The sequence below is a fragment of the Fundulus heteroclitus genome, chromosome 10 (genome assembly GCF_011125445.2).
Source record: "Fundulus heteroclitus isolate FHET01 chromosome 10, MU-UCD_Fhet_4.1, whole genome shotgun sequence".
In the NCBI taxonomy this organism is placed as follows: domain Eukaryota; kingdom Metazoa; phylum Chordata; class Actinopteri; order Cyprinodontiformes; family Fundulidae; genus Fundulus; species Fundulus heteroclitus.
Genome location: NC_046370.1, coordinates 18758733 through 18880628, shown reverse-complemented (window position 1 = coordinate 18880628; position 121896 = coordinate 18758733). Strand labels below are relative to the sequence as shown.

The 121896-nt window shown below is 43.5% G+C and overlaps 6 protein-coding genes across 18 annotated transcripts in view; 2 read left to right on the top strand and 4 right to left on the bottom strand.

Annotated features, from left to right (window-relative positions):
* The first annotated feature begins 3814 nt into the window (after nt 1–3814).
* Nucleotides 3815–13759, top strand: stx4 (syntaxin 4). Its single transcript, XM_012877031.3, has 10 exons — nt 3815–4021; nt 4334–4438; nt 7957–8056; nt 8258–8332; nt 8407–8477; nt 8988–9096; nt 10093–10166; nt 10696–10833; nt 10918–11028; nt 12464–13759. Exons 1-10 carry the CDS (start codon nt 3992–3994, stop codon nt 12539–12541), a joined length of 891 nt encoding a protein of 296 aa, XP_012732485.2. The 5' UTR covers nt 3815–3991; the 3' UTR covers nt 12542–13759.
* A 1241-nt stretch (nt 13760–15000) lies between these two features.
* srcap (Snf2-related CREBBP activator protein) lies at nt 15001–69695 on the bottom strand. The gene is made up of 33 exons (XM_021323806.2): nt 69464–69695; nt 64086–64162; nt 59265–61780; nt 52744–53007; nt 51103–51288; nt 50844–50984; nt 49625–49808; nt 46999–47174; nt 44311–44401; nt 44047–44136; nt 43337–43510; nt 43014–43231; nt 41723–41900; nt 41494–41630; nt 40730–40899; nt 37143–37472; nt 36165–36351; nt 35909–36078; nt 34437–34588; nt 34094–34309; nt 33783–33947; nt 32274–32429; nt 31835–32167; nt 29377–29552; nt 28783–29096; nt 28494–28696; nt 25229–25398; nt 24768–24964; nt 22682–22796; nt 22447–22572; nt 22189–22365; nt 22027–22110; nt 15001–19083 (listed from the first exon to the last, which is right to left on the bottom strand). Exons 3-33 carry the CDS (start codon nt 61542–61544, stop codon nt 15001–15003), a joined length of 11643 nt encoding a protein of 3880 aa, XP_021179481.2. The 5' UTR covers nt 61545–61780; nt 64086–64162; nt 69464–69695.
* Nucleotides 69696–74251: 4556 nt separating this feature from the next.
* On the bottom strand, nt 74252–98778 carry fbrs (fibrosin). Of its 10 annotated transcripts, XM_021323805.2 has the most exons (19): nt 96983–98778; nt 93882–94055; nt 92830–92856; nt 92694–92723; nt 92380–92428; nt 90637–90970; nt 90328–90560; nt 87882–88138; nt 87743–87787; nt 87486–87584; nt 87075–87158; nt 85763–85813; nt 84647–84718; nt 84337–84472; nt 83670–83750; nt 83503–83586; nt 78273–78486; nt 75773–77268; nt 74252–75631 (listed from the first exon to the last, which is right to left on the bottom strand). In XM_021323805.2, exons 1-19 carry the CDS (start codon nt 97283–97285, stop codon nt 75624–75626), a joined length of 3777 nt encoding a protein of 1258 aa, XP_021179480.2. In that variant the 5' UTR covers nt 97286–98778; the 3' UTR covers nt 74252–75623. The 10 variants fall into 10 exon arrangements, with proteins under 10 accessions (XP_021179480.2, XP_012732461.2, XP_021179476.2 ...); XM_012877007.3 differs by having other exon boundaries at nt 74252–77268; XM_021323801.2 differs by having other exon boundaries at nt 74252–77268; nt 87882–88135.
* A 6808-nt stretch (nt 98779–105586) lies between these two features.
* mrm1 (mitochondrial rRNA methyltransferase 1 homolog (S. cerevisiae)) lies at nt 105587–107066 on the bottom strand. The gene has a single exon (XM_012876977.3). The coding sequence runs from the start codon at nt 106877–106879 to the stop codon at nt 105698–105700; it is 1182 nt and encodes a 393-aa protein (XP_012732431.2). The 5' UTR covers nt 106880–107066; the 3' UTR covers nt 105587–105697.
* A 2218-nt stretch (nt 107067–109284) lies between these two features.
* Nucleotides 109285–114981, top strand: chmp2a (charged multivesicular body protein 2A). Of its 2 annotated transcripts, XM_012877033.3 has the most exons (6): nt 109285–109446; nt 111966–112133; nt 112494–112673; nt 112768–112898; nt 113961–114022; nt 114112–114233. In XM_012877033.3, the coding sequence occupies exons 2-6, from the start codon at nt 111966–111968 to the stop codon at nt 114231–114233; spliced, it is 663 nt and encodes a 220-aa protein (XP_012732487.2). In that variant the 5' UTR covers nt 109285–109446. The 2 variants fall into 2 exon arrangements, with proteins under 2 accessions (XP_012732487.2, XP_035998074.1); XM_036142181.1 differs by lacking the exon at nt 109285–109446 and having other exon boundaries at nt 114112–114981.
* A 4118-nt stretch (nt 114982–119099) lies between these two features.
* Nucleotides 119100–121896, bottom strand: part of msl1b (MSL complex subunit 1b) — a 5920-nt gene continuing 3123 nt past the window's right edge. For all 3 annotated transcript variants that reach the window (XM_012876998.3, XM_012876997.3, XM_012876996.3), the window contains exons 5-9: nt 121838–121896; nt 121682–121749; nt 121403–121527; nt 121240–121312; nt 119100–120076 (exon numbers count right to left, since the gene is read on the bottom strand). The exon at nt 121838–121896 is cut by the window's right edge and continues 3 nt beyond it. In XM_012876998.3, coding sequence (XP_012732452.3) covers nt 119986–120076; nt 121240–121312; nt 121403–121527; nt 121682–121749; nt 121838–121896 — 416 coding nt within the window. In that variant the 3' untranslated portion in view covers nt 119100–119985. The remainder of the gene's footprint in view (nt 120077–121239; nt 121313–121402; nt 121528–121681; nt 121750–121837) is intronic.

Here is a 121896-nt window from a genome sequence, read left to right as displayed (position 1 = left end):
CATAAACAAACAAATCTTACTTACCAGAGCCACGGAGTACCACAGGGAGCGTTCCTTGAAACAATTATTTTTAATCTATACATGCTTTAGTTGTCAGTTAACTTTGGTTTTAACATGAATATTAACGTTGTTTCTAGCATATTATAGACAACAAAGCCTAGATGTTTGCACACAGGCTTTTACTTTGGAAGATTATCAGACTTCTGGGGATATGGCGATAGTTCTATTTATAAGGCCTAATGAACCCAACCAGTTAAGTACACTATGAGCATTTCATGAAGAGACAAAAGCCTGATTATAAAGTCATGTGTAGGGCTTTGTGGTCTTGAAAATGGAAGAGATATGAAACTTTTTACAAGTGTCCAGTCTGTCAAATTACACCAAGAGCACATCAGTGAGTTATCCAATAGGTCACAAGAGAACCTAAAACAACGTCTAAAGCACCGTAGGCCTCAATTGCCTGAGTTAGGTCAGTGTCCATATTCAGAAAGAGTGACACAATAGAAAACCATATAAAGATTTTAAACAGTTAATCCACATTTTTGATGGCAGTTGTTGAAGCCAAGGGTGGGATACATGTTATGTATAGGGAGTATTTACGTTTTCACATAAGGCTTGGTGTGCTTGACAAGCTTTTTCCATTAATAAATAAATTTGTCAAAAAAAGTAGAAACAGAAAGTATCACAGAGGTGATTATATTTCAAAATTACTCTGGACAGCAGAGGTTGTTCTCAGATATCAGATCAGTTATGCCATAAGCAACACATTTAAGCAGAAAATGGTATTTCAAAGAACATCCAGAAATACACATGCATCACTTCATATACTGTTATAGTTCCTCATTAAATGCCATGAGTGTCCTAATAAACACAAAGAGTGTGAGCGGCACAGGAACCACTTATTTTCACATCATTGAGACAGGTGTTTTCTTGAGACAACACACAATATTAATAAACATATACCAGAGCTAAAAAACAGAAGTGTTAGCTCATGAATTTCAAATCAAAATCACTACCTGCTAACACATAAATAGTTGTTTCCTGCAGCCAAAATCTATGAATGGGGAACACATAACAGAATATGAACAGTATTTATTTTATGCAGTTTACCTGGAATAAGGTGACAGAGGCAATAATCTGCAGCAAGGGTCACCAAGTTTTTCTTTGGCCACCCAAACCCCAAAGATACTCAGGAGGTTCCCTGATCCATGTCCACCTCCCACCCACCCTCCCAAAAGCACAAAAGGGATCTTCAGACGATAGACGGCCCTCCTGCTAGTTTAGGCAGGTAAACAGCGCCATCTCGTGACTTTACACTTACAAACGTTCATGTATTTTATCGAGATTTTATGGGAAAGATAAATACAAAGCATGGCTTGATTATGAAGATGGAGGCAAAAGGATACGCAATCTAAACGTTTTTTTTTTTTTTACAAGTTAAAATCTTAAAAAATACGGCATGCATTTGGACTCAGACCCTGTTTCTCTGAATAAAATATAGTGTAACCAGTTGTATTCACATGTGACTTAATTACTAAATAGAGTGCACTTGTGTGTATTAAAACCTGCTGGCAATCTGTTATGAGCACAGCAGTGAGGGGTGAAGTTGTGGAGAAGTTTAAAGCAGGGTCAGGTTATACCACTATATGCAAAGCTTTGAATTCCTTCAACCTGTCATCTGAAAATGGAAAGCTGATACTACAAATGCAAAGCTTCCAGGCTGGGCAAGAACAGCATCGATCAAAGAGGCAGTCAAAAGCCTCTGGGGGAGCTGCAGAGATGGACAGCTCTGGTGGAAGGACATGACAACCACTAAAACATCATGCGATCCACAAATCTGCCGTTAATGGAAGAGTGGCAAGAAGGTAACATATTTAACCAAATTTTGCTGCTTTTATTTATTTTCTTCACTGCATGTGCCCTCTTATTTACTTTTATCTGAATGTTATGTTGTCTGTGTACTTAGTCTGGTAAATATGTCTTGTCTTCACCGTGGGATAGTGAGAAACGTAATTTCGATCTCTTTGTATGTCTGGAGCATATGAAGAAATTGACAATAAAGTTGATTGATTGATTGATATGGTAGAGGCAGCATCATGCTGTGGCAATAGTTTTCTTTAGCAGGGACAAGTAAGCTGATCAGAGTTTATGTAAAGGTGAGTGGAGCTGGATTTCTTAAAGAGGAAGGCAGGTGTTTATTTTAGCCCTGTCTTCAAAATCAAACATGGCTGCCTCGTGTATAAAACAGGCAACTGCGTTTTGTATTTTCAGACCAGTGGCGCCTCCAGAAACCTTTCGTAGGGGTGACCAGATGGGGCCATTTAAAAGCTTGGAGATAGCACATTGGAACTAAAAGGCATAATTTCAGGATTTTATTCTACTGTTGTAGTAACGGTGCCTGTAGAAAACTATTTTAAAGACTTAAGTGAATGCCTACTAACGTCTTTTTGGTTTATTGTTTGATTTTTAACGTTCCTATAATGATTCAGACCTTCCCTGGAGGAAGTGATAAAGTATTCTGAATGTGGTGGATTTTGTGCGACCAACTTTACCTTTGGCTGTTTAAATTTGACATGCATGCAATGTCAGATTTTCAGGTCCAAAAAAATTTACAAGCCACTGACGCATCTGCACCGTTTATGATAAGTAAGTCCTCTTGTTTGTACACAAGCTTTGTTGTTCTGGTGTTGTTTCCTATCTACTGAGCAAGCTGTGCCACATGGAGCTCCAGTGAATATACTGTAAATCGGCCCGGGGGCCATTTGTGGCCCCTGCACTGATTTTGCCCCCCCACCAACTGCATTTCAAGAAAGATTTGATCCATCAGCACAGGAAGCTGATGGAGATGGAAACTTTTTTCTTAATTAGGGCAAACATTATTACAGAAAAGTTTGAATCTTACTTTGAAAATATTAAGAACAGCAGAAAGCATTCATCTTTTAATAGCCACACTTTTCATGTTCGCTTTAATTGCATAATAAATAGGACTCATGACATTCGATTACTCAAATGCAGACTTTAGTACATTAAAAAGTGCTTTTAATTCATTTATTAAAATTGGCTAAATACAGCAAGTGTTTTCAAAGGACTGATCAAAATCCCTTTCTTATATCACTCGACCAAAAAGAGTTCAGTTTATTAATTAAAATTAAAGTATTAAAAATAATTTGCTAATTGAATATGACATGATTTGAATATGATTTGATACGACAAATAAGCAAAAACAATTTTCTTTCACCTGTGGATCTACAATGATTTATACATTCTTTCCTTCAGTAAACCTGATTGAGTTTTTTTAATCATATTTTTGTAGAGCAAGTAAAAAATTAATATCTTCACTTTTTGGCCCTTGAGTTCATTTCACATGACAATTTTGGTCCATGTGCCGAAAAGTCTGGACACCCTTATGTGTGAACGGTGCATATCGTCACTTGCGGTACTTTGCATCGTTCAACAAGCTATCCATTGCCTACTGTAAGTATTGATTTCAGCAACTTTATCTGATAAATTTTTTTTTTAAAACAACTGGTTATTCTGCAGGAATTTGTTATTTTGCGTTGATGTTATTTATCTTCATTCTTTGAAAATACCAGCGTTTGCACACACGTTTTTATTTATTTTTTACATCAGTTTTCAAAATGTAATCAAATATCACGATCAATCAATAACTCAGTATTTGAGTTGCCTTGTCTTTTATGGAACAGCCAGCGAAACGACACGATAAGCCAAAGAAGCGTGAAAACGTCTGCAATGGACTGCGACGGCGCGTTTCGCGTCATTGCAGAATCTGCCACACGGGGGCGCCAGAGAGCCGGCGGCTGGCGGGTCTGACCGCAGAAGAAGAAGCGTCACTCCTGGAGTTTACTTGTTGAATGACAGAAGAGGAAACGTTTCGGGGATTTCATTTTTCAGGAGCGGCTCCTGTCTCTCTTCAGCGCCGGCCGGAGCGCAGCGGCTTGTATCGCCTGATCGCGGACGTGGCTTCGGGAAAATGCGGGACCGAACAAAAGAACTGGGAAACGTGAGTCTCAAAAGTTTAGCGGCTAACGCTAGCGAGCTAACCTGCTAAAAAAAGAAAAGTTCAGTGGCCTGACCGGGAGCCAGACTTTAAGCCCCGGTCCTGCGGTGACAGCTTTTATTGCAGAGCCCCACGGACCGTGGCGGGGAAACGATCGTGTCCGGCGGTTTGTTTTCGGGAGCTGGGCGGCTTTGTGTCGCCAGCTTCCGTTCGAGCTGAGTGGATCTGTGAGGCCGGGGGAGGACGGGCAGGGCAGGGCTGCAAGGGAAGCACAACATCCTTAACGAGCGTGGCTCTGTTTCTGTGCGCCCACAGAAGGCCGAGGCGTCAGATGACGACGAAGAGGGCAAAGCGCTGATGATCAAACCGGGAACGTCTTCGGCCAAAGAGGACAAGGAGAACGACGCTTTCTTCAAGAAGGTGAGGCGACGATGGGCTCAGCCTCCTAAAGATGTCAGCGAGGTCATCTGAAGGATCCGATCTGAAAGCATTTATAAAAGCTGAAGTTCAGGGGGCCTTATGTCTCTGTTTCCATGGAAACCTGCCGGATGTTACCCCAAAATGCACCAGTCAGGGTAATCAGCTCTGAATGATGCCTTCCCTGCAGGGACTGCTAAGGATCTGTGTTGTAACTGAGCACCAGTCCCAACCAGTAGCTGTCTAAATAAAAGGGATGAACGGGAGTCAAGTTATGCTTTCTTCATTTTTGGTGGGATGCATAACCACAACCTGCTGCAGGTTGTTGTTGTTGTTTTCTAGAAAACAAATCTGCCGCTCAGACTTCAAGGGTAAAACAAGATATAAGTATATATGCTGGGGAAAATGTGACTTTTCGGTCTCTAATCTAAAGTTTTTGCTGAGCTTGGACGATTGGGCGAAGCTGTTTCAGGTGAACATCTTTGTTTAAGAATACAAGTGTGGAAGCTGGATTAAGTAGCAATATGTGCAGAACTGGTGACCTTCTGCAGCTGACTGGGCTTTCCTTTTTTTTTTTTTTTAACCAGTTGGCATAATAAATAAATTAATTCGACAGCATTCTAACCAGGATTGAAATGAAATGTAATTGAATTTAAATCTGTCTTGAATGACTGTAGCGTCTCGTGACTAAATTGTTTTGATCAACAAAAAGTTTTTTTTAAAAAAGTCCTAATTTTGCAAAGTTTTTAGTTATATTCCTCATGCTGCAGTTGGACCTAAATAAGAAAATAGAAGTGGGTCCTGGACAGAGGACAATCCAACTCTATTTAATAAAAAAAAAGTTGATTTTGATATTGCCATAAAAATTTAAACAAAAAAAACTTACTTTTCCTGACATTGGGTCCCTCATATCAAAATTTGGCTTAGAGCTCAGGTGTCCTCTGAGTGTTTGAACAGATTACATAAGATGATGAGAAGAGATCCTTTTTCAGTGCTAGTTAAGTAGTCATTGGTCACATTATGTGAACCTCGTTCAGTTTTTGTGTCCATTGACGGATCACCGTTATCACTGTGGCAGCTAGGAAGAGCATCTGCAAACATCCTCTTTGGTTTCTGTTGCATATCTTCTAAATTATGACACTTAGACTTGTTTTGATCCAGGGTTTTTTTGGGGGTTCTGATCAGACCTGATTATCTGAATTCAAATATCAGGCAACACAGAGGTTTTCCAGTCTAGAACAGTTTTACTATATAAAAAAAGATCAATGCTTCAGTTGTGTTAATATTGAAAAGATTCGTTTTTTTTCACTGAAATGGTCATTTATTGCCTATAGTAACGTTTTGCTGCTAAATCTGTGAACGGACTGAGATTCAGGAGGCGGGGTATGTTTTAAAAAACATAACTGAGGTGTAAATGTCGATAAAATGGTCTTAAAAGCTGCCAAATAGAGCAAACTCTAGTCTGCAGTGAACAGTGTTAGTATGCTAACGGCCTCCTCTGCGTGTCATTCCTGGATCGTTTATCCTTCATGCTCCGCTGCAGATAGAGGTTAAACATAATAAGGTGAACCAAGCAACGCCGCACATCAGTTAGCTTTCCTGAAACATCCGGTCAATCCTCTTCAGTCTCTCCCCTGGGTGATTATCAATGGAACAGCCGGAGATCATTTCCACTGCTTTAGATGTTTGAACCGGTAAATGGTTATCATGGATTCTCTGATTCCTGCCACTGGAAACGTCTCTGAAGAAGGCCACGCCGCCCAGCAGCAGAGACAAAAAGGCCGTGCTGACCCAACGCTGCTCGCTGCCGTTGGAGCGTTTTGCTGTTTTTAGGCGCATGCAGGCCCGTCCTCCTAGGGGCACTCCACGTCAGATAAGCCAATGACCCCCCCCCCCCCCCCCTCCGCTCCCGGGGCCGTTGGAGGTTATTGCTTGGTGCGAGCGGAGTAGCTGGTCACCTGAATCCTGACGGCGCCGTTTATGTAATCTGTGTTTGAGGGCCGGGGAGCCGCAGTTCGCCCGGGCATGCTGCCATCAGATAGGATCGGCCCTCGTCTACAGACACGCCTTCATGATGGTTCCACCGTTAAACTCAGCAACACGGAGCGTTTCATCTCGAAACTAAAAGACATTCAGCGTGTGTTCCCTTTTTTTTGTTTTTTTTTTAAAGCAATTCTGACTGAAGTTTTGAAACTAGATAAGGATTACTTCACGATTTTCTTTTGACGAAATATGAACATTGCAGGGGCTAGAAAAAGTAATTTATCAAATTACACTGCAAAAACGGAACTTGAAATAAGTAAAATGTTCTTAAAGTTAGTGTATTTGTCCTTGATTTGAGCAGGTAAATAAGATGATTTCCCAATGGAATGAGAGTTTTGCACTTAAAATAGGAACAATTCATCTCCATCATCTTATTTCAAGTGCAGTATGTCTAATTATCTTATTTTAGGGGTAAAAATACTCATTCCATTGGCAGATAATCTTATTTACCTGCTCAAATCTAGGACAAATACACTGACTTTAAGAACATTTTACTTATTTTTAGATCCGTTTTTGCAGTGTACTTGATTTTTTTTTTTTTTAAGTCATTAATTAAAATGTGTTTGTAACCTGGACTCAGATTTTGATTCCTTTTTCAGCTTCAAACAAACAAATCTGCAAGCTAAAACATCTCAGATGTTCCCCGGCTGCGTGGCTAACACGAATAAAGCAAGGCTCCGGATGAAGTTAGTTTACGTTATCGTCAGAAAACTCAAAAGCGGAGCACGTTAGTGGGAAACAAAGGCGTTAATTTGGATGGAATGGCGCAGAAAGTGGCGTAATCGCTAACACATCAAGTGTCAGAAAGTGTTAAAAACAGCAGCGCTGGCGTTCAAATTTCGCTTGTTTTGACAACATTGTAGGCTTTTCTAATCCCTCTAGCCTCGGTCATGCATGAGGATTCTTGCTTTCACTAGAAAAGGTTTCAGCATGAGGAAAGCAAGTGGTCATAAAAATGACTTCTAGGCAAATGCCTTTATTTTACGCGACAGTCTGAGTGAAAACCAGTCGACCGAGCGTGGCCGATGTCTGCTGTTACCATAACAAACAACCGTCCACCGATCGGTCGACGCCGAACGCGTCATCATGTTGGGAAATAAAGCAAAAAACAAATAAACATGAAAGAAAAGCACCTGATCCATAAAAGTGCAGCTTTATTCTTCTGCCTTGAGATGAATACAAACTTGCATAAGCGTGTCCTGCCGCCTTACATAAATCTGTCCTCTGCTCAGTTCCTTATGATGAATGCAGAGAGGATAAGTCCAAAAAGTGCATTTTAAGACGACTAATAATAATGATACTTATTTGAAATAATGATTTTGATGTGTTATAGTTTAATGCTTTCCGTCTTTAGGTTTTCTTGTGTAAAAGCACTTTTAAGTGGTCGGTATGACTAGAAATCTGCGTTATAGGTTCATATAAAACTATTGTTTGCAATCTAAGCAAAAATGGCAACTTGAGCTGCTTTTATGTTCCAGGTGCAGGAAATCCACGATGGGCTGCAGAGTCTCAGAAAGATGGTCAGCGACCTGGAGAACAAGCAGAAAACGGTGCTGGGCGTGGCGCTCCCTGAAGAGAGTACGTGTTCCTGTGCGGGACGTCCGTCCCCCCGGGTCCCGCGCTAGCGTCCCAGAACGGACCGCTGGCGGCAAACGGTTAAAAGCATGTTCATTTCTCTGTGGAGTGAACCGTAAAGCCGCGTTTTCCACCGAAGTTCGCATCTGATTACAACACAGAACGGAAACACTGCCTAATTACCTGCTGTGGGTCCTCTGACAGGCATGAAGAAGGAGCTCCAAACTCTTCGGGACGAGATCAAGACGTTGGCGGGCCAGATCCAGAGGAAGCTGAAGAGTGAGTGCTCTTAATGTGAAGGCTTTGCTTCTCCTGCCGCTTAAATGGTAACGTCCTCACATTTTTCTCCACAGGTATTGAGCCTAAAAAGGGAGACGACGATGGCAAATATATTCCAATCAATGTTCGGATGCAGCGCACTCAGGTAGCATGCTAACAGGGAAAGCTTTGGTTTTCCTGGAGACTCCCACAACCCGTACTGTCTGAATCTCTTAGATAAAATATTATAAGGATTAGATTATGATTTAGAATACAGTTTTCAAGTCACATAATATCTGGTTTTCTTTTAATATGCTTGGATAAGCACCCTTAACAGGCATCTTTTTACACTTTTTCCTTCCACTGAACTTTCCATACATACGCTTGGCTGCAGCACAATGAACAACACGCGTTTGACGGTCTTTCCCTCAGACTCTGGGACCCTGATTTCCAAATAACAAAACAATACTAAATCTAAGAGGACTTTGGACCGCTGAGCAACACTTTTTCCGTCCACTCCACTTTTTTTGCCGACACGCTTGAAAAGTCTGAAGAGCCAGCTTTTTTTTGTGATTGGCCTTTTGTTGCTCACCCTCCAGCTGTATAATTGAATCGATATTGCTGCCTTTTCTGCAGATTTCATCCTAACCCCCTCCCCTCCTGTCTATGTTCTCAGCACGGTGTCCTGTCCAAGGAGTTTGTGGAGCTGATGGGCCACTGCAACACCATCCAGGCCCAGTACCGGGACCGCAACGTGGAGCGAATACAGCGGCAGCTGAAGATCAGTGAGTTTCCCTTCTCCTTTACGCCCCAAAGAAGAAATCGTGACCGATTCACTTCCTGGTTCTCAGCTACTCCAGGTCGCTCTATGAGCCCGACTCCTTTCTCACTTTGGTTTTAGCAGCTACAGCCTATCACCATTTATACACGTTACATAAGTGGGAATTTTGAAACCAATAAATGAAGCAAATATCTTTAAAATTATATCCATCCATTAATTTTCTAACACGTCTATTCTTTGTGGGGTTGTGAGGGGAGCTGGTGCCCATCTCCTCTAAAATCATATTTGTGCAAAACCTAGATTATTGATAGGGTCTAATTTAAATTAATGGCTTTTTGCATCAAAAAAAATAGGGGGGGGGGGGTATTTGTGAGGTGGATGGAGCAACCGTTCACATTTCTGCACTTTCCCAGATGATGCAACAATCGTGTTTTAGTTTCTCTTTCTATTCGCTCAGCTGAACTTTGCTTCTGGGAATTCAAGCTGATGCTCATTAAAAAGGCAGAAATCAAGGCTCACTGGGTCAGAACAGGTTTATGATAAAATGGATGAACGAAAGGAAAAAAAGTTGATCAGAATATCTCCCAGACAGAGGCTGATGAGCCAATCTTAAAATAAATTATCATGCAGCCGTTTGCAGACTACGAGGTATTGCTGCTCGGTTTCTCTCGGACGCCTCCGCCTGAGACCGGCTCCAGCTGCAGGTCTGCAAACCAGCGGCAGTTCATAAGCGTTGTGTTCAGACCAGGGCGATATGAGCACAACCAGCCCACTGGCCGTCATTTTATGCCCATAAACAACAACAACACGGTCAATTCCCACATAGACTTGTACGTAAACATTACAGCGTGCGCCGCTCCTTTAATGACATCCTTTGAAGCCGAGACGTCTGCGGCTCCTCGGGCCACGCCTGAATGGGAGCGGCTCTGCCTGCAAACGTCTCGGCGGGTCTTATTATTAATTTACAGCCCCGCTGATCTGTTTCCCCCTCTGGTTTCAGCCGGCACCAACGTGACGGACGAGGAGCTGGACACGATGCTGGAAAGCGGCCAGACGGACGTCTTCACTCAGAATGTGAGCGCTGGTCCTGCAAACGACACACGTTAAAGCTGCTGTCAGTCCGGTGGTAACGCCGATTTGTTGTTGCCTCTTTAAAATGCCCAAACTGGACGCCAGATGGGGTAAGAAAATCATAGTTAGACTAGATTAAATGGCCTTAAAGTATTCCCACCCTCAAAGGTCACGTTACAGCCACGAACGTCCAGGTGTCCTTTAGGGATTTTAACCCTAACACAAAGAAGTCCTTAAAGGGGAATTGCTTGGAAAGTGAGGCATGGTTGTCGAAGTTGTGTTGGAAATAAAAAATCTGAAAGCATCTCCACAGCCATCACCGTGTTTTACTGCGTGGGAGGGTGCGGTTCTGGTCCCATCTGACCTGATCACCTTCTTAGGCTGAAATGGCACTTCCCTATAATCTCTGCTTCAGAAAACAGCCATAATGGGCTCATTTCTGGAGTCTACCATCAATCTGATACGTTGAAGTGTCACGCTGTGGGGAGTGGGGAGTGAAAACCTAACCAAACCCAAACTCTGCGGTCTCCAGATCCTGATCGACGCCAAGGCCACGAAGCAGGCCCTGAACGAGATCGAGTCCAGACACGACGAGATCCTGAAGCTGGAGAAGAGCATCAGAGACCTGCACGACATGTTCCAGTACCTCGCCATGGAGGTGGAGGCCCAGGTGGGGCCTCGGCGACGCGCAGGCCCCGCCGCCGGCTTTTTACGCCGCAGAGAGCGCTGACTGGGATGCTTTTGTCTTCCTCAGGGGGAAATGGTCGACAGGATCGAAAACAACATCCTCCAGTCTAAGAACTACGTGGAGAAAGCAAAGGATAACGTAGCACAGGCCGTCACGTACCAGAACAGAGCCCGCAAGGTAGGACTGGACCGCCTGCTCTCCAATGTATCTATTAAACCCAACATTTCCAGAATTCCCTCCATCACTGTTGAGAAACCACCCCTGAGCATGATGCTGCCACCACCCTGCTCTGCTGAAAGCCTCACCTTGGTCCCCTGACTTTGGTCTGGCAGGTTTTGCAGCTACTCATCAGGTTGTTGTTTTTTTTAGCTCTGCAGTTGGGTCCCTTAAATCAGGACTGAAAACCTTTTTGTTTGCTGCAGCTGTTGATTTAAAATGAACTTTTACCTCTGCTGAGTGACTGAACATTAGGTTTGGATTCATCCCTTTAAAACTTGCAATTATGAATAGCTTCCCTGTCCCTGGTGAGGAAGAGCAATCCCACAGCATTATGCCGCCACCACCAAATTTCAGCCTCTACACCACGTGTTAAGGGTGAAGTGAATGTTGAGTCAAAGATTTTTGTGCAATCTTTGACTCAACAGCTTTAGGATGATGTTGTAAAATCGCTGCGCTTTAGATTTGTTCACTGATGTTCCCCAACAAACCTTGGGAGGCCTTCACAGACGTATATTGGGAATAAATTACACAACTAAATTCTTGTTTTAAGTTCAAATAGAAAGGGGTATAGAGCAGTTTTATCGTGCATGATGGTAGATTATCGTTTTTTCTCTCTGTGGCTGGTCGAAATCGCAATAAAAATGCTCAAAATAATAAAAAATAGCGAGAATTTTGCAGTATGCTAAGCGCCTCCAGCAATCCGCGAGTCACGTGACGAAAACACAGCCGTGACGTCAGTGTAGTCAAACGTCCTCGAGCATGTGCTGAGAACCACTACTTCACGCATTAATTACTCTGAAAGGATCGTTAAAGTCATTACAGTGGTCTATTGTACTGCTGCCAATTATAAGAATGGCTTTGGATCGGGGAAAGGAAGGTTTAATTATCCGACAGACCGGTTTTGCGTCAAATTTGGATCCGGAAAGGCTGGGTAGCTCTACCCCTGTTGACCCCCTATCCCTGCCATGCTGCCTACTAGCATCATCATCATCGCTACAACTTCCCTCAGTGTCGTCCTGGAGTTCCTAACTATCGGCTCAAAAGCACATGGCCGGGCACGGCACTCTTCATTTTTAACATCCAATTGGCGAGTTTCGTATTCGTCCTCGTTTAAGGTTAAAAACCTGAATAAATATTGACTGGCTGTGTAAAATCACTACTTCCTGGTATCATGTTTGACTAAACTGACAGTGGGTCACGTGACTGAATGAGAAATTTAGCATCGTCTGCCATCTTATTTTATGCTATGAACGACAAAATGCTGGAATTTTTTTTGGTTTGTTTTTCACTTGTGATGCATTTAATTTTGTACATACTATCAAATGAGAAACTAAGTATGTGGTTTTGTATTTGAACTTTAATACCATTTCTCTGTTCTTTTCCCCCGCTGCAGAAAAAGATCTGGATTGCCATCTGCTTGGCCATCCTCATCCTCATCATAGTCATCGCAGTGGTCACCGCTTTCGTCTAGCGACACCAGGCACATTGTGTAAATACATCCAGCCCACAGGAAGCACGGGTGAATCAAGTCTGTGTGTGTGTATATATATATATACAGACACATTTCCCTCCTTCCTCCTATTCACATCCTAGTCTCCCTCTAACACAGCTGTCCATCCTTTTTTTTTTTTTTTTTTATGTTCAAGAAGAGATGCGCTCTCACTACAACCTCGCCAGCATCTTCTTCCCCTGAAGTGCCGCAGGTTTTTTTTTTTTTATTTGTTTTTTTTTTGTCCGTTTCTGCTCCACAAATCAGAGGCCGCCTTCACTGTTACTTCAGCTGCACCTCCTTCACTCGGAAGGGAAACGAAAAGAGGAACCATAAGTGACCTTGAGCAAGGCACGTTGCAGTGTTTAAAGCCCTGACACTGATTATATGCTGTTCTCAGGAAAAAAAAAACTGTCGATTCTTGTGCATGAAATTAGAGACCGTAAGAACATTTTTATAGCCTTACAGAAGAGACTAATATAATTGTACATAATGTAATGTTGCTGATTTACACAATGTATGTTTTTTTTTTTTTTTTTTACTTTTAAGTGGTTTCAAACTGCCTTCATGTAACAAGTGTAAATAGGTTTTCAGTCCCTGATACAAAGCTGCATTAAAAAGTCAAACAACTTTATCCCGGAAAGCTTGAATTTATGATTTATGATCCGAAACAAAATCACGAACACTTAAGAAGGGCAGGAGTTGAGTTTTAAAGACCTTTGTTTTATTTTATTTCTGACTTTTGACTCACAGCTTTAAACTAACATTTTTTTCCCTCCAGTTTGTCGCATTGCATTGAGTCTTTTCTTGGCATGAGCCGGTATGACAGCCAGTATTCATTCAGAAATCACACAAACTGATTGCTCTTATTTTACAGGACACCATTTATTCCTATTTCACCTGTTTTGTGACTGTAAATATTGCCTAAAAGCCGAATTTGTCCTCGTGAGACGGGGAGCTGCCTTGGTTCGTCCAGCTGACCAGCAACAAGTGGGGGAGGGGCAGCGCTGTGGTATTCTACGTTACTGACACGTTTTGCCAGAAATATTAATGCACATTTTCAGATTTGATATGGGCGACCGAGCCGTTTGAGTCGCTACAGGACGACCCACAAAGCAGCGGGAACGTTGGCACTGCATGTTTTTACATCTGATGAATGTATGTTGCACGAATGTCTTTAAATAAAGTTGCTCAATTCTGGTTTTTGTTTTTTTTCGACATATATATGTGTGTGTATGTATGTATATATATATATATATATATATATATATAACCCCATCCTCCAGAAACACACAAACATAATTTTTGGTCTTTTTATTCAACTGCAGATGTTTTAGTTTTCAAGTAAAACAATGTGGAATAACAAGGGATCAAAGGAATGCAACAAATAAAGAGACGAACCAAAAGTAAGACCACCGTCACCAGGAATCGACCCGTTCCCGACAAGTATCCAAATAAAACGTTTCCTGTCATCTGGAGCTGTACTGCTCATTTGATTCACACGTATCCCCCCCTCCTCCTCCTCCCCCCTATGGAGTGACGTTGGGGCTGATGACCCACTGGGTGCTGATTGTGTATTCTGTGTTTTTGAACAAGAAGCTGGACCCCCTCCGCTTCAGGCGCTTCAACAAGGCAATCTGAGGTCAGAAACCACCGGGCCGGACAGGCACTCCTCACAAACATTCACCCGCCCCCTCTACTCGGTATAAATACAAGACTTTAGCGTTAACTGTTCAAGCAGCACATTTTCAAACCGTAAATACATACTGCAAGATACTAAGGACCGATTAACCCAGCTCATGTAAAACACCAAAACATACTGAAAAAGCCACATTATGTTCTCTTTCTCAATGTGCAAACGGATCCAATGAACAGAACTGTCTGGAGGGGGAGATGGAGGGAGGGGGGAGGGGGGGGTATCCAGCGCTCTGACAAACCTGCTCTCCTCCCAACACCCTGGAAGAAATCATAAAAATATGCATAACTTACAAAAAAAAAATAAAGAAACGAGTCAGGACAGCTGACAGGAGTTGCAGAAGTAATTGTTCTCCAACCTCCAGGTTACAATAAACGGGTCACTTCTAGGTTTAAATGTTTGACAAATTAATTTCTATGTGAACGCCCCCCTCCCCCCCCCCAGCAGGGGGTCCTGTAATGTCCCCCCCTCTGGTTCCCAGTCTAGTAATTACAGTACTTTAATCTTGCACCTTTGTCCCTGGAGGTGAATTCATTCACTGCGCCTCCTCCCTGAGCCCCGCCCCCCCCTCCTCTCCATCAGGCACTACCTGGCAGTGAGGGGCCGGCTCGGTTCACAAAGGGAGGCAGGGAGGGTTCTGCTCCCCATGCAGCAGCAGCAGGAGCAGGAGCAGCCCTGGAGGTCGTGACACCTTCTCGCTTCTCTTTAGTTTTTTCCTTCCAGTTTTAAATCTTTGGCACTCTGGTCATGTCTTGTTGCGCTGCTGATTGGAGGAGGAGGAGGAGGAGGAGCGGGTGCTGGCGGCCGGCGAGCGCGCCTGCACCGCTGCGAGCGCCGCCACGCTCCGCAGCACCCTGTCCGGCACCCCCTCCGCCCCCGGGCTGCTGGTCACCTCTTGCGAGTGTCTCTGGGACCTCCTGCTCTCCTGTCGGTCCTTCCGCCGCTCCTTCAGGCCGCCGCCCCTCCTCCGCTCGGGGCTGCGGTCCCTGTCGCGCTCGCTGCCGGAGGAGGCGGCCCGGGAACCTCTGAACTCGGTGTTCTGGGAGCTGATGCTGCGGGTGCGCTGGCTGCTGTTGCTGCTGCTGCGGCTCCTGCTGCTGCGCTCCCCCTCGCCGTCGCTGCTCATGCTGCTGCAGGCGCTGTGGCCCTCGCCCTCCTTCCCCTTCTTCTTACTCTCCCTCTCCTCGGGTTTGGGCCTCTTGTACTCCGCCTGCAGCGGCGGCACCAGCTGACCGGGGCACCGCCTGGTGGAGCGGGGGGCGGGGCGGCCCGTCTGGTCCGGAGGCGAAGGTTTGCCGCTCCTGCTCCTGTTATTGGGACTCACCGAGTTGCTCTGAGGGGAGGCCAGGAGGCCTTTAGGCTTCTGGTTCCTGTCAGAAGAGGAGGCAGCTTTGGCGCCGGACTCTTTGCGGGTCGTGTGACCGGGGGTGTCCACCCTGCCTTTCATGGCCAGCAGCTTGGCGGCCGCGTTCAGAGCCGAGCACCTCTTGCCCAGGACCTCCGGCTCAGGAGGCAACAGGGAGGCGCTGTTGGTCTGCGGCGGCTGGGAGCCCGCCGACTTCCTGGTGATCCTGACAGAAGACGTGTCGCTGCCGGATTCCCCCCCGGTGGACGCGGTGGTGTTGTTGTTTGAGGCGTTCCTCTCGTGACTGCGTGGGACTTTCACGCCCTTCCTCTCCTCGTTTCCTGCGTCCTCCTCCTGGTCCTGCAGCCGCCGCTTGGTGGAGCGCGTCAGCCGCCTCCTGCTCTCGCTGCTGTCCGAGTCGGACGAGGAAGAGGAGGACCTGGAGCGTCTCCTGTGAGAGGCAGTGGTGACCGCTTCCTTCCCCTCCTCCTCCTCCTCCTCCTCTCCCTCAGGTGTCTCCGTTCGCCTCCTCTTGCCCTGATGCCTGTTCTCGTAGGTCTTCTTGTGGTGAGCGTGCCGGGTGAGGGTCGACGAGGAGCTCCCGGACGACGGCGAAGACGAGCGCACAGACTCCTGGCTGCTCTCCCGGCTGATGGGCCTCTTCTGCTTGGAAAGTTTCTGACCATCGGCGGCGGCCTCCCGAGGAGCTTTTTCCTTCCCTGAGTCGGAGGAGGTGTCCAGCCTTCTCCTTTTAGGCTCTGGCTTACAGACATCCTCCTCCCTGCTGGATTCTGCTTCATCCTTCACGGCGTCTGCTCCCACGTCTGTGTCAGGGTCTCCTTTGGTCTCCGTGTTGGCCGACGCGTCAGCGGGCGCCTCCTCCGTCTGGGGAGCAGCCTCTGCGGGCGTCTCTTCAGGAGCAGCAGGGGACGCAGACCGCTCCTCCACCGGGCAGATGACTGCAGGGGTTTGGGCGGAGGAGACGGGGGACGATGCTGCCTCCCTGGCTGTGAGGGTTTGTTCTGGAGACGATGCAGACGCCATTTCTGAGTGACTTTCTTCAGAAGGCGCTGCTCCTGCTGCTCCTGCTGGGTTCGGCTCAGCGACCGCTGGGGTGGAGGCAGCAGGAGTTGCAGCGCTGACCTCCTCTGTTGGAGGGGAAGGCGTGTCTGCAGGCGTTGTTACCACAGCAGATGTTGCACCAGAGGGTTCTGGAGCCGTCTTTGTCTCAGAGGAAGTTGCAAACGTCTCTGTAGACCCGTCCGGTTCTGGTGTCGCCTGAACGTCTGCAGGCGTCTCTGAGGACGATGGCGGCGGCGGCGGCGGCGTTGGAACCGGCTGGGTCAGGACCGCGGTCACCTCAGCCTGTCCTGACGGAGTCTCGTCTTCAGCGGACGGAGCCGCCGTGTCGGAGGCGTCGCCGGGCGTGGTTGGGGTCGAGTTTGGTGAAGCCGTTTGCTCCGTATCTTCTGGAGTCGTGCTCTTTGATTGGCTCTCCTGGGCGGCTTGTGACGCGTCTGGAAGAGTTTCTGAAGTCGTGTCTGTCGCCTCCTGACCTCCATGCGGGGTCTCGGTTTCAGGCGGTCCTGTAGGAGCGGCAGAGTCCTGCAGCAGGTCCTGTGGAGCATCGCTTTTAGCCGCGTGCAGGTCGTCTGGTGCGGCGACGCCTTCCGTGATACCGGGCTCCAGGGTTTGGACTTCTGCAGCAGGAGGGGGGCTCGCCTTTGAAGTTTCCTCATCTGCGGGGGATTCACCAGAGTCGGGTTCTCCCGGGGCCTCAGCTGTAGAGACGGGGGAAGAGTCTGGTCCTGAAGCAGAGACACCGGCGGCGGGCGTCGCTGAGGGAGGGCTTGCTGAGACGGATGGAGGGGCCTCCGGGACGCACACTGGGGCTGATGGGAGGGGACCCTGAACTGGAGCTGGTGTGGCGGCTGCAGCAGGAGGAGGAGACGCGGGTTCGGCTGGCGTCTGGACCGAAGCAGAGTCAGACGTGGACGTCTCACCTGTACTGGCTCCACAAGGCTGCGCAGGGATTGAAGCTTGTGCCGGTGTTTCCTCAGAGAGCAGATCTGTGTTGACGGCAGCTGCAGACGGCGTCTCTGGGACTCTGGTTTCAGCTTTTGGTGCGTTGGAGCTTTGTGCCGCACAAACTGCGTCGGACGCGACTGTGGAGTCCTTGCGGGGGCGACCCCTCTTCCGTTTGGGGGACAGAGCGGGGCTCCTGTCCTCGCTCAGGGAGGAGGGGGAAGCAGCCGCTCTGGTTTCGGGCTCAGGTGCAGCAGTGTGGATCTTAGGGGGCCGGCCCCGCTTCCTTTTCACAGGCGTCACAAGGCAGTTCATGCTAGACTCTGAGTCTGTCTGCTTAGTTAGGGGCGCTCCTCTTCCTCGCCCGTGAAGCTGCTGCTGCTGCTCGCCCAGCTGAGCCGCCATGCGGGATTCTGTTTCCAGCCTGCGTCGCACAGGAAGGTTTCTAAGCACCGGCATGTCGGGGGAAAGGTGCAGCGGCGAGTACGGAGGGTAACCCCGGACCGGCTGAGGAGGAGCAGCCGGGCTTTGGCAGGAGTCGTGGTCCTGGGGGAAGCTGTACACGGCCGCTCTCGTCTTTTCATTGGGGCTCTGGCACGTGTTCTCTTTGCTCGGCTCGTCTGTGAATCCAGCGGCGTGCTCCTCCGCCGTCACGTCCTCCGAGGAGGCTCCGGCTTCGCTTCCTCGCCGTCTCCTCCTTCTGGGCTCCTTCTCCTCCACCACCTTCACAAGCCTTCCCGGAAGCTTCCGCAGGACTTTGGCGGACGGGGAATCGTCCGTCAGGCCCCGCAGCACCTCGCCGTCCGCCGTCTGGCGCTTACGAGGCGACCGGGAGCTCGTGGAGGGAGGGGACATGGGCCCGTCGTCCTCTTTGGTCAGATGTTCTGCTCCGAAGCTGGAATCTAACGAAGACTCAGAGATTCTCCTTTCTTTCTCCTCTTCCTTCTCCTCCTTGGCTGCTTTGGAGCTTTTAGCGTCGGCCTGCGCGGCGCACTGCTGCCTCCCCACCGGAGGAGAGCCGGCAGAAGGGGAAGGCACGGGACTGGGATGGGAACGGCTTGGCTGAGTCCTCGTCTTGGTGGTCTGGTGATCTCTGCCGGGAGACGAGGCTTTAGACGACTTGGAGTCCTGAACCCGGGTTGATGTGCAGGGTTTGACGGAGGCGGAGTCTTTGGCGGCCGGCCGTCCCCTCAGACGGAGTCTTTCGGGCACCTCCCTCGCCGTCTGCGGCTCGGGTTCGGTGTCGGGCGAGGCGCCGCGGAGTCGGCCGCTGGTCCGCGTGGAGGTCAGCGTCTTGTCCTTGGGTTTACGGCCGCGGCGGGCGGGAGTCTGCTGAGCGGGTTCAGAGGAAGCTGGCGTGTGCATGAAGTCGTCGTCGTCTTCATCGGAGGAGCGGTGGAGCATCAGCCCCTCCTCCTTGGCCTGGTCCAGGCCCTTCCGCGCAGCTTCCACCTGCTCCTAAAACACAACAGCAGAATTCATGGCATCTTCAATGCAAATACCGTTTCACATTTCTACATTTAGCTGATTTCTGAGGTTATCTGGGGCATTTATGTCTCAGTTCAAACATTTAATGCACAGATATACATGTCAATCTTAAGGTATTTCATTTATTTTAATGATGCAACTCAAAAATTCAAACCTCTACTTTATATTGAGCGTGTTTATTTCTGGTATTTTCATAATTTTGGCTAAAAGCTAATGAAAGCCTGCAGTTCAGTTTCTCAGGGGAACAACATTAAACATTAAGTATTATATTTATTAATATTATGTTGTGGCCTAACAAACAGGGGTAAGACTGCTGACTTGACAGGTGTCCAGGAGATTTCAAGAGATGCTGTATGTAAGAAAATCTAGCGGAAAGAAAAAGTGTGGTAGGAAAGGTTGCACTGAGAAGTGCATTTAGGAATTTGGCACAGATTCATGAGTCAGGAGTTCAGTATAATCTAATAGTAATAATCTAATTGCGATTTTTTATCTTAATATTGCGATTTAATGCGATTTTTCCCCCCCAGTTTATATTTATCATGTCTTTTTAAACATATAAAAAAACAACAAATCAATTTGTTTCCTCGCCATGTGGATTAGTTGCTAAAAGACCCACAGCATCTAAACTCGGAGCAGAAATTATTGCGTAATTTTGACTTTTTTCTGCATTAACCACAAGCAACAAAAATGGCCTCTAAATAAAGATGTTTGTAAACAAGGACTATTTTAAACAAGAACGTTTAATGTTTTTTATAAATCAGAATATTATTCAAGAGAACAGCTTTTAATTGATCCTTGTTGAACATAAAGTGCAACCAACAAACAAGTCTATGTATTAAACTGATTGACCAGAACTTAATGCTATGTATGATTATATAAACTCTAAAACAAGTAAAAAAGTTAAATTATCTCACTGCTGCAACTGTCTTCACCTTCCATGTGGAGGCAAACCCACTTTAAAACATATTAGGGACACCTAATGGACGTGTCTGATTCACTAATTGTTACATAGCCAAAAATTGCAGACCTCTGCGATTTGGAAATTGCATTTTGTTAAATCGCGATTATATTGAAAATGTGATTAATTGTTCAGCCCTAGACCAGAGACGACGTCAGAGTCCTTTTACGTGGACTAAAGAGCTAAAAGACTGAAGCGTAGCGATCCACCTATCGTGCTGATATCGACACAAATTGTTCATGTTCAGTAAATTATAGCAATAAGGGTCGTATGTTGGATTGTACTTCTTTTGAAACTAATATTTAGCTTTCCATTAAGCCCAAATTTCTGCATTCAGAAATATTTTTATTGGTCTGATGTAATATGCTAATCTTAAAAAGTCATGGCTTCATTAGCTGCCAGCAGGCTCGAGCAGGTAATTTCTTAATATCTATCATTTTAAAACTATAAAACAAACGGCAAGCTCAAACATGAATGGCAGGGGAAAGCAAAGCCAGTAAAAATGTTTTATGTCATGACAAACGATGAAAATTTTCATTGAAGATTGAAATGGTGCAAAGAAAGTGGTGAAAACTGTTTTTATTAGAATAAAAACTGCAGGATCCTGGCCCCCTAAAGGAAATATACAGTAGGGTAGTGGAAACAACAAAGTTAAGTCCAAATAATTAGGTTTCTGCTTCTTTCAGCTGTTCCCTGTAGGGGGCGCCACAGCAGCATCCTATCAGACTTTTTCTGTGCTGACCGATTACCGGCTGGTCAGACAGTCCAAACTCCAGATTTTCTCTGCTCAGTGAACCGTCCATACCTACATCTTCAGTACCGCTGATGTGTCTGAACCACTTAACAGGAAACACCTACAAAACTTTTACCGACTATTCAGGAAGAACGAGACGTTCAATGATCAGAAAACAGGATTTTTAGCTTCCAGCAAGCGACTCGTCATTCCTATGGGACCATCCGGTCACCAGCCAAGTTCTTCTCCCAAATTAAAGCCATAACGTAAAGGAAAATCTCAGCAGTGAAAGGTTCCTGATAGGCAGAGACGAGCAAGCTGATAAATTAAAGGCATACTATGCAACATTTTTCAGTTAATTAATGTGTTCCATACCGTTTTGGATGATTAAATGAGTCATTTCAGGTCGAACAAAGGTTTTCTCGGCCGCACTGGGGGTCTGTGGGGGAAATACCGTACTTGCAATTGCAAGAGCTCACGGCCCGCACACACAGAAGTCTCGCTTTACGGTGAGAACTCCATGTGTTTTTGCCCTGCCATTCACTATATGCACGCGCGAAAGCAACAACAAAGAACCGCGTGTTAACGTCAAATAAACATGCAAGCATATCAAGTTTTATTATTATTATTATTATTATTATTATTATTATTATTATTATTATTTATTTTATTTTTTTATGTTGGCGAGACACTACCGCGGCGCGGTGGCGGCTGCTGCGGCTTGGCGAGGCGGTGGCGTCTCGCCAACATAAAAAAAAAATAAAAATAATAATAATAATAATAAAACTGGCGAGGCGGTGGCGGTAGCGTCTCGCCAACATAAAAAAATAAAATAATAATAATAATAAAACTGGCGAGGCGGCGCCGGCGGCGGCTTCGCCAAGATAGCGCTGCAGGAAACCCTGATGTTCATACCTTCACTGTGTTAGTCATTGTTTGTACTGCCGTTTTTTCCACTTTTCGTTGCGTTCGCCTGTCTGCTAAGCTCAAAACAACCGCGCCTGGCTTGACGGAGGAACCAGAACAGCTGAGCATCTTTACGACAGTGCACTTTTAATTTCGCCCTCTGGGGGGAGCCTCACTGGAAAATCAACCCCGGTTGCATAGTATACCTTTAAGAAAATATTTCTTAATCTGCAACCAAAAGTTGGTGTAAAAAAAAAAAAACTATAAAACCCTCTGCTGGGATTTCTGATGAGAGACACCTGAGGTGAAAAGTTACCTCAGCCTGCTTCAGCTCCTCTTTGCAGACGTCCTCCAAAGAAGCCTCCAGGAAGTTCATGGCGTAGCGTTCGATGGGGGTGAGCTGCAGACAAGCAGGTCAGAAGTGAGAGGCCAGCAGCTAAAAACAAGACAGGATCAACAGAAGCGCCTCGTCAGTCACCTGCTCCACCAGAGCAGCGATCTCCTGCTCCGCCTTGGACAGCTCCTCCACCTCCTCCTGTTCCCCGCCGTCGTCCAGCGGGATGTTCTCGTTGAACTCGGCCAGCTCGGCCACCTGCTCCGCTTTGGCCTGGGAGGCGGCCACGATGTCCTCCTCGTCCTCGGCTCGACACAGCGCCTGGGACCGTTCGCCACAGGTGTTACAGAGCAAGCTGGCAGTGCTGAAAACCTGATGCTTGTGTAGCTAAACGTCTCCAACCTGCTCCAGGATGGTGGTGCTCTGCTTGTTGACGCCTTCCTCCTCCTCAGCCTGAGGCACAGACAGCTCCGCCGCCGCCTCCCTCTTCTCCCCGTCGTTGACGTCGAACAGCTCCCTGATGGTTTGCTGAAAGAAGGTGTAGCTCATGAAGCGCGGTGCTTTTTTTGTCGGTACCTTACCAAACACGATCTGCGTTCTCGCACGCGCTCAGGCAGACGGACGGGTGGGTTGGTACCTCTTTGAAGAAGGCGGTGGTGAAGTTTCCTCCCTCTATTGCCATATCGCCCAGCATCCTCTTCTGGTTGGCCTTCTTTAAAATGTTCTCCTCCACTGTTCGCTCGCTGATCAGTCTGAAAAGGCCCGACACCGTTACAATCACCGTGGCTATGATTCGACAAACCAGAAAAATGCTGACTTGACATGATTAAAAACGTTTTAGGCTTCAGACTAAGAAATTATGGACTGAAAGTTATACACATAGGCGCAGGGAAGACAGTGGGTCAGAGGAATCACTGAAGGAGCTGCAGCAATCTCCTACAGCAACTAGTTGTCTCCTACACGTTATAACAATGTGCTTGGTTCTCCATTTGTCTCGACTAAACAACAGGGCGGCAAGACTAAAGCTTTCTCTCACAAAGAAAAAGGCTAAAATCTCCCAAAACGGAGATAATATTTGGGCCCTAATGTAAAATTAAGATAGAAAAAAGAAAACAGCACCAGACCCCCACACCCACAGAGAAACACGGTGGTGGCAACAACCTGATCTGAGGTTTTCCTCAGATGGATCTGGGGTGAATTAACTTAACGACTTGATATAAATTAACATATTTCTTTCTGCTTTGGGTTAACGGCAAACATAAGCCCCAGATTATGAGAAGTTTATCTAGCTACTGGTAAAAAAAAAACGTTATAAAATTCATTATTTCCATCTCTACAGTAAAGTTTGATAGAAAAAGTTGCTCCTTGCCACACCACCTCTTTATCCTCTAAAATTTTTGTGCCTAAATAAACGACGAGCGTTACTAAATATAACACAAACACAGAGAGCCTGAATGCCTGGCGCAGTTCTTGCAGTCCTGGTACGTGTATTACATACAGGGGTCGGCAACAATGATCAGGGTTTACACAGGAATGAGTAACTAATGCTTTTTAATGCTCTTAGAAATATATATATATATATATATATATATATATATATATATATATATATATATATATATATATATATATATATATATATATATATATATATATATATATATAAAAAGAGTCATGGGTACTTGATGATGGCTGTGTTCAGACACCAGAGCATGTCCGCATGATTTCCCGACGGGAAAGAGTTTGCTCCAGCTGCTGCTTTGTGCTGGTTGTGGTAGCTACTGCGGACGTGACTGCGTTGGTTACAGAAAACTTGACATTGTTAGCTGTTGTCTGCCCCTTGCAGCTGATCTGTGGCTGTCCCCGACTTCATGTGAGATCGTGAAGCATCGACACTCATTGTGCAAAGCTTAATTTTTTTTTTTTTTTTTTTACAAACATGGCAAAACCCTTCGTCATCTTTACCGCATCTTTGTCCCAAATTCCTCGTTTTCCACCCACTTTTGTTGAAATTTGCATTTTCCCCATTCTCTAGCTCTTTCTCCGCCTCGAGCTTCTTTTCCGAACATTGTAAAAACATACGGCTTTACGATGGACCGGAAGCAGTTCAGCGTGTTTGGATCCGCGCAAACATGCAGAATCAGTTATATCTGGTATATTATATCTGACGAAACAGTTTTTATGAAACGTTATTTTTTTAGACAAAAAAAAAAAAGCATTTGAAATGCCACCGATAATCACATTTAATGAATTTTAATGCCAATTAAGCCCTTAATTTAAAAAAAAAGTATATTTTAATGACTTAATGACCTGCGGAAACCCTGGATACATGTGTGATACATTGTGGAGCCCTAAGAGGCATTTCATTTTTCAGCATCCTGTGAGTCCAAGTATACAACATATCAGCAGTAAGTAGTACATTTTGGACCGAAATAACCAGCATCCAGAACCAAGTCTGATAAAGTCTGACAAAGGTTGTGGGGTCACCTGCAGAAAGAAGTGAACAAAACATGAGCAAGGAACGGTGGAAAAATTTAGTTTAAGGGTGCGCATACTTATGCAGGCAGGTTATTTCAGCGTATTTAATTCTCCACTATTGAATTGTGTTTATTAAATTTATGAAAATGAAATCATCTATCAGTCAGGCTTATTTGTGGACAAACGTGTCCCAATACGTCCAGCGCTGGCCTAATATTCTGGAACAGCGGACATAAATGCAGCACCTGTAGATGTGGACGTCCCGGGTCTGGCCGATTCGGTGACAGCGGTCCTGGGCCTGAGCATCCATGGTGGGATTCCAGTCGCTGTCGTAGAAAACCACGGTATCGGCTCCGGTCAGATTGACCCCGACACCTCCGCTGCGAGTTGACAAAATGAAGCAGAAGATACGTCGGTCTGCGTTGAAGCGCTCCATGAGGGCCTGCAGAGGACGGTGCGCAAACCGTGAGCATCAGGAATATTAGAAAGTCACATTTGTACAGCACATTTAAAAACAGCAACAGCCTTAAAAATGACACCGACAATCATCTTATTGCTAAAGGGGAAAAAAGCTGAAGAGTTCAGACTTCTAAGACCTATTCAGCGTCTCATAACAGACGTTTAAAGACAGACAGAATAAAACCCAAAGTCCTTACAGAAGACAGCCCGCTAGAAGCTACAGAACCGAGAACATCATCTCCCAAACCTGTCTCTGCTCCACGCGGGTGCTGCCGTCCAGACGCAGGTAGATGTGGCCGTGGTAGTTGAGGAACTGCTCGAGCACGTCCAGCATGCGCGTCATCTGGGTGAAGATCAGCACTCGGTGGCCTCCGGACTTCAGCTTTCGCAGCAGAGTGTGCAGAGTCTGAAGCTTGCCTGCACGCAGAGGACACACGCGTTTGAGGAAACAGAGCCCCATAAAAACGGCCGGAGACATTTTAAACGGAGATGCGTGGTGGTTATTAAAGGAAGTTCTGTTGGACCTGACAGGATAAACAGGAGAGCAGAAGAAGCAGCAAGGAGACTTTTAAACGTGGTTTTATCTGAGCCCCTTTTCCCCCCCACTGGTGTTCCTCAGGGTTGTGTTCTTTCCCCTCTTTTGTTTTATATACAATTACCTCCCACAGCCATCAGACTGCACATCATTTATCTCCGTTAGTGACAATTTTAATTGGTGGGAAGTAGGGCTGGGCGATAAATCGATTTAATCGATTAATTCGAATTTACAATCCTTTAAGATTTCATTTTTGGAAAATCTGGATTTTATTTTGCCAATACACTCATTGGGTTTTCATGAAGAGAACAGCATGTGATGCTGAATATATGTTTAGGCAAATGTATTGTCAAAATATTGTTAAATGGAAACTTTTTTTTTTTTTTTACCATAATACGAGGTACTTCATTTACTTATTTACTTTTTTTTTTAACTTAGTTTGAAGTTCACAAGTGCAGTGAAGCCTGTTCTTAGCTCAATGTGTAATACCACTAGCAGCAAATGTTTTGTTATATTTTCATTGTTTATAATGGCACGGCTACCATCATGTTTTACAAGCATGTTTCACAGCTTGTTTTTAGTTGCACTTTGAATTCAGGTCAACTCCCTGACGAAATGCTTGACATAAAAAGCAAGGTTTTAAAATCATTTCTTTAATTTCTTTTTATGAAACAAAAAGGAGGAAAAAAATCGATTAATCGGATTTGGTATGATAAAATCGGAGATTTATTTTTTAATCCATATCGCCCAGCCCTGGGAAGCTTCCCTTTTAAGCAACAGTATATTAAAAAAACAAAAGAATTGTGCAGAGATGATCTCCTCAGTAACAAACAATCAAACTGTTATGCTGGTGCCACAGGTAAAGTACCTGGAGGTGGTTATTAATGATAAGTACTGACAGCAGGTGGAGTCAGTGGTCATAACGTCACACCAGCGTATGCACATTTATTTAAAGCGTAGCACTTTTAATGCCGAGTCCTGGTTTTAGGCTTTATTCTTGTTTTATCGGGTCTCTAGCTGCTGGCTCGGGTCACATGCAGCTTGAAACAAGAACTCGTCTGCATGGTGCTGTAAACGTATGCAGTGAAAATTGTCAGCATGCTCCCCTGAATGACCTCTACAGCAGTTTCCCCTGCTGCTACCTGCAGGAAGGAGGCAGAGGACGCCACGCTGTAGGATGAACAGACTGAAAAAAAATCTATGTCTGCTGCTGTCAGCTTAGTGAACTCAGACTTTTCCATTTAATGCTGCTGTTCTGTGCTTTTTTTGTGTGTGACAGCTGTCTGCACAACAAATTGCTCCTTGGAGATAGTAAAGTTTACTTTTAACCTTTAGAGATAGGGACAATTATTTAGGGGAGGGGGGGGATATATTAAGCCAGTGGGAACAAAACAAGTGAGGGCAGCAATATAAATCTGAAAAGAAAGCAGGTTGATTATGTCTCATTTCTCTGTGTCTGCGTTTCAATCTATACAGTAACAGCATAACACCACTGCTGGTCTACCAAGACATGGCCGTCCACCTTAAGGAGAGCATTAATTAGACAGGCGGCCAAGAGCCCTATGGATGAGCTGCAGAGCTCCACAGCTCGGGTGGAGAATGTGTTCATAGTCGTATAATTCCTCCACTCTGACCTGTATGGAAGCGTGGCACAGGGTGCTTGCTCTTTTTCCAAATTAAAATTCCAGACCTTTTCCAGACTTTTTTAAAACTGATATTTCTTTTCCCCAAGACCTTAACTTTATGTACTTGTATACTTGTGTGCCTACTGCCCACTTCATTGGTTGAGATTGTACAGACTGTTTATTAGAAATGTTAATTTTTATAGACTAGTATTCAATGAACAAATGCATTATTCACAGTAAATTATGCTTTTACTGATGAAAACGTTTCAAAACATGAAAATCACAAGTACATGAATGTCACATCAAACAAGTGTTTGATTCCATTAGGCTAATACAGTACATGACCAGTTAGTAAAATTATAGTTTTATAGCCTACCTTCCCATTTCTCATTTCACAATGCCTTTGAGCATACTGTAAAATTCTACCACACATTTTTTTCCCCCATACTTTATTAAGACTTTCACACAAAATTCAAGACTTTTCAAGGTCTGGAAAACAGTGTTTCAAAATTCCATACTTATTAAGACTTTCAAGACTTGCGGAAGCACCCTGTGGCAAGGAGTGAGCCTTTGTTTTAACAAAACCTCATTAGAAGTCCGCCCCTGTAGTCACAGAGAAGACATTTAGGGGTCAAAGCAGAGTGGAAGACTAAAACGCTGCGTATGATGGAAAAGTAGCGTTGCACAACATATCCATGGTGGAATATTGTGGAGGCAGCAGCCTCATGCTGTCAGGGTTCATTTCCTCAGCAGGTCAGAGCTGATGGGAGGCTGGACGGAGCTAAATACGGGACAACCCTGAACCAAACCCACGAGGCAGGGACTGTCAAATGATTGGGACAGGGGTGAAGATTCAGCTTCCAGTAGGACAACCATCCTAAACCTAAGACCACGGTCCAGATCTGGGGTCTCAAAGTCAACCCTGGTGGGCCAGCGTCCTGCAACATTTAGCTAAGCCCCGTACCCGACACGCCTGGAACAAATGGCTGAACTACCTCAGCAGCTCGCGGTCAGGGCTCTGCTACTGAGCTGATCTAGTAGAGACACGGCTGAAGGTTGCAGGATGGCCCAGTCAGAGTCCACATGTCAGCGTGCTCAACCACGACCTCCATAGGACATAAATAAAGGTGTCTCTACTGTATAGAGTGTTGGTGGATGACCACTTTGTCCTCCAACTATGCGATCTTTCGTGTTGACCCATCTTATATAATCACAAGAAAATACACAGATGTGTGGCTGCAACTTAACAAAAAACCTCTGCTAGGCGCTGTAAACGATCTGATAAGAATAAGTTCCTGTCCAGGATCATCTCTTCGCTTTCTTTTCCCATAAGTCCCCATTCTATAACTCACCGCAGTCGTACTGTATGAGCCTCAGGTCAGGAAACTGAGTCCTCATGTTGCAGTGGATGTGGTGCAGGCTGCGGGTCAGCGGAGCGACTTGGGCCGACAGCGTGGAGGAGAAGACCGCCTGCTTGTGGCTCAGGGACGGAGGAGGATGGCAGCAGTGCATGGAGATCAGAGGAGCCTCCACAGGAGGAATCACAAACACAAACCTAAACGTAGAAAAAAAAAAAAAGCTTTGATAAACAAATCTCCCTCCTTTATGGGATTTGCATGCGTCTGTCGATCACATGTCTACCTGTCGATTATATGGCTGAGGAGCTCCACCCTTTTGTCAGGGCCGTGGATGGCCTCTCTTAACGCGGGGCTCTGGCGCCAGTAGTCCTCCTCGTCCCGCTGCTGTGCCAGCAGACAGCTGCTGTGGCCCGAGCGCCGCCACTCCCCCTGCGCTCTCAGAGGCGGCGGAGACTGGCGAGGGCCGGGGAGGAACGTTAGAAAGTCCAAAACCTCCCGGCCGTACGCAGGCGTGGCGCCGCAGCGCCGCTCGTTGACTCGGAAGATCAAGTCCAGCCGGCTCTCTCGCTGCTCTTTGATCTCCTCGGCTAGCCACGACTGTTAAAACCACAGAAATTCAGACCAACGTCAGCGGCCACGTTTGCACAAGTCCCATTTCACACACCAGAACCGGATGGCAGTCCGACAGACGAACGTAAAGCATCTGTGGCGACGTGCGGGACACGTAAATTGATGAGAGCAGTGCCTTTTTAACACATGCATGCTTTATTTTTTGCAGAATAGAAACGCAGACGACGCACAGAGCATTAACAGAGCATCAGCCTGGAGGGGAATCGGTGAACACGATTTAAAGACGTCAACAGAAGAGACGGCTCACCACGTGGAAAGGAGATCGTAGAGGCGGGCGAGGGGCCCTCCTGCGTGGGGGGTTGGTCTTTGTGCTCCCGCTGCTCTTTGACTTGGTGGTAGCAGCTGGCTGGTTGCTGCTGCCGCCGTCTCGAGGCGCTGCTGAGGGTTTGGCCACAGATGGCGAGCCGGCCACCAGAGTTGGAGCTAAGGAGGAGAAGAAGAAGGAGAAGGAGAGGAATCTGAGATTTGAAGACACTTTTACCGTGTGCGTGCAAAAGTGCTCAGCTTTTTCATATGTTGCCCCAACTACAGCCGGCCATGGAGATTATTGGGATTATACAGATCAAAACACAGTAGTGCTTAAAGGCATGCAGCCACGTTATATGCCTATAACATATAATCCAGCTGATCATGATAAAATAAGGCTATATACTCCGAGCGTTCGTCCAGATGGTCCTTTTTGAGCTTTTGAACCCCAGCACTGGGCGCGATGAGCTGACAAAAACAGACGTGGCGCCATCTACCGGCAGTACTAGAAAGTATTAGAAAGCCAGATGGTCGCCACTGACGCAGCTACTAAATAAATGTAATGCCTCGCAGAAACCCGACAGCTCGGCGCGGTCGAAGACCAACTCGACCTACTACTATTTCAAGTTACACTGAGTCCTTCCCAGAGCCTCCTTCCACAAGATCAAGGAAAATTACAGCTCCTACCAAACGCAAACAAGCGAGGACAATTTGTCATGGTAAGAATTTTTTCAATGACATAAATAAAAGTCAAAGGCTAAAAACTTTTAATTGGAATGAACACACTTTAAAACGCATTAGAATGCTATTTCCCTGATAAGTAAAGTGTTTATGATCCCGCCTGTCCGTAACGTAAGTGACCTAACGCCGGACACATGATGCTATAATGGTAACTATACACAGAAAAGGAGATAATTAGTAACAAACTGAGCAAAAACGAAGCTTAAAAGACAACAATAACAAATATTATGGCAGAAGGACATGATAATCTTTAAGAAAAACGTAAAAAATTAAAAAATATCACATTATGTGAATATGTACCTTTAATGGTTAAATGGAAGGAAATCGATACATGAATTAGTTGACAGATAAGATCAACATTCAGCTCTCCTTAATTAATACTTTCAAAACCAAGTCTTCCTGAAATTACATCTGAAAGTCTTTTTAGGGTGCATCTCTAAAAGCTTTGCATATCTACATATTTCTCCTCTTCGCAAAACACCTTAAGCTCAGTGAGGCTGGACAGAGCGCATCAAGAACATCAGTTTTATTTCTAGGATTGCCTTGTATTTATAGCTCCAGCTTCTCTGTTGGCATCCCCCACAGCATGATGCTGCCACTACCATGTTTCACTATGTGGCTGTATGCTGGGGGGTGGTAATAAAAAATACTACTACTAATGATTTCCTTCTACAATAGCCTTTTTCCTGCCACTCTTCCATAAAGGCCAGATCTTGCATGTGCTAAACCAATAGTCGTTCTGACAACCGACTCTCCCACCTGAGGAGTGGCCTCCTGCAGCTCCTCCAGAGTTACCATTGGCCACAGCCACCCCCTGACCTGTCCGCTGTGTTCCTTGGCCTTCACGACACCGTTTGTTGTCTATCAAACCTCTGAGGCCTTCGCACAGCAGCTGCATTTATACTCAGATTAAATCAGTTTGGTCCATAATTACTAATTCTGCCGACTTTTGTAGGCGGTCGTTGCACCGGACTGGGTTTAGGGGCGTTGGATGAAGTAGCCGAATACATGTCACACTTTTCAGCTTGCTTCCTAAAACACTGGAGAACCAGATGTTTCCTCTCCACTTCACAATGAGGCGCTACGTTGTGTTGCTCAATCACATAATATCTTAATAAAATGCATCGCCCCCATGGAAAAATACACAAAGAAAACCCCAAAATGTACAGAGCGGAATCCACATAAAAGAAAAAAAAATACAGCCAAGCAGCTTTGCAATCTTTAAACATTTAACACAAACTAATATTTTAGAGGAATATATTTTAGAAAATATAAACCTGCCTTTAATGCATCCGTAAAGCTACATATGACAGACTTATTACACTGCAAAAAGGGAACTAAAAGTAACATTTTCTTTAAATGTGTATATTTTTCCATAATTTGAGCAGATAAAAAAAAGACTATTAGCCAAGGGAATGATTATTTTTACTCCTAAAATAAGATAATTAGACATCCTGCGCTTGAAAGAAGATGATGGAGATGAATCATCTCAATTTTAAGTGCAAAACTCTTAATCCTTTGACAAATAGTCTTATTTACCTGCTTGAATCAAGGAAAAATACACTAATTTTAAGAAAATTGTACTTACTTTTAGTTCCCTTTTTGCATCGTAAAAGCTGCAACAGGCTTGCACAGAAGGAAACATTTGCAGGAAATCTCCGTCAGAGAAGTTCGCAGCTCAGAGAGAAGATAAAAAGCCTGCGGGCTCGTTCTCTCACCTGGCTGCTCTGCGCTGGGGGGAGGGGGCTGCACTACCTTAAGGACGGGCCGCGGGGGTTGGGGCTGGTTTGGGTTGGAGCTCGGGAGTCTGAGGGGCGCTATGGTGTAGTGGGCGGTAGCGGGACCAAGACCAGGGGTGCGCTGGGCGATCTGCAGGGGAGCCGTGCTCCTGACAGGAGGGGCGCTGGTGTGGGGGTGCAGGGAGGGGGTCTGAGGGGCAAGACGTGGGGAATGGGCGACTGCCAGTGTGGGCACGGGCCCGCCCTCCTTGCCTGCTGCCTGCCGCACGACAATCTTCACGACTCCGGGGCTGCTCACCATGGTTGAGGGCACTGAAATGAACCAAACAGGAGGAATCATTTCTTTTTTCTACCTTGAACAACAAGCACTGGGGTTAAATTCACAGCGTGTCCCTGAGGGAGGCTGGAGGTGGGTTACCTTGAGGTGAGGCATTGAGCGGCAGCTTGTTTGCGGCCTGACTGGCGGCAGGTGTGTTTGCAGCGTGCGCGCCGGCGGTGGTCTGGACGGTCAGCTGAGCCGGCTGGCTGATGAGGTGATGCTGGACCCCGCTGGACACCAGGTGCATCACATTACCTGCAGAGGAACGGGAAGAAGGGTCCGGATGAGACCGAGCCGAACGCAGGGTTCCTTTACACTTTCCATAAAAGAATTCAGGCTTTACAAGACTAAAACTAAAATTCAATTAACTAAAACTAAAATAAAAACGAGCTCAGTCTAACAATTTCTGACATGGAAGAACTGAATTGTTTGACCTCTTCCTCTCCAAAGACTGGGTTCTCCTTTGGTTAGTTTGCTGACCAGCTAATCTTCAGATTTAAATTAAATCCTTACATAAAGATGAATGGTATACTATGCAACCGGGGTTGATTTTCCAGCGAGGCTCCCCCCAGAGGGCGAAAGTAAAAGTGCACTGTCATAAAGATGCTCAGCTGTTCTGGTTTCTCCATCAAGCCAGGCCCGGTTGTTTTGATCTAGCAGACAGGCGAACGCAATGAAAAGTGGAAAAAACGGCAGTACAAACAATGACTAACACAGTGAAGGTATGAACATCAAGCTTCCTGCAGTGCTATCTTGGCGAGGCGGCGGCCGCTGCCGCCCCGCCGCGCCTTCCCGCCGCGCCTTCCCGCCGCGGCCCCTGCCGCCGCCGCCTCGTCCATTTTATTATTATTATTATTTTTAAAATTTTTTTTTTTATGTTGGCGAGACGCTACCGCCACCGCCTCGCCAAGCCGCGGCCGCCGCCGCCGCGGTAGCGTCTCGCCAACATAAAAAAAAATATATATATAATAATAATAATAATAATAATAAAACTCGATATGCTTGCATGTTTATTTGACGTTAACACGCGGTTCTTTGTTGTTGCTTTCGTGCGTGCATATAGTGAATGGCAGGGCAAAAACACATGGAGTTCTCGCCGTAAAGAGAGACTTCTGTGTGTGCGGGCTGTAAGCTCCTGCAATTGCAAGTATGGTATTTCCCCCACAGACCCCCAGGGCGGCCGAGAAAACCTTTGTTCGACCTGAAATGACTCATTTAATCATCCAAAACGGTATGGAACACATTAATTAACTGAAAAATGTTGCATAGTATGCCTTTAAATTAAATTCTTACATAAAGATGAATGAGTGAAACTCATTGACAAGCCAAAGCTGATGTCCAGGAGTGAGCCGTTACATATGGTCCAGTATCGTATAGTATCGTAATAGTTGTGAAACAACTATTAAACTCTCCAGAAATGTGGACCATTTTAAACCCCCGACAAAATGCATCCATCAACCTCAGTAGATGTCCCCAAATCTGCACTTAAACAAGATTTAACCGCTGCAGATGCTCCATGATTTCATCTAAACGAACACATGACAAAAACGCTGCAGACAAATGCGGACTTCCTCTAGGTGAACGTTTCAGACGGGCTACAGCGACAACCTTGAACTGGGCGTGGGCCAGCTGCTGGGACCTGGTGGATCTGAGCTCCAGACAGAGTCAGTTTGTTGCCCTGCAGCTGGAAGGTGACGGGTTTGCTGCCCTGGCTCGACGACACGGGTCGGCCTGCCAAGGAGGCCAGCTGTGCGATGCTCACCACCTCGCCGGCTGCGAAGGAAAGACCAGACAGATGTCAGCCTGAAACTGGCGGATTGTTTTATTTCAAGCAAACACCCGCTGCCACAATAAAACCTAAAGTTATTCCAAGGGGGTTTACACATCTCTACTAGGGGGTTCTAGGTTAATTCACTCACAGGGCAGCCTGGCTTGCATGTCAGGGCTGAGTAAGACCCTCTGGGGCATGATGCTGCTGGGGGTCGGACTTGAATGGGCTGGAATACCGGCTGCACTGGGAGCGCCGGGAGGCCGGACGGTCAGGATCGGCTTCGGAGCGCTGGACCTCACTGCCGTCTGAGGAACGGGCTGGATCGGAGGACGAAGCGGAGGAGTGGGTGCCACTGTGCACACCACTGAAAAGACATGTAGAAGAAAATGTGTATGCAAAATGAACAGAAACAAACTTTTTCAAAAGGTTGCTTCACTTTTTTTTAATGTTTTTTTTTTCCCTTCGGTTTCTTTGACGTGCATTTCACCGACCTTGCTGAACTACAGGAGCAGGAGTGGGAGCAGGAGCGGTCTCAGGGGCTGGAGGAGGTTTGGGGGTCTGAGCTGCAGGTGGAGTCGAGCCGGTGGGCTTGTTCATCAGAAGAACGGGTCGGTTCTCACCTTTAGGAGGCGGCTGGAACATCCTAAAATAAAACCAGAGAAGTACTACAATAAAAAACACTACTCGTTAACAGTAATTGAGGCAACTAGCATTTAGTGGAATCAAGTTAAAATGACTTCAGAAACACTTTATTTACTTTATTTGAACTAAATGTGTAGTCAAAATGAACGCATGAAAGTTCAGACCCCAATTTATGAGCGACTGCTCTCACTATAGCAGAACAGTGTTTTAAAAGAGTGGACTACAGTTGATTTATCTCAGTATGGTGATAATTTATAGGTGTCCTGGCAGCAAAAGTACCATATTTTCATGACCACAAGGCGCACCGGATTGTAAGGCGCACTAAATATTCTTCTTAAGTGTGTAATATCACTCCGCCCCTTCACGTACTCATCTCTCTATCCGTCTCTGTCAGGAGGACAGAGTAGCTGGACCACATAATGGACTACATACAGGTTTATAACATAAGGCGAAAATAAACTGAAAATTTTATACTTAATTAACTTACTAGGTTTATTGTTGCTAGCGCGTACTCTGTGCGTGGGCCGCCTAAAGGCTGCTACATACTCTGGCGTACTGTGCGCATACTGTGAGCTGCATTAACTCACCGCGTCATTTTATCCTTCATAGTCGAACCTACTGTTTCCTACATTTCTTGTGGCAAATGTGGTAAAATGTGTGATTAGCTAGCTGAGCACCTAGAGACGTTTTTTTTCCCAGCAGGCTCCCACTTGTCAGTGAGAACAGAGGGACTGTGATGCCGCGCGTCCTTACGGCCGCCTGATTGGAGCAGCTTAGTGTATAAAGCTCAGTGTCGCATATAAAACAGTTTGTTTTAAAGACTTCTTACCACCGAGAAGTTTATAGTATGACACCGTGTACGCCATCATGAAAATTGAGCTCTGCACGTAGTACCCGGATATGTGGACCTCTGCAGAGTGACCTACGCCCGAGAATGTGGGGGGTCTTTACATGAATGAACTTCTAGTTTAGACATTACAGTCAGGCAGTCTAGTAGACGGCTCAGGGGTTCGATCAGGCAGTGACACAGTGTACCGTAATGCTCTGAATATCCACTCAATGGAGCGGCTTTGTTGCTAACCTAAGTCCTACTTACACATTTTATTAGATTTATGAGCGCATTGTACTACATAAAATCAGTCAGAACAACGGTAATCATGTATAAGGAGCAGCATCAATGTTTGAGAAAATTTAAGAATTAAATATGGTAAAAATAAACTTAAATCTGTGACTCATCTCCCTTATTCTATGTTTCTCTGCCCAAAAAAAAACAAAAAAAACATTTACAAACTGTAATTATAATCTAAGCTGCGTCATGTACCTGTTGACCTTCATGCGGACCGGTTTGGGTCTGGGTGGTGGTTCAGGGGACTCTGTAATCTCCTGTATGAGCTGGCGGCTGACACGGTGACGCGGCAGGAAGACGTCTGCCTGGTAACGGGTGACGTGGCGCTCCAAGCCAACCAGATCGAACGCAGAAAGGTCGCAGCGCTGGAAAGGTAAAGGATGCCATCATTCCAGAGCTCCTTTCAAGCAGCAGCACATTAAAGCCGTGCGGCGCTTCCATTCACGCTAACCTTCAGAGGAGAAACCTCCAGAGCTTCCTGCACCAGGGACGCAGTGTGGAAGACGATGGGCTGCGTGATGAAGGGGGACTGGATGGGTCGAGGGTCAAACAGGTTGGGGTGGTTGCACACTTTGCGGAGCTGCATGAGGATGTTAATGACGGACATGAAGTGACCGCTGGCCAGCGTCTCCCGGGTCCTGGGAACCAGAGAGAGGACAAGCAGTCAGAACATTTATAAAGAGAGGAGAATCGCTCTCATGTCAGAACATCAATGATTAATTGAGCTTTATGTAACACACCAACACAAAGCAATGCCTAACGGGGGAAACATCGCTCTGCCGTGTGAAACATGGCGCCAACATACTGAGGGGACTCCTTTTCTTCAGGAGGCCCAGGGAAGCTGCTCAGAGTTGGAGGAAAGGTGGATGGAGCTAAAGATCGGGGGATACTGGAAGAAAACCTGGTAGAGGCTTTAAAAGACTTGAGACTTGGCTGGAGGTTCATCCCATCAGAAAAAAACAGAGCTGTGATGGGATGACTTCAACTTTGCAAAAAGGGAACCTAAAGTAAGTAAAATGTTCTTGAAATAAATTTATTTTTCCTTGATTTGAGCAGCTAAATAAGACAATTTGCCAATGGAATGAGTATTTTTACCCCTAAAATAAGATATTTAGACATCCTGCACTTGAAATAAGATGATGGAGGTGAACTGTTCTTATTTTAAGTGCAAAAATCTTATTCCATTGGCAAATAATCTTATTTACCTGCTCAAATCAAGGAAAAATGCACTCATTTGAAGAACATTTAATTTACTTTTAGCTCACTTTTGCAGTGAATCAAAGCTCATGTGTTACACTGACCCGGTCAAAGTCTACACGCACTGCTTTGTGTTGGTCTCCCACTTAACAGTGAAGAAAAGCATGAGGGGCGGGAGTACTTTAAGGCACTGCAAACATTTTTCTTTGAAAAAGATCCTTTAGGAACTCACGAGGCTTGCGCCATGAAGTCGTCATAGAGAAATCTCTGTCTTTTGGAGAGACGACAGCGCACCACGTGCTCGTATTTCTTGGGCATCTGCTTCTCGACGTCGACCTTGATCCTCCTGAGCAGGAACGGCCTCAGCACCTTGTGAAGCCTCTTCACCAGGCCTTCGTTGTACTCCTGGCTGCCCTCGATCATTCCCGTCAGCGGGTTGGAGAACCACTCCTTGAACTCACGGTGGGACTGGAAGACGTGGGGCATCAGGAAGTGCATGAGGGACCACAGCTCCATCAGGCTGTTCTGCAGAGGCGTTCCTGTCAGCAGCAGACGCCGGTGGCTGTGACGGGGAGATGGGAGAACCGAGCTCAGGATCAAAGACTCATCCAGCAAACACAAGGACAGTGAAATGTAGAAGATCACAGATCTAAACTGAGCTGAGCCTGACTGGACTGTCAGTAACTCATAATCCCCTCATTCAGACCGCTAGAGAGAGCGAGACTTTCAGCGGATAACAGGAAGGCTAAACAACTTACAGTCTCGTTTGATTGAACAGGATATTTCAGCGGACAGTAAACTTTGCCTACTGCACATTTTTCCGGATGGACTTAAAGTACCTTCAAAGGGAAAGAAGCTTGTGAATTTTTGCCTTTTGCAGGCTAAACATTTGATTGCTTTGAAATGGAAGAACCCGGAAAGACCAAAGATAAATGAATGGCTTAAACTACTGAGCTACAACCTGGCAATGGAAAAACTGACTTATATAACAAAAGGAAAACTTGAAGACTTTAATGATATTTGGTCTCCCTTCCTGTATTTTGTCGAACAAGTTGACGTATCATCTTAATTTTTTCTTTCCTGGTGGATAGATAGCGAGCCCTAGGGTTTAGTGTGTTTTTCTTTATTATTATTCATTGGGTGGGGGGAGGGACGGTATTGTGTTAAATTTTAATGATATTTTTCTTTTCCTTTTTTTCTCATGTTCTTTTCCTGTATGTCTATACTTCAGAAAATTCTAAAACATATATATATATATAAAAAAAACTAACAACTTACAGTAGCCCTCTTTTAGCCTTTTGTCAGGAAATGCTGGAGGACTTTTGTAAATCTCACTTAAAGTGAGATTAAATTTCTCTTCAGAATAACGGCTGGAGATTCCTGTTTAGGTAATGATGAAAAAAATTATCTGAAACTGAGTAACAGCACCGCTCCTAACCTACAAACTAAAAGCTTCAACACATAATTATGAGCGAAGAACCTAAATTCATGTACAATAGTTCCTAAAGAGGAATCAGAAGTGGTTAAAATTTGTATCATCAGCAGAAATCAACCGATATAGTTTTATTTTAAGGCAGACACCGATTATTCTGACATCCATCTAACCGATACCTGATATGCGTTGCCGATTTTTTTGGGGCTGATTCTTGGAGCCGATATAGTTTTTTAATCCTCCAGATACAAGATATAAATGGCACAATGATAACAAATGTTACACAAGTTTCAAAACTTGCATTTAAACCAGCTAATATTAACAATGTGTGAATGCATTAATGGATCAGATGACACATGACCGTGTCAGCCGATGCCAATACAAGAAGAAAAAATAAAATATCACCCGGATGATGTATCGGTCGAGCTTTAATCGACAGCACAAACATTTCTTAAATGTTTGTGCTGTTTAAATGAACAAAATAAACATCCTGCTTTTGCCTAGATAATGCCTGAATGTTAACCGTGGCTCAAAACAACTAATACCAAAATAATGACATTGCTCCTGATTAAACGTAAATCACGTCAGAAAATGCTAAAACCCTCCTCAATCCTCTCCTGCTTTGCTTCAAGGCACTTAGGCTGGCTCTAATGTTTTAACGCAGCCTTGATCAATAGTCCTGCAGGCTTTTCAAAGGTCTTTCAAATGTCTTCTTTGAGCTTTAGCTGCTTTCTCACTTATTCTCAGTCCAGTCCTTGTGCCTGACCTTTACATCAGACTGTGCAGCTTTGCCTTAAAACAATAAAGAACAGCAAAGGAGAAGTGTGGAACCTGAAACTGTCTCCGGCAGCAGGACCTTGTTGGTGCTAAAGTCCATTTTCTGTCTCCATGACTGTGTTTGGTATTTCTTTAAGAGACTATTTTGAAGAAATTAAAAAAAAATGTCTCTTTGTGACAGATTGCTGGCAACAAAGTCTTCAAAGATACTGTTGAATAATTTAATAAATATAAAAAAAGGTAAAAAAAAATAAAATTAATGGACAAGTCACATATCAACGCAGAAACCCTGAAGGATCTTCGACACGCCTTTTTTCCAGAGGCTTTTTGCTCCAAATCAGAAAACCAGAAGAGAAATTCAGGCAAATTGCAGCCTGGTAGAGGCACCAGTGCTATTTTGATATCCCCTGAATCATAAAACCATAAACCCTTTGACCTACCATCATTTTGAAATATTAAATCAGTTGTTATAAATATACTTGAGTAGCCTTCCTACCAAATACTTTTTTACCCTTGAGTAATTTCTTGGCTGGGTACTTTTTACTTTGACTTGAGTAAAAATATGTTGACGTAGTGCTACTCCTACTTGAGAGAAACTTCTAGCTACTCTACCCTTCTGTGACAATTTGCCAATGAATAAAGAAAAGGCCCAAAATATTGTAGGGAGAGGAAATCCAATCAGATCTAAGTTTAGTCATGTGAAAGACAGCGGCAGGTCTAAAATTAAACTTATGTTGTATAACTGGAGAGGGAAACGCTACACTTCTTGCTTTAATAGCGCCTCTTTAGGCTGTGGGTTTGCATTTTGTTTCTGCTCATTCTGAGCCACTAGAGGGCAGCGGTGGTCACCGATGGACACTTCCTGTAACAGATGACCTTTGACCTGAGCAGCCCAGTTCAGACCACTGAGCTATATAATACACTGGAGTGCTGATTTTGCCGAAAAACTGAAGTCACTGGCCGCCATCTTGCTACTCCCTACTCTCACAGAACCCCATAGGATTTGGTTGCAACAAAACGTTTCACAGGTAATTTTGCAGTCAGTGGATGTACTAACACTATCAACTACTAGCACATTTTCCCTAATTACTGGGGGGAAATAGGAAGTACCAATATGGCGGCTGGTGGCTTCAAAGCGACTCGTTCTAACAGCCGGCGATTAGCACTCCAGTGTATAATATAGCTCAGTGGTTCAGACGGCATGATGGGACATGTCAGAGCCTGATCTCTCTCTGCAGATTACCTGCATTCGTGAACTACAGATGAAACGAACCATAATATGTCATATGAAGGAATGAAAATAATACTATTTAAACTCCAGAATGTCAACAGTTCTGTCTCAATAATATATTGCAAAAAAAAAGAAAAAAAAAAAGAATACTGCAGCATCCAGCTCAGTGAAAGAGCTACAAGTTTTTTAATAGCTGTCACCTTGAGGATAAAAGAAGGGGCTTAATTAAACCCTCCTTAGTTTGTTAGAGTAATTACAGCCTTTTTAAGTTTAAGACATAAAAGTCCTTGTGCTATGTCATGCTCCTTCATGTTAGCAGCTTACTCCAGCAGAGACAAAATACCCCAAACATGGAGAGGTTTATGAGGGCTCTACAGACCTGTTGAAGTTCAGCAGACTCTGCCAGCGCTGGGACTTGAAGTTTTTGATGTTCTGGGCCTCGTCGAGGATCAGATAGCGCCAGGACTTTCGCCTGAAGGCCTGGTGATCTTGCAGCACCAGCTTGTATGAAGTAATGCACACGTGGAAAGCGTTGGGTTTCGTCCAGCCCTGAGGACACAAGCAGGAATAAAAACTGGGGAGGGGAGTTCATTTACCGTTAAGGGTTCTCATTGTCTGACTCGCTTCCTGACTACTTTACCAATCTCTGAACTGTTGTCTGTTTTTGTTATGGTACGTTTAAAAATAAATGAATGTGAAGGCCTGTAAGATGTTAAAAGAAGTCCCTATAAAAAACCTCTGACGCTAGCAGCATTCAGAACAAAATCTGCCTGCAAATTAACTATTGAGCAAGTTTGTTTAAGTTTTAAAACAAGCGGCCTAAAAAAGTTTCTATGAACACAAATGCTTTTCCAAAGTACAGTAAGTAAATGTTTAATCCATCCATTCATTTATCTGATCAGATGGCCTTTAAATGCAAATCTAAACCGCAAAAGTTAATCAAAGGTCTGGTCTGTGCAGCTGCATGCCATGATCCTATTGGTTGTGGGTATTACAGAGGTCTGGCCAAGGCTACACCTCGGATCTATTCTCAATAATTAAGCCCCACGTCATACATGCTGCCGCCATACTCCTTTATTTTAGTTTAGCTTCCCTCGAATTAAAAAATTTCTGGTACCCCCAAAAGGAGCAGACGAAGCTTACCTGTCTCTTCAGCTTCCTCTCCTTCTGGCTACCAAAGTAGGTGAGGATTTTAAACCCTGGACACCAGCGCTTCAGCTCCATCTCCCAGTTCAGCATCACGCTGGTGGGCACAATGATGAGGTGAGGACCCCAGTTCCCTAAAAAAAAAAACCACACATGTCAAAAGGAAGTACAACCAGCTTTAAACGGAGAGGGATTTTAAAACTGGCTTGAAATAAAAAAAAAAGACCTTTTTCACAGGCGAGGTGAGCCAACAGAGCGATGGTCTGGATGGTTTTACCCAGGCCCATTTCGTCAGCCAGAATCCCGTTGAGCTTCTTCTCGTACATGGTGACCAACCAGTCCAGTCCGATGTGCTGGTATTCCCGCAGCGTTCCATGGAGGAGGAATGGGATGGGGGTCTTTACCTTTAGTAGGGAAAAAGATGAGACAGCAATGATCCAGACATGAACGGCTTTGGAATGAAGATGCACTGAAAAAAAACGAGACCAGAAGTCAGATTTGGGCTACGTTCACGCTGCAGGGAAATGCGACCCAGATACGACCTTTTTCCAGTGTGAACGGCCCAATACCGATCTTTTCACCCTTAAAAAAATTAAATAAAAATCTGATCTGTGCCACTTCCATATGCAGTAGCAGTCGGCTGTGCTGCTTTCTTCTTACTTAACGAGGAGAGATGCCGGCCGGTATCCACGTTTTTTTTTTATAACAAGCCTTTATTGAACACCTCCAGAAACAATTCACCATTACTTCTGTCAACAGTGCACTGCTGTGCGATGTCTCCTGTGATCCGTGCATGCGGGTCGCTTTGCGGTCTTTTGGTATGATGGCGGTCGCATTTAATAGCAGCGTTAACGGCCACCTCAAAAAATAAACAAATGAATCTGATTTCAGCAAAAGAGCGAAATTGAGCTGCAGCGTGAACGTAGCCGATTGTTCATCTTATCCAGCCCTGACTCGTGACTGGTCTGTTGGAAAACCTTTTCATAAACACACCAGAGCATTACCAGGTCGCAATACTAAACAACACTCTTCAGTGTGGAAGTTGTTACTAATTGAAGAAAATACTAAATCGCATATCAGAAGTATCGCTGACAGACATCTATATGAAGACAGAGGCAGAACAGAGATGTAAAAAGCTCATTAAAAATGATCTTATTCTTACAACAGGTCTGGTGTTCATTAGGCTGCAACAGAGCGAGAGAGAGCAGGACTTTCAGCAGACAGCAGGAAGGACCTTACATAACACAGCAACATATTTTTTAATCCTGTGAAGCAATTAACTTTTACCCGCCGTGGAACCTTGTGGATTTGGGAATATTAAACCATAGTAATTAGACTGCCTTCAGCAATAAGACTGCAAAACAAATATCCTGAATGCTGTTTGTGTAAAAGGAGACATTAGAGTCCAGTCAAAGTGTTATGTGGCCTAAACGTTTATCGGCGCACATCTAGCTTAGAAGAATAAAGAGCTCACTCATAAAAGGATTTTCTCACGCCTCTGAACGTGTGAGACCAACCTTGGTTGTAGCCAGAGTGTAGCCTTTAGGCTGCAGGCTTTCTGCCGTCGCAGCAATATGGCTGATCTCTTTCTTTGGCCTTGAGCTGGACGAAGGCGGGCTGTGGTCTCCCTCCTTCAGCAAAACCTCCATCCCTTCATCTCCACACTCATCCTCCTCTTCACCACTCTCCTCTTCGTCCTTCTCGGTGTCATTGTCGGCACTGTCTCCAGGAGAATCTGAAAGCATATCATCAGGAAGAGATGATTAATAAAAGTTTTTTTTTTTACCTTTTTATTTGGTGAAAAGAAAAGCGAGCCGCGATTCTCAGGGAGCGTTCATACCCGAAGATGAAGTGTTGCTTTCCACATCGCTCTCATCTTCCTCATTCTCCACCTCCTCATCCCCAGACACCTCAGAATCAGAGCTGGCTTTGGAGGCAGAGGGAGAAGGAGCCTCGAAGTCAGATGTATACGCTCCTTTGTACTTTTCCAGAAGCTCTTCCAGACTCAGGTCGCCTAGAAGAAAAGCGGAGACGGGTCGCGTTGTGAGGCCTTTGCTCTTGCATATTACAGGAAATAACGTTCCTGGCAAAACTATTCATTCTCTATGCATCTGTATGGAGTTTGGGTGACAGATAAACACAAAGCAGGGCTGAAATCCAAATTAAGATGATTCACAGTTTTTAATATGTGTACAGATGAACATAAAAGGTGTTTTATTTAATACCTCCTAATCAATACTTTGGAGAAGCACTGTGTGCAGCAATTACAGCTGGGTTTACCCTGCTTCTCTGATCAATACCCCCCTTAAACTCACGTCTGGACAGCGTGGTCGTTGTGCCATGCTCTTTTCATTTTCAGATCATAAGACTTTTCATATTTTTAGTTTTTACTTTGTGTGGGTCTGTCCCATAATAACACGACAAAATACATTAAAGTTTGGGGCTGTAATGTCACACAATGTGGAGAAAAAAAAAGACATATTGAGCAGGCGGGAAGAGTTTTTTTTATTATAAATCCATGATGGAGGACAAAATAAAAAATAAACGTACCCTCTTTGGCCAGGTCATCAAGTTCTTCGGCATGGTTGACGTTCCCTTCCACCTTCTCCTGGGCTGCTATGGTGTCTTCCTCATCCTCGGCTGAACACAGGAAAAGAAAAAACAATTATCACCACCCAGAGGAAAAGATTAAGGGTTACAGTATGTGCAGAAAGGTTTTTTTTTCTGTTATTTATCCTCATTTTGAAGTGAAGTGAACTGTAGAAAATGCACAAAGGGTGGTTGTAGTTTCCCACCATCATAAATGAATCTTACCGTCCTCCTCGTTGGCAGTGAACTCTCCATCTTCATCCTCCTCCGCCGATAAAGAAGATTCGTTTGAGCATTCCTCCTCTGAGCCAGACTCCTAAGTTTTCCAGAGATTTAATGATTGTCAAGCATAAAACAACACTTACACATCAAACTTCATTTAGATTTAGCTGCGGCTATTATATAGTTAAACTGAGGAATAAAAAAGAAAATACCATAAGAAAGGTTCAATGCTTTTGAGCTTAAGGGCTGTAATCTTTAAAGGCCTTAAGCATGTTTATTAAATCTCATTAAGTTACATGCAAATGTTGGGATAAATCATCTAAAACCAAGATAAAACAAAGGTGGCGTTCTCCTTTCATTTAAAAAGCAGAGATAGGGGTTCATGTGTTTCATCAAAAGGCACCAAACAGGACTTACATTTTTATTTTATTTTTTACATCTTAAGCTCATATTTAAGGTTCATTATTTCAGTCAACAAAGACATTTATTCCTAGTTACAAATGACCCTGGCATCTCCTGAAAGACTGTAAAAAAGATACAAGGTCCCTTTTTTGTGTAACAATTTTTTTGTTAATTTTCTGTTTTGATTTGTATTTAAACAAAGCATGTCAAAAATATATCCAACCTCTGTAAATCAACATAAAAACATGTATTAGCGATGCAGCAATCAAATGCTTCTTATAATTGCTGCCAAGCTTTTTGCATGTGCCCACTGGTATTCCTGACTTTGGCTACAGCTGCCTGTTGTGGTAATAAAATAGCTTAGCTTGAGTCTCCTAATGTTTTAGCGCCAACATCTAAACGGCCTAAAGCATTTTCCGCCACACTGTTTGCAATGAGAGCCTGAATCCACGTTACTAGCTGAATACCAATTTGACAAATGGTGATATTACAGAAAAAAATACAATAAACTGTGAAAGCCTACTCAAGTGTTTGAAGTTGGGAGGCCTCCATGCCATGACCCTAATCTACAGCTCCTTCCAAGGATTCTCCATCAGACTCAGGTCAGAACATGTTAGTTAAATGACTTTAAATGTAAGTCAATGCGGGATGTGAACTTGACTGAACAATCAATTTAACCAGTACCACATTCATCAAATATGCGCTTTTAAAGGGGGACGCATCACACTTATCAATTCTTCCTTTTCACATTTAAATCAGTCATTTGTGATCTACATAAAATGGAACAGCAATCCTTTGGTCTGAACTCCTCATTAATTTACCTCCACGTTCTGAGGTGCATCTGACAGAAACCCGTTTTGGTGCCGTCTCTTTAAATCTAAAGGAGGCACTTCAAATTAGACTGTTCAAATACGGCTCATTTTGGCATGACGCCGATGGTTCAGAGCAACATACGCTGATGCTCTATAACGTGCATCAGCGTAGCCACAAACCTTCTGGACAACATAAGCTAATGCTAGCTGCTGTTAGCTTGCACTGCAAAATGGAGCTAAAAGCAAGTAAAACCTTCTTGAATTAAGTGTATTTGTCCTTGATTTGAGCAGTTAAATAAGATAATCTACTGATGGAATGAGTATTTTCACCCCACAAATAAGATAATTAGATACAACATACTTAAAATATGATGGAGATGAGTTGTTCCTATTTTAAGTGCTAAAATCTTATTCCACTAGCAAATGATATTTACCTGCTCAAATCAAGGCCAAATACACAAATTTCAAGAACATTTTACTTACTTTTAGTTCTCTTTTTGCAGTGTGACGAACAGATCCATTTCGAGCTGCACTACGAAACACTCCGGTGCGTGAATGCATCCAGAAAAGCAGCGAAACAAGCGCACTAAAAAGGAAAACAAAAACCTGGTGAGGACCCTAATAAAGCACCTGGACAGACTACATTCAAATGTTCTGCAGTCCGAGAGACTCCAAGTACACAACAAAATGCATTTAAGGGCTAAAAAAGTGAAATGTCCCACTGTTCATAGTCGCATTATTCCACTTATCATCCATTTTGACCTTAAGACACGAGACCAAAACACTCACAACTTCAACTGGAACCATTTCTGACTAGAACATGTGAGTCTGACGTTCCCAACCCATGATCACAGATGAAGAAGACTTCTTTATGCGGTCAACGGTTGTGATAGGAAAGAAGGTGAGTAAACAGCTGAATTTACAGAACTGAACTTCCCACACAAAGACATTAAAGATTTTACTTTTAAACACTCCACAGGCATAAGATGGCTCGCTGGCGGCCGACATCAGCGGCTTTATGAGCGCAGAGCACAATGTGACTGAGTGACCATCAGACACTCTGCTTTGAGCATTGTTGTGTAGTTCAAATTTTACAGCAAGAGCAAGCAGCTTTTGCAAATATCAATTCTTCAAAGCTTGTGTCAACTTACACAAACACCTTGTAGCATAAAAAAAAAGAGAAAAAAAGAAAGTAATCCATTTTCAGGCACATGGTGTCTGTGAACCCAAACAAATTATACAAAGTAAACCCCTCAGAAGCCCAGCACTCCCTCCCTGATCCTTGGCAGATGTCATTCTGTCTGAAAGTGCCTAATAAACCACCTTAATTAACTTTATTTAATCAGGAAAATGTGATTTTTTTCCCCAGCATATGAAAGAAGTTGTAACCATTTAAAGAAGAGTGTGTGACAAGGCTTAACTTTTCCTTTGGGGCCCGCTCTCTGAAAGCCTTTCCGGGGCCGTTTGCTTTGCTTACCTGTGGGGGAGGCAGCTTGAGCGTGCTCAGCAGCTGGTCCAGGGGCAGCATGCTCTCCTCCTTCAGCAGCTCAATCTCCCTCTGATGGCTCTCGGCGTCGTTGCCCTCTTGCTGTTCCTCCACCTCTATGGTCTCTTCATCATCCTCCTCTTCACAAGGAGGCTCAAAGTCTCTGTCTACAGCAAGACGAGGAGGAAAAGAGCTGGGTGAATAATTGTTTTATTGCAATATCGTGGCTGAATGCAGAGCTTTGAGCCTTGAACCTTTGCATTCACCCCCCGTTATAAACAAACTCTGTGGTATTTTATTGGGGTTTTATGGGTGCGCAACATACCGTAGAACAAAAAGCAAAGCTGTATAAACGGGGCTCCTGGTTGTGATCATGTTTAGGTTTTTTTGTCCCTTCGCCCCAGGATCATGTCTTTCGGAGCTTCTAGCAGTTTTGTTTATAGAACTACCCTGTTTTTAGCTCCCATCAACTCTGACCAGCTTCCCTGTCCCTGCCAAGGAAAAGCGTCCTCAAAGCATAATGCTGCCGCCACCAGGATAGTTTTACCCCCACGTTTACGGTGTATTCACACCTGCCACATTCGGTCGGCTTTAAACAGACTAGAGTTAGTGAACCATGGTCTGGACCAAACCGGATAGAGACCCACTTATTTTGTTGGTCAATCCAACCCATCTAGAGTCTTTTTGGACTTAATGGGCCACTGTTGCAGGTCATCTGGCAAAAATTAGCCCTTAGTGTTGCTAACGCTAATACTGTGGTTGAATGAGCTGCTCTTGACATTCAAATGATACAGCAGCTGTATTCTTTGGTCTTCCTGATGGCGTTTGTTCACCAATGTTCTCCAAAACAGCTGGATCTCTACTGGGATTAAATTACACACAGGTTGACTTCGTTTACCAATACAGTGATGTCTGGAGGAAACTGGTTCGACTGGATTTAGTTTAAGTGTAGCAGAATATAAGGTTACCACCAGTCTGAGTGAGTTGAGATTAAAGGAGCTATAAGTAATACTGACACCTTGTGGCACAAATCGGGACAACAGCTTGCCAATCACAACAATCTAATGTGCCGTTTTTAAGCGGCGTGTCGCTATTTTTAATTTTTACTTACACGGGATAGTTATATATGATGTTGCATTTTGCTCCATTTCTGGTCCGCTTGCCTTACTGGCTTCTATGTTAGCAGGCTGCTGCTCTTTTGCCAAGATAAAATACCAAATGCTGCGCGCTGTTTTGGGAACCCTGGGACCTCTCATATGATTGGCTCAGGAACCAGGAAGTAAACACACTGCACTGAAGTAGTTCTGGACCGTACCTCTAGGTTTGAAAGGAGAAAAACGTGACTCAGAAATTATTGATGGAGAGGACCAATTGTTTATAGAGAATGTTACTTCCATCCCGGGTGACATATGAGAATAATTCAGGTTGATTTTACAGTAAATATCCTACTTATAGCTCCTTTAACCTTAATACAGTTACATGAACTGCATAGTTTATTGCTTTTCTTTCCAGTCCTCTTAAAAAGGTAATAATTTTAATGATATAAGAGCCAGCAGTGGATCAGGTAGCAGATCTTTGGCTTTGACTTCCCTGAACACTGAAGCAGCTTCAGGACCAAAGTTTTTTAGCATGTTTGTAGGAAAGTATGAAATAAATTTGTCAATAATTCACTTGGGATGAGTGCAAATGCCAGCCACACTGTTAAGATTTTTATAGGAAAAGAAATAAAATAAAAATCAGAAGACATGCATCCTGTTCCTTTCACTTCCCATGTGTGTCTCTGTCTGCTTCTCTGTCATGTAAAGTTACAATAAAAACAGGTTTGCAGTCGTAACCTGACAACATTTCCAAAATGTTCACAGCTTCCCGTTTCCAGCTGCCGTTTTAACTACAGGAACCGAGAACCACATAAAGATCCAGGCAAGAAATGTTAGAAAAAAAATAAATAAAAAGAAAAATGAAAGTGTTGCCAGTAGGACTATGGGAGTGAAAATCCACAAGAAAGACTGAGAAGCAAAGCAATAATCTACAGTGACTTTTAGGAGCAAATGAAAACAAATACATAGTTTTATTATGAATAAAACGTACTTCCTTGCTAGTTTGACTGTGGTTTGAGGAGCGCAGCAGCTTCAACAACCCAGAGAAGATCATCGGGGAGAAGCATCACGCATCAGTGGGTCTGACGGTGATTGCAACGGACTGATGGACTCTAAATTAGCTGTTCTGGGTACTCCTTATGGAAAAGCGCCAACAAGGCGCTTTGTGTTTTTTAAAGGAGGAAAATGCTTTTAGGAAGCCATTTAGCTGACTGCGGAGGGAAATGTATGCCGTCCAACCTTCAGTAATCAGATGCCATTGATAACCTGTTGAGCAGAAGAAGTCTGGCAGGTTTGACGAGCCTGAATCAGGCCCGACGGCGGCCACTCAGCCTCCAACGGGACTTTTAAGGTGCAGCGACCTTGGCGGCGTGAACAGCCTTTTGTTTCTATGAAACCTCTGAGTGACTCGGAACAACGTCAGAGACATCGCTGCCTTTGCCTTGTTGCTATGACAACACCTCTATCTGATCATCTACCTAAAGACACCTTTTAACGATGTTGACAAAGGGACGGCCTACCGTCCTCATCGACGGGAGGCGGCAGAGATTTCTGCGGCGTAACGTCGGTGTCCACCGGCCTGGCGAGCGACTTGCTGAGGAGGTCGGAGTATTTCTCCGTTTGGCCGACAATGAAGTCGAGCTGAAGGTCCAAGGCTTTCTTGCGCTTCTCCTCCAGTCTGGACTGCTGCTTGAACTGAACCACCTTAAAAACCATACAAAAAGAAACATCAGGGATTTTTTAAATGGCATATAATAATCATACATTAATAGTGTTGACCAGAAACAGACTGGATGTTAATACCGTTGAGACCAAAAATAAGCCATGCCCCTGTCAGATTCAGACTAAACGTTATTTTCCTTCTATCAAAAGGATTGTTTCTGATAGGAAGTGAGAAAAGCATCTCTCTGAAGATAAGAAAACCAACAGAAAAGGAGTCTCAGCTTATATACTAAATTATTTACTTGTTTTTAATTAATATTTTACTATAAAATGCTAATACAGCATTTAAACTTACAACTTAGAATTGCCGACCAAGTTTTTGCAACAAGTTTCACTTGCAGATTGATAATTAATCGTTGTTGATGAGCTCAGAGTCTGAGTTTAAAAGGCCTCCTTTTCCAAAACCCTAATCTAAGTCAAAAGATGCATGTTAATCATATGAAAAAATAAATATGCAACTAAGTCTGACAGGGGTGTGCATAATTAATTTTTTACAGAAAAGCTCACTTGGACAGATGCAGAAAAATGGGGAGGGGGCATTAAATGAAAATCAATCAAAAAAAGTGTTTTTCTGTTCTCAATAATAATAATAATAATAATAATAATAATAATAATAATAATAATAATAATAATAATAATGACAGAAACAACTATTACTACAAATACTTCTAATAATTATAATTATCATCCCAGCAGACAGAGGTAACTGGGTTTTAATTGGTCTGGGTTAATTGATTTTGTTGATCTGGATGTGGTTTATCTGGAATAAGCAACACAGATTCGAGTCACTGCAGCTAATCTTCCAGGATTTGATGAACTGAACAAAAACCTTCTCTGTAAAATGACTTGTTTTAAAATAACGTCAGGTTTGAGAAGGAGAACTGAGGTAAGCAGCGTGTAAAGAGAAATCCCCCAAAACGGCGTGCTAAGTAATCAAATGTTGACAGTGAATCTGTTATAGCAGCCATTTTTTCTACAGAACCGGCAGCGGTAAAACGCAGCAGGGACATTTCGGACCTTCTCCACGTTGCTCCAGAACGCCCGGACTTCCTTTGCGATGGACGCGGCCACTCTTCTGATTTTGGCGTGCTCGTCTCTCTTGGCTTTTTCCTCCTTTTGCCTCAGCTCCTCGTGGTGTCGCATCACCATTCGCACCACCTAACAACACACCAGCAAAACGTGACTAGAGCATATAAAGTGCATTTTACCCGAGACAACGCTTCATTTGTCAGAGTAGACCAAACTGACCGCAGCTCTGTACTGGACCCATCGTTACCTTTCGGGCCACGCCTCTCTTCCACCGCCTCTCCTGAGCGAAGTCGGCAGAGAGCCACTGCATCTCCTCACAGAGGTAATCCCAGTGAACTTTGGTCCGCTGCGGCTCCGGCAGACGAGAGAGACGCTTCGTTGACCAGAAACCTTCTTTCTTTAGAGCCTGGGTGCGATGCTCAATGTCTGCTTCCTGCAGTACACAAAGGCACCCCAGTCATTCAACGCTTTCCTGGAAACTATTGGTCCAAGCAAAAGGATCTGAAAGTCGGTTGTCTTGTCTGACCACTTTCTTCTTCCAGAAGACATTTGGCTCGTCCACACTAGGGCTGAACGGTTTTGGAAAATAATCTAATAGCGATTTTTTTCATCTTAATATTACGATTGAATGCGATTCTTTTTTTTTCTGTTTAATTTATCGTGTCTTTTTAAACGTATATAAACAACAAATCAATCTGTTTCATCCCTGTGCAGATCAGGTGCTAAAAGAGCCGCTGCGTCTCAACCTGGAGCAGAAATGATTGCATTCTGCCTACGATATATTTCAACCAAAATTGCGATTTGATTTTGACTTTTCTCTCCATTAACCACAAGCAACAAAAATGGCCTCTAGATAAAGATGTTTGTAAACAAGGACTATTTAAAACTTTTAATGTTTTTATTAATCAGAATATTATTCAAGAGAACAGCTTTTATTATTGATCGTTGTTGAACATAAAGTGCAACCAACAAGGACGTCCATGTATTAAACTGAGAACTTAATGCTATGGTGAGATTCCTGAAAGTTTCTGGTAAAACAGTATGATTATATAAACTCTAAAACAAGTGATTAAATTAGATTATTTCACTGCTGCAACTGTTTTCCCTTCCATGTGGAGGCAAACCCACTTTAAACATATTACTGACACCTAAAGGAAGCGTCTCATTAATTGTTATATAACCAAAAATTGCAGACCTCTGCGATTTGGAAATTGCGTTTTTTGAACTGCAATTATATTGCAAATGCGATTAATTGAGCAGCCTTAGTCCACACCAATTAAAAGCCCAACATGGATGCCGTTTGGGCACGCAATTTGGGATTCAAGCTGAAAATTTGGGCATACAATGGTTTTCTTTCATAATATTAGATATTAATATCATGCTAAATAAAACAGCCATGAGGACATTTTCATTTTCTGAGCACACACACACAGAAGCATTTGGCTTTAAAAACCAAGACGACCATTAAATGAGGGATCAGCATTTTTGTATTTTTACACCCACTTTCTTACAGTAATGTGGGTTAAATAATTTAGAATAAGCCGGCGATGGAAAGATGTGTTCTGCACATTTCTTCCTTCATGGCGCTTTCTCCAGGTTTTAACCACAGCCTTCGCTCCATTGTTCTGGGGAAGTTATTTCCCTTTTGTTAGTGATCAACTTCCTGGTTGTTTTGGTGCCACCTTTTTGAGCCAGTGACCAAAAAAAATAAATTAAAATCAGTCACATTCCTGTCTGAGATACCTGAACTAAGGGAGCAGGACTGAAGTAGTAAATAATGCCCAAACACTTTTATCAGTTCAAGGATACAGACACATGAGTCACAAGGGAAACTTTTTCTTTTGCAGGGTTAAAACCAAATTTATGTGTCGCCCAACGTCTTACTCACGTGTTTCGCCTGCTCGGCCATGTCACTGTGACGATCTCCGCGGGAGCGCTGAGGCGTGCTCTGGTCTGGCGACGAGGAGGAGAAGCTGTAGCCCATAGAGGAAGGAGACACAAACTTGCCATGAGGACCCCGGAGAGGCGAGGTCTTCTCCCGTTGACGCGGCGTCCAATCGGGGGTGGACGAGGGGCCGAGGAAGGAGGCGGAGGTGGAGGGCGAGGCTGGCGACGAATTGACCGTGACCCTATCTGCGATCCACTGCCGCACCTGAGGGCCGAGACCAATGGTTGAGGAGAAGAAGGGATGAGTGCAAAAGCCTCAAGTCAGTTTAAGCACAAATGAAAGGTGAACATGCTTCATAAATGTATTTATTTCAATAAATTAATTAAAAAGGTAAAAGATAATTACACACAGTGATATATTTCATTTATTCCTGGTTATTTTGAGAATTATGGCTTACAGTTAAACGCCAAACATTTGGCATCTAGGAAAACTGGAATGTTGCACAAGACCAACGATCGCCAATCCTGAAATGTTATGATTGTCAACACGATCACATAGTAAGCCTGCTGACTCGACGGCGGCCTGATCATCAACAGAGTGAGCCACAAAAGGCTCACGGTAAAAGCAGCTAGCTACTCAGAGCGCCGTATCCAATCACATCAATGGGAGGAAGAAGGGTGGAGGAAAGAGGTCAAAGAGGTCAGAGCAGCTGATACCAGGAAAATACGGAGCGCTTTCTGCATCCCTTTTTAGAAAGGCTGGTTTCATTTCCCTGCAGTACTTGGTACCTTTCCACACTGACAGAAGTACCAGAACTTGCTGCGAAGTTCATGCTATCACCAAACTGTTCTGACCCGAACCCCCGTAGAGAAACTGGACCCAACAACGCAGACGAGCTGAAGGCCACCAGTGTTAGAACCCGGGCTTCCTGGACCTCTCAGCACACTGCAAAAAGGGAACTAAAAATAAGTAAAAATTTATTGAAATGAGTGTATTTTACCTTGATTTGAGCAGGTAGATAAGACTATTTGCCAATAGAATGAGATTTTTGCACTTAAAACAGGAACAATTCATCTCTAAAATAACATAATTAGACATCCTGCACTTGAAATAAGACGATGGAGATGAATTGTTCCTATTTTATTTGCAAAAAATCTTATTCCATTGGCAAATAGTCTTATTTACCTGCTCTAATCAAGGAAAATTACAATGATTTCAAGAAAATTTCACTAATTTTTAGTTCTGTTTTTGCAGTGCCACAGGCCGACTGCCTCCAGGCTGCATTAATGTAATAACTCCTGCAAACAGAGGGCCGACCACGAATAGAGTCCCAAATAATCTAGAAAAACGTTCCCATTAAAGTTCATGGACAAAGCACTTTGAGCAGCAAGCTTCTTTGGCAAAGAGTTTTTGGGTGATCAGAATATAAAAACTTTTAAAAGCAGGACCACGATCGAATACCTGGAATGAGACCGGGACTTAAACGCCAATCGTCTCAAGGCTTTTCATAACAGAAAAAGGTCATGTGAATCCAATCATAACATTTCTATAATACTGTGCTGCTTTTCATAGAAATTCAATTTTGTTCTGTTTTTTTTGTTTTGTTTTTTGCAGTAACCCAGAATCCTCCCCTATTGACAAGAGAACAATTGAAATACACCAGTCTGTGTGCATTTTACTTCATGTACTATGGGTCTAACTAACATGGTCAAACCTTTTCATAATAATCTAATTTCATTCTCAATCACGGGCCTTCTGTTTAAGTCGTTATCCTCATGCAAACAAAAAGGAAAGCTAAAGCCAAAAAAGGCCCCGTTGTGTTAAAATTGCCCAAAAATGAGAACCCTGCTGAGCGTGAGCCTATGTGGGTGTCGGACAGCCACCGCTTACCTTGAGGAACAGTACCTGTGTGTCTGTCCTGCTCTCTTCATGCTGGAAAACACACATGGCTTGAGCATGCGGCCAACTTAAAAGGGAGCTACATAATAATAACAACAACACTTTTCACATGAGTTGCATTGATGGTCTGCCTGCAGGATGAAGACAGTGGAGACATGCCAGCAAACACCATCGCAGTGTTACACACCAAAGCGTTGCTAAGAAACCCCAAAATTTATATCCCTAATCAAGTCAGCATCAACTAAAAAAAAAAAAAAAAAAGATGCATCAATGCATAACTCTTGAACAAAAGCGATATGAAATTTGCTTTATAAACACGGTCTTTACCTGCGGTAATTTGGCTTTAAAGGATAATTTTCTGAACCTCTGGCTTTCTCTGTTAACTTGGCTCTAGAGGTGCGATACCGACTACTTGACTGGATCGGCTTTCATCCACGGCAAAATAAAGGTCGCCATGGTGAATTAAAGGCCGCCACACCTTCAGAATAAGTTTTTTTTAATATATGCAAAAACAATGTGATGTATTTGAACGATAGAGAGATAGATAGAGAGATAGAGAGATAGAGAGATAGAGAGATAGATAGATAGATAGATAGATAGATAGATAGATAGATAGATAGATAGATAGATAGATAGATAGATCCTGTTATGTAGAGCCTATGTTTGTGCACTTATATTGAGCATAAGACTGAAATGACTTCAACTATAACGAAACGTTAAAATGTACTTTATTTTGAAAAGCCAACACAGCCTGCTCCTTCCTGTCGGGCTGCGAGGCTAGCAGCTACTGTTCTGATGCACAGTGGGATAAGGAGAAGTATATCTTCGATTAAATGTTTATGCAAATCGAAACCTAAAAAGTCCAGGAAAAGAACCACAGATCCATACTGTCACTTTTTAAAGATGATTTCAAACTGGAAAAGCTGTGTGGGGAAAAACTACAAGTGCACCTAATGATTTAGCAGCTGGCTTCACCCAACGTTTGCAGACATTTTCAAAGCTCTTAAGGTCCCACCGTAGCATTTCAATCACTATAGGGTCTCGACTTTGACTGGACCATTGCACAACCTGCATACTTTTCCTTCTCAGCCATTATGTTGCAGATCTGATGCCTCATGTTTGAAACTGGACGACTTTGGCCCGCTCAAGGACCGCAAGGCACCAAGGTCCTACGGCTGAGGATCAGGTCCAAAGCATCACCCCTCCACCACCATGCTCACACACTGCAAAAACAGAACTAAAAATAACTAAAATTTTCTTGAAATTAGTGCATTTATCCTTGATTTGAGCAGGTAAATAGGATTATCTGCCAATGGAATAAGATTTATGCACTTAAAATAGGAACAATTTATCTCCATCATCTTATTTCAAGTGCAGTATATATCTAATTATCTTATTTTAGGGGTCAAAATACTCATTCTATTGGCAGATAATCTTATTTACCTGCTCAAATCAAGGGCAAACGCATTAATTTCAAAATATTTTTACTTATTTTTAGTTATTTTTTTGCAGTACAGTGTCCTGTTTGTGTTGTCAATGCCAAGTTTGATTTTCTCCAAACATTATGGCAAAGTGCCATTTTCCCCCTAACTTTTATTTGCCACTTTTCTGCGCTCTAGACAGTCTGACCGTGTGGTGAAGTTCACTGTTGAGTCAATCTATATAAAGTATTTTTCTATAAATTCGACAATTTAAAAAGTTGTTCTAAACTAAACTGTCCCTCTGTGATGTAGCCGACTGTCGGCATCTCTGATACGGCGGGCCCGGCTTTGAATCCTGGGAATACGGCGTGAAAACTCTGCGTGGAGTTTCTGCCGCATCGACCCCTGAATAAGGAAGAGGCCGAAAAGGCTCCTTTTCAGTACGTCACGTCGTTAAACCCGTTATATAGATTAATTACACACAGAATACCGCTCTTTCTGCTAATTATGATGATTTTATGCTTCCGGGTAATAAAAACACAATCTTTAAAATTAGAATATTAAATTAAAAAGCAACTGATTTCACAGCAACAGCTTAGAAACAGACTAATAAAAATTAACATTTTGAATAAAAAAAGGGTGCTTAATTAAAAACAAACATGTTTAACGCCTGATAAAGGGTTGTTATCGCAAAAGGCACTTTTCATCTGATGAGTGAGCCTCACTCGGACGCATTTTATTGAGTATGGCTGTATAATTCTCGTCGAGCTGGTCGACAACTCGACATGGAGGAAGCAGAAGCCCCCGCCACTTAAAAATGGTTTGTGTCGCAGCGTTTTTTGTGTTTTTAAAAAGACAACAGAGCCTCGTTTGTAAGAATCCCACAATTAGCTGTTGCTGATGCTACAGTTAGCATGTGGTGGTTTGTTACGCGCCAGACAGCATTTGATCACGTCGACTTTAAAATCTTAAATGCTCTGAGCGATCACCCCTGTGAACTGTGTTATTCAACACTGGCACCACCTGAAAACTAGACAAGCACAAATAAATGACTCTGGACCGATACTTTAAAAAGTTGGTGAACTATGTAAATGACCGCAAGCTGTTGGTGAAAAGAAATTCTTATGTTGCCAGAAAAACAAAAAACAACTGTGTGTAGACGTGGATATTTATGGTATTGTGAAAATTTAGCTTTTATCATCACAGCGATAAGCAGTATTAGCAGGATTGTTATTTAAAACTTTATTTTTTCTAGTTTTGCTTCCTTAAAAGCATCAATACATAATAAATTTAAAAAAAATATGATTAATTGCAGCTAACGTGTCCACTTTAGTGATAAAACTCACTTTTCTTTACGCAGCTAGTGTCCTGCTGAAGCCTAGTTTAAATTTTGTTTCAATAGGTTAGATGTTATATTATTAAACGTATTTTGAGGACAACATTTGTGTTTATGGGGCTATAATTGCTGTAAGCTTAAAAAAAAAAAAAAAAAAAGAAAGACTGCTAGAAGCTGGAAATTTTTTTTTTGTCATCTATTTTATCGTTATCACAACAGTACCACAGCATACCGTGATAAAACTGAACTTTGGTATCGCCCCCCCCCCCCCCCCCACACACCTCTAATTGTGTACCATCTCCTCATAAGATGCATGCATTGTTGCACGGCGGGTAAATAATCCTCCCCGCCGCGCCCTGACAGACTTCACGCTGCTCTCAAATTGCCTCATAACCCTTCCCAGAGTTGTAGGCCGCCCCGGTTGCTTCTCTGGGTTCAGAGCTGACGTAACGATGAACATAAACCTGCTGAAACTCTCCGCTTCTATCGGCGGCTGGTCGCTGCTTTTACTAGTTAATATTGTGGGAAATGAAGGTTTCTGCTTTTGTTTTTACCACACACAGCTTTTGTGTTTCTGCTCCCTCTTCGTTTGATAAATGAACTAAAGGGCAGAATGGAAACTGTCGTTCTGTATGGTTATGAGGACAGACACTCTGTTAACAGCAGAGGTGTCAAGTAACGAAGTACAAATACTTCGTTACTGTACTGAAGGACACTTTTTAGGTATCTATACTTTACTCCATTACTTATTTTTCCTTCTACTTCTTACTTCTACTCATTACATTTTCACACAAGTATCTGTACTTTCTATTCCTTACATTTTTAAAACAAATTTTACTCGTTACTCTTGGCTTCAGTTTAAAATTTATAAATATTTATTTCACGTAATGTGCACCATCCAATGCAGATCATTGGCGCCATCCACACCTAGTGAGAACTAGGTGTAAATGGATGAGTCATATAACGCAAACACTCATTGGTTAGCTATATAGTCTCTCTCTTAACTACATAGAATGTTTTTGCACCAAAGGGTATAGTTTACCTCACGTATTTGATGTAACTCACACATTTATGTTCTGGCAGTTCTGCAGGCTCCTCTGTTTGGAATTGAATTCCAATAAAGTTTGAGAGAGAACATGCTCCTTGAGTGACTTTGTCTTTGACTAATGCACAGGTGTCAAACTCAAGGCCCGCGGGCCAAATCTGGCCCTTCAAGGTAAATTACCCGGCCCTCGAGAGCCAAAAAAAAAGGCATATATCATTTTATAGTGTATAAAGTGGCTAAAACTGTGCCTCCTGTAAGTGTAACTTACCCTAATATCAACTTTTTTTTGCAGATAAACTGTATAAACTGGGCCTAAGAGTGCTACTTCTATGTTACTGTGCATTGTTTATACTACTGTGTGAACTGGAATGAAATTATGAAATGAAACGTATCGTCTCTACACATGCAAGCGGCCCTTTTAATGACTTCATGATGCCAAAGTGGCCCCATATAGAAATTAGTTTGACAGCCCTGGACTAATGGGTTAATGATTATGTTGTGTCTTGGGCCACATGTAGAACTAATCAGTGTTTAAATTAAGCTTTCAATTCATATAGTGGCATTTTTTTAAAGGTTACTTTATACTTTTATACTTTAAGTAGTTTTTGGAGCACATACTTTTTCACTTTTACTTGAGTAAAGAGGTCAAGTTGATACTTCAACTTTTACCAGAGTGTTTTTAAACCGCAGTATCTATACTTCTACTTAAGTAACAAATGTGTGTACTTTTGACACCACTGGTTAACGGGCCCAGATGGGTACATCTCTAGTCATTACTGCGCTGGCTGCAGCTTTCTGATCAAACGGCCAGCTGAACTACCTTGAGCGTAGAGCTGGGAGTCGTCATGTCGCTCCTGTCTGGGTCCGGGTCGTCGTCGCTGTCTTCCTCTGGACTGCTGACGTGTCCCAGTTCCGCCTCGTGGATGTCACTTCCCTGTTCGTCCTGGTCTTGGTCCATGTCCTCGCTCTCGTCCTCCGCGTCGTCGTGGTAACTGTTGGAGTCGTTGGGGTTGGGGAACGGCTCCGTCTCGTCCCGCTCCTCGGCCGCAGGAAGCACCTCAAAGGTCGGAGGCGTGACGGGTCGGGGGACGCCGGGGGGCTCTGCCTGCGCCGCCGACGTTTCGGTTAAGGCCTCGGATTTGCCGGGTGAAGCTGTAGGGGCGACCGACGCCGCCTGCTGGGCTTTGACAGCAGCCGGAGCCGCTGCTTTACTGGCGGCGGACACAAACGCAGAGCCCCCGGCTGAGACGGGCTGGGAAAGGCACTCCTCAGACACGGCGGCAGCCAGAGAGCTGTGGGCGCCGGCCGGCGTGCCGTCCACGCTCTGCTGCCTGCACACCTTCGCCTGCAGGGAGGGGGGGTGCTTCAGCACAGGAGTTTCCCCCGGCTTAAACAGGAGCAGCTTTGGACTCACGACGGCGGAGGAGTGGGTGGCGCAGAACGCCGCCGGCTTCGTCTCTGCGGACACCACAGAGACGGACGGAGTCAGAGCCAGGCTGACTCTGGTTCCGTCCGGGGAAGAGACGCAGAACTCGGGTTTGACGGCGCTGACGACGGTGAACCCCGGGGCCGGGCTGGCGGCGCTGGAAACGTGCACCGTTACGGCGGCGGCCCCGCCTGAGACCGCCGGCGCCGCCTCCTGTTGCTGAGGCGCAGCAGCACCGCTCACCTGCGTCACACCCGGGTCCACCGGGCCGGTCGGGGAACAAGGCGCCCCGGTTTGCGTCGTGACGTCGCTCTCCTCCACAGTGAAGGAGTCGGAGGTGAGCGCGGACACCTGAAGTAAACACACCCCGCCCGTGTGCGCCATTTCCACAGTCTGGTCGGCGTTTAACACCAGATGCTGCCCCACCCTCGGGTTCTGCACGGACAGGCTGTGGGCGTCATCGCCCGCCGACCCCAGGGACTCCTGGGAAATGATGATGGTGTCGGCGTCCGTGTGAATAGACGGCTCGAGGTCCTCGTCTGCGTTCTCCAGCAGCGCGTTGAACAGGTTCACCTCGTAGCCCGGCGAGTGGGGGATCTGCGCGCTGCCGCCGACGCAGATGGTCTCCTCGGCCACCTCCTCCACCAGGCTGCAGAACTCGTACACCTCCACGGGCTGAGAGTGGAGCTCCACCCTCGTCTGGACGCCCTCTTCGTACAGCTTCGGCTCCCCCGCAGAGAGCTGGTTGACGATGGCGGCCTGGCAGACGGTGCCGTCTTCCCGCTGCACCAGGTAATTCTGGTTCAGGTGCACGCCGGACCAGTCGCAGCCGTCCCGGACCACCACGATTTCTTGGGCCTCGCCCGAGCGCAGGATCTCGGCGATCAGCGACGTCTCCGTCGGGGGGACTTGGTCTGAGGCGTGCGGCGTCCCCGCCTGCAGCGAGACGACTAGCCCCGCGGCGGGACCTGAGGCGCTTTCCTGTGAGGAGAGCTCCGGCAGCACGTTGAAGTCAGAGGACAGGGAGGTGGAGGAGGCGTCGTCCCTTTTGTTTGCGTCAGGAGCGCCTGAGTGAGGTCGCGTTTCTGTGCGGAGGGAAGTCTGGACTGACTCCAGAGAGTTTGTTTTGCTGGGCTCCTTAGGTTGTGTTTCTGATGGGTCAGTTTGCTTAGTTTGGAGCTGAGAGTCTGAGTCCTCCGCGACCCCTGACAGACCTGTGTGGCTGCGCTGAGGTGTAAGGACCGGCTGCTCCAGGACTTTAAATCCAACACCTGACTGGGAACCAGAGGAAGAAGCGACGGTGAAGCAGATTTGAGATTTGGGGCGCAGGAGAAGATTTCCTCCTGAGAGGCTTCCAGTCTCTGGTTTGTATTCTGTAACAACCACAGGTCCAGGACTCTGATGCTCAATCTGGTATCCCTGACTATTCGAGAGGCTTCTGTCTTTAATAGTTTGTGACCCGTAGTGATGCTCTTCCACTGTGCTATCAACCTGTGAGGAGAGAGGCGTGGGGACGGGAAGACTCTGCATCCCGGCATCCTCGGTGAGCGACGCCGGCAAAGAGCTCCTGGCGTCAGACGGGGTCTCCTCAGAGAGGACCTCCTGTGAGATGACGGCCTTAACGTCGCTGCACGGGAGCGTCCCAGGCAAAGTGTTCGGAGGGGTGCTCTCCATGGCGAGGAGCGCGGAGTTGCAGCCTGGCAGCGGCACGGCGGACGGACTGGCGAGCGGGGGGGCTGGGCAGGGAGCAGCTGCGACCGGCTGCGGGGCATGCCGAGGCGACTCCCCAGCCACATTCTGTGCAGCCTGGGGGTTGGCACCCAGCACATCCACAGCCGGGGAGGCGAGCTGCCGCTCCGCCTCCTCTCCAGATCTTCCTTCCTCTGAGCTGCTCCGGCCACACAAAGCACCTGTGGAGAGCGGAGATACGAGACGTTAGCGACGCCAGTCAGACTGATTTAGATCGGTCCTCTCCTACCCTGGAGTCATGCGTTTACACGTGCTCCTGCTCAAGGAGACCTGACTCTGACCACTGCATCGTCTCTCCAAGATGCCACCAAGTTCTGCTGTTGAACCGTTCCTATACAATAGCTTGTAAAAAATACTCACACCCACTTTGCACAGTTTGTCAAATCCCAACCACGTTACAACATTGACCGGATCACAGAATAATTGTGAAGTGAATGGAAATGAATACATGGTTAGACGATTGTTTGTCTTATTCTTCTATCTATAAAATGCATTAATTTACTGGAACTGAAGTCCTGCGATGGACTGGGACCTGTCCAGGGTGTACCCCGCCTCTCGCCCATTGGCAGCTGGAGATAAACACCAGAGACCCCAGCAGGGATAGACGTGTTAGAAAATTAATGGATGGATGGAACTGAAGTCAAATTCCTTGTTTTTGTGCACAAAACTGGGAAATAAAGTAGATTTCGACTGTTTCTACAAATAAAAATCTGAAAACTGTGATGTGCATTTGTATTCAGCCACCCAGGTCCGAACATTCTCCTGCACACTGTTTTTCTCCTGCATTGTTTACATTGTTTGATTACTGTTGCACTTTATATTGTAATGTTGCCTTATTCCACCTGGAATCTCACTACACTGTTGCAAGCTGTATGCAACGAAATGTCGTTCTGTATGCACTCTGTACATACAAAGTGACAATAAAGTTGTCTATGTCAGTCTATGAGAACCACCTTTTGCTGTGATTACACGCTCAAGTTTCTATTCTCTACCAGCTTTACTATTCTGGGGATCTCAGCACATATTTCTATCCAAAATAGTCCATCAGACTGGATCTTTAAGCATCTTTGAACTGGCTTTTCAAATTTCCAACTGGGAAAGGTCTGAGCTTTGAATGAGCCATTCTAACAAACATACATTGTATCTCTGGTTAGATGTTTAGGATTATTGTCCAGTTAGAAGGGGGAACATCCTCTATTGTTAGCAAATATTGCATTCAAGCTGCCCGGTGAGATCAGTTTCATACATGCTGACGTTGTGATCATTATGGCAATTTGACCCTTTATTATGATGCCCAGTTTTAAAGGTCTATAGCCACGTAGTATGCTAAAAAAAAAAGAACAAAAACCGTTTGCTCATGATAAAACAAAGTTATATAGACCGAGCGTCCATCCTGATAATGTTTGATGGTGGGGGTTTTTTGCGGGTATAAATAGCCCCAGCACTGGGCGCGATTAGCGGGTATAAACAGATGTGGCGCCATCTAGCGACAGTACCACAGAACTGTCACAATGCCGGTTTGCTTACATAATTAAAACAGCATTAAATAATGCTGGACCGAGCATGACTCTCTGCAATTCAACACTAAAGGCTTTAATTACTAACAAAAACGAAGCACAAAACACCAAAATGACAACTAATACGTCAGCAGGACGTGATAATCTTTGCTACTGACGTACAAATAAAAACAAGTCAAATAACGTGGCTATGCACCTTTAAATTTAATTAATCGCCAAAGAACTCTATTTACTACTTAGTGAACTCCTAAAGGCAATACGTTGTACTTAATCTTATTTAGCTCCATCACAGTAAGTGCGGGTGAATTAAAACATGTTCTGCTTTTAAAGCGGTTAAAAACCATGTATGATTTCCTTTCCGCTGCATTATTATGCATTACTTGGTGTTGGTCTACCACATAAAATACATCAAGGTGTAACGACGCAATTCGAGAAAAAAAGTCTAAGCGGGTAAGTTACGCCGAAAACAGAAAAAAATATTTATAAAAATAATTTCTGTTAAGCCATCAAAAACCTAAATTGTAAATCATTATAATAGGATAAAACGTCAACAAAAAAAATGTTTGGCGGCTATGTGAGCAGTCAGCGTGATTTTTTTTATTTTATTTCTTAGTCTCAAACCAGCTGTCAGAATCATTTCAGCCATTTTCAAGCCTGCGTGTGTTTAAATAACCAGAAACCCAACAGAGTGACCTAACTGTAGTCCTCCCCTGCTTTCTGTCCAAGGCATGCAGCTGAAGTTTGCGTTGCTCAACACAAACTCGCATCCTGTGATTCAGCAGGCGGTCTGAACCCAAACAAAACGCCACGCCGTAAAAACCTGCAGACACCTTCACGCAAGACGGCGATGGCGTTTGATCCCGCGGACCTTCTGAGGCGTTTGAGCGAGAAGAGAGATTAAACGCAGGGCTTGATCTGATTGGCTGTTGTACACAAAGCGACGTCTTACCTGTCTGTGGTGTGAGACACAGGTCTTCTGTGCTTTCTACTTCCAGGATGCTGAAATTAGGATCCCTTCCACATGTTCTGAGGAAGTGAAAAAAGAAGCAGAGTAAATTATATATCGACTATATTTCACAATTAGCAGCTGTTGTGAAACACTCCGTTGCTCTTCCCACTGCTGATCTGTGACATGGTTCTGATTAAACAGGAATGGAGGGGGCTAGGATACATTTTTCAGACCGGAGCTGAGTGAAGTTACAACTTCAGGGGCGGTTCTGGTGTTTCCAGCTGGGAAGACGTGACTTCACAGTACAAGGAGTACAAACCATTGCCCTTCATGTGGAGCGTGTCAATTAAAGCCTGCTGGAAAACGGTAAAGTCAGCAATCTGCCTAATTATTGAGTAAATCTTGTTTTTTTTTTCATTGGTCTCGTGTAATTTTGGTTTTCTAAGAACCTGAATTTTTTACTTCTTTAGCTGTGAGCGTCATAGGGCTGGGCGATATGGATTAAAAAATAAATCTCCGATTTTATCATACCAAATCCGATTAATCGATTTTTTTCCTCCTTTTTGTTTCATAAAAAGAAATTAAAGAAATTATTTTAAAACCTTGCTTTTATGTAAACCATTTCGTCAGGGAGTTGACCTGAATTCAAAGTGCAACTAAATACAAGCTGTGAAACATGTTTGTAAAACAAGATGGCAGCCGTGCCATTATAAACAATGAAAATATAACAAAACATTAGCTGCTAGTGGTATTACACATCGAGCTAAGAACAGGCTTCACTACACTTGTGAACTTCAAACTAAGTTTAAAAAAAAAGTAAATAAGTAAATGAAGTACCTCGTATTATGGTAAAAAAAAAGTTTCCACTTAACAATATTTTGACAATATATTTGCCTAAACATATATTCAGCATCACATGCTGTTCTCTTCATGGAAACCCAATGAGTGTATTGGCAAAATAAAATCCAGATTTTCCAAAAATGAAATCTTAAAGAATTGTAAATTTGAATTAATCGATTAAATCGATTTATCGCCCAGCCCTAGAGCGTCAATCTTTAAAATCGATTTATTTTTAACCTACACCACGATCACTGGTCTATATATGAGTTTCACTTTTAGAGTTGGGTTACTGAAATAAATCCACCTCATTAATTGAGATGCACCGACAGTTTGCATTTGCACAGAAGGACTCGATGCGAATTACTGACGCATCAGATTTTTGGAGGAGACGCCCATTTTCTATTGGCTATTTTAACCACCTGAATTAAGTGGCAGGTAAAAGAAGCAGGAATGACCCTCGGTGAAGTGACTCGGCCTAAAAATTTAATTTAGGTCAGTGGATGTGTGCTCCCTTGTGGCTTCGGGTCCGCTGGTTTCTGCAATGCTGAAAATCCACATGAGGATCCACAGTACGGACGCAGCTCAGAAAACTAGAATGCTGTAAAAACAAAAACAAAAAAAGTGTCTCCCTGTTCAGAAAGAGAACCTTAAATATTTTAAGCATTGATTTCTTGTAATGTTTGATGATTATGGCCAATAGGGACGCACCAGTCCAGTGTTTTCTGATCCAATCCACTACCTGGGCACCACGGTTAAATGAATGAACCGTACACCTTGCAATGTTTGTGGTGTTAAATTTACCAACTTTGTCACCCCCACCACAATTTTAGTGTTGCAGATATTGAATGTTGCAGGCGGGCTTTTGAAATGTTTCCATATCCGATCTGGGTATCAGGTCGGTGCATCTCTAATGGCTAATAGATAATGAAAAACCAAAATTTAGCACCTGAGAAAATTTTACTATTGTGAAACTCAGTGTTAGCTTAACGAGCTAAATTACTCAAAACACCTGCAAAGGTTTCCTGTAGGGCAGGACAATTAATCGCATTACTAATATAATCACAATTTTAAAAGACGCAGTTATTGGCCACGTAACAATGAATGGATCAAAAGCGTCCTTTAGATGTCGGTAATATGTTTAAAGTGGGTTTTTCCTCCAAATGGAAGGGAAGAGAGCTGCAGCAGTGAGATAATCTAATTTTATTACTTGTTTTAGAGTTCATATAATCAATACGTTTTTATCAGAAACTTTCAGGAATCTCACCACAGCATTAAGAACCGGTCAAACTGTTAAATACACAGACTTGTTTGTTGGTTGCCCTTTATGTTCAACAAGGATTGATGTCCAACTCAACAAGCGGTTCTCTTGAATAAGAATATTTTGATTAATAAAAACAGTTGAATTTCTTTTTTCAAAACATCTTTATCTACACGGCATTTTTGTTGCTTCTGGTCAATGCAGCAAAAAGTCAAAATTAAATCGCAAATTTAGATTTTTGCCATAAATCGTACAGCCCTAGTCTCCTGAACCTTTAAACGGTCCAGAAGACAGTCACTGAAAACCTCCACAAGGAGGTTAAGCTAGAAAGGATCTTTGCCAAAGAAGGCGCTTGTTTAGAGTGCTGTATGCAAGCACATTCATAGAAAATTGAGTGGAAGGAAAAAGTGCAATAGTAAAAAGTGAACCAGCAATGGGGAGAACAGCAGCCTTGGGAGATTAAACAGAGACATCCTGGACTAAGGAGAAAAAAGAACTGGGCTGTTGTTCAGAGGTTCAAAGCCCTCTTATCAAATGAAAGTTAAATTTGCGATTTATTTGGAATTCAAGATCCCAGAGTCTGTAGAAATAAGGGAGAGGCACAGAATCTCCGATGCAGGACTTGGCACCTGCCCACACAGCCAAAGGTACCAAAAGCCGGTTCATTGACCGTAGTGTTCCTGTGCCCGATTGGCCAGCAGACTGGGCTGAACTGAAGCCCACAGAGAATCTAAGGAGTGCTGTAAAGACGATGAGAGGCGCCACGCCCAACAATGCAGATTTGGTTCTTCCTGTAGGTTTTGTCCTAACACAGCTAACTGGAACCACCAGAAAACTAAATGTTAGAGGTTAAATTACCAACCAGTCACATCAGTGCAGGTTGCATGTTTACGGACAACCTTTATACGCTCTTTGCTTCAAAGAGTGCTTAAAATTCAGAGCAGAAGTGAACTAGGAAGTAAGCTGTACATGATGTTACTGCTGAGGATGGCTCCAAGCTGCCCTTTCTAGCTATAAACATATTCAACTCTTCTGAGGAGGCTTTCCCACAAGATTTAAGAGTGTTTTCATGTGAATTTCGGACCATTTTGTCCAGAAAAGCATTTTGTAAGGTCAGATAATGTCGTCTCCTCTTTAAATTATCCTACAAGTGTTCACCTGGAGTGGGGCATCAGTACTCTGTGCAGGACAGTCAAGTTCTTCAACACCAAAGGGATCATTCCCAAACCGTTCCCTCAAAGCTGGGAGCATGGCGGACTCTACACAACTGCATCTGACACACTGCCTTGCTTCCGGTGCTTCACTGCACCTGTTCAGTCATGGAAACCCATGCCATTCACTTCTATACCCAGCTCAACCTAACCTGAGGACCAAAGTTTGAAGGTCTGCAGCTACAGACCTGGAGAAAACCTGTGACCTCTGGGTCCCTCAGCTGGCCACAGTGCAACTTTACTTTACATGGCCTACCACCTCACGGTTAAGTTGCTGACGTTCCCAATCACTTCCATTTTGATTGAAACACCACCAACAGCTGTCTGTGGAACATCTACCAGCATGGAAATCTCCTGATTGGACTTACTGCACAGGTGGCATCCTATAACGACACTCCTTTACAGTTGTTTGTAGAAACAGTCAGCATGAGGAGGAGCTGGACTTTACACACCTGGGGCGAGGGAAGTGTAAGGAACACCTGGGATCATTGTTATGGATGACTGACCCAACACCTTTGGCGATATAGTGTCATTTAAAAAAAAAAAAGAAGAAAAAAAGAACACTTTACCAAGCATCCTACTTGAGCTTTGGCAAAAATATAAAACGCTGAAGGGAATTTATCCAAAATTGCACCCACCTCATGAAAACTTTTTATGCCCTTTTGAGTATGTTTACATGCAAAACATGGAATTTAGAAAATATATTATTTAGGTGATTCTTTGTGGCTCACGTCTGGCCATGTCTTACAAAAACTTTAAGGCACATGAAACCAGTAGCTTTATTAGATGATGAATTTATAAAAACAACACTAATGTCACTGTGTGTGTGTGTGTTATTGTCTTTTTTTGGGGGGGGGGGGGGTGTACCACGTCAGTAGGGAGCAACCTCACTGCTAAGACTGGACAACTCCTTGCTCCAGTTCAGTCTAAAAGTCGCTGTGTCTGACTGGGTAATGTTGCAGCAGTAATAAAAAACCGGAGCAGCAGCTCCAAGTTGAACGTGCTGCAGTCGCCCACAGGAAGCAGCTGGGAATTCTGCAGCACGCGCGCTCTCTTCACGGGCTAAAAAAGCCGGTGGCTCAGCGCGCGCAGCCGGGCCTCGAGTCATTCAATCTTTGATTTCGGTAACGTTTCCTCCTCGCCACATGTACCCGGATCCACCGTGCTAAAAAAAAAAAAAAAGATATGTAACCCGTTTAGCCAGCGGGTTTGTCTGCGAGCACCGGTTCCGCCGATCATGTGATCCACGAATCGGACTTTTGCTTCCCGTCCGAGAGTGATCGGAGCTGTTCTCGTCATTTAAAAAAAAAGAAAGAGCTGTAGACGCCTATCGTTACCGGTTAGCTAGCTAACGCTAGCCTCTACAATAAACAGCGGGTTGTGCTGCGCGAAAAAGGGAAAGCAAGCTGCTAACTAGCAAAGCTGAAAGAGTTGGTAGGGTGCGATCATTTAATGCGCAGGCGCCCCTATTCTCTCGCTGTTCGTTATGTAATGCTCGGGTTCAGACACAGCCCATTGAAGCCTATACGTCTGATAAATTACAACAACGAAAAAAAAACACCCAAAAAAGTCTTATTAAACCCGCTTGTGCACGTAAAACAGAAGGAGGAGGGAGTGGGGTCGCATGTGACGTCACTGCGTGGGGTCAAACCTCTCTCGAAAATTAACAATATTTACAAACTTATTTTTAAAGATTAAAAATGTATTCTTAAATCGAAACGGACATAATAATATAAAACGCTATAATAAAGTTTCACATAAATTTTGCATTGACCATGCGGGGGGGATTCGAGGGGGGTTAGCAACGTCTCCTCACCGAATCTTGACTTCAATACAAATTAATTTTGTTACAATGCGCTACGGTTGCCTTTATTAGTGTTATCGGTTTGGGTGAAAGCATGTTGTTGTGCATTGCTAAAAGACCGTGAATGCAGTTCCTTTGAAATGTACCACTAAGTCAAACGTAGCCTAGTAACGTCCTGTCGTTCGTTTCAGCACCCCTCGGGTCCCCCCATTACTTCCTCCTTGCCCCCTCCCTCTCAAGGCCGCCATCTTAAGTTCCCACCTACCTGAAATTTCCGACTGATTTTCTTTTACTAAATTCTCGCTGAAGGAGCCGTCATCCGCGCAAAATCGTACTCAATCCGTGATGCCGGCAGTCCAAACTGGCTCTCGGTACCCAACGAGGTAGACCTAGGACTGTGGGAAGAAGTTAAAATCCGGAGCGGGAGAGACTGGGTTTCGGCGCAGAATGTAGCGGTCGCGGGGAGGAGACTTTACGCAGCGAAATGGTGGCGGAGCGCTGCTGCTGACAAAGTACACAACACTCCGTAATCTCGCGAGATAGTGTCAAGCGCGCCACTTGAAATCTGGAAACGCAAGTCTTTACAACAGTGCGAATTATTTTACCGGTGTGGTTGAGCATCTGCGTTACACTAAAACGCGTTTACGCCCGTACCTGACGAATTATTGCAATTTAATAAATTCGGGTATATTTTTTTTATATAAGTCGCAACGAGAATTCAAACATTAACGTAGGATCCCACAGTAACAATCGTCTTTCTTTCTCTTAAGGTGCTAACGTTTTGCAATAAGGAGCCGTTTTGTATTCGTGTATGAAATGTTAAAGGGTGTGAAAATCGTTTGCTTTCTGCTGCGTGTTTAATTTCCAAACAGTTTAGAAATTATGCAGAGATGCCTGGCTGTATTCAACACAAAGGCAGGAATCCCACAACAATAGTCGCCCTACCCCCAGTTTATAGGAGCTTTGCTAGTGAGACTAAGAAAATTCATTTAAAATTAGTTGTAGTAATTACATATTTTTTATTCAATTATTTATTTATGTCAGGGAGTAGCAGAAACTAAAATTACCACATACATGCACGTCTAAATGAATGAAAACGTTTATTTTAATGCGTTAAGACGAATATAGTATAAAGCATAATTATACACAGTGACATACTTCAGTCATTTATTTCTGTTAGTCTTGGCTCACAGCTAATAGAAACCTAAATTTCCGCTTTTTAGACTATTGGAATATTATTATTGCTATTAACACCCATAAAGAAATAATTTTTGATACATTGAAATGGGAAAAACTGGTGAGAGTCGTTCAGCAAACAGACACCCAGGCAAAAAAATAATTGATGAAGAAGCTGGCTTTAAATGGTAAGTTTAATAGAGATAAGTCCACAAAAAGAAGAAAATACAATCTATGGAATATTGACATGGGGGGGATGAGACACCAGAGACAGCAACGTAGATGAGCTAAGAGCTATTAAATCAATCTGAGTTACTTACACCTAAGCAGAGCCATAGGCTTCACCTCCATGGCATACTGGATTAATGCAGCAATTCATACTAAACTAGCCCACACCAAGTAATGTACTTTATGGTACATAAAAAATAAATATTATTTTCAGTAGGCTGCTTGTGATGCAGTCAAGAAAAATTAAAAGTACTCGTCTCTCCCTTCTGTACTTCAGCCAGACCCATCTTGTCCCCTGTCAAAGTAATTTCTGTTACAAAAACATTTTTCATTTATCTATGTAATGTTCTAATATCCCAATAAACTAAATCTAATGAAAATTACCCATAAGACAAGAGCTAAACACAAGGAATGCACCACCTGACCATGTCCTGGAAACGTCTGCGGGTAGTGTTATTTTGGAGCTCACAACCCTTTAAAGACAGCGACAATAACTCTTCTTTTTGTACCACTTTGTTCAAAAACTTGTACCTTCTAGTAAACTTTCCTTTAATATACTTAAATATAGTGCTTAAACAGCCATATTTGGCAATCACCTTTAACGACTTACCCTCTTGTGGAGGGTGTCATTGACTGCTGGATAGACAGGTCAGCAGTTTTTTTTCTCCATGATTATGTAGGTCATAACATTACTCTTTGATATATATATATATATATATATATATATATATATATATATATATATATATATATATATATATATATATATATATATATATATATATATTCATTTGTCCTATGTAATGTTTCAACATTTTAAGAAACAAAAGTTTAGGCTTTCACTACCTGTAGGCCATATTGAGTAAATTTAACAGAAAGGAGCACTAAGTATATCAATCTGTATAACCAAATTTATGAAACAAATACATTTTTGAAACACATTATGACTTCCTGACATGTTACAATAGATAATAGTCCATTTTCAACCAGGGTCTCCTCTTGCATCATAGGCCTCCAGGATTTGCTTTGTGATTTTTTTCAGGCACAGAAACAAGGACTTGATCCATATCAGGATTTCAAAGCTATTTTGAAATCTGAATATTCTTTGGCAGGTTACAAAAATCTTTGTTGAGACCAGCTCCCCTTAATTTATACGATTCACTTGTTTTAGACCGGATTCAACGGGCAAGCTTAGACAAGTCGGATGCTTTCTACTTCATTGGTTACCAAAAAGGGCCACATAAAAACTTACCACAGCTGCTCCACCTCTATCCAGGCTTTACTTTCCATCTTTTTAAAATGTTTACCTAAAGTATAGAAATTAGGACTAATTACTTAAAATTAGCCAGGATTGGAAAAATGAACGCCCGTGACACAGATCATAAAATCACTCTTTTTCTGAGGAAAAGCATCATGTCAAGAAATCAGCGTTTTAGTCTGGGGCTCCAAAAGCCCCCAGTTATTTACCATGTGCACCCTAAAGTTAAGCAGGGTCGTCTTTTCACTCTCAGGAAGAGGATATGCAAGATTGTTTTGGGGAAAAGTTATGCAAAACCCAGTTTAAACTTTTGTTTACTAAACATTATGCATATGGTGCATCATAAATTACAAAAATAAAGAATGAGTGAATATTTCATACGTTGCATAAAATGTAAAACTTGGGAAGGACACCATCCCCAAGTTTTATTAAAATATCACAACATAGAAAACAGACATAAACAAGAAGGGTTATGTTTTTTCTTACTGTATATTTCCTGATGGCTTATTATATTCCTCTTCCTCAATAGTGAGCTATAAAAATGGTTGTCTTGCAAAGATTAATCGGTAAGGCACAAAAAGCAGAGGGGGAAAAAACAAACAAACGTGTTTTGGTTGGCCCATAGATTTAATAACACTCAGGAGCTCCATTAAAGCTTGGAAAGGCTCTGATGTAACATCCAACTGATACCGTGTGAGTGACAAATAAACCGAGGAACATGTTAGTTTAAAGAAACACCATCTGCTTTAATTTATTTAACCATTGTTGAGCATGCCTGACTAGAATGAACGCATCATTAGTGGGCTCTGCAGAAACCCTAGACTGAGGAAATAACTGAATAATCTGAATCGGTGTTTTTGAGCAAACGCAGCAGTGAAGTGAGGAGGAGCACTGTTTTGGGTCGAATATAAATGAAAATATATATATTTTAATGGTTTGAAATAAACAACAGAGCTTTAAGTTTCATAAGGGATTGCTCAAAGTTCAGCCCTCAGACCAATGTTGTTTCTCTTCTATAACAATGATAGTTGTAAAGTTTCTAAGCAGCATTTCTGAAATTTAATTATCAAGGCATAAACAGTAAATGATGCTGGAAGTCACACAAATTATACAAATGTATAAAGTGAAAGCTACATAAACTAAGGTTTTATTACATTTTTGACACAATTCCTTTATACTTTGTCAGATAACTATCTGGAGATTTGGGGATAGATATAAAACCAGGAATAACTCCTTTTTCATTCTTCAAAAAGAGAAATAAGAGTTAAAATTAAGCTTTTAAATGCACTTTTTTATTTGGTCAGTTACATTTTGAGCACTTGGTTGGTCTTCAAAAGTCCAAAATCCTATATAAAGAAAAAAATAATTACCTGACAATATCTAAATACTGTATTTATATTTAAAAGGGTGGGTATATATGACCCCATTTGACAATTTATATTCAAAAAGACTCAAGAAAGTATTCAAAACATTGATTTTTAAATATGTTTTTCAAAGCCGAGTCATCACTTGGTTTAAATCTGTATCGGTGGACAGGGACATTTGTTTTGAAAGTTGCTTATTCTGAATACTTGATTTAGGAAAAAAAAATACAAATGGGCACTTAGAGGGGTATGCATTTACACGTGCATCTGAATTCATGTAAAATGTGTTTATTTTTGTATTTTAATTCAAAACCGAAACTCATACATAATGGATTTATTTCATTTAAATTTTTCAAGCATTTATTAGTCAGGTTTAGTCATTGTGGCTTAAAGCTAATTTAAGTTCAATAAAATGGACTTTTAATAAAGATAAGTCATTCTGTGTACAATCCTGAAGATTGTTGCGGATTGTCCATTAAACAGCGCTCACAATGAGGTAACCCCCCCAAAGGTGAGGAAGGCATCTGTTAACGGAGCTGCATCCAGTTAAATCAATGGAAAGTTTAGTGAAAGGAAAAAGTGTGGTACAAAAAGAGGCACCAGAGCCAAAAGTGCAGAAACGCTGAAGGCCTCAATAGAAGTGATCCCGGCTTCCTGATCACCTCCATGCTGTGACAATACATGTAACAGGACAGTACAGCAGCATCATGGGCACTCTTTAGGAAACTCACATTTCTGTGTTAAAAAAAAAAAAAAAATGTTTTATTGGTCTTCTGTAATATTCCCATTTAATGGGAAACTGAATTTCGGGTTTTCGTTAGCCTCATATTAACAAAACTTCAAACATATTGCCGTGTGTAATGAACAGGTCTGACTCCTTCAACTGAACAGAAATCCAATTTTCTTTTGACAGTCTAATTCATTGTGATTCTTTTTCTATTCATCCATCCTGCAGATTCACTCTCTGTGTATTATTTTTTTATGTAGTTCACGCCAAGCTTCCGAACAAAAGACTCACACAACAGAGTAGACAACAATTCATTTAATAATTATTCTTTGTGGTCTCTAGGGGAGGGTTTGAAAGGTATAAAACGGTCATATTAAAATAATCGACCCAGTCTTTTCCCCCCCTCTCAGGATATCCACCGTCTCTAATTGCCTTTTGACACCAGTCTCTATATTTTTAAATGTTTTTTTTTCCCGTTTTTTTTTTTTTTTTTTTTTTCACTTTCTCAGCAGACGTCCCACTAATCCGTGTATATAATTTATTTTTTTGCGTTGACGAACCAACTCGACAGTTCAATATACAAGGCTCCCGCGGTCCCAACAGATAGCACATAACCAGTGAGTCACAGGCAAACTTTGCTCTCAGCTTAATAATCGCAGCTCAGTTCCTTGCAGAGGCCAGAGGTTGCAATGGATAAGGCTTAATGTTCACAAGCATTTAAAAAGCGGTCCATGAAGCAAGCCTTTTTCCTACCTAGGGGGGAAAAGAGTGCTGGTTGGTAACCAAAACGAAGACAAATAACATAACAATGAATATATTTATTATTATAGAAGATAATTAATGTTAAGTATAATAATTACAAAGGCAATTTCTCTAAACTACTATAATCTGGACCTGCTCTTACAGATTTAGAGGAAACTGGGAGAACAGTTACAGGAAGCTCTAAAAACGCCGCGTTGCCCTCACACGGGCGTGGCACAGTCCGTTTCGACAGGAGACGCCAGCGGAACGTGGACGCGTCTCGTTACGAGGAAAGACCGGGGCCAAGCGGTAAACTGAGGTAAGATGCTTACAGATCAGAATCGGTGGTCTCACCAGCAAATCTGCTCATGATGAGGGGTGCAGAAAAAAAAGGAAACAAGAACAAAAAAAAAAAAAAAACACCACTTTACCTTTTTTTTTTTCCTCTCTCTCTAAACAACCCATGTAAAAATACCTGGTTTAAGTTGAAGAGGGCATGAAGAGATCTTATAAGTTAACCAAGTTAAGGACGAACGTCTTTAAAGGAGATCAATCCCAATCCACCTTGAAAAAGGCTTGCCTAAGAGCATGAATTAAAAAAATTCACCTGATAAATGAGAAAATAAAAGTAAAAAAAACAAACAAAATAACGCTGTCCTCTGCCTCTTCCTGCAGCTTTCAAATCTGAGCACTAATTACCGCCAGTCCATATAAAACAAGAACACATCAAGGATGCACAGAAACCATGTACCTTTAAATTGCACTGATAAACCACTGAGCATATTCCAAGTCTTTTTGATTTCATCCAGTCAGCTCCAGCCAGTCAAGTTCACTCTGTTTTTTTTCTTTTTCTTCTCGTTCTTGTTGTCTTTGCTTTAAACGTGTGTGACGGCTGGAGCCGGTCTGGTTGTGTAACTGGGAAGGCAGGGCTTTAGTAGTCTGCAGGAGGAAAAAAAAAGGGGGGGGGGGGCAGTTTTAGAGCAGCACAGTGATCCTGACATTTCCCTTCGTCTCCTCCAGTGTAGTCCCAGTACTATCTGGACTCCCCGTCTTTGTGGGTGCTGTACAGCGCCAGCTCACCTGGCCCTCCCAGTCTGGAAGCGCGGGGCGGCGTGGCCGAGCGGCTGGCGATGGACGGGATGAGCGGCGGCGGCGCCCCCACCGGCAGAGCCCCCAGCAGATCCTTTGCGAGGATGCCGTTGGACATGGGGTGTGGGTTGATGGAACCTAGACGGGAGTAGAGGTTAGGGTGGTGCTGGGAGGGACCCCCGGCTCCTGACGGCAGCGAGTGAGAGAGAAGGTCGGGGTGGAGCTGATCCAGGTGAGCGGCGGCCGCGGCGGCGGCTGCGGCGTGGGAGGGGCTCAACAGATGAGAATTGTGAGGGAGCATGGCAAAGTAGGGAGGGCCCTCCATTTCCCTTAGCATCTGGGCTCTCCGCTCCTCGTTTAACAGCCCGCGGTGAAAGGACATGTGGCCGAACTCCGGGCGGACACCGGAGGAGGCGGCGGAGGTAGACGTGGGAGGGTGCTGAGGTCCGGCCACGGCCGCCGCAGCGATGGCCGCCGCCCTCTCTGCTTCCATGATGTGCCTCTGATGTTGGAAAAGACGCATTAGATGCGGATCGGATCTCAGGGCCAGGTGTGGATCCGAGCGAAGTGCCATGGCCTCCCTCTGCTGCTGCTGATGCTGCTGGTGCTGCTGGTGAGCCATCCAGGGGTCCCAGGGGAAGCTGTGCGGACCCTGCGACGGCCCCGGAGGAGGTCCGTGTGAAAACCGCTCTCCCGCCGAGCCCACCATCAGTCCCGCCATCCCCGCCGGGCTCCCCAGGATCGCTTCGATCGCCCTGGAGCGGTCCAGCATCGGGAGCTGGGGAGGAGGGTTGGGTGTATGCGGTGGGAGGGGGACGCCAGGAGTCGGAGTCAGGGACAAGGAGCAAGATGACGGGGTGCCAGAACTGGGGTGGTGTGGATGGCTGTTGGGGCGGTCGAAGGTGTGGCTGGGCGCCGGAGGCGGCAGGGTGATGGGGATGTGCTCCGGCTCCTCTTTCCTCTCCTCCTTGACTTTAACCGGCGGCAGGAGCAGGGCGGATTTGGACACGGGCGTCGTGGTGCGGTCGGACTTCTTGCCGTGGGACAAAGAAGACACGGAGGAGGACGCTGCGGAGGAAGCGGGGAGGTTACCGTCTCTTTGGGAATGATCGTTGTGGAGGTTCTGTGCCGCCTGGGCTTGGGAGCGGGGATAGAGGTCCATGGGAGACGGTATGGAGCGGTGCGAGGGAGGCGGAGTCGCCAGCACGGAGGACGAAGACGACCGCGGCCTGTCCCTGTCTGCTACTAAAGACGACGACACCAGAGGACCCCTGGAGGACATTGAGGGCAACGGCCTCTTGTCTCCATCTCTGTCCCGCTCGCGGTCTCTGTTTAAGCCCCTGGTCAGGTCCTCCATGGCTGCGCCGCTCGCTCCCAGGGCGCTGCTGTGGCCGTTGATGTGGCTGACCGGGGTGCTACTGCGGGGCTTGAAGGGGAGACCCACCGGAGACATTCTCACAGGCTGCCGGCCGTACACCAAACTGTCTCTGCAAAGCAAGGAGGGCAAAGGTCAAACTGTGGCGACTGTAAAAAAAAAAAACTGATTACAAAACAGGTCCCTCATTATTTTGTATATAAAAACAGAAAATAAATAAATCAGAGCCTTTGGAGTACTTAACCCCCTTTTCTCTTCATCTGGCTCATTATTACTTCAATGTGTTTTTTAATTAGGGCTGGACGATAATTCAATAACAGTATATATCGATCGATAGACGTTTATCGATGATATAGTAAAAAAACAACAATAAAAAGTTCATTAGAAGAACAGTTCTCCTTCCTTTTGCATTCTAGCCATATAGATTAACATTACATCCTCCCAACCAATCATAAACGCAGACCCAGGAACTAAGCTCCGCCCCTTTCAGAGAGTTCAGAGAGCATGTGTTCTTTTTTTCTTTTTATAAACTTGCAGTTTTGGTAAAAAAGTTGGCTGAATAATTGGTTGAGTTTGAATTCAGTGTTTGTTCTGTATCTAAAACATGTTGCTCAGCAACAGGATAAAAATGGCCAGGGCTGCACTTAAAATATATGTTTTGAATTTGTTGATAGTTATCGATATCGATGCAATATGATTTCTATTTTATCAATATACTTTTTTTCTATATCGTCCAACCCTATTTTAATTTATTTTTTTTAAACAGAGAAATCATAAAACTTGATTTTTACACCCACAAAAATAAAATAAAAAAATCCACTAAGAAAACTGCATTCAGTAAACCCTCATTTACCCAAACAGATCGCAGATGCAACCGCAGCAAAAGACGGCTCTGCAAAGCTTTCGACTCTTTATTTGCCTTTGAGACCCAGCTGTCCTTCCTCGTCACAACTAAGCACTACTTTCTCTTGCTCTGTGCTTTATAATCCAATTAAAAAACAAACCGAGGCCTGCGGTTGCGACGTGCCAAATGTGGGAAATTTCACTGAACACCTTAGCGGTCGCCCGGCTCTCCTGGCGCGTCCTTTCAAACGACTCGTGAAATCCGCAGCTTACCTGTCCTTCTCGTCCTTAATGTGCGGCATGTCTCTCCTCTCCATATCCTTCCCTCGGTCCCTCTCGTCCCTTTTGTCCGCTGCTTTAATCCAGGGAGCCCCGGGGAACCCCGAAGAACCACCGTGCAGACGGCTCCACGCGTCGTGATGGTTGGAGGTGGGCAAGCCCCCAACCGCGCCGGGTGGAGGGTCTTTAGGGCTAAACACAGAGCCAGCTACAGGTGACAGAGATATTTCAGAGTTAGAAAACAAGCAGCTGTGACAGCTAACCCACTTATTAAAAAACGCGCTGTGGAAATTTAACGGTCCAGTGAAAAGCAAATCACAGTTTCCATCACTCTCTTTGTTAGCGTCTAATGTGATCCAAGTAGGTCGAATAAAAAAAAAGAAAATTAGTAGCAGGAAAGATCACAACGTCTGCGGACTGCCTTAGCAAATCATGCAAATGCAAAAAACAATTTCTACAGCAAGGAAACAAAAAACCTGCGTATGAGGATAAGTTTGTCCGTAAATAATCAAACTCCTTGCAACCTTGCGCTGTCACAGTTTGGTACTGGGTACTTTTATTACCTCACCCAGTTCAGTCTAGTTGATCAAACACAACTAAACGTTGGGAGGGGGGGGCAACCTCCCAACACGCCACATTTGCCGTAAATCTTAAATCCACATAGGTGCGCCTGCGCTCGGACTGCACCCGGTTATTTGCGGCGACTGGAATTAATGCATACAACCTTCTGCTCGCATATCAATGACAAACCCCAGCACAGCCGTTCATAGCATGTCGCTGTGACACAGCTGAGCTGTAGCTGTGCTATGAGACAGGAGAGAAAAACATTAAGAGGGGAGAAAAGCAAGCATCACAGACTTCAGGAGGAGGCAAAACACAACATCCGCGCTTAGATTAGTCGGGTCTTTTTTTTTACTGCATGGGGCTCAAGTTATTCGGGATGCCGTTGAAGCCAAAAGACGGCGCTGCAATTATAGACTTCAGCCAGAAGTCGACAGATTTTTCGATTCGCTGCCTTTTCTCTAGGGAGTGAGTTTGGACCAGGACAAGCTTCGTCCTGCGCCCCTCCCGCTGTCATCCACCAGCTACAGGCAGGTGGATGAGGGCTCCTCAGACTCCAAAACTGAATTTCTTCAAGTCCGATTTCCCTCGAACGTCACCCTAATTTAGACCGCTCATCGGACGTCTGTTTACTTGCAAACTGAAATCTTTCTACTCAAATATTCCAGCTGGATTCTCGTAAAAGATGAGAACGCGGAGTGATGGAGATCGACTCTCACTCCCTGCATTTATGGTTTATAATCCCTTCACAGCACAGTTTCAGTCATATCTGCCAAGATTTTGATGACCTTCGACATCCGGTATTTTGTTTCCTCCAACAACAACACCTTCTGAAACAAAAGCGTTAGTAGGTGGAGTCGAATAAAGTGAATTATTAGGTTTGCTGGCTAACCAGCTCTATTCATCGGATTCTTTAGAATGACGACAAACGATGAAGGTTTGGTAATTTCTTCTAAAGCTGACACGTCCCCAGTTCCTGTTTTCAGTACCGATAACTCTTAATATTAAGGTGCCATAATTTAACAAGGTCCTCAAGAAGCCCAAACTTGTTTTATCTATGAAGCTGTACTTCAAGCAAATGTTACAAATGGACTTTTTCTCCCCTTGATGCAGTTTAGATTAGAAGCGCACCAGGAAATCAACTATTATTGGCTGATTTTCAGTGTGACACACCCACAATGAGCTAGTCTCCCCATCACTGTACCCAGGGGGGTTCAGCGAAGTATCGCTACTTCTGAGGTATCGCTACCTTCGATACCTCAGAAGTGTTTCTAATAAAGTAAGAGCAAGCAAAAAAAAAAAAATGTTGGAGCAACTTATAATAGGAAGCTTAACATAGTGAAGCAAATTGGCACAGTTTTTTTTAGCAGCCTCTTGGAATAAACATACTGACTAATGTTTACGGTTAGTAACGCTAACCATGCTACACACCATTATAGGACACAAAGGTTAAAAAAATGTATTTATTTATTTTATTAATAACCAGGAAAGCCTGTCTAGCGTGCCACCTCTGATGCCCGGCTATTAATTAATAACCGCTGGTGGCAGTGACGGGGTCTTAAGGCTGCTGTTTTCAATAAAACTAATAAATGTTTCAACAGTCTAACGCTAAGAGCGAATCAGTCTAAAATAATAAGCTGGAAAGAGCTCTTATTTATTTTTAAGTGATCTTATGGAATACATTTATCCTGTTGCATGGCGAGCTTTTGCATTGACATGTGAATAAGAAAAGAAAAAGAAAGAACACTTTAGTGAGCTACTTCCACGTACAACTGAAATGTTTCAGTTCCTTTTAGTTGGGTGTTATTTACAAATACCTCGATCCCGTAACTTGGAAGATTTTATTGTAATTTTACTTTTATATATCCAGAGTTCATCATTTTTATTTCACAACAACAACATTTTAAAGTCCGCCTAAATGCAATTTTACTACGTAGATTGTCAGATCTGATCCCTTCCAAGTCTGGGTGCCGAGCTGAGAATCCAGCGAGTGCGCCGCCAAACGTTCCCGCCAGAGTTTTCGTTGTGCTAACGTTAGCATAGCTCTAGCCTTTCAGCCACAGAGGGAAACTGTCATTTGGGACATCAGCCTACGACTACAGTGTAGAGATGCCCGAAGCAATAGACTGGTGACTGGAAGCAGATGATATTCAGCTTTATCAGGGAATGCAGCACACCTACAGGCCACCAGATGGCAGTAGCAACACTCTTTGGTGTGGAAGTTGTTACAGCAAGAAGTATTGAGTGTTAGCTACGTGTTTATTAATAAAGTCAGTATCAAAGATGGAATTGCATATTCTACTGAACTAAGATGGCTTTTCATTCAGGCTGCTGGTACTGATTAATTTGCTTGTTCGGCGATTCACGGTTTTGCAGTTTTCTTTCTTGAATATCCAACCTTTGGGCACCAAAGTTGGGAATAAAGCCCTAATATAAGTCTGTAATATGAAAGATGACTCAGCTTTCACAGCAGGAACACGAGAAAGAAAACATTTTGATCGTTGTTGATTCAATTTCTAGAAGACAAATCAGAAGAGATTCGGCAGCTTTACAGAACCCAAAGGTTGGAAACTAGCCACAAATCGGGGCATTTCTCCTGTATTCAGATCACTAAAGGAAAGACGAGAGCACTGAAAAGCCTAAATTAATTTCCTATCAAATCAATATATGGTGATTGAAATTAAAGATAGATTCCCTTCAGTTTCCCCTATAATCCTTATAGGGGAAACTGAGCTGGCATCAGTTTCTACGCAACATTATTTTAATATTAAAAGAATAGTTGAAACAAACTGAAGCATTTTAGCATTTGGAGTCACTAGTTTTCCCAAATTGACAGTGGATTTTCAAAAGGCCCCTCTGTATTGTAACTGGGCTGTAGGTAAAGCACAGTTTCACGCCCTAGAGCAGATCATGCTAAGCTAACGCTGTTTACTCTTCCACAAGGTCATAATACGACAGATTATGACCGCTAACCTGGGCTATACATGTAATCATGTGACTACAGGGAACTTGTGTAACTTTTAGTTTCATTCAATTGTCCAGAAGAACACAAACTAAAACCCCTACTACATAAAAAATAAATAAATAAATCAGTAAATGTCCAATTTTAAATATGTAGCTTTTCAACATATTGCATCATTTGTGACATTTGGAAAAATATAATTTGCCGCATTTGGTTTTATTTCCTGTATGTTCTCACAAATCATGAAATAACACAGAGCTTGTTAGGTGCTGGTTGGTCGGTGTGCTAAATGGGCCGTCTCAGTACTCTGACACCTGAACAGAACCTCAGTCACCTATACTTTAAGTTTCTAGGGCCGGATTATGAAATACAGATATTTTTAAAGCACATCTGGTCGCCTGTAATGCCTCTAATTGTATCTGAAAAAACAAAAATAAGTTGAGTGTGAACACTTTGAGATCTAAACAGGAACCCGTTTAGAATACAGGGGGCCAGTTTAAAACCCTGATCTAAGAGTGTCAACAAAACCAAATGCTTATTTTGAAGTTTTCAACAATTGCACAATGATTTATGAGCTTCGACCAAATTAAGAAAAAACGTCCATTTTGCTGTTCCAAATCACACACATGTAAAGAAAAAAATTTAATTATTCTTCTAAATTTCCTGTTTCCATGTGTTTTGACGCCTGAATAGGAAATGAAGTCTGGAGACTCAGCTCTAGATTTCTGAAGAACCCTGCAGGGATGAGCAAAGCTGAACAGCTGCACATCCGATCGGATCGCAGCGGACTCGTTCCGGTTTCAGCTGAGCTTCAGCATTTCTGCGGTGCCTGCTCGTGTAACCGAGAGGAGCCGGCGTTGGAAGGGATCATTTCTAAGCCACAGGCCGTCTCACGGTGGACAGTGAAGTCGGAAACCCATCAAAACGCTTGGCTCGGTTACGAGTATAACACAGCAAACACCCGGATCTGCTCAGGCCCATCGCTGAGCTCTCACTGCTGAGAGGAATAGCTCAGGATTTTAAAAGTGAGGGCGAGTTAGACGCTTTGTAAGCAGCTCGTCTCTCCCATTCAGTAAATAATGTTTTCTCCATTCTGTAAAAATCCAGACAATGAGAGTAACTGCTTAAAAGCTTTTAACAGAGCCTCAGCTCAAAGGTTATTTCTGATGCTGGTAATTTCATACGCCACCTGGGGTATAAACCAAGCTGTACTTCTAAATTTCCACCTACCTTTAAAAACTCCCGACTATTAGCACATCCATGATGGACAACATCACGCATCAGCGGGTCATAACGCTGAAAGGACCTCTACGAAACTCTAAGTGCATCCAATTTAGATTTAGTGGTTAAATTTTTTTTTTTAATCAAGGCTGAAACTTGCGGCTTGTTCAGACATGAAACTGAAATCTTTTAAAGCCGTTAGATAAGCACAAATGAGTAAACGTCTACAAGAGGGTTTTTGTCTGTAGGATAGCTTTGGTTTTGAAATGATCGACTTAAAATCAGTTACTCAAATACAGCTTTTTGAGTTTAATAAAGACCTTCCTGTCCGACTATCTGTGTGGTTCCCACACAACGTCGTTATCGGTTTTGGTCGCCTGTCTACTTTTGAGAAGTCGATTGTAAAAAGGCAGATGTGGAAAATCTTATCCCGTCCTTTTCGGCTTTGTGTTTAAAGAGTGTTGAAGCTGTAAAACTGACCCAGTGCTGGGCTGCCAAGTCCTCCAAAGGCACCAGAACCGAGGGCTCCCAGTGGAGCAAACGGAGGGGATCGACCATAAGGATCTAAAGCACAGGACAACCCTCAGAAAGGTGGGCACAGACTTCTCTGCTGGGCGGCGTGAATGCTTCAAGTCGAGTTAACATACCTAAGTGTGCACCCGGTGGAAGGAAAGAGGAATGCGACGCTGATGGGGAGATGAAAGGTGCTGAAGACGGATTGACTGCACCTGGGGGGAGGAGGAAAGAAAACAAAATCTGTCAAAGCGATCAAATCAAACTCCTCAAGCGACGCTGCGTCGAATGCCTTCACGCAAAAAGCAGCTCTGCTAGAGCCGTGAAGCCCGCTGGAAATAAGGCAGGAAACGCAAATTTAACAGCCAAGCAAAACTAACAAATAAATTTGTGTCAAGAAAAACTATATCCTTGTAGATACAGTGCTGTGAAGAAGTATTTACTCCTTTTACCATATTTCAGCTGTTTTTGTCTCCGATTTTCCTTTAGATCATCAAACAGGTTTTGTTTCAGATAAAAATAACCTGACTAAATACAAAACAGGGTCTTAAAATGACTATTTAGCTCGTTTGCAGTTGTTATCACAACCTATTACTTTGTATTAGATTAACAATTAGATTAAATTAGATCATTTAATCAACAATTTCCCCCTGGGATTATTAAAGTATGTCTGAGTCTGATCTTTCGTGCATTTTGCCTTTACTCTTTGTCCGACCCAAAAAAAAAAAAAAAAAATACAAGAAATCCATGGAGAAGGGGCGGTACCGTAAATGTCTGTTTAAGGACGGCATGGGCGTGTACCTGCAGCTGGGAAAAGACTGGGTGGTCTAGTCAAATCATGAGTCGGGGGCAAGACTCCTCCCAGGCCCACAGCTCCAGAGTAACGGGACAGCGGGTCACTCCGGAAGTCCAGCTTGTGAGGATCAGCCTGCATCATCTTCAAAAGAAGAAGAAGAAGAAGAAAAAAAGAGCAACTTCTTGAACATTTGTGCCGTACGCAGTCGCCACAATCCCCTCATCTCCACATTTCTCACCATCTAAGCGGGCATTTTTTTCCCCACCTTGGCGTGTAATCAACCCACGTTTTTAAATCAATAACACACTTATTTACCTTCACTCTTCTCTGATGGCTTAAAATCATCCAGGCCACGTGAACATGCATAGCGCACCATTTTCCTGGTTTCTGCAACGCACAAAACAAAATCGGACGGCTTCGCTTTACTGCGCCATGAACACTGCATGTTAAACTTCAGAGCCTTTTTGCACCAAGTCGGACATTCGTTCACGCAGCTCAGAAATAACTCGGCTAACCTCAACTCAGAGCTGGGCTTTAACACCTGGAGATAAGATTACTCACAACGGACCGATTTAGGTTTGGTTTTATTCACACAACCACACACACACACATAAAAACACACAGTTGGAATGTGAGAAAACAAAAAGTCACATATTATACACATATAGCAATTTCTGGGACCTGAAGACTTGGTGAACGAGGACAGAACGGACCGGCAGAAGTCAACAGAGCACGTGACAGCAGTGCAGAGTGAAAGAAGTAGCAAGACAGTAAAGAGGGCTTAAAGGGATAGTTCGTCATTTTTAGAATTGAGATTCTGTTTAAAGATTACAAGAAGTTAATATCGTCCATGTAGTAGACGACTCTTGGCTTCTCCACTTAGCAGAAAACCAGATCAGATGGTCCCAGGTCAGAGCAGGCTTTGTCTCAAAACAACTCTAATCTGCAAAACTGTTTATGCCGACGCCGTATTATGAACCTTTAAAATCAATGTCACGTTTGCATGGGGCAGTAATACATGTAGGTGATGATTTAAAAATTTTTTTTTTAAAAAGGAGGGGAAACTGAGGTAGGAGGCGATGCACCACCAATGACCTTGCTGCTTAAGGGCACAGGGAGTGTTGAAAGCAACAACATCCTAATTCAATCCCATAATATCAAGCAGCCTGACTCTTAATTACCTATTGACTGAGGTCTAAGGTTAAGCAGATGTTTGTGTAGAAAAGGCAGCTGATAGAAATCATGTTTAGAGATTACCCACTAGGTATTTTAGTAATATCCGAGTTCAGCCAGTGATCCCGGTTACCCATGTGTTTGTGCGATTTTGGCAGATTTTTCCATTCTGGACAGATTACTTGAAGCGTAAACAGATGAGCAGATGTAAGCAGACAACAGGAAAGCTAATTGTAGTTCAGATTTTCATGCACTTACTTTAAGCTTTGCTCCTCTGTGGAGCATAATGCCTTTGCAAAAGTTGTCAGCCTGTTAGAAAAAAAAAAAAACGACACAATCTAGGAGTATTAATCTAGAAATAACACAGAGATGCTGCTTTGTTACAGTTAGCGAACTGAACTCACAATGTTAGTTACTAATAAAGCTCGTTAAAAATAGCTAAAAGAAATGTGACCACCATCCGTTCTTTGGAATAGGAAAAATAGGAAACTACCATTTTTTTTGCGACTCTAGTTCTCAAAGTATCTTGTATAAACGAGGAGTCGGTTCTGCTCATCGATAGTTAACGATCAGGATCAGGGAGAGGCTTTGTTGTTGGATTTAGCGGCTTTTTAACCCATTTTACCAAAGCAGCACAGAACTGAAGAGTTACAAGCAGCAGCAGCCGTCACCCGTCCTTACGGAGCCTTGTCCTTGCGCTCGGAGGTCGGACTTTCTGAGTTCCCAGTCGAAAACGACAGTGACCTCTGAATTCGCCGTTTCAAATGGGAAAGTAGCTCAGTTTCATTTCCAACTCCAAGCTACAACATCCCAGACAAAAAACTCGCCTTTACTCTGAGCGATCTGTATACAGACTTAGCAGCTCTGCAAAATAACATTCATTAAAAGGTTGAAAGCATTATTCTTACGCTTCTGGTGGCTTTCTCAAGCTCCCAAATATGATAAAACACAACTGCAGGTGTGAACATAGGTGTGAACAAGCTTGCTTGGCTTTTAGTCCCCAACATCATCAGGAAAAAAATACAAAATGCTGAAATCAAAAAGTATAGGATTGGATCAAAACCGCAAAAAACTATAGATCGGAGCATCCCTTTCACATGCTGATCTTTGGGGAAAGTATTTATCAGTAAAAGACTTTTCAAAGTTCATAAAACAGCGTTTGCTATGGCTTTTTTTTTTTTTTAAAGACTAGAGTTGTTTTAAGATGGTAGTCTGCTGAGATATTAACAGCTCTAAGCCTTTGAACAGAACCTCCCTTTAAAAAAATTCTCAACTATACCTTTAAAAAACAGAGCCAAGAGATTTTTGTTGTTGTTGTTTTTGTTTTGGGTTTTTGTTTTTTTTTGCTTACATTACTGATTTTCAGTGATGTCCCAAACGGATCAGCTAGCTACAAGAGAACAGAAGACCAAAATCACTTTTAAAATCAACTCACGTCGCTAAAAAATAAACGCGATTCTGCCCTGTTTACTGCTCTGACCCATGTTATAACACATCCTAGTCCCGTTAGCTATGCCTCTCAGCGGCACCGGCGTCACATTTAAGTCGGGGATCGGTTCGTCGTCCTTACCCTGTGGTCTTTGGTCTGCAGGTGGTGAGGCACAACCCCGAGTCGTGCTGTTAGATCAGGCGCCGTTCCCTGAGGGACAAGAGGCTGTCAAACACAGCACAACACATGAGCCACACCCTAACGATCTACGGGCCTAATAAAAACACACATGCAACTCCAGCAAACATGATTCATCTGCTGCTGCTTCGTTAGCGGGGCTCGTTCCGCCTCAAATTGCATCAATTTTTTTTTTTTTTTGCCCCGTTCGTAATCAAAACAGGCTTCCCCGTTTGATCAACACCCCCCCTTCAGAGCGGGAGAGACCATATAAAGAAGCCCCCCCCCCTCCCTCCAGCAAGCCTTGATTAAAAGGAGGGTGAATGTAAGATACACGAGACAAGACTGGCAGAGACAGGGAGCGTTCCACCTCACCTTTGGCTGAAATGCTCCTTGCAAAGAGCTGAAGGGCCCGGCAGGAGGAATAACAGGCGGAATACCTGACACTGAGGGTGGAGGGTATTGTGGGAAGAACTGACACACAAAGATACCCAAGTAAGTGATCGTCAAAAGCCTGAAGAAGCTAACTAAAAACACTGCCCCCGTTCATACAAACTCGCTACAACTCGCTACAGAGACTTGTGAAGTTATCACTAGTTCCAGTAAGATTGGTAAAAAAAAAAGAGACTCACAGAGTGCCGGTAAAGTCCCTCCATTTTGCCTGGAAACTTCTCAAACTGAAACACACAAAAAAGAAATGGAGCGGCTTAAAACGTGGCCAGCGGAGAGCGCAGCGCGGATGTTGAGGGGAGCGACGGGGGCCCGGCTCACCAGGGGCTGCGCCGTGGCCGTCGGGTGCAGGAAGGGCGCCGGGAAGTGTTGGTGAGTGTGCGTGTGTTGGTGCTGGTGGTTGTGCTGGTGGAACTGGAAGGCCAACGGCGGGACGCTCGTCTGGTTCTGGGACGTCCTGCCGGAGGAGCTCGACGTCGAGTTCGCCGCCGACGGACCGCCGGGAGTGTTGCGGCCCGCCGCCGCCGCCGCCGAGCTGTTCTCAGCCCCCGGCACGCTGCGTCGGCCCTCGCGCTCTGCTGAGATCAAGGTTTTTATGTTTAGAGGCAGGAACTCTCGGTCAATATGTGGAAAATAAAACTCAGAATACATTAAAATTGAATAAGATTCATGAAGCGCACAAGAAAGGGGGTCAGTGTCTACGACTGACCCCTCGGTGGCAGCGACGCCAAAGAGCTGCTGTTAGCCACGCGGCTGAGAGGAAATGAACAGTAAGGCGGCGTCACAGAGCCGGTTTAAAGCAGCCGGAAGAAACCAGCCAACTTTTCTAAGAGGAGCCGAGGGACAGAGATCAACCTGATGCCTGCATTTTTGTTATTTTTCAGAAGAAGTGGAAATAATGTTAAATGGGAAGTTACATGATTTGTGCCAAGCTGGGGAGTAGCATCATGACTCGGCTAGTAGTATTTTTTTTTTGGCCACTGATATAATTTTAAGCCATTTTCTATTATCCGTGTCGACTGGAAGGAAATGCAGTTATGTGAGCAAATAACGAAGAGGCTGCTCACTGCCATTTTGCTTTGACGGGGGTCACAATCTGTCATATTTCATAAAATTTGCACTGCAAAAACGGATCTAAAAATAAGAAAAATTTTCTTAAAATTAGTGCATTTGTCCTAGATTTGAGCAAGTAAATAAGATTATCTGCCAATGGAATGAGTATTTTCATCCATAAAATAAGATAATTACATATACTGCACTTGAAATAAGATGATGGAGATGAATTGTTCATATTTCAAGTGTAAAAATCTTATTCCATTGGCAAATAATCTTATTTACCTGCTCAAATCAAGGACTGATACACTTATTTCAAGACAATACTTATTTTTAGTTCCGTTTTTGCAATGTAGTTAGACCAAACTGGGATCAGTATTACAATCAATATTGTTAAAATAAGAAAATATATATGGCAAACTGATAAGGCAATATTTGCCTATAAAAGTTTTTTTTTCCAGGTAAGAGACAGGAGGGTTAGGGGAGAAAGGGACTAAATGGCAGCGCGTCGGTCCAGCGCCGTTGGGAGAACGGCGGATACAGAGAAATCAGCCAGTGACCAGAAACGGCAGATGCCTAAGGTTTAACGGACCGGACCAAACTCTAAAATCTGAGCTTTTTCTGAGCAGTCCACCCAACGCATAGGATCTCACTGACAGCAAACACCGTTTGGTGTGGATCCTGTTACTGAGGGAGGCAGATTTCTGTTTTGCCACCAAGGTTTTTAGAGTGAAGTCAGCGGCAGAGCAGAAATCTAACAACCTATTTAATTTTGTACGCCTCTATAGTTAATTAAGGCTGCAAGGCTACAGAGAGAGAGAAAGACTTTGAGCAGATAACAAGAAGGTGGAAAAACCTGCTCTATTTCGTCCTTTTCAGCCTTCAACCTCTGACATGGAAAAGACTGGACTACACTGCAAAAACAGAACTAGAAATAAGTAAAATGTTCTTAAAATTTGTGCATTTTTCCTTGATTTGAGCAGGAAAATAAGAATATTTGCCAATGGAATAAGATTTTTGCACTTAAAATAGGAACAATTCATCTCCATCATTTTATTTTAAGTGCAGGATGTCTAATTATCTTATTTTAAGCGTCAAAATACTCATTCCATTGGCAGATAATCTTATTTACCTACTCAAATCAAGCATAAATACACTAACTTTAAGAACATTTTACTTATTTTTAGATCCATTTTTGAAGTGTAGGGTTGCGGATCTCTTTCTCCAAACACAGAGTGCTGTTTAAGTACTGCTAGCAGGGCTATAAGACCATGATTTTTATTTTAAATATTAGTAATTTATTGCCACTATTAGCAGGAGGGCTAAGAAACAAATATGTTTAATTCTTATAGAAAATTCTGACTAAAATCTTGAGGCAGGAAACGGACCAACATCGGTGCATCTTTTTACGCTGCATTGGTTGGTTTGCTTTTTTTTTCTCTTTCACAGGTGGAAGAACATTTTTGATCTCCAACCCCTGGGAGTTAAGACAAGTAACAAACAAGCTTCCGCTTTTCACAACGAATGCAAAGAGCTCAAGTGATCAGTTCTCACTTTACTAATGTGCTACTTCCCCAACACCCTGGATAAACCCAGACAACCCTCAGAGGAAGTCTACGCTTGGTCTATTTGGTAACACCGTCGCCTCATTAGCTTGAGAAGACGCTAATCAACCCAACAGTGGAGTGGACGGTGCCACATGTCGTCTCTTTACCTGCAGCTGCTGAGTGGGCAGGAGGAAGCAGAGGTGGCGGTGGAGGCAGGCCAGGGGCGGACGTGAACAGGGGCCCGGAGCCGGCTCGGGACGGGGGTCGGAGAGGCCCCGAGGAGCCCGAGCCCCGACTGTAGGGCAGAGACACACTGGTGGAAGGAGTCGGAGGGCGCATGGAGGGCGAGGAGGCGGCCACGGATGAAGCAGACGATGGAAGCTTGACTGGGGCGCTGCTGCTAGGGGAGAACAAGAGAGTCACGCGTCGAAGACAACCGAGACTTGGAGTTACGACGGCGCCGGCAAGAGGCTGACCTGTTATACATGGACGGAGACAGACACACGAACGAGGGCTTGGAGAGGGGGGGGCTGCCGTTGTGGCGAGCGCCGTTCCCGTTGACCGGACTGGGCCGGGGGACGGCGACGGAGGCCGTGAACGAGGAGCGGGAAGACAAGCAGGAGACGGGACCAGAAGAGGTAGAAGAGGAAACGGGCTCCGGGAAGTGTGGCTCCAGGCTTTTCTCCTGACTTCGCTCCAGGCCCGACACTCGCGGGGTCACCATTAGCCGCGAGATGCCGCCGCAGCGCGCCGGCGGCGGGGGGCAGCTTTTGGCGGACGTGCCCAGGGTTGATGGGGATGGATCCACAGCTGGAAGAAGGAGCGGCAGAATCAGACAGCGGACAACCATGACGGGAAGCAGAGGCGTTCAGATCTACATGAGATGGCAGGATGAATTCCTACTTGTCCAACATATCCCTCAAATCTGACAAGGCGGGCATTTTCTCATCTCTGTCATTTAACAAGCCATCAAGAAAATAACATTAGTTTGACACAATGACTAGTTTGATATGATTCTGGCTGTCTGCAGCTTAAGCTTTTAACAATAATTACTGAGAACTACCCAAGTGTGTTTTAGCCTATAAAAGGATCATCTAGAAGGGCCAAAGGTGAGCCCACAACAAAGGACTACATCAAAGTTTCTACACATTTTCATGTCCAAAATAAAGCGGCAAAAAGACGTAGACAGAACCTACGCACTGGTTAATATAAATAAAATATCATTTTCAAGTTAGTCTGCAAAGCAAACGATAAAGAATTTATCACAAAGGGAAAGAATTACTGTGCAATTAATTCATAAATAATGACGAATCAAGAATGAAAGACAGAAAGGGAAGGAAGACGGGAAGAAAAACTAACAGGAAAGGTGAAGGAAAGATTGAACAATAAACAGCAAGATCTAATGACGGGAAAAAAAGTGATAAATGGAAGGCTGGAAATAAGAATGAATGTAATGGGGAAGAAAGAAAAGAAAAAAGGGAGGGGAGAAAGTAGGCAAAGAGATGATAAAAAAAAAATCAAAGAAAAACAATAAAATACAGGAAAAACAAACAAGCTAAACATAGGAAAGTAAGGAAGGGAAGGAGTAAGGAAGAAGGAAACAAGGAGAAGGGAAGGATGGAATAGTTTAAAAAATTAAATATATAGAAAGATTAAAAAAAGACAGAAGTATAGATGCATAGACGGATTGTTCTAAAACATTTTCCATCAGCTTATCCAGACCTGGACCTTTACACCAGGGCGACACAGAGCACAACGAAAAAAATCCCAAGCAAACCTCATCTACTGCTTCTCAGAAAACAGACATATATGCAGGTTGTTTTTTTTCTTTTTTAAAAGACAAGCGAGCAGAAAATAAAGCTGACTTCATGTTGGTCAAAAAGAGGAAACTGCAACCGACAAACCCATGGTGAGTAACAAGAAACAACAGTTCAGGGAAGACACCGCGGCGACTTTTCTCCGTTCCCCGTTACTATTAATTACTAGTTACTCAACCACGGTTGAAAACAACATAGAACCAGGTCAGATGCAACGAAACATCTGATCTTCTACTTTTTTTTTTTTATAATTATTATTTAACCAGATATGCAACAGGGTATGGTTTTAAAAGCAAATCCTCCCACGTCGGAGTGAAGCCAGGCTTGACGTTCCATCACACTCACAAGCGCCCTAATCAATCCCATCTTTGTAAAAGTGAAACTGAAGGTACATTCTCCAACCTTTTCTGGTGCTGACTGTGAACACTGGATCCATTTCATTGTCGGAGGCCTGCAAAAACCAAAGGAAAAAAAAAAAAAAGAAAAAGTGTATTCGTTAATAAACAAAACTATCACTCCAATTCCAGACATCCCACATGACCAGATGAAATTCGAGACGATGCAACACATTTCCATCATTTGAGTTTCTCCACAAAAGGAACACACAAGTCTGAATGAAACGATATTAGAGCGGTAATAAGCTCTCATGCATCTTATTGCTCAGCAACTACGCTGAACAAAAAAAATACATTTTAATCAAACATCAGATCACACACCTTATCTCCTGTATCGCTCTCTGTGTCGCACTGAAAGACGAGAAAAGATAAAAAAAAAAAAAACATCTATGTTAAAGATTTCTGCCGGAAATATATTTATAAACTGCTGCAGTGATATCAGGGAACATAAACTTACAATGTAGCCTGTCTCCAAAAGAGAACCCTGAAGAAAAAAAAAATAATAATAATAATAATGAGACTCGGCAGGTTACAATCTGATTCTATCATTTGGCTGGGATTTAACCCAGAGAGCACGGCGGATAGATTTGAGGATGGCGGGGAACCAGTTTTACTAGCTCACTTTGACTAGCTGGATCTACAGGTCACTGGCGCCGCCAGAACTATGAACAGGGTTCCCACACCTTGGTGAACATCAAATTCAAGGACCTTTCAAGGACTATCCAGGACCAATTTCCTCAAATTCAAGGACCACACGTGGCGGCATTTACCTACTGTGACCGCTAAATAGGTTATCATAATTTAATACAATGCAAATTTAATAAAAGACTAAACAGCATAGAAGTTGTTGGGTCAGAAGCAATGCAAGAAAGTGGACTTAATTTATAGCCTACATTGATATTGATCATATTCATAGCCTACATTTATATCCACAGTACATGGCTATGCCATACTACATTACATATAAGATCTACATTAGCCTACTGTTTCATGGAATTTTATGGAAAAAAGTGCAGCATTGACATGTTCAGAATTATATCAATTTGTTTTGCTTTCATCTTTGATTAAGCTAGTTTTTGACTTTGACTCTGAAAAGTCGTTAAATATAGCGACAAAGTCGCTGAGTTGGCAACACTGCGTGAATGTAACCTATTGGACGCACGTAGGCCTAAACCGTAGCCTACCAACCAACGAAGAAGAGCGGACGTACTTTTGCAGATTAAAAGTCTGCGGAATCAACATAATTTTAAAAGATCGTGTGGTAGTAAAATAATGACACGAGTCGTCAATCGTGTGAACTTTCAACCCCACAAAAAAATTCAAGGACTTTCAAGGACAAGATGTTTTTTTTGGCTGTTTTCAAGAACTTTCAAGGGCCTTGAATTAATTTTTTTCAGATTCACAAACTTTCAAGGATTTCAAGGACCCGTGGGAACCCTGTATGAACACGGCTGGTTGATTGGGGACTCTCTCTACGGTCATCTGGGGCATGCGGGGTCAGACGTTTACCTCTATCTTTCTTCTCTTGCTTCTCCTCTTCAAGTAGCTGCTGGAGTAGCTGTGCGGGACCCCTTCCTCGGGCTCCGACAGCAGCCCGTCGCCGTTCTCCTCGGGGCCCCTCTTCCCCTTGTTCCGCCTTCCCAGCATGTCGGTGCGCTGACTGGGCTTCAGGGAGCAATCCATCTGATAGATAAAAAAAAAAGCTAAGAGTGTTAATGTCTACAAATAAAAATAACATTGCACAATATGTGGAGTTGCAATATTACTACGTGCCGTATTGTGACAGCAGAGGACTGCTTGGACGCGATATTTGATTGGCGGCGACATTTCAGCCACCGCAGACTTTAGAAATCGTCATATTTGGCTCCGGCTGATAACGAGCTCAGTGACTGTGATGCTACACCTCAGGGAGTGCCGGTGGGCGACATCGGGATAAAAGCGCAAGAGAAACAGCAGGGAGGAAATCGTGCTTCTAGGCATGGGCCGGATTCAGATAGCAAGGTTTAAAGAAGAAAAAAGTCAGATTCAAAAACCGCAAAAGATGTTGTGACACCGAGGTAAAAAGTCTCCCTTTGATTAGATAAACTGCCAGAGTGACTCAAGTTTTTGGGCGGTGGTAAAGTGGTTAGCACTCGTGCGTCACAGCAAGAAGGTCCCGGGTTTGAGTCCTGGGCTCAGCGGCGGGGAGGCCTTTCTGTGTGCATGTTCTCCCCGTGTCTGCGTAGGTTTCCTCCTGGCGCTCCGGTTTCCCCTGCCACTAAAGACTTATGGTCAGGTCGGCCATTAGTGGAGGCGCGCTCAGGCTAACCCTCCGTCTGATTTACGGAAATCTCATCGTACGTATAACGACAAGTAAAAGCATCTTAATCTTAAAAGGCTGTTCTGAGCAGATCAAGCCTGGTTTGGAGTCGTTAACAAGTGAACGGCGACCAACCAGCAACCATGAAACGCACCCTAAGCATGCCTAATATAAAACGCACCGTACTCGTGCCATGCAGCGGATCGGGGTCCAAATCACAGCCCTTTAATTGAGTGTCAGCAGTTGCATTTCAGCTGGGACGGCGGCTGCAGGTATAACGCCTGTGGTTCATCAGCAGCACCCCCCCCCACCCCCTTTGTGACAGGTGTAGCTGTGTTATGCAAACAAAATAACTTCCACTTCTTAAACCACACCACAGGGGTCTCTCCGAGTGTCTGACTAATCCCCACAGACCGCCACTCTGGCTCCCTGGGAAAGAGCCTCGGCCCCAGAATGCGCTCCCCGGACCCCGCACAGCAGGGCTCCCGCTCCCTAAGGGTTAAACGCAGAGGGCTAATCTCGCTGGAATGTAAAAGAGCTGCGACGACACATAAAGATGATTATTATGCCAATTCATATATAGCCTCCTGCTGAAGCAACAGCAAAACCAGTAAAAGGAACTATGAGATAATTAAGAAGTTATCGGGGGAGGGAGTCAATGTAAGCCACCTATAAAACAATGGTTATGAGTAACGGGGGTTTCAATTTAGCATCAGAGGCTTCAAATGTTCAAAAACAAGCTTACAAGTTACACGGGCCAGTTTTGAAGCTAAATGTCTAAAATGTGGACATGGCTGGACCATATTTCAGTTATTTGAGCAAATTCAATTAAATCCTGCGGCGACAGGTATGCCTCAGCTGGCCGGCGTGTGTAACAAGTGAACAGCGACCAATCAGCGGCCGCGAAATATATATATAGATATGTATATATTTAAATATATATATATATATATATATATATATATATATATATATATATATATATATATATATATATATATATATTATTTTTTTTTTTTTATCTATTTTTCAAAACTGCAAGGTCCCTTCAAGACGTAGCAGAAGCCGTTTAGGTTTAACGCCATACCAGAAACTAGGGATTTGTCACAGCGACAAGCTGTAATAAACAAATAAATTCAAAACAGTAGATGTAAATATTTAAATAAAACCTACAAACTATTTATACACAAAGGTTAGGTCTTCAATGCGCATGTTATTAAAATTATTCAAATTTATGGGGTGGTACTTTATTGCTTTATTTTACACAAAGCCATTCGTTTTTGCCTTTTCCTTTAAGCCAGATTCCATCAAAAACGGGAAACTTAATTTTCAGCTTTAATTATAACGTTTTAATGAAAAATAACCCATAAGGATTTTGTTGCTTGTATCTTTTTGTCTGTTTGTTGTTGAAAACAACATTTTAATAAGGCTGGTGAATATTGCTGTGACGAAATAGATTGTAAACAAGCCATAATTCTCGCCATACTCCTCTCCATCCTCGCAACGTCGCCGCCGCGGCATCCCCTAAATTCTCATGAGTTTGGTCACCGAGATCTACATCAGCTGTGGCCATGAATAACAAGTCAAAGTGCCTCCAGTTTGACTAAATGTATTATTGACAAGCAGTTTTAATGCTTCACCATCCAAATACTGCATCCACGCAACTCTTTGCTATTGCACTATTGCTGATAAATACTTCTAAAGCAACAGCAGTTCGAGGGATTTTGCAGATCTGGTGAGATGTCATATGTTTACATAAACTGCTGCTGCATCTTTATCCTGACATTTAGTGCAATTTATTGTGATTTTTCAAGCTGTATGCAAACGAAATTTAGTTCTGTACGCACTTTGTGCATACAAAATGACAAATAAAGTTGTCTAAGTCTAACAAAGAGTAATAAATATGACTTTTTGGCAAACAAAAAAAAACAAAAAAAAAAAAAAAAACACCAACCGTGAAGCAGTTAACTTCCAGCATCTTTATTTTTTATTGTTTGGAAATTAAAACTTAGCTGTGACTTCGGATCGCAGTGTTTGAACGGCTTTAATGTAAATTATAAACGAGGTCAGGATTTGAGCTTTTTTTTTTTTTTTTTTTTTTTAAAGCAGGTTTTAAAGTCTAAGCCGCGCACGTGAGTCGGGTGTCCCTGCGGTGTTGTTTTCCTGCCCTTCCAGTTTAAATGTGTGCGTCTGTCCCAGCAGCTAGAAGACGTGAAATAAAAAGGGCCGAACCCGCCTCGTCCACAACCACAGCGTGGAGCTCCTTTCCCGGTGACTGACAGCTCCCACGGTGCCAGACGCACGCGCTCACCTCCAGTGCCTCCAAGCTGATGAAGCTCGCGATGGCGAAGCCGTCAATGATCTCCTCCTCGCAGGACACCGACTCCCTCTTCCTCCGGCGCGGGGGCCTGTGTCTCCCGGACGCGGGCCTCAGGACGCCGTTGGGACCCAGGACGCCGTTCGTCCCTCGGCCCTCTCGGTCGGAGCCCGAGGACAGGGACGTGGCCCGCTCCTCGGCCAGGTTCACCCTCCTCCGCCGCCTCAGCTCCCTGTCGCGCTGCGAACGGGACCGTCGGCTCTTTCTCATCCCGGCGCTTCGGCTCGGACCCTCCATGCTCCGAGGCCGCCTCCCTTTTGTAGCTCCAACGGGACCAAAGGCACTTTATTTCAGTCCCGGTCCGGCAGAAAGGCACCGAACCGTAAATGTAAAAAAAAAAAAAAAAGGAGGAAAAGAGAGGGGAGAAAAAAAAAAAACAACCACCTCAGACACAGGCCCTAAGAGGGAGCCCCTGTCAAAATGGCGTTAATGGAACCAGTGGCTATTATTTACCGTCCCCTGACAACAGTCTGCTGGCACCAGCGCCTTTCTTTTTGCGGAATTTTAGTGTCATCTCACGGCGTATGAACACGGGCGCGGATCCGCGTGGGGATATCGAACGTCCGGAACGTCACGCAGATGTCAGGACATAGCTGACGGCGTCTCCTCCGAGGCTAACGGGAGCTAACGAGACGCATGTAAACAACAAAAAAAAAAAGAAAAAAAAGGACAAGTCTTGATAAGCGACAGGCAGGCCGAAACACACTGCCTATGTATTACAAAACAAAAAGCACGCCGACATCAGCCATCCTTTGCGGAACAAATCCGATTTTTCTCTAGATTTATGTTTCTGTATTCGCTGACCAATTTATTAGCCAAAAATATATATATATATGACATACGACTGGCTGGTTAGCAAGGCCGATAAGCAATCACCTCCAATAATATTCAACATTAAGGTCGCAGCTTTAACGTTGACGGCCCCGAAGTTAATGAATGCGGATGTAACAGGCTAATTAACTGCAAGTAGTAGAACTCGTTGGTCAGTGTTTAGCTGTGTCGGATAGCATAGCTAAAGCGAAACCACCGTATTTATACGCGGAACCGAGGCATTGTGCCTATATGCTTAGAAAGGGGCACAACGACTGACAGGTCGAGCAGTAGACCTCGACGTGCGTCCATCCGCCGAAAAATAGCAAATATTCCTCCCGTTGAAGCGCTAACGGCCGACGGTGATGTCTGAATTCATCAAAAGAAAGACGTAACGTCGTTAGCGCTGCGGCTAGCTGTTAGCCGGTTAGCCTTCCGCCAGAAGCCCGTCAGATTTAAAGGAAGCCTAATATCACACGCGCGGATTTTACGCCGCGAAACGAGCGCAGGGCAATACCGTCTCGCCGTATCAAGCGACTCCTCCCGCCGTTCTCCGTTGGCAACTAGAAAAACCTCCCGAGGCCCAGATTTGAAAGCCTCGGTGTCGATTTACAGGGTGTCGGCACTCGAGCCCCCGTCGGGCTGGTGTTCTCCTTCATTAAGCCCCCCCCCCTCCTCCTCCTCCTCTTTATAATCCAATGTTTGGAAGAAGTTGAACCGTATGAGCGCCGCTTCCGCTCGGGCGACGTCGCTGAGCCCGGACTCCAAATGTGTAGAGAGAAGAAAGCAGAGAGGCGCCGCTGCTGCTCTTTCGCAAGTTTCCACCGAACTGGGAATTAACGGTGAAAATGAGGCAGACACAACCCTTGTCAGCCGTGCTGCTGTGCATTGTGTGCGCAGCTCTTCTTCCTCCGTCATCCGGCTGGCGGATCACAGCTGAGCCGAGGCGTGCTGCCACCGGGTGGAGACAGCGCGGCTCCTCAGGCATGTTGGCACCCAGCAGGAGGATTCTGGTCACAGCTGCAACAATTGGGCAAAAAGTAACGCCAAAATACAAAAAAAAAAGTAAACTACAATTTATGTTGTTTTTTTATGATTTTGTGGGCCTATACTGAAAAGCATGGCCATGTATTCCACGGGATAAGCCCGTGCTTTTTTCATATTTTGTATGAATATGTGGCATGGAGACCAGCAGGCTATAGTGGCTCTGGTTCCAGCTTTGGTGTTTACATGCCTTGAGACAATACCCCACCCATTCAAGATTTAGGTCGGACTAGTTTGTTGGCCAATCAGCTAAGTGACAAAATGTGTGTAATGAGTCAGTGGTCCGAGTTTTGCTGTTTTTTTTTTTTTTTCTGACAGGCTTCATATCAGCAACCGAATCATGACTAATGGTGACCCACTGTTGTTTTATCAGTGACGGAGGCTGGTTGTGGTTTGCTGGCTTCCTTTTCGTCCCCTTCCTTACTCTGTAGGTCTTAAATGTATTCCAGGAAATTAGGCTTTGATGTTGACACAACACAGGTCTCATAGTAGCTTTCGCCCCCCCTCCCCCATGTCTCAAATTGTCACTAAACCCCTGTCTCTTTTTCTGCTTCAGAATGCACAGTAAGTCAGTAAAAGATATTTTTCTTGAACTAATGTTTTTATTTTTATTTTTCCCATCCCTTCGTCACAAGGGTCTTGCACAAAAGTTTAACTTAATGTGGTTGGAGATGCACCCACACTCGCCTGCTGCCATTCTTCAGCAGGCTCTGCATTGGTGACAACTCCCCAGAGGCGGAAGGTGTTAGACTTTGCTGGAAAATCGTGAAAGCCACCTTTGCGCGAACTAAATTGGATCAATGGGCAATCCCAGATTCTAGTGGCAAGAAGGAAGCGGAAGTTGAAAGAAGGCCACACAGTTCACCACAAGCTATGTAAGAAGGTCCTCTGGTCAGATCAGGACAACACTGAAAACAAAACGTGTGTGGAGGGGAAGCTATAATTTTGTCAGTAAAAACCTTCTCTAGTATGGCCAGGGATGCCGGTGGAAGTTAAGAGAATGGATGGAGCTAAAAGAAAATCTGTTAGAGGCCACCGAAGACTTAAAACTGGGACAGAGGCTCACTCTCCACCAGAGCAGCAACCATAAACATCCAGACGGAGCTCAGGTCAAAGCATTTTCATGCGTTAGAATGACCTAGTCAAAGTCCTGACCCAGATCCAACTGAGAAGCTCTGGCAGGATGTGAAAACAGGTGTTGATAGACATACTCCATGGACCAGATGATAATTGATGATCAATAATTGTTACTAAAATATATTAAGGTGTAATAAAAGCCATTTAAATGCAGGCCTATTGTGATTAACAAAAATAAATAAAATGAAAAAGTTGAAGCACTTTGGATGACATAAAATTTAAGATATTATTTAAATAAATAAATAACCAAAATTAACATCAATAGGTTACAAGCAGCCAGTGGTTAATAGTCAGATACATTGCATATAAAAGAAACTTGTGCAAATGTGGATACAGCAAAGGTAAATTAAAGACAAATGTAAAAACATAAACAGTAAGCGTGCATTTTTCTAACATTGCTGCATAACAGAAAAGAAAAAAAGGAGCCAGCTAGGGATCGATGACAAATATCTTCAATTGATTACAGAAAACTTAGTGCAAAGACATCCAATGACACATTCAATAGTAATATTTAATGCTTAGAAAAGTAAAGGAACACTTTGATATCCATAGTTATATGGTATGGATAATAGAACAAAACGATGCTGCATCATTTGATGAAAATTACAAATATCAACCCACAGAGGGCTTCAATCGAAGTGAAACTGAAAAAAGCTGATGCAGTAGGCAGGTCCAATTTGCTGAAATGTCAACATAGCGACTCTGAACAGCCCTGAGTAGTTAGTACGGCCCTCCATGTGCTGTCATGCATGTGGGACATTGTCAGGATGTGCTCCTGGTGAGATGACAGCTGGTGATCCAGACCAGGGCATCACCGAGCTCCTGCTCAGTCTGAGGTGCTACCTGGTGGCATCGTGGAGCTAAACTTGATGTCCCAGAGATGTTCTGTTGGGTTTACATCAGGGGAGCATGGAGTCCAGTCAGTGTATAATTTCCTCCATCCTCCTGGATACTCTGGCCACATGAGGCCAGGCATTATCATGGAGGAACTCAGGAGCTATTGCACCAGCTAAGCTGAAGAAATTCAACCTGCCAAGGACAATGATGGTGTAGTTCTACTCCTCCATCATTGAGTCCATCCTCACCTCCTCCATCACCATCTGGTACGCTGGTGCCACCGCTAAGGACAAGGGCAGACTGCAGCGTGTCATCAGGTCTGCAGAGAAGGTGATTGGCTGCAATCTTCCATCTCTCCAGGACCTGTACGCCTCCAGGACTCTGAGGCGTGCAGGGAAGATTGTGGCTGATCCCTCGCACCCCAGTCACAAACTATTTCAGTCACTTCCCTCTGGCAGGAGGCTGCGGTCCATCAGGACCAAAACCTCACGCTACAAGAACAGTTTCTTCACATCCGCTACCAGCCTTATCAACAAGGCCCAGAACCGTCTGTGACACTGGACACTGCCTCTCTCTCTCCCCCGTTCAGGACCTACAAGCTTCACCAACGTAGCATCTCCAGACCTTCTGCGTTACATTAATGCACAGTCTACTGTGAATATGGCTATAGAGTCTGTATACATATCTATTTTGTCAACACCAAGTCAAATTTCTTGAAAGTGCAAACCTACTTGGCAATAAACTTGATTCTGATTCTAGCTCCAGCAGTGAGCACAGGGTCTACTAGAGAAGAGGTTCTCAAACCTTTCAACCTGCAACCCCCAAAATAACTCTGCCAGAGACTGGTGACTCCACTTTGGCACAGGTTTTCTTTCTTTTTTTTTATTACGAGAAAAAAGGAATAAATAAAGTAGTGATTTTAGAGAAATCTCACAAAAAAGCACAGTTTCCCCCACCATGTTAGAATGAGGAATGTTCAGCATGTTGTAAAGTTATACTTTGGTATCGGTTTCACAAATAGGAAAGCCCTAAAACATTTTAGCACGTCACCATCAAACTATTAGTATCAGGACTTAGAAGCGGTTGTGCAAGCAAGTGTGTGGCTTTATTCTTATAATATTCTGACTTTATGACTTTTTTATGGTGATATTATGACTTAATTCTTGTGATGTTCTATATAGTTGTACACCTAATTTAGATTAGGGCAATTTTACATAAAAATAAAATCAACTATTGGCCACAAAGGAGTAAATCTTCACCAAAAAAAACACATACAAATATCGAGATTCATTTTATATATTTGGAAGGAAAAAATTATTTTCCATTATTAAAGGCAACATTTTGCTACATTAAACCAAGTATATCCCTGACATTGTTAAGTCAGAAATTTCAATCATCTTTTGGATCATGTCGGAACACCCACATGGTGTTTCCTGACCCCCACTTTGGGAACCCCTGTACTAGAGGACGTTAGGGTACTCTCATGAAGTCTCTTTCTAATGGTTTGGAGGTAACAGTACTCGTTCTGTCCTCCTTGAACAAAGGTCCAAAAACTGGTCCTGCTCATGGCTTAAGGACCTCCGTCGGCCCTGTCCAGTCCTCCTAGACTAAGTACCTGTCCCCTGTCCCTCCTCCATGGTCCAGAGCAGGGATCACCAACCTTTTTCAAACTGAGAGCTACTTCATCGCTACTGTGTCATTCGAAGGGCTACCTGTACTGACAAGACTCCAAGCTCACCTTAACTTTATGCAATATAAATATGTTTAAATGCTTTTTTCATTTTTAAATCTATGTAAATAGTATGAGTAATAAGGAAGAGTAACTACATAAAATAGCATTTTAAATGCAGCTCACTGGAGGGTTGTGCCATTTCTTTGAACAGGCTTGGGGGCTACCTGGTGCCTGCAGGCACCATGTTGGTGACCCCTGGTCTAGAGATTGTGCTGGCAGACACAGCAAATTTTCTGGAGACGGCACATATTGATCAGCTATCCAGAGGTGGAGTTGGACTGCCTGTGCAACATCTGGGTCGCCTCATGCTACCAGTAGTGACACTGTCCCTGGTTAAATGGACCTGTTGTTAACGTTATTAACACCAGAACAGCCGACACCGATTAACAACCCCCTGATCAATAATTCCAAGTTTTACTGATCTTGGTATTATACTCTGATTAAAACATGTTCCTTTAATTTTTTCTTTTAGCGGTTTCCAAGAGTCAAGCGGGGGGAAATCTGGTGGAAAAAGCTTCTACCTGAACCTTTGACACAATCTGATCTGTTTTGAATCAGATTGAACTGGAGGGCTGTTATGTTACTGAGCCTGCATCTACATCACTGTGGCTTTCTGGTGCACTGGATGAATCAGAGCCATGACTCATGTGTCTCCTGCCTTAAAAGTGTTCAATATCTGCCGTGAAGTTCTGTGTAAAAACAATAATCACCTGCAGGAACCGAGACATCACTGACTCAAACGGTTACCAAACTACAGCATGAGAATTATTGTTTGAGATGTTAGGGATATTAGCTCCATTTAAAAAAAAAAGTGGCAGTAAGTGATTTCCTTAAGCCCAGTATTTAGTATAAGAGATACATGTTGAGACACTTATACATCACAGCAGTTTTCAACAAATAAGAAGCTCGGTATCGACCTTAGAGAGAAGTAAGACAAATACCTTTGTTTCTATCCCACTGGGCAGCATATGCTGTTTCCTCAGCCACTTCAATGTACTTTATTAATTTATTTTATGATAAACACAGTATTGCACATAATTGTAATGTGGAGGAAAATGAAATATGGTTTTCTATTTTTCTCTGAATAAAATCTGAAAGGTAAATATCTGTATTTAGTAGGGCTGGACGATATAGAAAAAAAAAACATAGATAAAATAGAAATCATATTGATCGATATCGATAATTATCAACAAATTCAATACATATATTTTAAATGCAGCCCTGGACATTTTATGCTGTTGCTTAGGGACCTATTTTTAGATACAGACACACAAACGCTGAATTCAAACTCAACTTTTTATTCAAAAAACTTTTTACCAAAACTGCAAGTTTTTAAAAAACAACGTGTGCTCTCTGAACTCTTTGAAGGGGGCGGAGCTTGGTTCCTGGGTCTGCGTTGTGATTGGTTGGGAGGATGTAGTGACTGTTATATTAACCTACATGGCTAGAATGCAAAAGGAAGGAAAACTGTTATTCTATGGAAATTTTTATTGACCCATTTTTTTCTATGATCGATATACGTCTATCGATCGATATGTATTGTTATTGAATTATCGTCCAGCCCTATTATTTGGCCCCTTCTACTCTGGTACCAAAACATTAAATCCATAGCGACTAAACATCTTCCAGTATCAGACCTAATCTGAGTATAAATCAAGCTGTTCTGCAAAGGCCTCAGAGGTTTATTAGAGAACGTCAGAGAAGAAGCAGCATTATTGAGATCAAGGAACACAGTGGACAAGCTGTGAACATCCATCCATTTTCCTGAATGCTTTATCCCTGTTGGGGTTGTGAGGGGTGCTGGTGCCTATCTCCAACTGTGAATGGGCGAGAGGCGGGGTCCACCCTGGACAGGTTGCCGGGTTATCACAGGGCAATACAGAGACAAACAGGACAAACAACCATCCACGCACCTAAGGACAATTTAGAGAGGCCAATTAACCTAACAGTCATGTTCCTGGACGGTTGGAGGAAGCCGGAGTACCCGGAGACAACCCACGCATGCACAGGGAGAACATGCAAACTTCATACAGAAAGACCCAGGGCAAGGCTAGGACTTGGACCCAGAACCTTCTTGCTGCAAGGCAACAGCGCTACCCACTGCGCAGCCCCGGACTGGACGATATAAAAAAAAAAAGCATATTGATAAAATAGAAATCATATTGATTGATGTCGATAATTATCAACAAATTCAAAACATATATTTTAAGTGGAGCCCTGGCCATTTTATGCTGTTGCTTAGCAACCTATTTTTTAGATACAGAACACAGAAACACTGAATTGAAACTCAACCTTTATATATTTTTTACCAAAAAAGAAAAAAGAACATGTGCTCTCTGAACTCTTTGAAGGGGGCGGAGCGTTCCTGGGTCTGCGTTTGTGATTGGTTGGGAGGAGGTAATGACTGTGATAATAACCTACATGATAGGCTAGAATGCAAAAGAAAGGAAAACTGTTATTCTAGTAAACTTTTTATTAACCCTTTTTTCCATCATCGATATACGTCTATCGATCGATATATATCGTTATTGAATTATCGTCCAGCCCTAGATACAGTTTAGGCCTGTACACGTGCATAGCGGATCCAGGTTTGCTGCTGCAATCACAATGAAAAGTGGTTCTACAAACGACTGATCCAGAGAGCTGTGTACTAAGCAACGCTCCGCATTTTGATTTATTTATTTTTTGTTGCAAAAACCACGGGCCTACCTCCGATCACCGTCATTTCTATCGTTGTTTCCAAATGAATTTCAATAACAATCACAAAAATCTTCCAAATGCAAAACCAGAATTATGACAGAACTAATTAGGTTGTCAGTTTTGCAGGTTTTAAACACGAAAGAAAGACGCATCGGAGGGTTAAAGCTGAGGATAATAAACCAATCCTCCTTTGAAGCTTTCTTTCATTTGCATGGCATAAAAATGCTGTATGGGTCACTGGGTGTAGCCTGATGGCGCGCTTGCATAAGAAGACGTACTGATGTTTTTAATCCGCATGAGTTTTACTGATAACAATACCAGTAGATCATCGGCTTCATGTTTTCAGATTCAGAATGAGCCAGAGGTTGTTTTAGCAGAGCATTAAGGTACTAATTCTCGGCTTCCTTCTGTGACGAACATCTGGACCTCGCCAGCAGCAGAGAGTGCAGGAGGATGCCCGCGGCCACAGAGACGTTCAGAGAATCAACGCCGGGGGACAAGACTCTTCCAGCTGGGATCGTGAGCAGGGTTTGGCAGACAGAGAGGAGCTTCCCAGAGAGCCCTTCCCCCTCGCCCCCCATCAGCACCATCGTCGGCCCGGTCACCCGGAAGTCAGAACAGGGGATAACGGGAACCTGGGACTCCCCTGGATCCGCTCCCACTGTGCCGACCACCTGCCAGCCGCCAGCCGCCCTGCTCCTCAGCATATCCTCCAGGCCGTCGCACCCGTACACTCCCATGACCTCCAGGACGCCCGAGCTGGCCTTGCTGACCACCGGAGACAGCGGGCAGCTGTAGTGAAGGCTGCTGACCACCTTGTCCACGCCCAGGAAATAAGCGGAGCGCAGGATGGCCCCGAGGTTCATCGGGTCCTGGATTCTGTCCAGAACGAGCCACAGAGGCACGCCGGCGCCACTCGCGTCGGATTCGGCGTCGACGGGGAGGAAGCTCAGGGGACTCGCCCGCAGACACACCCCTTGGTGTACCCCACCCGAGGACATCTTGTCCAGGTCTTTCTTGCTGACCCGACTGACTTGTACCCCTCGCCGATGTGCCTCCTCGCATATGGTTAAGACAGAAGCCCTCTGAGAGGTCTCGCCGTCTTTGACCAGCAGCTGGTAGGCCTTCCTTCTCCTCTGGGTGAGAGCCAGGAGACAAGGAGCAACCCCAAAAACAACTTCAGAGGTCTCCGTCGGCTTTGGCCTCGACTGCCTCGCCTCACGCGTGGGGAAGTCTTCCAGACACAGTTTCCTGAGCTCCGATGATACTTTGGAGACACCTCCCTTCTCGAGGTTCCGCTTCTGTGACGGCGGAATCTCAGTCTTTAAAGATTTACTCTGGGATGATGACCTCCTACGGTCTGACATCCCTTCAGCTGCAGTAGGCTGATGCGGAGCATTGGGGGTAGTTGACCCTCTGTGGCGCCTTCTGACTGCAGGGTCCCAGCTCCTGTCCTCTGGGCCCAGGAGAGAGGACCCTGCTGGAGAACCCATAGGCACCACCAGTCTGCACAGTTTTCTACACCAGACAAGCAGAAACCTGTGCTGGTGGTTAGAACTGCAGAGCCACATGTTAAGATAGGCACACTAAGTCAAAAAGGAAGGTGAAGTCCGTCCAAAAGAGGCTTGCCTGAAAAAGGTTGTAATCCATCCAGATCACTCCATGCGGTCACATAAGAGCGAGCTGACCAGTGTTTTTTGCCTAAACTCCAGAAGAAAGCAGCTTACGTACATGAATCAGCCATGTGCAAACTACACTTTGTCAAGTAGTGCATTTTACTACCGGATATCAGAACGTGTTGCCTACAAAATTAAAGCGCAACGACCAGCTTTCGTAGCAAAAATATTTAAAAAGTGAAAACCAACAACATTATCTTCGCATGTGAAATAATCGGTAATTCTTCACTAGAAAAATACTAATGAACTACAATGAAATATTTTAAAAAGCAGAAGGGACGGTATCCTTTTATTTGACAAAACATGTTATTCAAAGTATTTTTGCTCAACACAAATCTACAAAAAACATGACAGATTCCTTCGACCCCAGACAAGACATCATGAATTGATTAAATACAAAATTAAGTAGTTGATGAATTGATTAAGAAACTGAGAGTGGGGCAGTAAATATTTTTTACTCAACTTATGCATTTATATAATCACCCCACTCCTCCCAACCAACACGAATGAATGAATCAATCAATCAATCAATCAATTTTATTAGTCAACTGCAATTTGCATTACAATCGAAATTTCAGTTCCAGTACAACCGTCCATCACATACACTTAACAAACATTTTGGGGGAACGATTGACTGAGGCCTTGCGTTGCCAGGAACACACACAGTCGGCCGCTGCTACATGAGCGCTAGCCGTGAGGTGCGTTCCCCAAACTGCCCCAGACCCCGCTTTACACGGGGTCCCTAGGCGCTGCCTTGAAACTCTCGAAGAAAGAGCAACAACATGGGGGGAAAGAGGGGAGAGAAAAAAAAGAGACAGATGTTTGCCTATTTATGCTCTCACCTATAAAGAGACAAACAACCGACACAAAAAAACCCTCATAGCACAAAAGCACAAATAAACACAAGACAACATGTATACAGAAGGTAAACATTTGAGACCTGTCGCGTGTGTGTAATTCATCAGTTTTATGAGTATCAGTTATGCGTGTGTGTATGGGCGAAAGTGTTTTTCTCCGTGAACACTCTCCAGAGGCCATTGTCCTTGATGTTATCAGCCGGCCCACAGTTCAGAAAGCATCCAGGTGTCAGCGGGGGAGGGGGGTAGCCGGGGGCTTTTCTGGGCACTCCGTCATAACAATCCAGGAGTAGATAGGGAGGGAATCCAAATATGTTATTTGTTATGAGACAAGCTGCACTGCCTTTCCTGTCAGCTTTTAAGTCTTTTGCTGGCTCCACATAAATCCAATTTTCCAAATTATTGGGCTTTTTCGCGCTTCACTCCCAGATTTTATCCCATCTCCCCTTGAGTTCAACCCCAAAGTCAGTCTGCGTTCCAGCGCAGCCAGCTTTTCGGCTTGGCTCCATTCACCTGCCAGGTTTGTCCGTTCACAGCCAGAGTGAGCGCGTCATGCAGCCGGCAGCCTGATCAAGGCCAAATGGCTCCGACATCCGCTGTATTTGCCGATACTTCAAAAATCCACAAAAACCAATAAGTAGAGATCCCAGTATCCTTAATCCAATGTGAAAATTTCAAACGTCCAGGAATGACAAGGTCGAAAGACACACCGTTTTCCTCCAGGAATTTAGGGTGTATCTCACAAAATAAGTCAAATCAGGACCAGACGGGTCCCCCTTCCGTTGCCTACCCGTCGAAAAAAATTTATCAATAGTATTGAGAGACCAGCTTACCAGATCCATGTTTTTCAGAGTTCGGTTGATATGAAGAAAGTGCTCAGAAGACAAGACATAGCAAAGCAAAGCAGGATAGGGGGGGGGGGGGGGGGTAAAAGCTGCAGAGAGAGAAAGACACGACCGACCTCGGAGAGAGACAGAGAGAGTAGTTGTAATGAATTTCATTACTGTAAATCAGGGTTCTTTTCTGAAACGTGCTTTTCTCTCATTCAAGTTTCAAATTAAATTTGTGATTTAAAAATGTTTACCAGTGCCGTAATACTCTACAAGGCCGCAGTCTTGGTATCTGCTTGACCTCCTGTTCTTGTGCCCTTTGGGACATGTTCCTCTCAAAAGTATGCAAAGCAAAATTAGCCTTGGTTTGGTCATTTCTTTTGTAAAATAATACTAAATTCAAACTTTATTACCAACACACACACACACACCACTGGATTTTATCTGTACCCGTCGTTTTCACCTGAAGTTTCCATTTTGTGTGGGTGCGTTTCAACTTCAACTCGTGCTTTTATTTTGAAAGCCGTTTCCTCCGTTCTATTAACGTCCGGTAACTTGATGAAGTTAGTCACGCTACGTGACGGCACAGTTGACGTCGTTTCTAGGTGGTCCGTGCCTACGTCACTTCCCGGAAGAGCAACAGTAGCAACACGGAAGCGTTGGAAAGAAAACAAATAAGCGTTTATTTTCAAGTCGAACCGAAGTGGGAGAAGAACCCCCGAGCGCCGTTTTTCCTCCTCTGGTTCCGTGTCTTTGACGACGACTGTGGTTTACGGTGAGTGTGGCTCGGTACCGGTCCCGGTGGGTTCCGTGTGTCGGGTTAGAGAGGAGGAGAGCTGAGCCAAACAGGGCTCAAAACCTGACTTCAGGCCTTCAGGTCACCACAACTAACAGCTGAGTAATCTACAGCCCGGGGAGTCTAATCGTACTAAGAGCTGACATAAATGAACGAAATGTTGGAAATCAGGATAAAGTCGCTTAAAACGGCGTTAATCGTCAGCTGAGATGTCAACATGGTGGACAAGTTCAGATGAAAATCCCCCTTTTTCTTACTACCTAATGCATTTCCTGGACCGACTGATAGTTAAAAATATACAAGGGAATAGGTTCATGTTTCCTTAGTTGTGTCAATAAATTGTCTGGCTAAAGAGAGGGAAATGTCACACATTCTCATGCTAGGAATCTCTGAAGAATATCTGATGTCTGCCCCTCCTGGACGGTGGAGATTAATCATAAAGACAGAAACCTGAGCACCAGTTGTATTTAGGTTGACCAGTATCATAATGATTGATATTCAGTGATCAGTAATGCTATTAAAAAGTTGTAATCTAGTTTTTTCTTATTGTTTCACGGGGATCTGAGCGATTCACCGTAGAGTAAAAATGATTTAGAACTATATTTAGGTTTGTTGATGGGACCATTTCTTAAAAAAAATCTTGTAAATGTGGCTTCAGAACAGAGGATTTTTCATTAAGCTCATGATATTAATAGTGAATAGAAGATTGGAGGGAAAAAGGATAAATAATGACTTGTCTATTTCTTTTACCTAAAGACTGGAGCATAAATGTGATCTAAATTGCTTAAAAATTTCTTAAAATCTGGATTTTTATTTATCTTCTTTCCCCCCTGAGAAATAAAAAAAAAAACATAAACTGAACATTGAATAATATTTAGGTTGTTGACAATACTGATTTTGTATATCCATTAGCTGTGGCCTTAATTACTTATTATAAATACAATACAATAAATAAATATAAATTACTTTTTGCTTTATATCTTCTATATTAGATTAATTTTGAATTAGTCCTCTCCCAAAGACCTAGAAGAGATTGTGAAAATCAGTTTTCTTCAGAACCAGATGCAGGCCTGTGACAGGTATCAAGATAAAACCAGGTGTTCAGACGTTCTCAAAAAAAGAAAAAGCTGCCAAAGTGTGGAGACTACAGCTGCCCTGCCCCTCCCTCACCTGTTGCTTTGCATATTTGACCAGTTGTCTGAAAGAAGCCCGTTACATTTGTTTTTTTTTTACGTCCCTTTCAACACAGACAAGTTCAGGTCGCAACATTTCTGGTCGCAATATAAAATAAAATAAAAATGGTGTCGAGCTAAAGCTTCACCACCCTTGCCATCCCTTAAATTAAACTATTAAAGTAAAACAATAGCAAGCTACCAGCGGCTTGTCTTGTGTGTATAGGCTGAATATTTTTGGGCCCGTCACACGTTAGATGGTGATTCGGCTCGATCTGTATACGATTAAACCCGATCTGTGGGTTTCGCCGCACATCCAGATGAAGGGAAGCGTTTAATTGTTCGGGAGTCTCGTTGTCTGCTCTGTAGTGCAGACTTGCGGCCAAACAACAAACCAAACTTGGCCTACAAAGCCTTTGCTCTATTTGCAGTGATGTCATCAGTCAAGTGATGAGTGACTCAGCACATTTCAGACTATTTTAGGACTGACTGTAAATCATTTTCCGTGTCATTGTTTTAAAAAAAAATGGGCGCAATCTTATTGAGACACTAAGGAGTCACAATACATTAACTAGGTTGGTGAACAAACCCATTTACTCATGTGGGCATTTAGATTAAGTTCAAAATCATTACAATAAAAACATTTTATCTGTAATTGTTTTAATAAATTTTTAAAATGCACATTAGGAGAAATCATTGGAAATAATGCTAAATGATTAATAAAATTCCAATTCCATATTTGTTAAAATGCTTATATATATTCAGGTAATTAAATGTAAAAGAACTGAATGATTAAATTATTTCACAATCCTGTCTTGAATTTTATTTGTCAGCTTTAACTATGAGTGTCAGTGGATGGGAGACATTTAGTTATTTTAGTATTTAATATATAATTCACACATTTATATCAATATTGATTTATTACAGTTTTATTGAAACCATCCATAAATAATATTTTGATCAGTGATTGATCTGTTAGTGTAGCTTTTTACTTTAGAGTGTCTCCAGCATCGCAGACTGGGATGGATTCTGTGCCATCTTGTGTTTTGGTACAATTTCAGTTTTATATTTTGCTTTATTTCTATCTGGGGCCTTGAGCCTGTAATAAAAAGGTTAAATGGATTATAATGTCACATAGAAAATATCGAATCGGTTAATTTTATCTCATTACCCTCTGCAAAGGCCTCGTGTTAACCTCTTAAGGTATCATTAGTACAGTGATTGCATTTATGAAAACCTGTTCAGCATTTGTGAGCCTGTGTCCCCTAGTCTTCTTTTATTTTTTTTAGTTTTTTAGAGCATTTTGCTGTTGTTTTCAATGCACAGATGGAGTTCCTGTTTGGGAAGAGGAAGACCCCGGAGGAGATGCTGAGGCAGAACCAGAGGGCACTCAACCGAGCCATGAGAGACCTGGACCGCGAGCGAATGAAGCTGGAGCAGCAGGAGAAGAAGATCATCGCCGACATAAAGAAAATGGCCAAGCAGGGACAAATGGTGAGCTAAAAGGAAGCAGCAGCTGGTATCAGGGAGGCACCAATTAATCTTTTCTGTCAGCGGCAAAAACACAATCAAACTTTTTTTTTTTTACCCCTTTGCATTACTTCCATCAAAAGTAAGGACTATAAACGCATCAGCCAACAGCATGATGTACCTTTTCATAGTTAATTAAAAATAAATAAAGTTTAAGACACATGCATTGATGTCTAAATAAGGATAATCTTGTGATTTCTTGTGTTTTCTATTTGTTTTGTAGTCCTTTTAAAATGAAACAAATAAAATTAGCAGGTATGACCTTAAAAAAAAAAAATCTCCAGATAATCAATAAGGAATTTTGTGTCGTATCAATCTCTGCAGGATGCGGTGAAGATCATGGCCAAGGATTTGGTGCGCACGCGACGCTACGTCAAGAAGTTCATCATGATGAAAGCCAACATCCAGGCCGTCAGCCTGAAGATCCAGACGCTCAAGTCTAACAACAGCATGGCACAGGCGATGAAAGGCGTCACCAAAGCCATGGCCACCATGAACAGACAGGTCTGTGCCCCCCCGCAGTCACCGAAGCACACGCTGATGGAAATGAACAACGCACCTTCCTGTGCTGATGAGGTCATGTCCCTCGTTCCCACAGCTGAAGCTCCCACAGATCCAGAAGATCATGATGGAGTTTGAGAAGCAGAGCGAGCTGATGGACATGAAGGAGGAGATGATGAACGACGCCATCGACGATGCCATGGGTGATGAGGATGATGAAGAGGAGAGGTAAGGGACTTCCGTTTGCATCCTTTGCTCAAAAGTAAACATTTTAAACATCCAAATGTAAATTTTTTTTTAAGGTTTTCTTTTTATTATTTGCATATGCTGCCTTTGGGGGATGTGAGACTAACCAGTGGCTAGTTAGCTTAGCATAAAGGCTAACAAGGGAAAATGGCTGAATTAACTCAGTCCAACAAAAAAGTTTCTACCAAAAATAGCAGCCTTTGTCTGTTTAAAAAAGTGTTTCACTGGGAAACTATGGAGCTACTGTCTGCTTTCTTTACACTGACTGCAGGCGGGTCTCAGGACGAGGCAGCAGCCGTCTGCCTGGGAGACGGCGCTGAGGGAAAAGGAAGGGGCTCACGGGTCGCATCACGACAGTTAATTGCAGAACAATTCGTGATTTCACGTAAAGTGGCCAATGACACCGGGAAAAGTCACTACATTTGTTGCTAGTGGCTTTTTTATCTTAAGAAAAAAGTCACTAGAAGGGTCAGAGGCAAAAGACGAAGCTGCTTTTCTTAATTTTTAATTTTTTTTTATTTATAGACGGAGCTCCTTTCATACCCTACAGCAGCAGAGCTACGTCAGTTTCTCCGGATCACGTCACAAAAAGTTTTGAACCACTAGCAATACAGATTAGAAATTCAGTGCAAGACCACCGTTTAACCCTAGGAGGGCGCCAAACTGATGATCTTAGACACAAAAGCAGGATTTTGAAGAAAGAAAATGTACTAATTTGTCAAAATAGGGACCAGGATATGTAGACAGTACTATAAGACAACCATGCTAACAGTTTATTGGCAAAAAAGTTTATTTGGGGTTGTGTTACCCTTTAAAGAAACAGTTTATATAATATTTGTGTTCGTCATGACTTGAGTTTCCCCACAGAGAGACGATAAATGATATTTCTATTCTTTGTCTAATTACTGAAACGATCAAACGTTTTAGGTGATATTCTAGCTTCCTGACCAGCACCAGTAAAAGCAATACCTCACAGTTAAATAAAAAGTGTCGATTACATGACCCCTTTTTTTAAATTTTGACGTCTATCTGCTTCTCACCCAGCGACGCCATCGTCTCCCAAGTGCTGGACGAGCTCGGTCTCAATCTGTCCGACGAGCTGTCAAGTAAGAGAAACCGTCCAATCGTCGCGTCTTTGGTTATTTTTTTTTTGTGTCACGCTGCTGACTCCCTACTACGTTTTTCTTTGCTGCAGATCTGCCGAGCACCGGGGGAAGCCTCTCTGTGGCCGGAGGAAAGAAAGTGGAGCCTCAGGCCGCCCTGGCTGACGCGGACGCCGACCTGGAGGAGCGTCTGAATAACCTGCGGAGAGACTGAATGCGGAGGAACTGTCAGAGAAGCGCACTTTGGCGCGGGTCGTTAATACAAACGCACTCCGGGTCTCTGCGTCTAGATTCTCTTGGAGGCATAAGTGGCCGGCTGTCGACATCACGCAGGCTGCTGTGTAGGGTTTATGGCTTTCCGTTTGAGGTATTTTCATTTAATGTGCGTGCTATGTATCTTATCATTACCGGGGTCATTATCCTTCATAGGTCTAGAAAATGTCTCTTCTCTATAAAGACTCTGCCGAATGACACAGGTCGTCTGTACATACTAACCGCTCAAAGCATGAAGTATTTACAATTTAAATCAACACTAATTAAAGAAGATGCAAAGAAAAACCAAAAGAAATATAGTGATATTAAAAGATGGTTCAATTTTATATGACTGACGTTTAGGAATGTCGGCACATTTTGTACATGAGGTGGGTTCGGGTGTTCTTTTCTATCATCAATGCTAAAACATCGTCAGCGTTCTTGTTCTCTTTTAAATGTGGGTGTTTCGAGTACAAAACCAACAAAAAAAAAAAACACTGTTTATTGTTATTGAAATTTGACAAAGAAGGCGATTTTCTGGAAAACACTCCTGGTGATTCTTTTCTTTACTTTTATGAGATCATCCGCATCCTTAATACAAAAAGGTAAGGAGTCAGTGGTGGGTTTTTTGTTGTTTTTTTTGGTTTATGAGAAATTTTTATTTTGGCCTTGTTCAATAAACATTCTTTTCCAGAATACTTGGAAAGTAATCACTTTTGCTGTGAGAAGGGTGTCATTATTGGATCAATTTTTGATACATTAGTAATAAATAAAGATGGCGTATAGCATGGGCCTATTGCCTTTAAACTGAGGGCATTCCATCCAAACTGGTGGACACCATGGATCGTACCTTGTTAAGCATGAAGCTTTTTTTGCAGCCGGGTAGTGGCCAATTCCTTTGTTTTTTACTCAGTTTATCTGGTATGGGGGCTGGATTTCAAGTAGGATGTTTGCTTTTGGTCATTTTTATATTTTGGAAGCTTAGTTAGCTCAGATCTAAACAAGCTAATTTTGCTATATATTATAATTTTCAAGAGTTTCCGAAAGCAAAAAAGGGAGCTTAAGGCCAAAAAGTTGCGAATGGTGCACTATATGGTCAAAGTATTCGCTCACCTGCCTTTACTTGCATAAATGCCATCCCATTCTTAATCCATAGGGTTTTTAATATGATGTCGGTCCGTCCTTTGTAGCTATATCAGCTTCAGCTCTGCTGGGAAAGCTGTCCACAAGGGGTGTTTACGGGAATTTTTGATCATTCTTCCAGAAGCGGATTTGTGAGGTCAGACACTGATGTTGGAGGTCCATTCAGAGTTCTTGTCACTGGAACTAAAAGGGGCCACGCTCAGACCCTGAAAAACAACCAGAACCCCCCTTCCAACGAACTTTAAACTTGACCCAGTACAGTCAGACGAGGACCGTTCTCCTGACAACCTCCAGACCCAGACTGGCCCGTCAGCTTTCCAGATAGACAAGAGTGATTATATAACACCACTGACAGTTGACTGGGGGATATTTAGGAGTGAAGAGATTTCACGACTGGACTTTACAGCGCACATGGTAACCTTTGACAGAACCAGGCTGTGTTCTCTGAGCTCCTGAGAGAGACCCATTCTTTCACAGCTTTTTGTAGAAACAATCTGCATGATTATGCTTAGATGGTGGGTTTTATACACCAGAGGCCATGGAAGTTATTGGAACATTTGATTTTGATTATATGGAGGGGTGAGCGAATGCTTTTGGCAATATAGTGTATGATGTTAAATTTGAAGCAGAAATGCATTACACAAGAAGCACCGAAGACAAAAGTAGCAAAGTCTCAAGCTTGAATGGGAATTGACTGAATTAAGATTTATATGGCGATTTATCCAGTGTGAGGGAGGACGTTGGGGTAAAATCTCTGAATAGCATGGAGAGCTAAAGAAAAACTGCTCCGAGGTCAACTCATTCTTTCATTCCCATGATAAATGATCCTTTATGACAGAAACTCATTTTCGAACACAAAACACAAAAAGCAAAATTCAGGTTAGACGTCGTTTCTGCTCCAGCTCTGACCAGCATTATCACTCTGAGGGTCGTCAGCCCTACCGTTTGTCCAGACAACTCTCACTTTTCTCCGTATGATCCGTCTGGTTTAACCATGAAAGTAAAAAATGTACTGCAGTTACGGAGCTCCCGGATCAAAGAACAGTTTACCTCCACGGAGCAGAGATCATCTTTGCTGCAAAACTGCTCTCCATATCTTTTTGCTGTCACCAAAGAGCCACCAGGATTCTATTTGACATATTTCTGTTAAACAAGTTTCTATTTTCTCAAGGAAAGAAATTAGTTTCACATGTTTCAAGAGCTAAAACTGTTTATGTGTGTTAAAAACCAACGGAAAGGTTCATTTTGGTTGTTTCAGACCATCAAGATTTTTAGGTTTTCTGGTATATTATCTCTTTAACAGAGCATTGAACATTCACAGGTAACTTATTGTATGATCACCTGTTGTAGTGCATCTCCACCACATCCAGTCAGGAAAGGAAGACTTTTAAATGTGTGGACTGTGTGTTTTTGTGAGTAGAAGACTTCATTAGGATATGAACAAAGTTTCATAAAACATTAGATAAGTCTTGTCCTTGATTTTGACAACTTTAAAATCAGGACCAAAGAGGGGCATACTTCAGTTGATGGCATAGTGGATACGTCTTCCGCTAAAAGAATCTCCTTGTTGAAGCTAAACTACTATTTCATGTTAAACTGTTATTGTTGGTGATTTACATAAAATATACCAAAGAAACTGGAAGCAATAATGTCTTTGTCACAGGCTGATTGTAACCAGAGGGCCTAAACACAAAGCTCCTTCATAGTCTGGAACTGTATGGAGCTCACATTTTCCAGGTCTAGATAATTATGGGAAAATACTTATTTATTCAGTATTTCCTGACTCTTATTTCCTATCCCATTAGCTAAGAGTTATTTGCATACATTGGTCCGTCCATATTTCCTTCCCCAAATCTTTTTTTCCCCCCAGGTCCCACATATAAAGCCTGCCCTGTATAGAAATATCCGCCATATAGATTCATGGTAACCTTTCAGGGTTCCTACATGTATTTTCCAGATTCCATTTCCCAACATGAGAGGAATGAGGAAGGAAATAAAATAAATACACTAGGAGGAAGGAAGTACACAGGAAAGGAAGGAAAACACAAAAGGACAAAAGAAAATAAAGGATAGGAAGGAAGGATGCAGGACAAGAAGAGAAAACAATTAAGAGAGACAAGAGGAAGGAAAGGAAACCTCTAGGGACTAGGGAAGAAAGAGGGGGAAGGAAGGGAAAATACAAAGAATGAAGTACAGAAGGAGGGTTATAAGGAACTTCACATTGAAGGGAGGACACAACTGATGGAAGAAGACAGCACTGGAAAGAAAGGATAGACCTGAAGGATGGTAAAGCAAAAGATAGGAGGACAGAGGGTAAAGACACAAGGAAGGAAAGGAAAAACAAAGAAAGGAAGTGAAGGAAGGAGGAAGAAATGAGGACACAATAAGGCAAGATGGAAGGAAGAACAACATTTGACAATGTGAGAGGGAATTAAGTCTGAAAATATGAACATTTTTCAATTGTGTTCTTTTCCCTAAGACCTGGCATATACCATAGATGACAGATTCCTCCTTTTCCATGCTGCGTAGGAACTCTGAACCTCTGCGTTTGTGAAAAGGTTTAGCCACCCGAACTCAGAAAAATTGAGTGTAAGAAAGTTAGAAATGAACACATGAACGCAGATATATGTGGAGGGACCCTGGAAAGATCCTATTTAAAATGAGTTTGTTCCTTTTTTTTTTAATGCAGATACAACACTGGTTACTCCCTTTAGTTTCCTTCTTTTTCTTTTTTGCCTGAATAATTCACATCTCAGAGTTAATTAAGCCCCTCAGCAAACAAATACACTGATACGAACATGTTTAGGCACTGCACCAAAAGGACTAAAGCTAAAGCAAAAGGAAAACCCTGAAAGACCATCAGAAAGAATGAAGAACTGTTTATCGGGACCACTTTAAAACGGGTTACAAGAAATTCTGGCTGTTTAAAATGAAAGAGTAAAGAAATGGGAGACATTTGTAAAACGTTTGCCTGGTTTTTTTCGTCCTGATTGTCTCTGACCTCTACGCAAAGCGCCAGCCCTCCAGAAATTAAGCAGGAAGTGAAAAAAAATGGGCAGGGATAGAGCCAATAATGAGAAAACACTACACACATAAAAAAAAAAAAAAAGACAAATATGTGTCATAGACATTCATTTTATTCCAAAAAATTAAATTTCAAAACTGTCAATTTGTCAACATACAATCATAGAACAATATTGAATGTACTGAACACTTCCAACATTAAATAATAAAAAAATAACAGCCGTGTTTTATGTACATTTGTTTCTGACAGCTATGTACAGTGAAGGGGAAAAACAAACAACAAAAAGAAAAACTTTCAAAGCATTTTTTTTTTTTTATTTCCACACAGGTCAAGCGAACGCCTGCGGAGATCTATGGTTGTGATGGAGTGAGATTAGCTCAGAGCGGGAATCGGCCGGCGCGTTTAAAAGCGTACAGGTTGCTAGAACTACAGCGGAAAGCTTTTTAAATCAACTAAAACGTCTCCGAACGAGGAGAGCAATGCATGCACATAACCTGCCTAATATTCACTGAACGCAAGCGAGTCTGAAGGTTTGGAAAAAAAAAGGAACAGATTTCCTGTAGGCAGACGCCGTCCAGGCTGCGAAGCTTTTACTAAACAAAGCAGTAAAGAATTCGGCTTTTCAATCATATTTCCGAGAATATGCCTCTTTTTTTTTGTGTAGTAGTTTTAGTAACCGAGCGAGAAGAAAATGATCTTCTTGAGCTGTAGCCATGCTGCCGTCTTCTTTTTGCAACAGGTAAACAGTCCATGCAGCTCACATGAAAAAAAACAACAAAAAAACAAAAAAAACAGGGAAGAGATTTCCGAGTTTAAAGCCAAGCGTGTCGTCTCCCACATCTTTTATTCTAATGAGCGAAACCTCTCCAACAAAACAACCCGTTCCTGGGCGCTGAACTGGCTAGAGTACTGAGATTGTTTTTTTTTTTTTTTTTTAAATATATGCGGTCATGCTGGTTCAAAACTCTCGTATCACAGTTAACATTGATAAAATCTTATTAAGGTTCTGTGCAAACAATAAGAGCAACACACAGCACGGTACAGTCGAGTTTCGACTCTTCCTCCCCCCTCCTCCTCCTCCTCCTCCCACGCTTAGGCGAGGAGGAAAGCTACGCACGGCAAGAACAACGTGGCTGTATAGCTTGTGATGAAGAATTTAAGCTCCTCTTGGCGTAAAGGGATGACAAATATTTCGCCCCAACATGCTTCCGCCTCGTCAGAACATTACGCGTTAAAACGGACTGAAACGCCGACCGTGAGCGGTAAGAACAGATTTCTTGCGGCTTGAACAAAAACATGCTCTGAACTCCTGGATGGACGACTGCGAAGATGTTGACTTTATACCTGCCTCGTTTTTTTTTCCTCTGTTTCCTGCAGGACATTAGCTGCTCTGTGGTTTCATGCCCCCACAGACTGAAAAACGACAGCAGTTGCTCACACCCCGACCGACTGGCTGCCCCACCCTGAACTGTAAGCTGTTTTTCTATTTTTTTTTTTTAGTTCAGGCGTGGAGGACCAGCGCCCTGCTGTCACCGCGGTCTGGCGTTCACTTCCGACAGGTTCGGTGAGGCGTGTGTTTCTTGGGCACCTCGATGCGGCATCGGCTTCGTTCGTCCAGCCAGGGCAGCTCGAAGTTCCTGGAGGGGGAAATCCATCCAGTCAGATTTTCATTTTATACTTAAGAAAAAAATAAAAATAAAAAAAAAACAAAACAAGGAATGTTTTTTTCTCTTTTCTCGCACAGGGAAAGATGGAGAGTAAAAAGGGATTTGCTTTAACTTCATAAAGTGATAAATCCTCCAATTTAAAGCAGTTTCATTTTAAAGTCAAGCTTCAAATTGTCAATTTCGCCTTTTATTCTGAATAAATAATGGAAAAATACAAAAAGAAAAAAGATGATTTTCTAAATGATTATGATGGTGATGATGAAGGAATTTATTTCAGACAATTAACAAACACATTTAACAAAGATTAAATAAATCAATTTCAGAAATTAATAAATAATAATACTAAAAAATAATCAATTTAAGAAATTATTCAACCAAGTACCACATAAAAAAAGTAATTGGTAAAAATTAAATGTTCTGTTCCAATTCAATTAAATCACATAACATAAATAGAAATGATAATTTCAAAAAAAGTTTAAAAATCATAAAAAAAAAAAAAAAAAAAAATACTGTCCGTGTTTTTAACTTAGCTCATAAAAAAAAAAAAAATACAATAAAATAAAAACAATAACGTTGTGATTCCTGATATTAAGAAAATAATATATCTAAAAAAAAAATCAAAAAAAAATCTATAAGATATACAATAAGTAAGAATAAAGATAAAAGACGTAAAACATATCCCTGCTAATCAAATATTAAATGATGCAAAATAACTAAATAAAACTAAAGTGTTCTAGGATTCCTGACTGCTTCCTGAAAACATAGAAAATTAATATCTAAAAAAATATAAGAAAAACATTTAAGAAAAACTAAAGTTAAAATGCTGCTTGCATTGTCTTAACGCTGCTCTTTAAAAATAACAGCAGGCAAAACTAAAACGTTAACGACTGCCCTCAATGTCTCTCTACTTAGCTTATTAGAGAAACAACAGCAGTGAATATGTAAATAAGATACGGTCTTTGTGATCTTACTGCCATGTTTTAAAGCAAATGATACATATTTCATATATCTCTTGATTGGTAATAGACTTTAAGCCACATCTTAACAAACAACTGTTACGTTTTAAACAGGCGTACAAACTAAGGGAGAGAATTAAAAAGGGAGGAAAAACAGAACAAAAAACGCTGACTTACTGCTGGGAGAGTCTGGGTAGCGGCCGACCAAACGCCACCACAGGTAAGAACGGAGTGATCACTATAGCCTCAACTAGAAGGAACAGAGGAATTATGTTTAAAAGATCTCAAATAAATCCAAAGGCCACCCTGAGCATTAATAAATTAATTTCTGTGCCGGTACCGTCTTCGGTGTCGGGGTAGAAGGACGACAGCTCGGGCTCGGTCTCCTGGACGATCTTCTTCCTGTTCATGCGCTGCTGCAGACGCTGGAACATGCGCTGCTCTCTGATTCGCTGGATATCCCATCTAAAGACACGGAAAAAAAACTGCAAACTCAAAATATCCAAACTGCAGGAGGACAAGTTTTATAAAAATAAATAAATAAATAAACGAGATAGAGACGGTTTGCTTGATTGAAAGGACTAAATGATAGACTCCAACCACCAAATAGCGAGAATACCTTTTCCTCCTCTTCTCGTCCAGCTCCAGCTTCGCGTGGCGTTTCTGAAAGGCGCCGTCATCCAGCGGCTTGAAGAGAGCACAGAGTTTTAATCGAAGGCTGAAACATGTCCAGATCTAAGAAGAGAGCGTTTAAAAGTTCCTGCTTTCCCCTCACCTCAGGGAGATTACAGCCGTCCTCGTCCAAAGGCTCAATGTGGTTTTCCCTCCAAGAGG

Excerpts from the sequence above, each read along its gene's own strand:
- stx4 (XM_012877031.3), top strand. The coding sequence starts at position 3,992 with ATGCGGGACCGAACAAAAGAACTGGGAAAC. Across the intron at positions 4,439-7,956 it reads ACGACGCTTTCTTCAAGAAG|GTGCAGGAAATCCACGATGG; the intron begins GTGAGGCGACGA and ends TTTATGTTCCAG. Across the intron at positions 8,057-8,257 it reads CGTGGCGCTCCCTGAAGAGA|GCATGAAGAAGGAGCTCCAA; the intron begins GTACGTGTTCCT and ends GTCCTCTGACAG.
- srcap (XM_021323806.2), bottom strand. The coding sequence starts at position 61,544 with ATGGAGAGCACCCCTCCGAACACTTTGCCTGGGACGCTCCCGTGCAGC. Across the intron at positions 36,079-36,164 it reads TGGAGGTTTCTCCTCTGAAG|CGCTGCGACCTTTCTGCGTT; the intron begins GTTAGCGTGAAT and ends TTACCTTTCCAG. Across the intron at positions 19,084-22,026 it reads AGGAGCTGAAGCAGGCTGAG|GAGCAGGTGGAAGCTGCGCG; the intron begins GTAACTTTTCAC and ends GTTGTGTTTTAG.
- fbrs (XM_012877007.3), bottom strand. The coding sequence starts at position 97,285 with ATGGAGGGTCCGAGCCGAAGCGCCGGGATGAGAAAGAGCCGACGGTCC. Across the intron at positions 92,857-93,881 it reads GCAAGAGAAGAAAGATAGAG|GGTTCTCTTTTGGAGACAGG; the intron begins GTAAACGTCTGA and ends TTTTTTCTTCAG. Across the intron at positions 78,487-83,502 it reads ACTTGGCAGCCCAGCACTGG|CTGGCTCTGTGTTTAGCCCT; the intron begins GTCAGTTTTACA and ends TGTCACCTGTAG.
- mrm1 (XM_012876977.3), bottom strand. The coding sequence starts at position 106,879 with ATGTGGCTCTGCAGTTCTAACCACCAGCACAGGTTTCTGCTTGTCTGG.
- chmp2a (XM_036142181.1), top strand. The coding sequence starts at position 111,966 with ATGGAGTTCCTGTTTGGGAAGAGGAAGACCCCGGAGGAGATGCTGAGG. Across the intron at positions 112,674-112,767 it reads TGGCCACCATGAACAGACAG|CTGAAGCTCCCACAGATCCA; the intron begins GTCTGTGCCCCC and ends TCGTTCCCACAG. Across the intron at positions 114,023-114,111 it reads TCTGTCCGACGAGCTGTCAA|ATCTGCCGAGCACCGGGGGA; the intron begins GTAAGAGAAACC and ends TCTTTGCTGCAG.